Source organism: Doryrhamphus excisus, linkage group LG9 (assembly GCF_037039965.1).
Source record: "Doryrhamphus excisus strain RoL-2023G ecotype Guam linkage group LG9, RoL_Dexc_Guam_v1.1, whole genome shotgun sequence".
NCBI lineage: Eukaryota > Metazoa > Chordata > Actinopteri > Syngnathiformes > Syngnathidae > Doryrhamphus > Doryrhamphus excisus.
This window is the reverse complement of record NC_136365.1, coordinates 16,280,617-16,424,401: the sequence shown is the minus strand read 5'-3', so window position 1 is coordinate 16,424,401 and position 143,785 is coordinate 16,280,617. Positions and strand designations below refer to the sequence as shown.

Genomic DNA, 143,785 nt, shown 5'->3' with positions numbered 1-143,785 from the left:
CTGTAAGGTAAAGTAGGTAGTAGAGAGTCAGAATGTGTAATCCATGCTATTTGTATATAATCCATGCAAAGAAAAAAAAAAAAAAAGAGGCCCAAGGGTGGGCTGGAATTAGATGGATGTTTTAAAGGCCATTCAGGGGTGACATGCGGAGACAAGCAAAAACATCCACGTCCGAAGGACGTTTAAAGCCAGCAATTAAGCTAAGCAGCTTGTGTTTAAGTGCTACTTGGAGGAAAATCCACAAGTGCGGTTTGGACTCTGATCTGACTTGTTTTCTGCAGCGTTTTCTTTCATTCATTCATTCGTCCATTTTCTATACCGCTTAGCCTCACGAGGGTTGTGGGCGTGCTGGTGCCTATCCCACCTGACTTCGAGCTTTGGACTGGTTGCCAGCCAATCACAGGGCACATATAGACAAACAACCATTCACACTCACATTCATACCTATGGACAATTTGGAGTCGCCAATTAACCTAGCATGTTTTTGGAATGTGGGAGGAAACCGGAGTATCCGAAGAACATGCAAACTCCACACAGCCCAAATAGGGAATTGAACCCGCGTCTCCTAGATGTGTGGCCTGCGCGCAAACAACTTCCAGCCCTATGCAAGGTTTTAATTGTCAGAATAAAAATGCTACAATCAACAATTGGAAGGACTTATTTTGCACTTAATGCATGGCTGTAAGACTACGCAGATGTTTATATTTTTGACGCTCCCTAGTAATAACAACCAGTGCTTCCGGTGCGAGCTAAAAGTAACCTTAAATGTTCATTTATCCCTTTTCAGTCATCATGTATATACATTTTGAGTTGCTGTCAGCATGTAAAACTCTAAAACGCTGTTTTTGTGGCATTTTTAGTGAAGATTCTATGTTATATTTACATGATTTTTTTCATACAAATTTTCAATTCAATCTTCCGGAACAAATTGATGCTAACCAAGGTTCCACTGTATTTATAAATTAATCTCAATTTATTGTCAATGAGATTTATTTTTGGAGAAAAAAAGTATAGTTTGACCAAAACTCCACTGCATATATATAGAACTAGATGGTCTTTAAGATCACTCTTTCCTCTCTGTACATTTCCTGCAGCAGTTCTCTCTCAATGCATTTATTACTGCCATATTGTTGTAATAATTGTAGTCTGAGACAGCTCCTTAAATGAGAGGCACATTGTGCTACAAATGAGGTCCACTGGCTGCAAGTCTGGAATTTATTTCTTATATGTGGCCATAAAAACCTTTGCCTGTAACAAGATTATGCATCGACCAAAGTTTACCCAATTTGGACCTTACACATGCCATATTTATAATTCTATGTAATTTTCTCAATGATTTTCCCCACTTCTTGACCAATAGAGCACATTTGAGCAAATTACCTCAAATCCACATGACGTCACAAAGCAATCATGCTGTGGTTGAGGTTAGTGAATTCATATGCATGCATGAGTGAAATACCATAATACATCTTGTGTGTGTGCTAACTGGAAATCATCCCTTGGATGTGTTTAACAGCACACTGTTCCATTTAAAACCATTCCACATCCCTAAAGTCTGCAGCATGTATGCATACGGCTGGCAACACATAATTGGATGCATGTAAATAATAACTTCTGTTCTAAGGCTACATGTAAAACTCCTATTTAGGTACAACAGTACAATCTAACCTTAAATTATATGTATACAGTTTCATTAGAACCTTGAAATGAATTATTAAACGAAATTTTTCCGATAACAAACGGCACAGTTTTATAGAAAAATGAGTCTTTTTAATACTGTCCTTTTTGTCTGCATCATTTTCTGGCAAACACATAGAAAAACAACAAAATGTTTTGACTTTTAGACAAACAGAGACAATACAAAACATGATAGCTCTTAAGCAAGCATGTTACAAACACAACACAAAAGTCTTCCAGTTGATTTGTTAATGGAGGGGGCAGATACGTGTCTGTCTTGTGTTTACTTTGCAGTGGAGAATGGATGGCGGGAGGAGAGTGGGCAGTGTTGTGGAAAAGCTGACGAAACTGTTTTTTTTTGGTTGCTTTAATTACAATTCATCTGTAATTACGATGTCGCGTCATGTTTTATGAGTGCTTCTTAGAAGGGAACATTTACATGTCCTATGGAACACTGCTGTAAACCATGTCAACTTTAGGTGGTTAACAGAAAAACATCAAATACGTGATAAAACATGGTCTTCCTGATCGCAAATGTCTTGTTCTATCATTATTATTATTATTGTGTTTTCTTTTCATAGTGGGCCTAATCCTTCAACATTCAAGGTGCTTTACATCTATAGATTTTTCTGTAAAAGTGTGAAAATATTTGGACATCCTTGAGCAACATAGTCAAAAATGTTGTTTTGTACAAGTTTGATGGTTACCTGAGTCCTGGATAAGAGTTTCAGTTCTTTGCCAACCTTAGAATTTCTACAATGGTTGAATCCTTAATGAATTGTTGGTAGGCTTTTTTTTTTTTGACGACAATACTGAATCAGGCACAAAAACATATCACAAAAAAATCAGCCTTCCTGCCATGGCATATGACAATCTGGGCAGACACAATAGCTTTTCATTCAGTCCATTTCTCTTTCACAGCAAATTTAGCTCCCACTGAGCCAAAATCGATTGGAAGTATGGAGAATTCTGGATGAATCTGTTGACAGTGAAGAATACAAGTTTGGAATCCATCTATTTGGAAGTTTAGCTCCAAAAAATGTCTTTATCATTATCTGATCATTAGTCTTAGTACAGTTTGTGATGGAGACACTGAAAAGTAGGAGTAATAAGTCATTTCAGTTCCGGTCTATCTTCTTGTTATTTATAGCGGTGATTTCCTCCAGTTCTCTTCCAAATCCAGCATGAGATTTACATCCCATTCAACAAACCACGGTCAGTGGTTGGGTCTTGCTACAAGGACTTCTCTTGTCAACTGCACTTGGTTGGGTTTCGTCAAAGTCCAACCCATTAGAAAACCACAATGTGCTTGTTGTCCCGCAGCGGTTTAGCTAATTTCCAATACGCTGCAATTGTAATTGCTACTCCTCATTCTCTGAAATGGACAATCCAGTCATTTGTGGAAGCAAAGAATAAGTACCACATTCCGATTAGAATGAACGTTTAGGATGCTAAACCACTACACAGGATTTTGATGGACCTTAAAAGCGTTAGAAATATGACGCCTTTAGGGATGATCGATTGTTATTTGACGGCGAGTGTCCTTGCATCAAAGGCACCTCATAGTCTAAGATACCATTTTGTTGCAAAGACGGCATTGGCTGTGTCATGTGACAGTGGTCGAGCTCCGCTTGTTTATGGGGTAATGTCCCGTTTCCCCCATTTTCCGGACACACCTTGATGCCCTCAACTTCTGTCGGGTTGTTGGGATCTGCGGGACCCAGTTCCAGCTCCATCCCCGCCTTGCTCTGCCTTTTCTTCCTAAGACAGATGATCATACCTGCCACCAAAGCTAGCAGCAGCACCAGCGCCAGAGCAGCAATGGCAGGTATGAGAGTATATGTGAGTGAGGTCTGTGTCTCCACTCTAGGTTCTAAGGATGTAAGAGGAACCCCGGCGGTATGAGCTTCTGTACAAGATGCTGTTTCTATTGAAGTATTAGTTCTGGAGTTCATTCTGTCACCAAGGGGACTGGCGCAGACTGAGTACGTACAGTTGGGTATCAGTCCACGTAAAGTGTACTCCGGGTACGATGCCGGAACACTCAATATCATGGGACGGCGGTCAGGACCTGAGAGATTCCGATAAGTCAGCCTGATGCCCCGAATGTTTGGCCGTGTCTTGATGAACCGATGCAGATCAAGAAGGATAGATGTGGAGGTCACCTGGCGTGAGCTGATAGCACTGAGTTCTTCGAGAACTGTATGAGCCACCACGGACACTTCCGTTGCTGATGGTTTTGGTGGTTCAGGAACATTGTTAGTGTTTTCACAATAGAGTCCAGATGTTCCTGAAGGACACAGGCAGCTCAGTTGTCCCATTGGGTCAAAGTTACAAGTACCCCCGTTAAGACAGATGTTTGCCGGACAGATGTGCTGCTCATATTGTCCACTGGTGGAACTTGGGGATGCAGGAGATTCTGATGGAAGCATATCTGTCTTTGAGTCCAGGGTTTGTCCACTTGGTGGTGGAGGAGGGAGTATGGCATTGGTATGGGTTGTTTCTGAGGATGTGGTAGGAACCTGAGGAGCAGGAGTACTCCCGCTGGGAGACTTAATCAGAAACGTTGTAGTTGGTGGACATCCAAAATCCTTGTGCTCCAGTTCTGAAAGTCTCTTACCAGCATTAGTTGGAGGAAAGTGACACCGGGTCTCTTCAGGCCTCAGCAGGTTCACAGTTCTCTCGTGCAACCATCCTGGAAACCAAGCTAATGGACACAAACAGTTGAATGGATTCTCAGCTGCTGCCAGATTTGTCAGCCTGGGGAAAGACTGGAAGAAGTCTTGGGGAAATCCCTGAAGTTTAACGCCACTGAGGTCCAATTCTAGAAGCCCAATGAGTTTCTGAAAGCCCTCTTTTCTGAGCTCACCCAATGGATTGGCAGCCAGGTTGAGCTTGATCAAACCCTTGAGGGAGTCCTGCTGTAGGGCACGAGGAACCTCTGCAATCTGGTTCATGGAAATATCAAGCTCATGGAGATTTCCCAGGGAGGCAATGAGGTCGTCATCCAGAGAGATAAGCCCAAGAGAAGACATTTTAAGGGCTTCCAAGTGAGGAGTCTGGAGGTCCGAGACCCCCAAGTCTGGGATGTTATTGTGACTGATGTCAAGAAGCAGAAGTCGGGGTAACTGAAGGGATGGCAAGGAGCTGAGTTTGTTCCCTTGGAGTTTGAGTTCCAGTAGCATTTCTAAACCTTGAAAAGCTTCAGGATGGATGCTCTGGATGAGATTCTGATGAAGATACAGTCTCTCCAGCTGGACCAACCCAGAAAAGCTGTCTTTGGAAATGTGAGTAATGACATTCGAGGACAAATCCAAGTTCTTAAGTTTGGTCAGCATCTTGAATACACCTTCCGGAATCTCTTCCAACTCATTCTGGCTCAGATCGAGCATATCCAACTCCTCCAGACCTGAGAAGTCATTTGGGGTCAAAGCGTTGATGCCATTTTGGAAGATGTAGAGGTTGACCGTACTGGATGGGACACGGGGAACAGTGTTGGACCGTTGATTGATGCAAAATATTGTGCTCAGGCCTTGACAAGTACAATCCTCAGGGCACTCGTAGGATGAAACCACACTGAAGGAGAGGAAGAGTAGGAGGAGGAGAGGCAACATGGTAATTCCAGGCTGGGAATTCTGGAAGACAAAGGAGGGAGAGATGAATGTTAGTGGTGATTTCTGTATGTATTGACATAAAGACTAGAAACAAACGAGGAGTAGTTGTATTGTAAAAATGCTGTCAACTACTTTTAGATGAATAGTTCTTCTTTATTCCTTTTATTTTAGGTGAAATTTTAAGAGTGTCTTTTAAAGCTTTCAGGATTGAAAGCACCTCCGTATTCCAAAGCCAAAAATCTGTCCTCGAGACTTGACAAAACCAGTTCCGATGTTTTCCCTCATTAAATGTGATGCGGTGTTCAGCCATCGAGACTTCTTCTGCGCGGCTCTGTAACCTCAGCTATGTGTCAACGTGACGCCAAGCAGGTCGACGCGCAAACACACCCAACATCAGCGGCCAACATACTTTGCATGTTTAGCTCCGGCAGATGCAACACAGTCTGCAGCACAGCTGGATTCAGTTACCCACAATGCACTGCAGCCATCGCTCACTGCGAGACAGGCCTGCATGAACCTTTGCCCTCTAGGAGGAGGTAAAGAGAGGGAAGAAAATGTGTGTGTGTGTATGTGGGGGGGGGCATAAAGACAAAAGGAAGGAAAAGATGTTTTGTGAATGGCACTCAGTAGACCCTTTCTAAAGAGAAACAATTTAAATTTGGCTTATCAATAAATTGTTCCCACCTTTACTGTCAAAGGCTGAATTACAAACCTGTCAACATTGGCATTTGGGAAAAATGGGAACTTTTATTTTTAATTATCTTAACTCGGTTGCACGGCGGTCGAGTGGTTAGCACGCAGTGTGAATGGTTGTTTGTCTATATGTGCCCTGTGATTGGCTGGCGACCAGTCCAGGGTGTACCCTGCCTCTCGCCCGAAGACAGCTGGGATGGGCTCCAGCACCCCCGCGACCCACGTGAGGATAAGCGGTAGAAAATGAATGAATGAATGAATGAACTCGGTTGCACGGCAGTCGAGTGGTTAGCACACAGGCCTCACAGTTACGAGACCTGAGTTCAAATCGACCCTCGGCCATCTCTGTGTGGAGTTTGCATGTTCTCCCCGTGCATGTGTGGGTTTTCTCCGGGTACTCCGGTTTCCTCCCACATTCCAAAAACATGCTAGGTTAATTAGCGACTCCAAATTGTCCATAGGTATGAATGTGAGTGTGAATGGCTGTTTGTCTATATGTGCCCTGTGATTGGCTGGCGACCAGTCCAGGGTGTACCCCGCCTCTCGCCCAAAGCGACAGCTGGGATAGGCTCCAGCAATGAATGAATTATCTTATCTCATATTAGTAATCAGCAGTTTTATTACTTTGGTAAAAACACAATACAAAGTCTGCCATGCTTCGTTTTAATTGAAACAGAATCTTCCATTGTATGTTTTCTCTGTCATCAAGTGGCGTTGAGACATCAAAAGAACTCCTGTGGCTAAATCCTGGCAGGTGCTCAACTCACTATTGCTCGTTTATTTATCCTGCATGCCGACGGGAAGCGTTGCAAAGATTAAAGAACTTGTGTAAAAGGTAAACTGGAGATACGGGTGATAAAATGAAAACATGGATTTGCTGTGCAGCAAATAAGAAATATGACTCTTTGCCGTTGTTTGGAAATCAGTTGTCTTGTGCACGGAGGTTGAAGTCAGGAATGTAGGTACTAAAGAGCAAAGAGGGGAACATAAATTGCATTAGAACATGGCTCTGAGGGGGAAATTACTTCATCTTTGTGAAGGGGGAATAGTGCAAAATCTCCACTCCCACCCCCTCAAAAGTCCCAAAAGTTGAATATCCTGTTACTTCATGCCTGAAAGGCTTAGCTGCAAAATCAGTGTAAAGACCCAAATTACTCTAAAATGCAACTGTGTTTGCGGAATGTGAATGCATGTAAGTCAGGTGTTTTTGTAAGCCAAACATTGGACTAGGAGCATGATATGATATTCAAGGTGGGACAAAATAGGTGATATGTTGTTTTCTCTGTATCTTATGGTACGGTATGCACAATCTTGCCATCTGATGTTTTTATTTAAAAAGCTTTGGCCACATTTTGATATGTTGATTTTGGTTAGTGAGGATAACAGTGGCTGTTTTGTGTTTTTCTAAAACAGAAAATAGGCCACAGCCAGATCATGATTTTTGTGACCAAAAGAAAATATCGGGCTGCACGGTGGTCTAGTGGTTAGCGTGCAGACCTCACAGCAAGGAAACCTGGGTTCAATTCCACCCTCGGCCATCTCTGTGTGGAGTTTGCATGTTCTCCCAGTGCATGCGTGGGTTTTCTCCGGGTACTCCGGTTTCCTCCCACATTCCAAAAACATGCTAGGTTAATTGGCGACTCCAAATTGTCCATAGGTATGAATGTGAGTGTGAATGGTTGTTTGTCTATATGACAAACAATTTCAATAAATTGTTCCCACCTTTACTGTCAAAGGCTGAATTACAAACCTGTGAACATTGGTATTTGGAAAAAATGGAACATTTTATTTTTAATTATCTTAACTCAGTTGCACAGCGATCGAGTGGTTAGCACACAAGCCTCACAGTTATGAGACCCGAGTTCAGTTCGACCCTCAGCCATCTCTGTGTGGAGTTTGCATGTTCTCCCCGTGCATGCGTGGGTTTTCTCCGGGTACTCCAAAAATTCACAAAATTTATTACAAAAACATGCTCGGTTAATTGGCGACTCCAAATTGTCCATAGGTATGAATGTGAGTGTGAATGGTTGTTTGTCTATATGTGCCCTGTGATTGGCTGGCGACCAGTCCAGGGTGTACCCCGCCTCTCGCCTGAAGACAGCTGGGATAGGCTCCAGCACCCCCGCGACCCTTGTGAGGAAAAGCGGTAGAAAATGAATGAATGAATGAAATAAAATATGCCTATGCTTTGACCGTAGCTGACAACTCAGTCACCATCAATCATACTAATCATAGCATAACAAAAAAAATCAGGATTTGTATCCATATTTGCAACGATCCTTTGCTTCAGTTATATCAACGCGATGATGTGAATTATAGCAAAATGGCTGTATAAATGATATTTATTTACTTTTATTTCATCAATACTCCATTATAACTGTTAAAGGCCGTGAACCAGAGAAGGAGGGACCATCTCCTGCATGGTCGTAAACACCTGACAACTGCTGTCTAGACTTCACAGTGACAACTGTGATCAGGGTCTATATTAAGGTCATAACCGCAGCCGTGAGAACATTTTAATGAGAGGAATTGGATTTCTCCAAGAAATGACCAAAACAACTAGAAAGTCCCTCAGTAGAGCACAAGATCAACACAACGTTTTTAAAGACCGCTTAACACAACTTCCAAAAAAGTAGAAAAACACTCTATTTTGTACTGTTTACAATGTGCTATCACTTATATAACACAATAAAAAATGAAAATATAACAATAATTATTTAACCGTGGTGCTAATCGTGGTGTACCCCCTCCAGAACAAAAAGTAGTGGTATCATCCACAAATAATACCAGCTTTAAGTAACTTTGGAGATATCATTGATGTACAAGTTGAAGAGTTTTGGTCCCAGTATTGACCCCTGGGGAACCTTTGTGATGTCTGTTGCTTTTGCTATTTTTTATCTGATATTACTGAACAATTAGTACATGAAATATGGCATTGGTACACAAAACCACAGATAAGTGGAGTAGCTAACAGCCCACAAATGTACATATGTTATTGTGATTTTTCCAGATAGAATGTACTATATAGGCTAGAGGTTACAAGACTCAGTTTGAGACCTGGGTGGCACCCACGGCCAAGGACTACCTGTGCAGATTTCTCACAAAGCGCCACTAAAAACCTCTTCACCTCGAGGCTTCTTATCTTCCTGTCTTCTTAATGAGCTGCGTACATCTGGAAAGTATGCATGGCCCCAAAGACAAAAGCCAACAGATGCAGCAGAAGCAGTAAAGACCCCCCCCCCCCCCATTCTGCTTGTTTTCCAGACAATAAACCTTCATCTACTTCCTACTACCATCCATGCTGATGTCGTGTGGTTTAGGTGCTATGTAGCAACACAAATGTTAAACAGAAAAACTGCTAAAAAGAATGTAATGTTATTGCCTATTGTTTGTTTTGATACGTACTATCAGTGACACTACAAAATAAGTAATAAAAGTATGTTAAAGCCTACCCCTCCATCTGGTACTTTTACAATCACTAACTGTTAAATTTGTTCACTTCCTGCTTTCATAATATAGTTTAAGTATTTTTTTATTAATTATGTATTTATTTAATTTTATTTTTGTCACATACAGAAGTACAAGGTGATATGAGCATCCAATGACATAATGTGTACCATAGTAACTATCAATATAGTGATATACGTAGTTCTTCCCTGAGATCATATTTCTCCTCTCTTGTAGAGAAGTATTGGATGACATTTTTAGGTAATTGGTTATTTTTAGCCTTGTGCATTATTTTAGCTGTTTGAAGATGAACTATATCAGCAAGTTTAAGTATTTGTGATTTTAGAAATAAGGAGTTAGTATGTTCTCTGAGGCGGCATTATGAATTATCCTTACTGACCTTTTTTGCAGTACATTTAGCGAGTTTCCAGCTCATATTTTCATCTATTGTGATCCCCAGAAATGTATTTTCCTTCACCCTTTCAATGTCTACACCGGATATTTGTATTTGCTGGTACGTGCTACCAAACCGCATGATTTTAGTTTTACTTAGGTTCAAGGACAATCTATTATCAAACCATCTTTTTAGTGTGACCATTTCTTCTCTGACCTTTCTAATGATTTCGTCTGTACTCCCCCCAGAACAAAAAGCAGTGGTATCAACCACAAATAATACCAGCTTTAAGTTTTTCGTAACTTTGGAGATATCATTGATGTACAAGTTGAACAGTTTTGGTCCCAGTATTGACCCCTGGGGAACTCCGCACGTAATATATGAACTTTTTCACTTCATTGGAAGTGAAAAAGTTACCCCTACTTCCATGAAAATAGAATTCATTTAAATTCAGAGTGGAAAAGTTATTTTCAATTTTAAAAAAAAAGCTTTTTTGCTCGCGCGACATGATATTTGAACACAAACCCTATTTTTTCTACACTTCAACTTACCGGATGCGCACACACACACAAAGTAAAAAGTAGTATCACCTCATTACCACAGTGTTAGGTCTCAAGTGTTGGCGGATTAACTGCTGATGGCAGCTTCTACCGCGCCGTGTGTGTTTACTCAATCACATATCTATTGACTTGGACCTCTGACAAATGTCTTCATAGAGTAAACACACACTTCTTGTCTGTGTAGAAGCACAATCAATCAGTTCTAGTGTCTGTCTGGGTCCAATCATGGCGACCTTGGCAAGGATGGAAACAATGGCTGCATTCTAAAAACGAAGAAGCCTTGTAACTCTTCGCTGGCGAGGTCAGAGTTTTACAAGAACAGACGTGATCCCTGCTATTACTTTCACAGCGTGAAAGCAGACGGCCTCCTCCGCTCTGTATGAAGACAAATATGGAAGTCATTGTGGTTTTTTTGGATGAGGAGCACATTCATTGTGTGCATCACTTTGGTTTGGATTGTTCTTTGTAGCGCAGACTCATAATGCACAGCAGCACCCCGGCTTTTCTCTCTGACTTTTTTAGTTTTTGAAGCATCTCAAAAATAGATATTATAACATGTCTGGCATCTAATAATTTACACTATATTTTAATGAGGCAGGGCACCTGTAGACAAACAACCATTCACACCTATGGACATATGTAATAGAATCTCTAATTGTGAGTACCCAGAGAAATGACATGCCCAAGCGGAGATTCGAACGCTGATCTTCCCGATCGCTTGGTAACCACTCGTCCACCGTGCATCTATAGAAATTGTCATTCTTATTAATTAAAATTATGAATCTGATTTGACGGCACGGCGGTTGAGTGGTTAGCGCGCAGACCTCACAGCTCGGAGACTAGGGTTCAATTCCACCCTCGGCCATCTCTGTGTGCATGCGTGGGTTTTCTCCGGGTTTCCTCCCACATTCCAAAAACATGCTAGGTTAATTAGCGACTCCAAATTGTCCATAGGTATGAATGTGAGTGTGAATGGTTGTTTGTCTATATGTGCCCTGTGATTGGCTGGCGACCAGTCCAGGGTGTTCCTCGCCTTTCGCCCGAAGACAGCTGGGATAGGCTCCAGCACCCCCGCGACCCTTGTGAGGAAAAAGCGGTAGAAAATGAATGAATGAATGAATCTGATTTGACTATAAGCAGCACGGGGGTCGAGTGGTTAGCGCGCAGACCTCACAGCTGGGAGACCGGGGTTCAATTCCACCCTCAGCCATCTCTGTGTGGAGTTTGCATGTTCTCCCCGTGCATGCGTGGGTTTTCTCCGGGTACTCCGGTTTCCTCCCACATTCCAAAAACATGCTAGGTTAATTGGCGACTCCAAATTGTCCATAGGTATGAATGTGAGTGTGAATGGTTGTTTGTCTATATGTGCCCTATGATTGGCTGCCGACCACTCCAGGGTGTACCCTGCCTCTTGCCCAAAGACAGCTGGGATAGGCTCCAGCACCCCCGTGACCATCGTGAGGAAAAGCGGTAGAAAATGAATGAATGAATGAATGATTTGACTATATTCAGGAAGTATGCAGGCTCTCATCCTGTAATGTGAAACCCAAATGAATCCACATGTTGCATATGGCAGCAATTTAGCAATTTAATATGGAAAGTCCCATTTAGCAAGTTCAGACACTATCTCAACAGATCAGGTTTGTTGTATTTATGAAGCCGACAATAGCACAGCTGGTGTCATCATTCACATATTGATTATCAATCAGTATCACCATGGTGAGAAATCCATTTAACTTAACTTTAACTCCCATGGAACCTATTTTTACATGTGCTTGTGTTGTACCGTAGTAGTTACAAAAGCTCTCACATTACAAGTAAGTGAGTTGAATGAGGTCAAAGTTCATGTTAACACTCCTGCTCCTTGTGTTTGTTTGTATTTGTGAGGTTACTGGCCTGTGTTTTAAAATAGCTGACTGTTTGACGTGACAGGTCGCTGACTTACATTGATACTTTTTTTTTTAAAAAAAGGAAAAAAAAGCACCATAGCAGGAGGAAGAAACAAGGCGGGAACACGTCAGCCTCACACACGACTCCCCAACGCACCCTGAGGCCTGTTGGGATTCTTGGAATGGAGAGGAAAAATGAGTGATTGTACGGCGGCAGGGATGGATTGTTTACACACACACACACACACACACACACACACACATATACTGGTCTAATGTGATCTTACACTGATAGTGTGATTAATGTATGACTTTTGACATGGTTAAAACTAGCGCCAAGACTTACAGCGCCTCAGTTTATTACAGCTTCATCACAAAGTCAGACACAAAGAAGTGCTATTAAAAGGAGAAAAATGCATGCTATCACTGCATTATTAGGCAACATGACATCAACAGTGGAGGTCACATGCTGCTGAGGATAACTAATTCAGTTCAGAAATGCCCCCCCCCCACACACACACACACAAACAGAATAAGAAAGCCATAATGATGGTGCTCACATGGTCTCCCTCCACATAGTTTAACCCTTGACTGAGGTGATATGGAGTGGGGCTGCACGGCGGGCGAGTGGTTAACGCGCAGACCTCACAGCTAGGAGAACCGGGTTCACCCTTGGCCATCTCTATGTGGAGTTTGCATGTTCTCCCCGTGGGTACTCCGGTTTCCTCCCACATTCCAAAAACATGCTAGGTTAATTGGTGACTCCAAATTGTCCATAGGTATGAATGTGAGTGTGAATGGTTGTTTGTCTATATGTGCCCTGTGATTGGCTGGCCACCAGTCCTGGGTGCCCGAAGACAGCTGGGATAGGCTCCAGCACCCCCCATGACCCTTGTGAGGATAAGCGGTAGAAAATGAATGAATGAATGACTGTTTTGTGGTGGACTACGGCCTCTTAGTAAAAACATATTTAACATATAAGCATATTTTTGTACAGATCTTTTGTCTTTTCATGCATGAAAATGGCGAAATGAACAAAATACAGTGTAAACCATTAAGACCACCATTCAACCTTTTAGTCACGAGGTGTCAATAATTGTTGGGTGAGACAAGCAACAGGCTTGATCGCCTGAACAGTTGGCTTTTATTGCAGGTTTAAATCATCCACAGGCACAATAATCATAATAATAATCCTAATAATAATACGGGTTACTGTTGCAATCGTAAACAAGTTTGTTATGCCTTAACTATGATATTATTCCATTTAGAAGAAATTCAAATTGAAATTAAATTATCACAGTGGGTTCTGAATGAGTGAGTGTGAATGGTTGTTTGTCTATATGTGCCCTGTGATTGGCTGGCGACCAGTCCAGGGTGTACACCACTTCTCACCCAAAGACAGCTGGGATAGGCTCCAGCATCCCCCGCGGCCCTCGTGAGGATATGCAGTAGAAAATGAATGAATAAATGCGGTGATATGGAGGAATATGTTAGAAGTAGGGTTGTCCAATATTATCAGCTGATATTGGCATAAAATCGACATATCAATGGAGGTGCCACAAAACATAGAGATATACCACCTTCACGGTCACTAACAATTGTCACATCAGTCTTTTTTTGTTGAACCAATTTGTCTCAACAAGAACCAATCGGTCACTCTGAGACGTTCTCCATCGTCACCATGACTGCTCTCCTCTGCACAGCTGCTTGTCTTGGACCGTCTGTGTTTATGGAGCGTTTTGGTCTAGACTGAGGGGAGAGTCTATGGCAACTAAATCACTAAATCACACCCATAATGCACTCAGTGGCCACTGAGTACTTCTAATATTAATATAATATAAGTACAAACGTACTTCCTTGTATGGCATCCGTGTTACTTCCATGTGACATTTTGACTTTTGGCATTCTTAGTTGTCAGCATTTAGTTTTTGTGTCAACAAGTGGGCCTTCTCATGCTAACGTCCCATTAGCCTGGTCCTTCATCACCCAAGCAGATGTCTCTTTGTTAACAGTCAACTTGATTTGTACAACTATTAATCGAATGTGAATGTTATTGAATGAAAGCATCTGCTTTCAAAAGAATCCACATACGAGAAGCAGATGCATCTCATATTATTATCATCTATTCATGTGGTCATTCATCTAAACTATGACTTTGACCTCCTACACCAGGGGTCTCAAACACGCGGCCTACGGGCCAAATGTGGCCCGCAGGACACTAGTTTGAGGCCCCCGCCTTGATATGAAAGTTTAATGTTAGTGTGGCCCGTGCAAGTTTGATATGGATGCTGTATGGTATCATGTACCCAGAAAAAATTATTACGTTTGATTAATGTTCATGTTAAAGGTTAAATAACTGTTAATAGTTATCCTCCCTATCCGTGTGGAAGTGGTAAGTTTTTGGCTATTTAAGTTTAAAGGAAATAACTTGAAGGCTACCGTTTAGGTCGCAAGCTCTCTAGTTTGCGAGTTAGCATGTGTCTCAAGACCCTGCAGTTGCGCAATATGTTGTAAATAAAAAGAGTATAAATGTGACTATAGTCGTGTTTTGTCATGTCTACAGGGCTCTAATAATGCTTTGTTCATTTTAATCTGAAAAAAATAATTTGTCTACCCACCAACTATATGTGGTTTCTTTAGTTTTTATTATTTGCCGTTTTATTATTATTATTATTATTATTATATTTATTTATTTATTACTGATTGGCTGATTATCTTTATTCTTGATTTGTTTATTTATTTTTCATCTTATTTTGTGTAGAAAAATAAAAAGTAAGATATTTGAGAACAGTGGAATGTTTTATCAGAGCTTTTATTGTAGAAAATTGGAACCAAGCGAAGTTTTTTAAATTTTTTTGTTTTTAATGAATGCGTTTTTTGTTTTTTTTTGGGAAAACCTGATGCGGCCCAGTCTCACCCAGACCCAAGCTCCAGTGGCCCCCAAGTAAATTGAGTTTGAGACCCCTGTCCTAAACCCTTGCCAGCCCACAGCGAGACCTCAAAGAACACTAACAGTGTTACACATGTGCAGATGATGCAACATAACACTGTTAATGGCACCCACGCGCATGTATACAGTAGAGCACATATACAATGGCCTGAGGGCAGCCTCACAACAACAACAAAAAAAAAAACTTTGAGGTCGCAACTTGCAACCAGGTGATGAGAGACGCTGCTTGTATGACTAGAGTGTTGGTTACACGGACACGTGCGTAACGGTCTCAGCTGGTGTGCAGTTACAATGTTGTAAACCGTAACTGAGCTAAGGTCGCCTCAGGTGAGAGCAGTACTTTGTAGGTATGTAAATAATATGAAGGAAGTAATACGTATACGTAAATACGTAGGTCTGTAGGTGTGTTGACTTGGAGGTAGCAATGCAAGGTAGCAATTAGGAGGGAAAAAGATGATTGCAAAGCATCAATGCCACCAGCATCAAATCCACCAGTATTCCGGCTTCAAACCCAATTAAACAAATAGAAATATTATTCAATGACAACGCAAACAAACACAAAATGCAGTTTTTACATGATTTTTTTTTTTTATAAAGAGAGGAAAAAATCCAAACCGCTATGGCTTTGTGTGAAAAAGTGATTGCCCCTTGAACCTTATAACTGGTTGGGCACCCTTAGCAGCAACAACTGCAATCAAGCATCAGTGATAACTTGCAAAGAGTCTCTTGAATTTTGGCCCACTCATCTTTGCAGAATTGTGTTTTGTAGCTTTGCTTCTTCCTACTCCTTTTGGACATGTGGAACTGTGAACTGATTCTGTGATGCATTCAATTGTAATCTGATGCACGTTCAAATGAAATTAAACCATTGTCCTGCTGCAGAACCCAAGTCTGTTTCAGCTTGAAGTCATGAACAGATGGCCAGACATTCTCCTTCAGGATTTTTGGGTAGACAGTAGAATTCATGGTTCCATTTATCACAGTCTTTCAGGTCCTGAAGCAGCAAAACAGCCACCGACCATCACACTACCACCACCATATTTTACTGTCGGTATGATGTTCACCATTTACTTTTACTTTCAACTTTTGTCTTGTCAGACCACAAAGTATTTTCAAAAAAGTCTTGGGGATCATCAGGATGTTTTCTGGTGAAACTGAGACAAGCCTTAATGTTCTTCGGTTGTTTTCATCTTCGAACCAATCAGACTGATTTTGCCCAGTGTCTTACTTATGGTGGAGTCATGAACACCGACCTTAACTGAGGCAAGTGAGGTCTATATTTCTTTGGATATTTTTGTTGTGGGGTCTTTTGTAACCTCTTGGACGTGTCAATGAGATCTCTTGAGGTAATTTTGGTTGGTTCTTTTCTCCCTTAATAATAACATTTTCATGTAAAGACTGCATTTTGTGTTCAGTTGTATTGTCATTGACTCATATTTCAATTTGTTTGATGATATGAAACATTTTAATGTGACATAAGAATAAGAAATCAGGCTTCAAATCGGTTTGGAGGTGAACAGGTAAGTTTGACCATCAGAGTACATCTCGCTCACTCCTGGTATCTCCCAGTACCAGTGTGGAATGTTTCAAGCTGTCTTTCTAATGTAAGCGTCACGCTCTTTACCTTCCTACTGAAGTGCGTGTTTATACAGTGCCGTGAAGGGGACGTTGGGGGGGGGGGGGGGGCTACTTACAGACACACTTCATGGCTTACAAAAGGAGTGGTGAGGCCTCAAGCCGCCCTTGGAGGGAGGAGGCACAGGGGTCGAGTTCTAAGAGAAAGAAAGAAAGAGGTTCCCCTCTGGTGAGCGTGTGGAGGCGAAGGCCAGTCAATGTAGAATTCCTGTGGTGTCAGGACGACATGTAAAAGTGGAACGTGAGCCTGAAAACTGAAACCACCTTTAGCCATAGCCCGAAATCCACCGTGCAAACATTAAGGTCTGCAAGGGGTCAATATCAGCACTTTTTAACCTTAATAATGAATCATAATATAGTCATATTGTTCAAAAATAAATGTTGGAATACAAGAAAAATAGGGTTGTCATACTATGTTACAACAATACAGTCCAAAAAAGTCACATTTTCTTAAAAAAAAAAAAGTAGTAAGAAAGTAGTATTTTTGCACTGATTTGAGTTTTTTATTTTAAAAAAAAAATAAAAATTATTATATTATAAACTCGGTAGAAAATGAATGAATGAATGACTGTTTTGTGGTTGACTACTGCCTCTTAGTAAAAACATATTTAACATATAACAGAGGTAGGGAACCTATGGCTCGGGAGCCAGGTAGGGCTCTTTTGATGACTGTATCTGGCTCTCAAGCATTTCTTACCACAATAAAAATTTATTTTTGCTAACATTTTAAAGTAAACCATCACAGAAATGACTTTTAAAAATAATATTCAAAATCAACAACTTTCTTATGCATTTTAATTCGTCCATCTATATTCTGCTGCAATACGGCCAACCATATCTATCTTTCCTGATATTTTCCAGGTCAAACACCAAAACTTGATTATTACTGGGTAATGCGGTAGTCTAGCTCGGTCATTGAGATGTCAAAAAAACATGTAAATGTAAACTTTCCTCCTTTAGTCAAATAGCTAAAGCTGCAGAACCAAGCCTTCTGACGAAGATGGCCAAAAGAATGAAATACGTCTACGGAGTACGGTGCAAAACTATGCAGCAGCAGAAGTTGTATTAATGGCAACAAGTATTTGATTTATTATTATACACTGCGCTGCTCAGGAAAGTGTGCTCGCCACACCCCATTGGCGTGGGGTAGTGTGCCTGGTCTACGTAATTAGAGCCCATTATCTAAAACTGTTGGTCTTACATAAAAATGCACACATTTTATTGCATTCAATGTTTAAAAAAAATGTATATGGCTCTCACAGATACACATTTTAAAATATCTGGCCTTCATGGCTCTCTTCGCCAAAAAGGTTCCCGACCCCTGACATATAAGCATATTTTTGTACAGATCTTTTGTCTTTTCATGCATGAAAATGGCTAAATGAACAAAATACAGTGTAACCCATTAAGACCACCATTCAACCTTTTAGTCACAAGGTGTCAATAATTGTTGGGTGAGACAAGCAACAGGCTTGATCGCCAGAACAGTTTTATTGCAGGTTTAAATCCTCTCAACACACGTACAATAATCATAATAATAATAATCATAATAATAACACGGGTATTCAATTATCACGGTCGGTTCTGGAACTAATTCACTACGATAAATGAGAGATTCCTGTATCTGCCTATTGAAAATTGGAGTTTGTTCCATACCTGACCTGTGTTTTATATTTACTGTATGTGTATGTCATATCAGATCGCCACACTTAAAACCAACTACGAGGGGGGCGGAGGGGACTGGGGGGGTAACTTGGTGTGGATAAAGCCTCTCTAATCTCTCTCACACACATACACACTAAAGTAGACAAGCACAGTCTTCACCTTCTGTCTTTTAACTTCCTTCATAGCCTTATTAACTCCCTGATTGGGCAGCTTTAGTTGTCATGGTGTCGTGACCCCCCCTCAGCACTTATAAGCTGACCCCCTCAGGATTATTCCAAGCTGGGACCAAAGGGTGGGTGGGGTATGGTGGGGGGGTTCACCTTGTAGTATCTCCCCCCAAAAAAACCTTAATTAAATTGCTGAGGCAGCGAGTCAGGAATGTTTGCTTCCCTCTAAGATCCATGCCCGACTGTCTGCAACTTTCTTTGCTTTTCTCAGCCTTCATCAGCCACTCACTGGACAGAATATTAGGTACACCTGCACAGTCCGAGTATATGGCTTTACCTGTATATCAGTGGTTGGGACCCAAAAGTGGGTTACGCATCTTTTCTTTCTATTTTAGTGACCTTCATTTTTGATATTAGTGAAATATCTGAATTTGGGGTCTTATTTAGTGTTTTTTTTTTTTATTTAATTTAGGGCTACACAATGGTTTAGTGGTTAGCATGTTGGCCACACAGTCAGGAGATTGCCAACCTGTCAATATTGCCATTTGGAAAAAAATGGGAACATTTATTAAATGTATTATTATTTAATTATTATTAATTAATTATTCAATAATATTATTATTAATTAATTATTCAATAATATTATCATTAATTAATTATTCAATAATATTATTATTAATTAATTATTCAATAATATTATTATTAAATGTTATTTAATATTATTTAATTATCTTATCTCGGCTGCACGGCGTTCGAGTGGATCTGGAATAGGTGCAGATTCTGGAAGATCGAGAAAGTTTTCTGTGCATGTTATTGTGTGTAGCTGCTCTATAGGAGTCCACAACTCAATACAATACTATTAGCTTCATAGTTCCCATTTAATAAGTCTTAACAGTATTGCATTAACATACATTTTAAACACTTTTAGCCTAATGAAGTATGCAAATGGGGCTGCACGGCGGACGAGTGGTTAGCGCGCAGACCTCATAACTAGGAAACCAGGGATCAATTCCACCCTCAGCCATCTCTGTGTTTGCATGTTCTCCCTGTGCATGCGTGGGTTTTTCTCCGGGTACTCCGGTTTCCTCCCACATTCCAAAAACATGCTAGGTTAATTGGCGACTCCAAATTGTCCATAGGTATGAATGTGAGTGTGAATGGTTGTTTGTCTATATGTGCCCTGTGATTGGCTGGCCACCAGTCCGGGTTGTACAGCTGGAATAGGCTCTAGCATACCTCCGTGAACCAAATGAGGATTAATTATCATTGAAAATGAATGAATGGATAACGAATCATTGTAATGTATGCATTATGTGCATACTGTTATTATTTCCTTGATAGTGAAAGCATATTTTAATATATTCCATTCATTTTGATGTATAGATACATGTGATATGTCAAATTTTTGCTTTTGAGTGACAAACATATGAAGAGGTCAATAACGTACAGTACTGTAGTTGTCCATGTAGCCAAACTACACGTTAGCAGCTAATCCTGTCAATAGAATGTATTGAGGGAATGTGGAAAAACTACACAACTCACACACAATAAAGCATAGTTGTAGGTGACGGAGTGGGAATTGGTGGGTTTGTTCCCCGTGTGGACTTGCAGCCAATCACACACACGTTCGAGACCCCCCCCCCCCCCCCCCCCCCGGGTTAAAGCAGGAGTGAAGGAAAAAGGTGAGCTCTCCTCCTCTTATACAAACGCAACACAAATAGTTGCGTTTTCTAATCTAATCTAATTTCCACGGACCGTGACTCTCTGTGCTCCATCTCCGTGTTTTAATGTGGGTGTGTGTAAAGCCACTCGTAGCTTACCTTTCACAACGCGGAGAAAAATCCGTGAGAGTCCAAACTTTGTATCCACTTTGCGTGCGACACAACACAACACAACACAACGCGTGCGTCCACGCAGAAAAAAAAAACTTCCACGACTTGTGTGTGCCCTCGTCTCAGACTGCGGTACTGTTCTGGCTCAGCACACTGAGGAGGAACACTTGAAGGAGGAGGAGAGAGGAGGAAGGATGGAGGCGGAGTCTACCTGCAGAGGAGACGACTCTCTTAAAAAAAAAATGCTCTGGCACACCCCTTTACTGGTGGCCAGCCAATCACAGGGCACATATAGAAAAACAACCAATCACACTCACATTCATACCTATGGACAATTTGGAGTAAATTAACCTAGCATGTTTTGGAATGTGGAAGGAAAACTGTGTACCCGAATGCACGGGGATGGCCAAGGGTGGAATCGAACTCCGGTCATCTAGCTGTGAGGCATGCGTGCTAACCACTTTACCACCGTGCAGCCCAAAATGACATTGAAAAATGCAGAAAACACACACACATTGGTGTGTTTCTTCCCATGAGAAATTGACACTGATGTGTGATTGTAAAGCAACACAGCCAAGTGCTGTGCATGATTGTTTGTTTTCTCGCCGTCCTGTTAAATGTCTTTTTCAACCTTGCTATTTACACACACACACACACACATTTATTAAGTACACGTTGTGTGAGACTTCTTGTGAAAGTTTTTCCCTCGGAACTGTCTCACGGAAAGGGTTCAATTCCACCCCATCTCTGTTCGGAGTTTGCATGTTCTCCCCGTGCATGTGTGGGTTTTTTTCCAGGTACTCCGGTTTTTTCCCACATTCCAAAAACATGCTAGGTTAATTGGTGACTCCAAATTGTCCATAGGTATGAATGTGAGTGTGAATGGTTGTTTGTCTATATGTGCCCTGTGATTGGCTGGCCACCAGTCCAGGGTGTACCCCGCCTCTCGCGCCAAGACAGCTGGGATAGGCTCCAGCACCCCCGCGACCCTCGTGAGGATAAGCGGTAGAAAATGAATGAATGAATGAATCTTATCATATGCGTATAGATTGGATCACATACAGTTGATCCACCCTTTGCGTTTCATTTTAAACCAGAATAAAGGTCATCATTGTCCTATTGTAAACTCCTACAAGTAGTAGTAGCACTAGTAGTAGTAGTAAATGTCATGTATCAGCCAAGTCACAGCATGTCTGAGTGGCCAGCCCCTGTGTTTATATGACAGGGGGCTAATAAATAGCAGGAGTCTCAGCGTTGGTGGTGGTGGTGCTGGGGGTGGGGGGGGGGTCAGAGACCAGGGTGTCACCTTTCCCAGCGTTCCTGAACGTGCGACGTGGTCTCGTTGTCACCTTTTAACGTCTCCGCTGGCAGCTCGTTGGCGGCCGAGGTGGCAGGCGGAAATGCACCTGCAGACGCTTTCCCAAGACTATAAAAATACACCTGCCTAAAATAGGAGCACCACTGTGTATGGAAATACATGCAAAGCCTATGAGATCATGATTTTATATGTTATATAGTCAATGGATAGCTTTATTGTCATTGTATTGCATACAACGAAATTTCAACTCCACGGTGCATTTTGTAGAAAGTAAAATAAGAATAGGGCGGCATGGTGGTCTAGTGGTTAGCGCGCAGACCTCACAGCTAGGAGACCAGGGTTCAATTCCACCCTCGGCCATCTCTGTGTGGAGTTTGCATGTTCTCCCCGTGCACGCGTGGGTTTTCTCCGGGTACTCCGGTTTCCTCCCATATTCCAAAAACATGCTAGGTTAATTGGCGACTCCAAATTGTCCATAGGTATGAATGTGAGTGTGAATGGTTGTTTGTCTATATGTGCCCTGTGATTGGCTGGCCACCAGTCCAGGGTGTACCCTGCCTCTCGCCCAAAGGAATAAGTTCCAGCACCCCCGCGACCTTCGTGAGGAAAAAGCGGTAGAAAATGAATGAATGAAAATAAGGAAAAGGATAAAATAAAACAAGGAATAACAATATAAATATAAAAGTGGTAGGTGCTGTTCAAAATAAGTGTAAATATATTCATTCATTCATTCATTTTCTACCGCTTTTTCCTCACAAGGGTCCCAGCTGTCTTTGAACCCTGGTCTCCTTGCTGTGAGGTCTGCGTGCTAACCACTAGACCGCCGTGCCGCCCCGTGTAAATATATGTACATCAAAAACAATAACCCATGCAGTAACATAATGTAGAATTGCAATCAAAAACAATACCCTATACAATAACAAGATGTAGAATTGCAGTAACCAAAATGTGGAATTTCAGTAAACAAAATGTAGTATTGCACATATTATACCCGAGTATGACTTGGATGAATGAATCTTATTGCACATAAGTCCAGTGTTGCACGTTTGAAGCATTATTGTACATACGTAACAGTGGGGTGTGTGTTTTAGTAGTGCAAAAATAAGTATGTTCATTTGTGATTGTTCATTGCAATGATGGCTTTGGGAAAGAAGCTGTCTCTGAGTCTGTTGAGCTCATTTTATCCAATGAATTTTTGGAATTCTGCTGAAGTGTTGACTAAGTTTGCTGATGATGGTGCTAAAAAGTCAGCATATCCCGATCACATACTTTTCCACCCAAATCGTCTGATACTGATCTGTATTGGATGGATTAGAGCAGTGCTATCAAGCTGTGAATGTGATACTCCTGCAGGCAATTTTCTCCTTACCGCAATCACAACATTGGTTCTCGTGGATGAAGGCTTGACCCTTTCAGCGTCCTACTCAAAGACAGAGGAAATGACTTGTATCTATCAAAAGATTCTCACTTTTCTCCCTCAGAGCACTCCCAAACGTCAGCCGGAGAGGAATGTAAACACGAGCAGAAGAGGAAGTGTCCATGCGTGTATCTGTGTGTACTGTACACTGCTGGTGTTTACATGTGTGCACACGCCTGTGTACTTGTGTGTTCATTTACGACTTCCTCCACTCAAGTCTCGGACATAGCGGAAATTGTGAACACACAAAATAAAATAAAATTATTAAATAGCAAAAAAATTCTAATGAATAAAATGTAACTGTTTATATTAAAGTAGTAATATTGGCATATATTTAACTATATAAATATTACAAATAGAAAACAAAAGGGAGAAATACAAATAAATTAAAATAATGGTAAATAAATGAAAAATAAAATGTATTAATGCATTAATCGTTTAAATAAAATTAATTAATTTATTTCTCATAATTAATTTCTGGAAATGTGCTCACAAAAAGTAACAATCATCAAATCAATCAGTGGTAAGAATGTTGGCCACACAGTCCAGGGTGTACCCCACCTCTCACCTGAATTCAGCTGGGATAGGCTCCAGCATACCCGTAACACTAATGAGAACAAATATGATAGACAGTGGATGGATGAAAAAAACAACCTTTGTGGTTTTTCTCCCATCCATCTGTTTTCTATACCGCTTATTCTCATTAGGGTTGTGGGTATGCTGGAGCCTATCCCAGCTGTCTTCTGGCAAGAGGCGGGAAACACCCTGGATTGGTGGGCAGCCAATCACAGGGCACATATAGACAAACAACCATTCACACTCACATTCATACCTATGGACAATTTGGAGTCGCTAATTAACCTAGCATGTTTTTGGAATGTGGGAGGAAACCGGAGTACCCGGAGAAAACCCACGCATGCACGGGGAGAACATGCAAACTCCACACAAAGAATCAAACCCATGTCTTCTAACTGTGTGGCCAGATATTTGAATAACATATTCATTTTTGTATCATTATTTTATGCAAACGAATTGTGACTTCTGCAGCAACGTCCTTGTAGATGCTCGGTACAAATGTGTCCTTTCAACTGAGGTGGAGAAGGAGGGAGGGATGAGGATGGGGGGGTGATGGTAGTGGGCGGAGGACGGCTCCATGGGAATGCATGTCTTCTACGACTCTGCAGTTGTTACCTCGTAAGCCTTGTTTTGTTTTCACACGGACTTCAACCTCACTGTGTATACACACACACACACACACACAGTGGTGCATTAACGTCAGTGTTCCACCAGGTGGCTTAATCATTTTAAAATGGGTTTTATATTGAATGCAGAGTGGAGATTCAGTAATTAAATGTAATAACTCCTCCTGCCAGGTAGGCATGGTTAATGCCCCCCGCACCCATTGGTCAATGGGGCACCCAACCCAACCCTGCCTAGCAACAAAATAGTAATGTAATAACAACAAATTGTAAAAACGAAAATGCGACCCTGCTGTTGTATCGAGCGAGAAACCCAAAGCTTGAGACCCCCATCACAGCCGGAAACATGCCGCCCCCCCCACTTTCTCACAGAGGCCGTGAGAACGTGATTGTCAGCCAAGGACCCTCACGATGCTGAGGACGTCAATTGAATGAAAAGAGTCAAATATGGAGGCTGACAATGTTACAGGCACCATAGATGACTTTTTCTAGTACGGCAGCTGTCACTCATACATTCATACAGTCATGTTGTTATTTTGGCTCTTTCCAAAGCGTATACACCGTGGGTGGTCAAAATTTTTTATGTGATGTTATTGTAATAAACTAGTGCAGTTGAATAGAGTGACAATGTGTTTAGTAAAACTGCCCAAAATAAACTATAAATAAACTTCAAGTAAAGTACCTCATTATAATTAAACTTTTTTATACACTAGTAAATTATATTTTCACATTTTTTAAATTTTACTGATTGGATATTTATGTTTTTATATTTCAAAAAGTTAATAAAATAACAAAATCATTTATGTACATTTTTCCTTTCTATTATATTTTCACATTTAATTTGATAATATTGTGGGAAACATTTTATCTTGTTCAAGCCTGCCCTCTCGTGGATGAAAGAGGAGTAACCACAACTCCACTCTTTTTTTTTATTCAGTGTCACACAGACACACAAGCATTTCACTTTCATTTTGAAGATAATAAACACACTAATAGATAAAATAGTAAAAAAAACACATCATCACGTATTGAAATGGACTTGCTGCATTGTATTGTTTGTTTTCCATTTGTTTCTCCTGTGTCTGTATTGAGTAATAGCATGTTTCTGATGTCCTTTTACTTTTACTGCAGCTATTTCTCAAAAACTTCTCTTTAAACAAAAAGTATGCTACACTGAAATGTACCCTGAGTTGCTGATCTGTCTCTAAATATCCTTCATAGTCGCTCTCTTCTGCCCTGAGTGGACATTTCCTTCACGTTACAGGCCCAAAGAGCACTTTGCTAGCATAGAAGTACTGCACATACTCCTTGTGCATGTACTTGTCAAAGTGGGCTGGGTTTAGTCCGACTGATTTGGTCCAAATTTAGCCCCAAAACTAGAGTTTGAAAATTGGGTTGAGTTGAGTACATCCGATTTGGTCCAAATTTAGCCCCAAAACTAGAGTTTGAAAATTGAGTTGAGTACATCCGATTTGGTCCAAATTTAGCCGAAAAATAGAATTAGAAAATTGGGCTGTGTTTAGTCCGTCTGATTTGTTCCAAATTTAGCCCAAAAATAGACTTTGAAAATTGGGTTGAGTTTATCCGATTTGGTCCAAATTTAGTCCAAAAATAGATGTTGAAAGTTGGGTTGAGTTTGTCCGATTTGGTCCAAATTTAGTCCAAAAATAGATGTTGAAAGTTGGGTTGAGTTTGTCCGATTTGGTCCAAATTTAGCCCCAAATTAGACGTTGAAAATTTATTTGCGTTCATCCGATTTGGTCCACATTTAGCCCAAAAATAGACATTGAAAATTGAGATGAGTTTAGTTCATCTGATTTGGTCCAAATTTGGCCTCAAATTAGACATTGAAAATTGAGTTGAGTTTGTTTGATTTGGTCCAAATTTAGCACAAAAATAGACTTTGAAAATTGGGCTGTGTTTAGTCCGTCTGATTTGTTCCAAATTTAGCCGAAAAATAGACTTTGAAAATTGGTTTGAGTTTATCCGATTTGGTCCAAATTTAGCCGAAAAATAGACGTTGAAAATTGAGTTGAGTTTAGTTCATCTGATTTGGTCCAAATTTAGCCCCAAATTAGACGTTGAAAATTGAGTTGAGTTTAGTTCATCTGATTTGGTCCAAATTTAGCCCCAAATTAGATGTTGAAAATTGAGTTGAGTTTGTCTGATTTGGTCCAAATTTAGCCCAAAAATAGATGTTGAAATTTGGGCTGTGTTTAGTCCGTCTGATTTGTTCCAAATTTAGCCCAAAAATAGACTTTGAAAATTGGTTTGAGTTTATCCGATTTGGTCAAAATTTAGCCGAAAAATAGACGTTGAAAATTGAGTTGTTTGTTTGATTTGGTCCAAATTTAGCCCAAAAATAGAGTTTGAAAATTGGGTTTAGTTGAGTCCGTCTGATTTGGTCCAAATGTAACCCAAAAATAGACGTTAATAATTGGGTTGAGTTTAGTCCGTCTGATCTGGTCCAAATGTAGCCCAAAAATATACATTAAAAATTGGGTTGAGTTTAGTCCGTCTGATCTGGTCCAACTTTAGCCCAAAATTAGACGAAAATTGGGTTGAGTTAAGTCCATCTGATTTGGTCTAAATTTTGCCCAAAAATAGACTTTGAAAATTAGTTTGAGTTTATCCGATTTGGTCCAAATTTAGTCCAAAAATAGACGTTGAAAATTGGGTTTAGTCCGTCTGATTTGTTCCAAATTTAGCCCAAAAATAGACTTTGAACATTGGTTTGAGTTTATCCGATTTGGTCCAAATTTAGCCGAAAAATAGACGTTGAAAATTGAGTTGAGTTTGTCTGATTTGGTCCAAATTTAGCCCAAAAATAGAGTTTGAAAATTGGGTTTAGTTGAGTCCATCCAATTAGGTCCAAATTTAGCTCAAAAATAGATGTTGAAAATTGGGTTTTGTTTAGTCCATCCGGTTTGGTCCAAATGTAGCCCAAAAATAGAAATTGGAATTCGGGTGGTGTTCCATGATGGAGATCTTCCGCATATAACCAATTTTGGTTATAGTGCGCCAAAATACTTCTTCATGCTACCTTCCTCATTCATGAACACTTCCTCTACCATCATAGCAACAAAATCAAAAGACCACTTCTCTTATGGGTCCAATGTTGCACTGTATCTAATGGGGGATAGTGCACTTGTATTATTATTTTGTTGTTGTTAAACAAAATTAATGATCCATCCATCCATATCTGAGTTTGAAAAAACTAAAATTGCTTACCAATATTTTTTTATCAAACGTTGTCTGTACAGAAGGACCACCCAAAGGGACAACTCAGGTGTCAGGGAAGTATTGGATGAAGTATCAAAAAAAAGTGTTTCAGTGACAACTTCAGCATAAATAACAATCTAAAACTCATTTCATTACAATTAAATGTCACTGCGGCTGTAAAAAAAAATCAAATGCCTTTGATTTAAAAAAAAAAAAAAAAGATGGTGACGCGCCTGTACACTCTGTAATATTACAACCGTCAATTGTTCAACAGTTGCTTGCTACTCCGGCTCAGAATGGCCTATTCCTATTGGTGTGATTAACACCAATACATTTTTCATACTTTTTTGTTAAAATCATTTGTGATTTATAACAATTGATGGTTTAAATTACGTTCACTTTCCAATCACATTTAGATAGCAAAGGGACGTCTTTATGGAGACGTCTTTTCATCGGCCTTTCACTTTCACTTTTCAACCAAATCGAAAAAAACGTTGTTTCAACATATGGACATGATGTCTTTTCAACTAATTTTTCCTGGAATACGTATTCCAGGAGAGCAAAGTTAAACACCTGAGACTCGCGTCTCCTGCCCTGTTGTGTTGGAAGCCATGTATGAAAGTGCTTCACTGTGTATACTTCCATTGAGATTCACATGAACTCTTCTATATTCTTCAACAAGGCGGTCCTGGATTACTCTTGAGGTCCACCCAGTAGTTGACCAGCTGCTGAGGCGAGGACAGGATGTAGGTGATGATCCTTGAGTATTCACAGCGATTGTAGTGGGTGTTGTAGGCTCGGAACTGCGAACTATCTGGCGGTGGCGTTGGCGACAGTCCCAACTTGCTCATACACATTCCAATGTAAGCGTCCTCAATGTTGAACGGCTTGATGGTTTTGGAGATCTCCACAAACTTGGGTGGGAGATCGTTGGAGAAAACGTACCCCATACCCAGAGCGTACGTGGGGTACTTGGGATTTGGGTAAAGCTCCACAGGGACGTACCACTTGGAGTTCTTGTTGCGGATGACTGGTATGTCCCACATGATCATCCCTGTCAGGTAGTTGGTTTTAGGGATACCCGGTCGTTGCAGCATCAAGACCAGGTTGTTGATATTGAGGAACATGTCCGAGTCCACCTTCATGGCGTAATTGGCCGTCGGGCAGCGCGTGGCCAACCACTCCATGATGACCATGGTCTTGATGGTGAGATTGAGATAAGTGTCTGCAAAGTTGCTCTGAATCAGATCATGGTGCAGCTCGTTCTCCTGATGCAGCTTCTGCTGCTGCACCGCACCTCCAGCCAGGCCCAGCATAAAGAAAGTCTGAACCATCTGACCCTGGACCAAATTCTCTTTGCCCCATGTGTGGCGGATGGCATCCCGGGCTTCCACATTTCCAGGTGCCACGGGAACTATGAGCATCAGAAAAGGCGTGTTGTTCTTACACACGTCGCCGACATCCATAATGAAACGATAGTTCCGAGGGTAGGCCTGGTGGTACTGAAGCTCCGCTATTACCGGGGCTACGGTGGTCTTAGGTACTTCCTCGTTTACTTTAAATAGATGCTTTGGGTGGACCTGGTAAGAAGGAGGGAGTTTGGCCTGATAGGTGTGATTCATGAACCTCTGGTAGTGCTCACGGAGGAGAGAGTTCTCCCACCAGGATGGAAACTGCATGGAATGGACGTAACACAGGAAAAATATTGCCACACACAGCAGGAGCAGGAACCGGAACCAGGACTGAATCTTTTTTGGAGGAACATGATGAGGACTCGTTGTGTGCTGTCTGGAAAACAAAAACAGCCAGTGTCCATTATCAAATCAGTGTACGCTTTAATGCATCATCACAGCATGTACGTATATCAACGATGTAATATTGTTTGTATTGAGTTTTTTTTTTTTTTTTTTAGACAGCTTCGTACTCGAAATAGGTGTATCCCCGTGGAAGTGGAATCATCTCTCACTGGTTTCTATGTTCTCACTAATGGTACGTAATCTATTAAGGGGATTTGTTTAAAATTTAGGTCAGAATTAGCTACCATAGCTTTTAGGAAATGCCCTAAAATGCTACTATTATAGAGGATGTGCATACTGTCTCTTGCCAAACTTCTCAGATTTTGGATCAACGTTTGCAATAATATTACATCTTTTGGACGTGAGGTGAGGGAGAAAGGAAATTTATGAGGGGGAAAGTTGTAGATTTTCGACCAATTATGATGATATCGGATGTGTCACAGTTTAACTTCTGTGTGTTGCAATAAATGTCTTCTGAATGTGTAAAAAAAAAAAAAAAGAAATAGGTGTATCCCAATGACAGCATTTAAGTAATTTTCTCATTTTATAATGCGCATTAAAGGGAAAGGATTGTGAATGATGGGAAAAATTTCCCCTTTAAAGGCATACCCTTAAAAATAGATGATACTCTGTAATCACTGACCGAAAAATAATAATAGTAATAACAACATACAACAAACAATGGACATTAATTCATTCATTTTCTACCGCTGGAGCCTATCCCAGCTATCTTCGGGCGAGAGGCGCAGTACACCCTGGACTGGTCAACAGCCAATCACAGGGCACATATAGACAAACAACCATTCACACTCACATTCATACCTATGGACAATTTGGAGTCGCCAATTAACCTAGCATGTTTTTGGAATGTGGGAGCCGAAACTCCACACAGAAATGGCCAGGGTGGAATTGAACTCGGGTCTCCTAGCTGTGAGGCCTACGCGCTAACCACACGTTCGCCGTACAGCCTGCTACAATGGACAAGTAATATTTATTTTATGTTATTAGTTGGCGGCACGGCAGTCGAGTGGTTCGCACACAGACCTCACAGCTAGGAGACCAGGGTTCAATTCCACCCTCTGCCATCTCTGTGTGGAGTTTGCATGTTCTCCTCGTGCATGCGTGGGTTTTCTCCGGGTACTCCGGTTTCCTCCCACATTCCAAAAACATGCTAGGTTAATTGGCGACTCCAAATTGTCCATAGGTATGAATGTGAGTGTGAATGGTTGTTTGTCTATATTTGCCCTGTGATTGGCTGGCGACCAGTCCAGGGTGTGCCAGTCCGCCTCTCGCCCGAAGACAGCTGGGATAGACTCCAGCACCCCCCACGACCCTCGTGAGGAAAAGCGGTAGAAAATGAATGAATGAATGTTATTAGTTGTTTTTCTTAATAACACCCATGACCATGTCACTGGCACGTGCCATAATCCAACAGACAGGCATGTCTCGTGCACTCAGCCTTGTATTTGATCAAAAAAATGTGCAGATTCAGCCATTTTTTACTTAAAAATATACAGAATATACATTTATAATACAGTTAAACAGTTCACAGTTCAAATTAAAAAATGTTATCATGACAGTAGTCCCGATAAAAGGGTGGGGCTGGCTCCCGTGCCTGCACGTGCATATGAAGTAGCCGTTTAAAAATGGTATTTCTTTAATAGATCATGCCTCAAAAACACCAATTTCCATGACATGTGGTAAAATAATACAATACGAACGTTGATAGCAGTATCGGTCGTAATTTTTCGAATCGTTCACTTTTTTCCACAGCGACAGAACAGGTGCCGCTTTTCACACAGGAAAAAAAAAAGTTAAGAAAACGGCAAATTGTTCAATTATTCACTTTGAGTGAATAGTCAGACTTGGAATATTCCTCCGAAACTAGTTTGAATAACATTGTGTTGTCTTGCTGCTATAAATTAACTTTCAAGGAAAGCTGCCAGGAAATTCTGATACGATGTACTGTAAGTAAGTGGAAGGAAGAAAATAATGAAGTTATATACCTTAATCCATTATTCCCACTTGGACCTTTCCCCTCCCGGTCCTCCATGCTTGTCCTCCAGAACGTCCACCCTTAAAGTTGTCCTCTGTCCTTCAGTGGAAGCCAGGTGTGCTACAAAGTCACAGTTCGTGTGAAGTGACTTCTCAGTCACGTCATCACCACACACACACACACACACACACACACACACACACGACTGCTAGATGTTTTCAAAACTGAAAAGTAAGCATTTAAAAAAAAATCATCTTTAATATTTTTTCTAACTTAAAAAAAGGTTGTGCTAGTGGACATGACAGAGTATTTGCATCTCTGAATGAATAAAAACTGTATTTTTAAGGATGTAGGCACTTCTGGTTAATGATTGGCTCCTAATGAACCAATCACAATGAAGAAATGGCGTTTCACGTTAGTCTCTTGAATTTTATGAAAACTTTGTGAGTTTATGTGACATGTTGTGGTCATATTATCCTGATATCCACTGAAAAACAACACATAAAAATATACATTTATATCATAGGTTGATCATTTATGTCATATATGATTTTATGTGGATAGTAAATATGCAGTAAAACCTCTGTAAGTTAGATTTTCTTCCCTTGCAAAAGAAATAATTAGAAATAAGTGTCAAGCTGTAGCTATCATAACATCTTATTAAGTGTACAGGCCAAGTATGGGCAAACTACACGATCCGCGAGTTGCTTCCCATGTATTTAATATAAACTTTAACATACAAGCTGACTATATGAATGGAGTATAGTCAGTCAGTCAATTTGAGACAACCTTTTAATGGTAAAAGTATCTTTTTACATGCAGTGACTAAACCTCACCCGTGGTGCCAAACAAACACAAGTCAACAAATATATGACACACAATTTAACCTACACACTGCACCATCATGGAAGTTAAAAAGTATGGATTTTCATATTCTCTATTATAGATACACTAATGTTAAGATATCCATCTATCCATTATTTATGCCGCTTATCCTCATTAGGGTCGTTGTTTGGTCTAGAGAGAGTACCACCAAGGAAAAGACAGGAAGCAGAACTGGAGGTAGCAGACATGAGTATGCTGATGTTCTCATTGGGAGTGACCAGGATGGATAGGATCACAAACAAATACATCAGAGGGAAATTACATGTTAGAGGCCTTGAAGATAAAGTCAGAGAGGCCAGATTGAGATGGTTTGGACATGTCCAGAGGAGAGATGGTGACTATATTAGTAGAAGGTTTATGGATGTAGTGAAGAAGGACATGAGGGTAGTTGGTGTGAGAGAGACAGATGCGGAAGACAGGGTTGGATGGAGGAGGTTGATTTGCTGTGGCGACCCCTGAATGAAAAACCCAAAGAGAAAGAAGAAGAAGAAGACACGCCGGCCAAAAACTTAAGAACTACCTGCAAGGACTTGTACCAGGATCAAGTTTCTCATACATTACAGTTTTTTTTATGTCCAGTGACCAAACTAATGAAATTGAACTTTGTACATATAATTTATGACTGATATGTGTTTGATATTATTTTTCAGAGTACAGATGTTACTGCGAAGCCAACTACAGTCCTCCATAGTCTTCCTGTCATCCTTCAAGAGCATAGCACAGCCTTCTTGCACTGTAAGTACTTTTCGGTCCTGATTATTTAATTCCACACCACAGGATGCCCAATCTCTAATGCAGCTTATTTTGTTTTGACTTATTTCTACTTTTGTAGTTATTTTTTGTGTTTTCTACTGACGTAATTGTGGTTGTTGACATTGTTAGGACTGTGATAATGCGGACCTGTTGGGCACCTATCCTGACTGTAATTCCTGAAGGTACTCCATCCTATCCTGACTTACTGCATCTCATGGCTTCAGTTACTGCTGTCATTTTGGAAGATAAAAGTGGTGATGACCTTGAAAATCTTCCCAATGCGATGCACATTTTGAAGTTGTATTTGGGCTTATTAACGCCGTGAACTTGGAGGACCCTCAGCAACTAAAGAACACTTTTGACTTTATTCAAAGAGTGTTTCATTCATTTGGACACAAATTACTAAAATCCAAAATACAATTACTTAATTTGTTTGACACATTTAATGTAATTATTTAAAGATATATTTATTGATTTAATTCATGACACATTTAATTATTTTCAGATTTTTTATATATTTCTTTTTTTAATATACATTTATATATTTATATTTTAGATTTATATATTTTATATTTCATTTTTGTTACATTTAGTCCTCACATCGTCAAAACAATATTCACAATATTATGGGTTTCCTAAGATTTTCCTAGTAATGTGAACACACAGCCGTGTAAGGTTTATTTTTTTTAATGAGTACTGCTTTCTGAACATAACTAAGTTATCTGAAGTTAGATTATATAGTCAACTTAACTAATGATTTTGCTTAAACTACACTCAAGGTCAAACTACACATGAGTTGTCTAAACATAGTTATTTTCAGTTTTAACAACTTCAAGTTACTGCTTTATTTACTTGGAAATTTTGAGGCAATCGGCAGACATTACCAAAAGTAATATCAAAACCATGACAGCACCGTCATACAATACACACAATAGATGCATTTATTGAGGGGAAATGCACAGCAGATCAGTTTTAACTTCTGAGAACCTTCAGTCCTCTTGTCATTATAGAGACTTGGATTGGTCACCTGAGGCATATGGACCTTTAGTCAGCTTTTATTATACACAGTAACCACAGTAACACACCCTTATCTTTACTGCCGCATGGGGGAAGTTAAAGAGCACAGAAATAGTTCCCAAGCAAAGTACTCTTCTCTCGTTGAATAGATGGCGACATGTTGCAGGTACAGGCTGGCACCATTAGACAGTTATTAATGAGACCCAGCCATCTTCATGTCTGTCCTTCATCTTGCTTAGCAGAAAGAGGACGTTTATTAAACATTTACTCGTATATTAATAACAGCATCATCATTGTACATTCAAACATTTTGTAACATTTTCAAAAAATAAAAAAAAATGGGCTGCATGGTGGTTGAGTGGTTAGCGCGCAGACCTCACAGCTAGGAGACCAGAGTTCAATCCCACTCTGAGCCATCTTTGTGTGGAGTTTGCATGTTCTCCCCGTGCATGCGTGGGTTTTCTCTGGGTATTCCAGTTTCCTCCCACATTCCAAAAACATAGGTATGAATGTGAGTGTGAATGGTTGTTTGTCGATATGTGCCCTGTGATTGGCTGGCCACCAGTCCAGGGTGTACCCCGCCTCTCGCCCGAAGACAGCTGGGATAGGCTCCTGCAACCCCACGACCCTTGCGAGGAAAAGCAGTAGAAAATGAATGAATTCTAACAGTCCACCTACCAACCTGCTATATGTGCTTGTGTCCCTTTTTTCAGGAGCACTTTGTAAACAGCAGACCACAACAAATAACCAAATTTATAAAAAAAAAAGCTACCTAAACCATCAAAAGGTTGCCTCAAGCCATGATGCCAGGTTGTATGTTAAGATTCAATGAAATACTTTGGGGAAAAAATCGTGGGCCATATTTAAGCACTTGGCGAGCCGGATGGGGCCCATGCGCCATAGTTTGCCTACCCCTGACCTAGGCTTTGATACACAGTGTGAAGAAACACCAGAGATATTAATGACACCCAGCCAACTTCACGTCTGTCCTTCATCTTGCTTAGCAGAAAGAGGAAGTTCGTGAAGCGGACTAACTGACATAAAGCGTTGGAAGCCAGGCGAGTCGCCACACTGCCCCTGCTGGTGAGTGTCAATTACTACACCAATTACATATCAATTAAGAAAGTTTTTATACAAACATAGTGAAAATTTCAGCTTTTTTGATCATTATTGTTTCTTCTACTGACACAATGATGCCGAAATTGTTTTGTAATTGAAATTGTAATTTTGTAAAATTGTTGGGAAACAAAAAAGGCTTCTAATAGCTATCAAACTGAGTCAAACTTAACCACATACACCAAATTAAAAAAACCACACTCAAGAAAGAAGCTATTTGAAGCATTTAAATTATTTGTTTTGTAAAATCCACCTTATTTGAGAATACCGAGTAATCACTTTTTATCGCGGTTTATTGGGTCCAGACTCGACCATGAAAAATTAATTTCCACAGAGTGCCAGTTCTTATTTATAAGCGGGATATTTTCATAGTTAGACCACAGAAAATCTATTTACAATCCTCTAAATACATTTTCTCAACATTAGAGCCCTCACAAAATGAAATAACACCCCCACAGTCATGTCAGTTAGTCCAGTCATAGTTGTGTCTTATCTCGTCTAGTGAGTTAGGTGTCTTGTGACACCCCTTGTCATCAAACCAACCCGACAAGCTCCTGTATTTATTTATTTTAAAACGAACGCTGCATATTCATCAACATTTGCATGTAAATATGCCAGAACTCGCCCAAAGGCTACATTACATTTGTAGTTTCTGCCAGGTCGAAGTAGACAGTTGAGGTGTGAAGTCAACTCAAGAAAATCCACTGGAGTTGAGTTGATAAAGCGTTCTCTACTGTTGCCACGGTGACCGTGTATCACTTGTTGTAGTGGCATATATACTCTATGGATACAAATATAAATTTTAAAAGGTAATACAATACAATACATTTTAAAATCAAGTCTGGGTGCTTCTTAATTATTTTCTGTCATGCCCCCACTAGGGGACAGAAATGTGAAATACTAAAGAAACTGATAATATATATTCATTTATCTGTACTGTATAGACTGAACTTAAAAATGAAACCAGGAAAATGGAGAGCATACAAGAATATTCAAGAGTCAAATTGCATGTTGAGTACTATACATTAGTACACGTTGGTAGGTCTGCATTGAAATGAAAGCCGATAGAGGACACACAAATTGGGCTGAGCGCAATTTTTAAAATGGTGTTAAAAAAAAAACCTTCTGCATGGTGGACGAGTGGTTAGCATGCAGACCTCACAGCTAGGAGACCAGAGTTCAATCCCACTCTGGGCCATCTCTGTGTAGAGTTTGCATGTTCTCCCCGTGCATGCGTGGGTTTTCTCCGGGTATTCCGGTTTCCTCCCACATTCCAAAAACATGCTAGGTTAATTGGCGACTCCAAATTTCTTTAGCAAATAGGATAACCTAGCATGATGTTGTTTTTAACATTGTGACCATAATGTTAGCACTGCTCACGTAACTAGGTTTACTGTATGACCTCCTGTCCGATATATGGAATCTATCACGTCGAACAAGTGCAGGGCCACAGTCTATATGTAAAAAAATGCATTTTTCAAAATATATTAATGACTAAATCATGTTGTTTCATGGTTAATATGACCTATTATTAGTCCAAAATTATTTGCTCATTATTTTTTTTTGCCGCTGCAGGGTGTACGAGTGGTTAGCACGCAGGCCTCACAGCTAGGAGACCCAGGCTCAATTCTCCGGGTACGACAGTTTCCTCCCACATTCCAAAAACATGGCGTTAATTGGCGACTCCAAATTGTCCATAGGTATGAATGTGAGTGTGAATGGTTGTTTGTCTATATGTGCCCTGTGATTGGCTGGCCACCAGTCCAGGGTGTACCCCGCCTCTCGCACGAAGACAGCTGGGGTAGGCTCCAGCACCTTTGTGACCCTTGTGAGGATAAGCGGTAGAAAATGAATGAATGAATGAAAAACGAGGCTAGCAAGAAACATTATCGTGTGTATGTATTTTGGTCATTTCTAGCTGTTTAAATGTTACAATGACACTGATTCTGCTCAACAACTAACGTGTTTATACTACAAGCGTTGTGACACAACAATAAACACCTATTTCTATTTATCACAATACCTTAAAAATAAGACAATCTTCCTATATATCATGAAAAACACAAGAAACAATTCATATTTAATGTTTTATTGACAGTACGTCATCGTCCAAAATGTCACAATGGTCCTGATGCAAAAATCACATCTGTTGTCTGTTTGGTATTACTATTTCAGTTCCCACAATTGAAAGAATAAAAAGTACACTTTTTAAAAAATAATGATACACACGATACACACACTTGGTTTGGAACACAAGGCACTTGTTGAGATAAGTGATTGACATGTTTGAGATAGTGATAGAGATATAACAACAGATATATAACAGGCCTCATGTTGGCCACTGTCAGCAACGTGAAAGCAGCCAAGAGTGGATTTGGTTTTGGACCAAATACCTTACTCTTGTGTAACCTTCACATAAAAAGAAAAAAAAATAACAATAATCTGAAACAAGTCTGTATTCGCTCACGCTAGTCATGCCGGCGCCGCCCGTTTGCCGACCTGTCGGAACATGCAACTTCTTTTCGTGCTCCTTCATCAAACCTGCAGGAGGATATAAGGCAGATCTTAAGGAGATCTTTGTCTGTGGATAAGCAAACATGTAAAGTAGCATGGTGAAAAAAAAACTGATGTCTTTTTTGGTACTGCGACTTTAAACGTCACACTGTCAACAGCGGCTCAAGTAATGATTAGAATGAAGGGTTTGAGTCCCAAAAAAGAGACCTCATAGTCATCTTCTTAAAGATCCCATATTACACTGAGTTGCCACGATAGTGTACTTTTTACATTTACAGTAATCCCTCATTTATTATGATTAGCTGGGTTCAGACCTGACCGTGATAAGTTATTTTAGCAAAGTAGGATTCCTTATTTATAACTAAAATATTTTTGTAGTTTAAGACCCTAAAAACCTCCTCACAATCTTTTAAGTAGGTTTTTTTTCCTCATTATTAGAGCCCTCTACACATGAATAACACCCATATAATCACCTTTCCTTTGTATTTCCCTGTATAGTAAACATAATCAGAGAACATATGCTATTTTTGTGTGTGTTGCAATAAATGTTTTATGGTGGTGTGGACAGGAAGTGATAGTTGTGGGTTCAGAGTTTAGATTTATCTACATTATGGCCACAATAGTTGCCGGTGTTGTTGCTATTAGGATTGTTATGCCTGTTGTGAGATCATTTTAACCTGAAATAAATGCCTGTCGCTGTGGCGATCAAGTCTGGTGCTTGTCTCACCGGCCAATTACTGACACCTGGTGGTCAATGTGGAATACTATATTCAATATTTTGACACTGCTTCTTAATTACTTGTATTTGTATTTTATTTAATTTGGCTATTTTCATGCTTGATAATGCTTAATTTAGGCAAAATATATGTAACATTTGCTTCAATATGCTTTTTTTTAGTTTAGCTTTTTACTAATAATAGGTTGGATTCAATAAAAAAAAAAAAAACGTGATGCCGCAGAATTTGAACCACAACTGTATACTATTATTAGCAACATTAGCATAGCTTTGTGCGCTACAATGCTAACATTACATGAAAACACGGAACTTCCGAAGCAAGCATTTCTCAAAAGTGGAACATTCTACTGCATATCATTAACGTCCATTTGGCATAATAGGGGACCTTTAAGCTCACATGAATACACAATATGGACAAATGTATTGGGACACCTGGCTGTGACACCAACAGGAAATAAAAATAGATGTTTTTGTGCATTATGTGTATTTTTTAGATCAGAGGTCATTGATTTTGGACCCGATCGACACTAAAAGTGTTCTTCCACACCAAACTCACCCACACATATAAAATGTCTTGCCAAGATGACACTAACCAGGTGTGTACTGATACTTTTGCCCATTTATTGCTGGATTACAACCTCTGTTGAAAGCATTTTTATATACTTGTTATTCCTGATAGAAAGACTTACCTAAAAGTCTACTACAGTTCAATCATTGATATTATATGTTAAATTATTGTCCTTGTTGCACCCAGTTTTGCTTTTTCTCCCATATTCTTTTACAGATAGTAAAAAAAAAGAATATATGTGAGTGAAAGCATGTGTGGGGTTTGTCAAACAATATAAAACCTGACGTCATCGCTCCAACTGTTTTTTGATTGTCTGCTGCGACGCATGCATGTGCATAGGAGACAAAATCAAAGAGATTTTTGTTTCTAAAGTGCAAATTTTAACACCTCAACTGCAACAACCGACTGGCGTGTGTTGTTTGTCTCTTTGCTGTGCACTTTGACCCCTGACAAAGGCTATTCAGATACATACATTTTACAATGCAATTTACCATTTATGACTGACTCAATTGTCATTCATGACTTTAACCACTAGGATTTGTCACACTTTACAATTAAAAAATTCCAAAAGGTGAAAAGTTTTTGGGCAATTCAATGCCAACTGATATTGAATTAATACTTGGGATGATCATTACTGCCCCTTATGGGTTGAAAATAAAAGTACAGTCGTCCCTGGCCACCATTACAGTCCTATTATTCTTTGTTTACACTACATTGCTAATGCACAGGCTAAGAAATTTACCACTTCCACATGGAATAAGAGGAGAACTTTTTTTCACTTTTGTCATGTTAGAATTGCCGTGACTGACTCCATGTATTTCATGTTGGTTTCACTACTGGTACCTAGTAACCAGAATACTACATAGAATTTGTGTTTGAGTATTTGACTCATAATGGGACTTAGTCAACTACAAAAAAGCAACCATTTACAATTTTTTTTTTTTAAGTGAGAGAGTGATATTCGAACTGCAATGTAGCGAGGGACGACTGTATCAAAAATAACACATAAGAGCATCCCCGATGACCCCCCCCCTCCCCTAGCTGACCACAGCTGGTTTAAGCAGAAGCGCCCGAGGTGGAACAACCACCCAAGACAGGGGATCCCTCCGTCCTGACCCCACCACTGCAGACAGGTTCAAAATCTCCCCCTCTCTTTCCCTCTCGGCACCTCCCTCATCATCTTCACCCTCTGCCCCCTGGCTTCCCATGTGACCCACCCTTCCCAAAGACCCCAAACTCATTATGGATGCCGCTGAAAGTCCGAAGTGAAAAAGAGGCGAGTCAGCGAGTCCGAGTGGGCCCAGAGCTCCTCTTCCTCCCACGGAGAAGAGCGGGGCTCGAGGGTGGCAGAGTGCCGATAGAGGCAGCGAAGTTCCCAGGCCCCCCAGGAGAGCTGCCGCGGCCGCCCCTGGGAGAGTAACCTGCCCTCTTCCTGTAGAGGGAAGGTCCGCAGCACCTTGAACACCATGAGGACCCCCCAGCCCCGGCCTGCTGGGGGCGCTCTGCTCTTGACTCACAAAGTGGCCGTGGGCTTTGATGTGTTTGCGTAGCGAGCTGGGATCAGTGTAGCGCTTCAGGCAGCCTGCCATCTTGCAGCAGTAGGGTTTATCCACGTAGTGCGTGCGGGTGTGCTTGAAGCGGTCGCTGGAGTTGGAGTATCGCTTGCTGCAGCCCTCATACGGGCAAATGTAGGGTTTCTCTCCTGGTGGAGGATAATCAGATACACTTAGTACACTGGAAACTACAATCAATCAACATCTCAATGTATCTCTAGGCGATGGAGACGAGGAAAAGCCTCCCTCTAATGAAGAAACCTTGAGTTTGAGTCGGCAGTTTGTCTTAATTGTTTGGTTTTAGTTAGACAGAGAGAATATGAACAAGCACTTTGGTGTCAGAGGCAAAGAAAAACCTGGTCAGGCATCTTTGTTGACAGGTTGCCATGCGATACACAGATAATGTAGAAAGCGAGAAAAGGTGCAATGGAGCTTTGGAAAAAGGCAAGGAAAAACTACCCTGTCGGGAAGGGACCTCAAACAAACAGTGTTTGTTGTTTTTTTTAGTTTTTCATTTTATTCCTACAATGTTCCCCCCGGGCCGTATCAAGTGATAAATATTGTTCCAGGGCAATTCATTGTAGGCGGAGTCCTTTAAGGACTTACTTTGATTTGCTCTTCGTTGTGAAGGAAGTGGTATCACTAGGGTAAGATCTTTGTACTTTGGACAGACTAAATTTAGAACAGAATTATTTGGACGCAAGGCTGCACGGCGGTCTAGTGGTTAGCACACTAGACCATGCATGCGTGGGTTTTCTCCGAGTACTCCGGTTTCCTCCCACATTCCAAAAACATGCTAGGTTAATTGGCGACTCCAAATTGTCCATAGGTATGAATGTGAGTGTGAATGGTTGTTTGTCTATATGTGCCCTGTGATTGGCTGGCCACCAGTCCAGGGTGTACCCCGCCTCTCGCCCGAAGACAGCTGGGATAGGCTCCAGCACCCCCCCGCAACGCTTGTGAGGAAAAAGCGGTAGAAAATGAATGAATGTGTCCCATAACGATATACATAGTCATTCCAGTTGGTTCCAGACCCGACCGGTTGAAGACACTGTAGAGTAAATACGGTTTCTAACACTATTAGAGCCCACTACCGACCATTACACTTCTATTACTCAGTATAGTAGACATAATAGAAAATAAGACGCTCACACTAGTTAACACTGGAAGAGTTCCTTATGTTTTTGGCTTTTTTTACTCCCAGTACTTCCTGTCAGTTCAGTAAAAATGGCAAAATTTGCATGTTTCCTAAGCAAATAGAACACAGAACACACTTTTCTGCTTATTCCCCTGCTTCGCATCTGAGTGCACTGCATTCTGCATTGAGTTGGCTTTTTATTTGTCAGCATAGAAAAATAAAATGTCTGACTTATGGAAATGTATTTATTAAAAAAATGTGTAGCAAAGCAGTTTTCCATGCAACCGTTTGGAATGGTAAATCCTGGTTTGCCTTTTATTTGCATCGTGGGGTGTGTAGGCTATAACTTTGTCAGCTATGTAAATATTAGCAAAAGTACTAGTAAATGGTACGATATTTGCCTTGTCAAATTAGAGCGTTCCTGGAAAATTCCAGTTCCGCATAGATTTTTAAGAATATATTTTGCATTTTCACAATTTTCTTTCTGATTTTCCATTGACCGATCAGTTGACTGCATTATCCGTAGATGATTTGTCCGATGTTACTATATTTGCTTTCATGACGTGTCAAGACTTTTCATATGAAATATTAAGATTAAACATTAACAAGAGACACTTCACGTCGCTCAACAAAGAACTTTATAGGAGTTAGCTGAAGCCTGTGGGAGGCATTGACTAATATGACGCAATAGCGCCATGAAAGGTTTATTATTTGTAGTGCTGTAAATGATTACCCGGGGCTGTGCCAGTACCTTTTATTCCTCCTTCACCTTTTCTACAAGGCAAATGAAGCAATATGAAATATAAAAATAAAAATGGTTGTACACGAAAGCAAGCAGGAAAATAGCAGTTTGCGTCATTGCACATTGATTAGATAATTAGATGTAAACATTACAGTACTTTAGTTCTGACCTGTGTGAGACCGGGTATGGATCTTCAGGTTCTCCAGGCGGGAGAAACTCTTGTTACAGGTGGGACAATGATGGGGCTTCTCGTTGGTGTGCGTGCGGATATGGATCAGCATTTTATACCTGGGAAAAACATTACATATGCAAATTAGGTATACTTAACTCACTTTAACTCCCTCGCAACCAAAGATGTATTTATAGGGTTTTTTTTCAACCTGTCAAAAAAGATGTAGTGATAGTGAAAGAGGTGATGATGCAACTCCACAATAGAAAAGAGCACATTTGGTGCACAAACTCGGCCTGCATCTTTTCCATAGAAATACATACATTGTATACATTGTACGTACATTGAAAAGCGCGAAGAAGGTGATGAATTGAAGGGAAATTTTAACCGCAAAAGTGTGCACACAAACCATTACCATTTTTTGTGTTGTTTATATTGTGGCAAAAATAAAAAATATAGTTTTATACACAATAAAGTATAATAATATACAAAAATAAAGTTTTGCATTCTTTGAATTTACTGAATAAAAACGATCGTTAAATAATAATAAATTAATAACTGATTCAATAATATAAATTTAACCCATTGGCACCCAATGGAGGCAGTGCTTCCATTTATTTTATTATGAATTTAGTTTATCAGTTTTGGTTTTGGTAGCATTCAAATTTCCTACAGAAAAAATAGAAATAATAATACAATAATTTACAAATAACAAAATATAATAGCATACATAATGTAATGCATTCATGTTTTGTATATTTGTAATTTTCTTATGATGAAGACTTGTTTTAGATTTCAGAAATAAACAAAAAAATACAAAGTCACAAAATAACACATACATATTAAAACAATATTATTTAATTGCCTTTACAGAGTTAATAATTTATTATAGCACAAATTATTAATAACGAATTATTTAATTTAAAATTAAATTATTGAATTAAAATTAATTAATTAAATTATTAATTATTCATTATTTAATTTAATTATTACAATTTATTATTATTATTATTAACCCATTCAAAGCAGTTCTGCCAGTTATTTTATATTATCAATTTAGTTTTCATAGCATTCAAATTTCTTGCTAGAAAAAAAAACAAATTAATGACTTTAAAACAAATTGAAATAGTAAAAAAAAAGTATTATTTGTGACAAAAAAATAGACAAATAAATACAGCAAACTTTATTTGTGGCAAACTTCTGTCATAGTATACTTAAATATATTTACAGTTATCTTTGAACAATATCTATTTTTAGAATTAACCTATGCATATTAATATAACATGTACAGCATTGTTTTGTTTTTTTTCCTGCGGTAGAGAAATGAGTAAATACCAGATTTGATTTCCTTCACATAACAGGAAGTGGGTGGATGTGGATGCGCTCACCTGGCGTTGAATCCCCGCCCATTGCGAGCACAGCCCTCCCACTTGCAGCAATAACCAGAATCCTTTTCAGGCTTGACGTGGGAGTCATTGATGTGGTCCACCAGGTCCTGCAGTGACTCAAACAGCAGGTGGCACTGCAAGGCAAGACAAGACTGGGACTGTGAGCACTTTTTATTAAATCATTATTAATAATGAGATATATTATACATATTACACTAATGTGCTTTGTCAGATGTGGATGCTCTGCTCAGGTAGCTTTGCATAACAACAACGCATGGCTTACCTTCATCCAGCGGCAGGTGAGCTGAGCATCCAGTGAGGGCTCAGGTGAAACTTGCTTCTCTCGCTTCTGACCAATAAGCAAGGAGGAAGGAAAGCTGTACACCGGTGGTGGGCTCGCAATGGGAAGATAGAAAGGATAACGCTGAGGTGAAGCATCGCCCTCCATTCCTCTATGACGATGATGTGCTGCTTCCTGCCGGGGACATACAATGGGAACACTGTTTTAATTGGCTCTTACTGATTGAACACAAAGAAACCATTACGTTTTGGTACAATTGCAAGATGCCTCTCATGAAAAAATCTTTAGATGTAGTGTCTAAATTTTAATATAAAAATAACAAAAAAAAAGAGATGAAATGAATGGGAAAAAATGACACTTTCAAGATATTACATAATAATAGAATTAATAAATAAGGTTACAATTTAAGTGTGACTTTGGGTTGCGTTACAGTGTCCCCTCGTTACATTGCGGTTTTCACTGTTTTGCACGTTTTTTAAGTGCAATTTTTAATTTTTTTAACAGCATATAAACATGTGTTGTGTTCTGCATCCCTGTGGTGTATTAGAGCACTTTATCGCTGGTCTGTTGTATGTCTGTTATGTATTTACAACAGTCTGACTCACGGTTGTATCTTACAAACAACATTAAACTCATCACATAGCAACTTAACACTCAAACGTTACACCTCAGAAATATAGAAACATGTATCAATACAAGTTTAATGTGAAAGAAACAACATATTAAAGTTATTAAAATGTATTTCGCTTGAGAAAACAATTTCATTGGAGGAGCATAGAAAGCAAAAAAAATGGTGGCTAGAACTGCAATGCTGATTTTGTCCACCAGAGAGACCCAGAGCTCAAAGCCAAGAGGGAAGTTGAAATCATTGCAGCACCCCAATGAATGCGTTGCTCAGCTGCAGTGCCTTGTGGGAAAAATGTTGTTGTTTTTTAACTCATATCGGCACATGTTTGTATATTTGTGTTTACACAATTTGAGTGTTGTGAATTTGATGATCAGATACTACAGGTACTGTAGCATTTTTTATAGCTATCAGGTATCTGAGCTATTTTTAATATTATCAGATTTATCGGGATGGTGTCATAATTCCCTCATATCGGCCCGATAATGCACCCTAACCAACACACAGACAAGGAGGCCATTATTGTTTATGGAGGTGTTCACTGTAATGAATGCACAGCCTCAGTAGACCTTAAACCTGGACTCACCCGTAAGAGAGGGTGTGGTCGAGGGCTGCTGCTGATGCTGCTGATGCTGTGGGGAGACTCCACAGGGGACGGAGGGGACAAAGGGGATGGGGAGGAAGGAGAAGGGGAGAGGGAGGACGCGTGTCGAGAGGAAGGGGACAGGCTGAGGTCCATAGCTGGGGGCGTGAAGCAGGACCCGGGTCGCTCTTGAGACGGGGACTGGGAATCTAAAGTGGATGGAATAGATTTGGTACTTTAGTCTCTTAATATTACTACTTTATACTTACAACATTATACCATATTGTTCTTTATTGTTCATTCATTTTCTACCACTTATCCTCACGAGGGTCGCGGGGGTGCTGGAGCTTATCCCAGCTGTCTTCGAGCGAGATGCGGGGTACACCCTGGACTGGTCGCCAGCCAATCACAGGGCACATATAGACAAACAACCATTCACACTCATATTCATACCTATGGACAATTTGGAGTCGCCAATTAACCTAGCATGTTTTTGAAATGTGATAGAAACTGGAGTCCTCCGAGATGGAATTGAACTCAGGTCTCCTAGCTGTGTGGCCTGCGCGCTAACCACTTGTGCCGTGCAGCCCTTATCATAACTTTATTGTTGTAATATTATGATTGTTTTTCTCATATGACTGATAACACTCATAACACTATGTTGGTTTTTGATAGTGAGGCTACTATTTCCTGTTATACTTAATACCAGGTTATTCCCATAAAGGGTCAGCCTTTTTGTTGGAAAAAATATAAATAATATTTACTGTTTTAATATTACATTATTAGTCTTTTTTCCTGAAAATTGACAACAATATTCTTGTAATTATAGTATTAGAATTTGTATGTTGTTTTTTTTAAATATAATTTTCTGTTATATTCTAATAAAAACCTGACTTCATAAATATAATATTTTATATGTATACAATATTACTACAATATACAATATATACAATATATACAATACATATATATACTCTGGACAATAGGAAATACTTTTTATTGTCAATAATACAACTTTTATTTCATAACACATTTTTGTAACAAAGTTGTTATTATTATACTGTAATTTTGCTACAATATTCTCAAAATATTATAACTTTATTCTTGGATTGCTGTTATTATTCTCACAGATTTCAGACATTTTTCTTGATATAAATACAGTGCATCCGGAAAGTATTCACAGCGCTTCACTTTTTCCACATTTTGTCATGTTACAGCCTCATTCCAAACTGAATTAAATTAATCTCTTACCTCAAAATTCTACACAAAATACTCCATTATGACAATGTGAGGCCACTGTGCTCATTGGGACCTTCAAAGCAGCAGAAATGTTTCTGTATCCTTCCCCAGATTTGTGCCTCAAGACAATCCTGTCTCGCAGGTCTACAGACAGTTCTTTTGACTTCATGCTTGGTGTTTGTGCTCTGACATGCACAGTCAACTGTGGGACCTTATATAGACAGTTATTATATTTCCAAATCATGTCCAATCAAGTGAATTTACTGCAGGTGGACTCCAATTAAGCTGTAGAAAGATCTCAAGGATGATCAGTGGAAAAAAGATGCACCTGAGCTCAATTTTGAGCTTCATGGCAAAGGCTGTGAATACTTATGTAAATGTAATTTTTTTGTTTTCTATTTTTAATAAATTCAAAAAAAGTAAAAAAAAAAACTTTTTCACATTGTCATAATGGAGTATTTTGTGTAGAATTTTGAGGTAAGAGATTAATATAATTCAGTTTGGAATGAGGCTGTAACATGACAAAATGTGGAAAAAGTGAAGCGCTGTGAATACTTTCCGGATGCACTGTAGAATGTTTACTGTCTTAATATTACATGTATTTTAATACAAATATACACCAATATTGTCTTAAGAGTAGGATTTTTCTTCTTTTAATATTACTTTTATGTACTAAAACGATTTAAAAAAAAATTTTTATGCTTTTTCTTGAAATATTACAACTTTATTTTGTAATGCTATGTTATTATTGTTAAAATATGACATTGTTTTTTTCTCATAAATATGCAATTTTATTGTCATAATATAAAGATTGCTTTAATATTGTAACTTTTTTCTTCAGATAATGGAAAACAGTTTTACTATCATAAGATAATAATTATTCTAGTAAAATTCTGACTATTTGCTCATAATATTACCATAATATTTCATAGATTTTCATAACAATGTCAACACACAACTTTATTCTGATAATAGTCAGATTTTTTTCTCATAATACAATCACAGTATTCTTTTAAAATTCCAACTTTATTCTCCCAACAATACATCCGTATTTTTTGTTACACTGTCCAATGTCGTTAGATAGTGTCGGACCACATTTAACGAGACAGAGCTTGTCATTCAGTCCACTCAGACGCTCATAAGTGATTTTTGCTGAGGTTTCTTTAAGTCAATCAGTGTCACGCTTGTCTTGTTAGGAGACACGCTCACAAACCCGGAGAACGTGGGGGAGGACAGGATGAGAACAGTGAGTGCACTGACGACATGATTGCATTAGGACGCTAATATGGCTAATCTGTGCGGTGTGGCATCACGCGTCCTGGTGAGGACACGATGGACAATAGTGCTGATGATGTTGACGATGAGGGTGGTGGTGGTGCTTGTTGAGGCTTACCTGGGGAGGACGGTGGAGAGGGGAAGGTGGTGTAAATAAGACGAGGACGTGTGGCGCTGAGGGGTGCGCAGATGGAAGATGAAGTCCTCTTTCCCAGTCTGAGGGGACAGTGCGTCCTCCCAGAGGGAAGCTTCAGGTCTAGCGGCTCGTCTGAGGACAGCATAGTGTCTTTGGTGTCTGCAGGAAGACGAAGACTGGTTTAACTATTATGAAAACATTAAGCTCATCACACAGCAACTTAACACTCAACGGCTCCATAATCGATGGGAATGGGAAAACTTTAAAAGTGTTATTTCATTTCAAAATCATATTGGTACATGTCTGTACATTTGTCATGTACATCTTTTGAGTGTTAATTTACTGTGTGATGAATTTAGTGTTTTCAGTAAAGTGTTCTCAGTAAAATGACAGCAACAACTGCAAGCAGGACACAAAAGAGCAGGACTTCACGATCTGTTATTAGTCTGGTAGTTCCTCCAAAGCTAGAAAATCGAGTAAGCCACACAAGCTAAATCTCTATGCATTGTGCTTCTTTTTACACTTGTACAACACTTAACACAGCTTTTATGATAGGGGACAGTTTGACTGCAACAAACTACGTCTAGTTCTGCTATTTTAATGGGAAAAACATATATATGGTACAGATATGAGATAATATTGTATATCAAGAAAATATATCCTATTTAACTAAGAAATATTGGCATTTTGTACATATTATTTTTTCTTTTTGAGCTTTGGAGTCTCACAGCATGAATATGTTCTAACTGTTCCTGACATTAGAGGCTAAATGGTAGTTTTCCATTCAAAGCCATGTGATATTCTGGAAAAGCTTGGAGCAAAAAAAAAAAAAAAAGCAGCTCCGTGACTCAAGAGCAGGAATTCTTGTTTGGCCGAGTGACTCAAAAGCCAGTTATGTGCTTCATGGGACACTCTGCGGGGAGAAAAACACACTGCAGGAGAAAGAAGTGACCGTGTGAGGAAATGCACAACAGCTGCAGCGACGCAATTCGATTCACATTATTCCTTCTAAGTATAAAAAGATATTTAATCCATTATTTGTGTACTTGTTTTGGACTTAACAGGAGCGAACGCTCCATGGCTCCTGGCCTCAACTTTCCATGTGAGGCACCGCTAGCGTGCTAGGGATGTTCATTTTCTCACAAGAAGGTTGTGTGTGTGTGTGTGTGTACTGTTTTTGCTGCTGTTTGCATGTGCCTTTGAGCCTTAAAAATGATGTACTTTAGGGTAACTTGCTAATATTTAGTATGAGCACTATTGTTAACTAACACTGTCTTGAACCTCTTGGACATGGAATTGACTGAAGCTGCTTGGGTTGCTACTGGAATCCGCTTCCACTCCTCCATGATGACACACCTGGTGGATGTCTGGGCACCCTGCACTTTCCTTCATATACGGCCCTCAATTGGGTTCAGGTGTGGGGGAGACATACTGTACTGGGCCATTCATCTTCCTTAGCAAAGCAGTTGATAATCTTGGGAGTGTGTTTGTGTTCCCTATCATGTTGGAAAACGGTCACACAACCCAGAATGTAACATGTTGGAATTCATGTTTCAAATAGCTCCCCAGTTCCGGCAGCACTCATGCAGCCTCAGACCGTGACACTGCCACTCCCATCCGTGACTAGACATTATCCTTCTACTCACTCACAGTATGTTGTTTGCTATTTATACAGGAATTGTCACATTCTGGCTTGAGAACTTTACGGTTCGACCCCAGGATACAGAGATGAGGACCCAATTGCAGGTAAAAATATATTTAATAAAGATGCTAAATACACTAGCATGTCCACACAAAAAACAACAATGACCCAACAACGAAAAGAGCGCACACCTGAACTAAACAGGCATAACAGAAAATGGGAAACAGGCACGGGAGATAATGGAAAGCAATGGAAAACAGAACAGAGCAACACAGGAAGTGACTACAAAATAAGGGCATGAACCAGGAACTAAGGAAAAAAGGAACATTAAGAGCTGTCACGAGGGGGAGAAGCCCAATCGTGACAGGAGTAGCTTCGGGTCAGTCATTGTCAGAGCATAGTAACTCTATACTGTTATATACAAGCTGTACACTGACTACTCTTAAGCTTAATTTCTCTTGTATTGTCTCTTGAGAAGATATTTTTTATGAGACACTGTAAATGCTGTGTTTGGTGAAAACGTGAACCACAGCTCCCCTGTGCAGCACTCGTGCAGCCTCGGACCGTGACACTGACACTCCCATCTGTGACTATCGACAAGACATTATCCTTCTACTCACTTACAGTATGTTGTTTGCTATTTAGACAGGAATAGCTTTGTGTCAGTCATTGTCAGAGGATAGTAAATCTGTACTGTTATATACAAGCTGTACACTGACTACTCTAAAGCTTAATTTCCCTTGTATTGTCTTTTGAGAAGATATACTGTAACAAAATATGAGGGGTGTAATCATTTTTATGAGACACTGGACCTGCTGTGAAAATGTGAACCACAGCTCCCCTGTGCAGCACTCATGCAGCCCCATACCATTACACTACCACCCCCATGCGTGACTGTATTTAAGACACAATTATCTTCCAATCCACTTTATTTATATAGCACATTTTATAAACAGAGTTTCCAAAGTGCTGCACTGACTAGTAAAATAAAAAGTAAAAATAAAATACAATAAATAAAGGTACAAATTGAATTTAATCCAAAACTAAAATATCAAATAAGAAATAAAATAAAATATTAAAAACAAGAAGCAAAGCAATAAAAGTATAAAAAATAAAAACAATTAAACTAAAAAGAAAAAACTAAAAGAGACAGGACCATACGACTCACTCCGAGTTAAAAGCCAGAGAATAAAACTACATAAAATTGTTATCACTGGGAATAATAATGCTTCCAAGATCAGAGGCGGTATCCCTGAACATAATATGAGCCAAAGGCTAAACCGCAATGAAGGCCATCCACATCACCACTGTGGTTTTACATTCCATGCAAACTCATTGACTTCTGTCTTTCCCTCACACACACACACACACACACACACACACACACACACACGTCAATGTGGAAGCGTGCACATGCAGGACCATATGTATGCATGCAGCCTGAAATCATCACAGACTCATAACCCCCATGTGAGCCCCCGCCCGCCCCTCAAACACCACCACCAACCTCCAGCAGCTCCTCCAGCACTTTTTCCCCTCAATGACCTATGTTTGTGGCAGCATGCCCAGACCCTCTTATGGATCCCCTCCCGCCTACAAAAACACTCTCCAGCTATTCAGCCCCTCACGCACATACACATATAGATCCTAAACACATGTCGGGGCGTGGGGGGGGCGTCATTCAGAGCTAGTTAGCGCATGCATACCATTACACGACACGAGGCACGCCCCGCATTATACACAACGCACATTCAAAGACTGGATGACCCCCTCTCTCTCTGCATACAGGAAAGAGTCCATGGCGCCCTGATGTGGCCTCTCCCTCGCCGCTATTTACCCGTCTCTTTCTCCATCTCACTCCTTCCTGTGGTTTTCCTCTCCCAGTCCTCCAGCAGAGCATACCTCGCCTGCTCACTCGCTCACTCCCGCAACATTTTTTTTTTCCTCCCTTATTTTTAATTTTGAACTTCCTTTGCCTTGTTTTTCCCCCCCACACACACACACTTCCACCATTCCAAAGTGAACTAAGGTGGATGCTCGTAGACACTCCATCACTCGCATAATTTTTGGGTGGGGGATTTCCACCTTTGATGGATCTTGAATTTCCGCCCTTCAAATGCTGCATGTGTGTCAAATTGTCTCCATTTATAATGTTTTTCAACCATTTTAAATACTCATCAGTGGTACTACAATTGCGTGTCTGTAGCTTTAATTCTAATGTGCCTTCAAGATGTGCTATTGAGTACTTTATCCACTCTATACCTCCATGCCTATCCAATGTAATAGATAATAAAGAGGCTTTAGGGACACATAATAATGTTAGAACATGACTAAAAAGTCTTGTTTTGCACAATAGTGGACTTCTGTCACGTATTTGATGGAACCTCTTACTTGTCTCCTCCTTAGATTTGCCCAACGAAGAATAAAAGCAAGACAGCTGGGACTGGTTATTCTTTACTGGCACACACTCAGAGTGGAAACAAATTGGGTGAATCTGCTCTGCTCTCAGGAATGCAAGGCGCTGCAGTGTCTTGTTTTTGAGTCTGGACGACAAAGGAGGCGGACAACGAGCGAGATCGATTTCTGTACATGCTCTTGACCTCATGACCATCGTTCGTTTTGCTTTTTCTCTCCACCTTTACTGCTTTTCTTCTCCTATCCATCTTTAGTCTTTCCCTCGGTCTTCTAAAGAAGATGAAAGGATGGAGGGATGGATGGAAGGGGGGGTGAGAGCTGTTGCTCTGCTGCTGATGAGGAATTACAGGGAAGAAAAGCAGAAGACGCTCTCTGTGTTGACCTTGTCTCGCTGCCAAGTGGTGGGACTGGTGCGGACTGGGGTGGTGTAAGGGATTGTGGGTGGGAGGGGGTTAGAACAGATTAAGACCCTTTCCAATGGAAAAGGGAAGACAACAAGTGCTGATTTGATGGCTGAAGTGAAAATCGAATGTCATTAAATGACTATGAAAATCAGGCAACATAAGTAACTACTAAGCACAGTGGTGGTAGCATCATCGTGTGGGGGGCCATACACAGTTGTCATGTTGTTTTACCCAACAAAAAGGGAATTATGACTTTGAACACAAAAATCATTAGGCTTCTACCAATAATAAACTTTAATCTACCACCGCTTGAAGCAAAAGCAAGTCCATGTAAGTGTCATCCACTTGGTCCAATATGGCTCCATATGAGGAAGTGTATTCTGCAGTTATGGTGAGATAAGCTATGGTAATGGTAATGGTTTAATTTCATTTGAACATGCATCAGATTACAATTGAATGCATCACATAATCAGTTCACAGTTCCACATGTCCAAAAGGAGTAGGAAGAAGCAAAGCTTATTAAATCCTACCCCTCCATCTGGTACTTTTACAATCAGTAACTGTTAAATTTGTTCACTTCCTGCTTTCCTAATATAGTTTTTTTTTAAATTTTAATTTTAATTTTATTTTTAATTTTTTGTCACGTACCAAAGTACGAGGTGATATGAGCATCCAATGCCATAATGGGTACCATAGTAAGTGTCAATATAGTGATATATATAGCACATCATGACTGGTTCAAGACTCTTCATCCTTGTATTTAGCAAACATCAACTGCTTGTATTGTTTCTTGAATTGGCTCATCGTTGTGCATTGTTTGAGTTCCTTACTCAATCCATTCCATAGTTTGATTCCACATACTGAAATGCTATGGCTTTTTAACGTAGTCCTAGCATATAAGTGTTTCAAATGTAGAGAAGTATTGGATGACATTTTTAGCTAATTGGTTATCTTTAGTCTTATGCATTATTTTAGCTGTTTGAAGATGAACTATATCAGAAAGTTGAAGTATTTGTGATTTTAGAAAGAAGGAGTTAGTATGTTCTCTGAGGCGGCATTATGAATTATCCTTACTGACCTTTTTTGCAGTACATTTAGCGAGTTTCCAGCTCATATTTTCATCTATTGTGATCCCCAGAAATGTATTTTCCTTCACCATTTCAATGTCTACACCGGATATTTGTATTTGCTGGTACGTGTCCTTTCTGCTGCTACCAAACCGCATGATTTTAGTTTTACTTAGATTCATGGACAATCTATTATCAAACCATCTTTTTAGTGTGACCATTTCTTCTCTGACCTTTCTAATGATTTCGTCTGTACTCCCCCCAGAACAAAAAGCAGTGGTATCAACCACAAATAATACCAGCTTTAAGTTTTTTGTAACTTTGGAGATATCATTGATGTACAAGTTGAACAGTTTTGGTCCCAGTATTGACCCCTGGGGAACTCCGCACGTAATATATGAACTTTTTCACTTCATTAGCTGTTGAACTATATCAGCACTATATCAGCAAGTTTAAGTATTTGTGATTTTAGAAATAAGGAGTTAGTATGTTCTCTTTAGGCGGCATTATGAATTATCCTTACTGACCTTTTTTGCAGTACATTTAGCAAGTGAAGATTGTTTTATAGTTATTACCCCATATTTCTGCACAAGATATGGTAGAACCAGAGAGCAATTAAAGAGTGTGGAGTGAACAAATGTTGCTTTGTTCAATACTGAAATATTTCTGGCCACAACCTGGGATCGCAACCATTTTTCAGTACGTGATATTTACCTTGCTGTCAAAATTGTAAGAGTTTTCCTTTTCTCTACATTGTCCCTGCACACGTGGTGTGGATTAGAACCATCGTCCACCATCTTGAACATTATCAAAAACATATAAACACAGTCAAAAGACATGAGCTCATCTCCCGTGAACCCCCCACCCCCACCCAAAGCGATGAAAGGCTCAGCAAGGTTGGTCGGCTGCTGGTGGTTTCAGGCTCCTTCGGCAGAGTTGCATCACTTTGCGCCTTCAGAATGCAACAGAGTGTGACCAAAGTGTGAGCAGAGGATAGGGAAGCAGACTCGTCTTTAGTTGGTTTCATCTCATTCTGCTTTTTCTCTGCTGGGCTGGCACGTCTGTTATTGTAATCACACCTACACAACCCATGCAGTGGAAACCAGTTCATAATGTTCAGAAGTTTACCATCACCATGGTGTGGTCCAGTCCACCACTTCAATGATGATAATTTAGTAAAAAACAACAACCTACAGATGTAGGAACTGGAGGCTTCATCATTTTGTATTTCTTCAGCAAACATGATAACCTAGCATGATGTTGTTGTTAACATTGTAACTGTAAGCTCAGCTTACTGTATGACCTCCTGTCCGATATATGGAATCCATTACGTCAGACAAGTGCAGGGCCACAGTGTACATGTAAAAAATGCATTTTTCAAAATATATTAATAAATAAATCATATTGTTTCATGGTTAATATGACCTATTATTCGTCCAAAAATATGCTTATTATTGCTCATTATTTTTTGCGGCTGCAGGGTGGATGAGTGGTTAGCCCGCAGGCCTCACAGCTAGGAAACCCGGGCTCAATTCTCCGGATACTCCAGTTTCTATCACATTCCAAAAACGTCCCAGGTTAATTGGCGACTCCAAATTGTCCATAGGTATGAATGTGAGTGTGAATGGTTGTTTGTCTATATGTGCCCTGTGATTGGCTGGCCACCAGTCCAGGGTGTACGACTGTAAGACAGCTGGGATAGGCTCCAGCACCCCCGAGCGACCCTTGTGAGGATAAGCGGTAAAAAATGAATGGATGAATGAATGTGATTTTTTTGCCTAAATTGAGTATTTTCAAGCATAAAATTTGCTAAATTAGCTAAGATACAAATATAAGGCATTTGGAAGACCCATTTAAAGATGTGATGATATGTAGTATTCTACAGGTGTGAGACCGTGAGACACACAAGCACCAGACATGGTCGCCAGAAACGCACTTTTATACAGGTTTAAAGGGGACTCATATTGCTTTTTCCACTTTTTTGACCTATAAATGTAGTTAGAATGTTGTATTATCGTGTTAAACGATGCCAAAGTTTCAGATAATGAGGTTTGCGCATTTGGTAATGTAGTCCTGAAAGAAGTTTGGGATGGCTCAAAACACTCGGTTTCAGAGGGCGTTGCAAAACTGTTCTTTTGTGATGTCACAGAGCAGCGGGCTTCCTTATATGGGCGTGGCTGTAAGCCGGATAAGCTCTCTTCCCTCTTCTCACATTTCAACTATTGATGTTGTGCCTAGATTGTCCGGCTATTGAGCTCCATGGCACCAACGGTGTCTCTGACAAAGTGTGTAGTTAGGAAGTACTTTGGGCGTGTGACCAATCATTGTGGAGTGGGTGTGCTCGGCCGGCCGAGTGTGGAATAAATTAAAAGAGACCGTTTTGGCAGGACGAACAAATAGGTGCAGATTCTGGAAGATCTAGAACATTTTCTGTGCAGGTGTGTAGCTGCTCTATAGGAGTCCACATCTCAATACAAAATGAGCATAGTAGGTCCCCTTTAAATGATCTCACAACAAGCTAAATTATTTTCATTTCAGTGACACAAAATAACATCCTGAGAGAGCTAACAAGCAAAAAATATCCTTGAAGTCAATCCATGCATCTTTTGACATATGCTAATTCAGCCGAAAGTCCAATTTAGTCACGTTTTTTTCCCTGACTGGCCACTGGAAACCAGCCTTGTTGGACGGTTGAACTTTTGTCCCTCATCCTGCTCCTCCATATTGAAAACATCAGAGGGAAACATTTAATGATTTATAAATACTTCACTGGTTCCATCAGTGGTGAAATGTAAGAGTCATTGAGACATGCCGCTATAAAGTTTAATCAACGTTCTTCTTATGTAATTGAAAGGAGATATGAATGCATTGAGGCTTATGAAAATGTTGCGGTTTAATTCACAGTCACCACATATTACATCTTTGGTGCCATTTATTTCACCATTTTCATAGCTGATAATGTTGTGATAAACCGCAGCTCCCAATTTGCAGCCGCACTCATGCAGCCCACCATGGTTTATTGTACATAACGTAGTATTTACGTTATGTTGCCAGACAATAATAGCCACGTGTTGAGTCATTATCAGGGAATAGCGTCTCTATGCTAAACAAGCTGTACACTGACTGCTCTAAAATATGTCCAGGTTTACTTTCTATGATATCGTAGTGGAATAAAACTGGTTGCTGGAATGGAAAGGGTGTGCTCGCTTATGTAATATACTGTAGCTAAGACACAGGCTAATTGTGGATGGAGTGTGGGTCCCCATCTGATGTAGTTAGCAGCTGGTGTTTAACTTCACCTGGTATTTAGCTAGTTCTAGTTCTTATATTAAACTGAGCAGCTTTCCTATTTCTGGGTTGTTTGGTTCGACGTTACACAAGTTTTGTCAGACTTTCTATGTATTTTTTTCACACTTTGAGAGTTTATGCTTTAATCTTGTAAGATTTGTTGTCTTATGTGACTTTTGGGGCATTTTTTTCTCGTGGTCAATCAATTGCCAATAATCGGGGATGGAATTTTGACAGCCTAATATTAAATCCGATCCATATGAAGAAACCAATTAAAAACTGGCTTATTTCGGCTCGGGTGGAGCCACGCCTCTCTCGCTGTTTCCTTCCACTTCCACTGTCTTCAGCATTGCTCCACCGAAGGCGCCATATGATTGGCATGCGTTAGTGGCAGAGGTAATCTGACGCTGTTCTCGTGTGGAGAACATCCTGAGCGCAAACACACGTGTCGTAAGCATGACGTAAGAGCCGAGTGAACATTAGTGGCAGCTCTGCTAACTTTCTCCCGACTTGTCTGTGAATTTAATGTAAGATAAGGTTAACAGTGAAATAGTCACTTGTTTTATTGGAGGGAAGCACGTCAAGGTGATTTCTCTGGAGGTTCCAGAGGTTGCCCCCCCACCCAATCACGCAATCTTTCAAGATCTTGCAAGTTTTTATGTATTTTCTGTTTTTTATTTTAAAGGTTCCACTATAAGAAGCAAACACAAACATGAAAAACCGAAGCAGTAAAGCTCAAACTTGCAGCCATGACGGTAATAGAAGTAATAGAAGGTGCATCATGGGTGGGACACCAAAGCGAAACGTCAACATCGCTCCTGAGAAAAGTGAAATGAATATGACACTTCATCCTTGTTCCCCATCACATCTCCCTACCACTGTATTTTTATTTCTCGCTCACGTTCCACTCGCACAAGAAAGCCAAAAATGTTTTTTCCCATTTCCTCAAACGCAGCCCTAAAAGAAAGCAACAGGCAAGAGGAAAGGAGGGAACGAGGGAGGGGGGTAAAATGAGAGTGATGGAGGGGAGGTAGAAGGGGGGCTGTCGGGTGGGGTTTGTGGAATTTTCTCGATGTTTGGTTTGGAAGAGAAGACCCCGGCTCTGCACTCTCATGAGGATAATGGAAAAGAGGGAAGAAGAAAAGGAGGTTTATGGATGTGTGCGTGTATGTGTGTGTGTGTGTGTGTGTGGACCCTCACAGGTGGTCGCTCTTTTTGTGTGTGTTTGCTGAATTGTGCAAGCATGATGGCACAGCTATGTGTGCTGGAAAAGCATGTGCGCACATGTGTCTGCTTATTTGCAGATGTTGGCACGGCGGCGCACGAGAGAGCCTTTAGTCGGGGAGACGAGGTGAATAAGACATTCCTGGGATGAATGGACGCAGGGAGCCAGCGGTTGGTTTGCGGTTCCGTACTAAGAGGAGAAAAATGAACGTCTGGTGCAGGGCTGCGCCCAGAAACAATACCGCAGCCAAGCAGGGAGCCAAGCAAAAAAAAAAAAAAAAAGGAATAGCATTGCATGTGGAGGAGAACCATGGGGAGGCCTTCACTCCTCCTCCCACGGAGGACCAGTTCACTCCTGCCCTTGCTGCTGGGGCAAAAGATGAGGGGGGGAGTGGTGCTTTTATGGCTGTTCTGAACCCACTGAACTTATCATGTACAAACAGCAGGCCAGTGATGGAGTCAACAGCTAGCCACACAGGGAGCACCAGTTGGGGGGAGTTTGGGAGGAGAACAGAGCTCACTGAAGCTCTCTCATCTTCTCCTCATGCTGTATTTAACTTGTTTATGTAATTCTTTTGTTGCTGCCCTCACTTGGCAAATGCTTTTTTAGCTCCGATATTGACTTGAAATTGTTGTGTTGGGTACGTCTCTTACTTTTCTTCATCTTACCAAAAACAATTGCATATACTTCCAAATTTAGTGGAATCCTTTTATCTTGCAAGATTTGCTGATGTCACACAGGTTTTAATGGACTTTGAAGTCTATTTTAAAATGTTATCCTTGTTTTTTTTGTCTGTCGTCAGTCTATTTGTTTGTCTATTCAGCTTTTGAGGCATCACAACACACACACACACACTCCCACTCTGCAATCTTGCAAGATTGTTGACCGACTTTTGAGGCATATCCATCCATTTCCTATACTGTCCTCATTAGGGTTGCAGGTATGCTGGAGCCTACCCCAGCTACCTTTAGGCAACAGGCAGGGTACACCCTGGATTGATTGTTTTTGAGGCATAGTTTCCCCAAAACTTCAATAGTTCCACTACAGAAGCAGAAAACACAAAAAAGGAAAAAAAAACATTCATTCATTCATGTTCTACCGCTTTTTCCTCACAAGGGTCGCAGGGGGTGCTGGAGCCTATCCCAGCTGTCTTTGGGTGAGAAGCGGGGTACACCCTGGATTGATCGTTTTTTAGGCATAGTTTTCCCAAAACTTCAATAGTTCCACTACAGAAGCAGAAAATACAAAAAAAGAAAGAAAAAAAAAACACACACAAAAAAATGAATAAAGTTTTTTTTTTAATTAAATTATATTAGGAAAGCAGGAAGTGAACAAATGTAACAGTTACTGATTATAAAAAGTACCAGATGGAGGGGTAGGATTTAATAAGCTTTGCTTCTTCCTACTCCTTTTGGACATGTGGAACTGTGAACTGATTATGTGATGCATTCAATTGTAATCTGATGCATGTTCAAATGAAATTAAACCATTACCATTACTAATGAGCGCCACATCACCTCTACTCTATTCATTTTCAATGGAACCGGCACAATAAGGCGATTATCGCGTGTCGCCTGGCTGGACGGTGACACACGATAAACAAAATTTGTGCGTGTGAAACTTTGTAAAACTTTGTAAACTTTTAATTTGCTGTCACCAGACGAGGACCAACCAGTGAGCAGACAGTTTGTGGGTTTTCTCCGGGTACTCCGGTTAATTGGCGACTCCAAATTGTCCATAGGTATGAATGTGAGTGTGAATGGTTGTTTGTCTATATGTGCCCTGTGATTGGCTGGCGACCAGTCCAGGGTGTACCCCAACTTGGGAAGTCGGTGGCGCCAAAGTAAATATATCTGATGTCTGTTTACATTAATTTATACACTTTATCTTCAATACTAGCAATCAATGATTTCCTCCATTGAACTACTTTGATACCCCTAAATTCCCTCCACATCTGAGATCCACTCAAACCATTCGAGACTCCTACGATTTGCTCTGGATGTGAATGGTGAACCAGTGTAGCCGATGTCGCCCCCTATGTGCATGGTTTAATATGCGATGGCGAAGAATTTTGAGTTTGTGAGTGGCACCCGTTACTGTGTTAATTCTTCCATCTTGCAGGATTTGCTCACATCATGTAAGTTTTAGAGTGTTAGGTGTTAAACTTCACAAACCTTGTCCTGGTATAGCAGAGTAAAGAAAAACAGGCTTCACCACACACCTTAAAGTCTACGTATGCATTAGTCAGCTACAGACACGGAAGCTGTGTTGTCCAAATCCATCTGGATCTAACTGTATATGTGCTTGAGCAGCTCCCCCCATCCTGCAGCAGACAGTGTGGGGGCGGAAGGGGCTTTTATGAAAGACGCACCCAAGAAAAGGAAAAAAAAAAAACTTTCGTCTGACCTTTAGAGTCACCCAGTATGATGCAAGGAGTCTGCAACCTGCTGCCGTCACAGCATGAAAACCTCTCATTACACTATGCAGCGACTCCCGCCTGACCACCAGCACCATCAACCACCAACAACAACATCAACAACATCACGCACTGAAGAAAAGCTGGCAAGTGAGGTTAAGCTGCATCCACACAGAATGAACCAGCCCTGCCTCTCAAAGCAAAACCTCAAAGGAATCCAAATCCGACTGACATGTCAGCGTTGAGGGATGGTCAGTCTTTGGTCGTTGTTGGAAATAAAGACTCGAATTTGAGGGTGGGGGAAAACTAAAATTCGGGTTTTTACAGTGTTACATATTGGTTTTCTGACTTAATGTTCCTACACATGCAGGTTTTGTAGCCTAGATCAACTATAAATGGGCATTGTCACATGACATAATGTCATAATGTGCATTTTTGCATCCATGAATCCATTGGTGGCATGACTGCTCCCATTGAATAACTTTTAAAACACTTTGCGTCAGTAAGCAAGATAGATACAGAGACAGAGATGCAGAAAAGAGAAAGAAAAATGCAGACTGATGGAGTGAAACAAAATATTATAATATATTATATTTTAATTATATTATAAATAAAATAAAATATAAAATAAAATATTATAATAATATTATAAATGTGTATACATATATTTTATATTATAAAAATCCAGTATTTTTATTTTTAAACTGTGCTTAAAAATATGGATTTATTATTCCAATATGTTTTATATATATTAATTATATATATGGTGAAATTATAAAGAAATAGCATGCTGATTAATTTCTATACAGGTTATAAAACAATATATTTGGTCAAAAAAATTGACAAGGGCATTGTATAATAAAATATATGGACAAAAATATTGGGCCACCAGTGTTTATTTACCTCCTAAATCTTCATTTTAGGAGGGGAAGATACATTTTTCTCCCAGATGCACCAAACTAAGGTCTATATTGGCCAGTTTAGTGTGGAATAACTTGACCTTTAACCCCACCACACACTTTAGGAGGCTATTTTTTCCCTTTTCACTTACTGTTGGAATAATAGCCAGGTGTCCCAATACTTGTGTCCATAGGGTGTTGCGTGATGAGCTGTTTTACCTCTCAAATGTCCGCTTCTCTCCTCGGAAGATGCTTCCAACAACAAAAAACAGCAAAAAATTTAAAATGAAAAAAAAAAAAACACAAAAAATCAAAAGTGATGTTGCCACATTCCCTTCATCATCATTATCATCCACTGCTCCTCTGGTTTGACTGGAGATATATACATATACCGGTTTATATGTACAGATTAAAAACAGATTAATCTGGAAGAATTCTTCCGCGGCGGACTAGTTTATGATAAAAGGGGTTTTCACAAGAGAAAACTTTGTCCAGGAGATGATTTGTTTAAAAGAAGCAAAAGTCAACGTCAATGCAAAAAAGTGCAAGAAAAAGAAGATTTTGCCAGTGGAGGAGCGACGCTCAGTTGCGACGCTGGTCAACTGAGAGTCCAGGGGCGGTGATGAGGGAAGAGGCTGCCTGGGTGGAGACTCAAGGGGGTAGGAGATGGAGAAGGGGGGTAAGTGGGAGGCACTCGCCAGGCAAGTCAAAACATCTGGGTGATATGTGTCTATCTCGGCTATAACGTGTAGTAACATAATTATGGTTAATATTTTGTGTACTAATCAGTGACATATATATTTGGCTCCAGAATGGCTGACAGATCAAAGTCAAAGAGCTCCAGGATTTACTTTACTGAAACAAGTAGGAAGTGGTGTGTGTATACAGAATGGCCTCATCTAGGGACAGGTCAAACACAGTATACATATAACTGTTTGAACGTAGTATATTTTTCACACTCACAGTACTCAAAGTACTGAACCTCTGTCGCCCCCTGAAGGCAGCATTCACCTTGCAACAAACTACACACGTGACGTCAAACCCCTTCAAAAACGAGGTCTTCCGTGTTGTGTATAAGTATTACTTTTGGATATTGTCGCCAACCATTGTAAGGGGGATTCCAAGACCGTTTACATTATTTAACGCGCCCCCGTGCATTACCACATTGAAGCGACGCCCCTCCTTCGCCCAGTGAACGTAACAAAGCAGTCGTCACTATCGTCACGTGATTTGGTGCTGTGGCGTCGTTTGCTGTTGTGTAGGTGGGGGGAGAAGACGACGATCTCCTTCATTTTAGGCAGTCAGCGTGTTTTTACAAGATTGTTGCAGCAAAACACTTGAAAAAAAACAATGGAGGGAAGAAATTTCGGCTCAGGTGAATATGCGTTATGCTGTATATATGGTATAGGTTTTTGCAATTGTTAGCTTTCGAGTTAGCAAAATGGCATGTAATACTTTCGTCGCTTAGCGTTAGCTTGCAAGCTAAGTGTATAGTCAAAGTCGTGCTCATTGAAACACAAAACACGTAAACGTTGCCTTTAATGCAATGGTGAAAGTAACGGTTCGTCCAAGTGTTTGTTAGCGCCTTCGTCATCAAGCTAATGCTAAGCTAACTCACCGGGATGCTATGGTGGCACATTGTTTGCCTGGCTTAGCTTGTTTTAGCTTAGCTAACCTAGCACCTTCAATGTCTACTTAATTATTTATTTAGTACAATTCTCCAATCATTATGTAAAGCTTTGGGTCAGATATTAAAATGGCCGCCCGAACAAAATGTCTCCAACACTTACCTTCCTAGCATGTTTAACAATAATTTGAACAATAATCAAAATAGAGATGTTAACAATGAATGTAGAGTTGCTTTTCATTTAAGTGTTCAATTGTGTTCCTGCCATTGCTTTCTTCCAAAAAATGTACTTAATGGTTTTTAAAATTGTATTCTTAAGAAACCAAATAATTAGGCACTAAAGTTCTTCCATCTTCTAGGTTTTTCCAATTGGGGTGGTGGAGGTGGTGGTGGAGGCGGAGGAGGATCTGGAAATCGAGGTAAGCAATGGGTTTTTAATCAAACCTGCATTATGTAAACACAAAGCCAGGCCATTTAAGTACTTTTACCTTTATTTAGAGCACTCTGCTAATACCTTACAACAAATTGTACGTCCACATATTGCTCACTAGCAAAGAGTACAAGGTGGCTGTTAAATTGATAAGGATGTTATTAAGTATGGGTTATGTTTTCTGAGTAGTCACCATGCTGTTCTTTTCAGTCTGTGAATGACGCTGAGACTAGCAATTAGCGATACGTCGTGTTAGTCCTCCAAATAAAAATAGTTTTTTGTGTCAGCTACAACATATATTGTATAGTATATTAACATTTGGTTAATATACAAGTACATTATGTATATGGAACACTGTTGGTGTTTTTTTTAAGGTTTTTGTGAAGGCTTTAGCATCAAAATAGGCATTTCCCATGATGTCCTTTGTTAGCTAGCTCGTTTAACTTTTTTTTCAGAAAAATGAAAGAAATATGTGTTCATGTTTTACATAAAGATTGTCAATGATGTGCAAAATCTCCCCGAAAAAGTGCAGTTCCCCTTTTATAGGGTCACTGTGCCCATCTCTACAAAATCCACTTTAAACTTCACCTTTATAGATGCCATATCAGCTTTGTGGCACAGATGTTTACCGTGACATGGTGGTGTCAAGTCATAGTAAATATAATAACAGTGGGAGGAACGCTTACATTTGTTAGAGATGCCATGCTTATTTGGTTACGTGGCTAACACGCTCGCTGATTAATTTGGAGTACGATGTTGATTAGAATGGAGACCACTAATTGAGGAAATGTAGTATGTGGCATAACCTCAAAGCGGCAGAATGTGGTATTTCAAAAGCTAGTCATGAATGAATGGTGTTAACCTGCTGATTGTAAATATGTCATATAATCTGCATTAGGTTCTGGGAACTTTGATCCATTTGGTGGGAATTATAAAAACTCCATGTCGGGGTTCGGGGGTTACGGAGGCAGCAACTCCAAGAGGGGTCTCTCTGGGTCCTCCCTTCTCCCACCAAAAGGAAACCATGCAGACGAAGTCATCGCCAAGATTAATCAACGCTTGGACATGCTCACTCAGTTGGAGGGTGGTATGAAAGGGGGCCGCAGTGACAGGTAAGATGTTTAATATTCAATTTTTTTCCCATTTGTGCATTGGTATAAGTGAAAATTATCTGAAGGTTCTTTGGGATGCAGATTTGTGCAATTATCCATCTAAAAATGTTGGTTATGTTGTTGGTAATGAAAAGATTAATGAGCACATTAGCTTCTGATTATTTATTATATTTGATTGAATCAGTTCATTAAAAAACCCATCCTGTCAGGGCCCTTGGTTGTTTTATGACTCTCCTTTTGGCATGCTCTGGTTTTGGCAGTGAAGTGGTTGTGTTTTATGTACAACAGACTATCACAGGGATGGGCAAACTATGGCCTTTGGTTACATCCGGCCTTTTGGTCCTTTTAATCCGACCTGCTGAAGATTGGTACACAATTGCACAAATCATACAGTTATGACTGCTTCATTTGTCCTTCTTCTGTAATGCCTGGTAATTCCACCAGGTGGCGCATTAGCACAGCCATACACTTGACTTTGCACAGACCAGACTGCACTTTATTGCTCTGCTACTGCTCTGAGTAGGCAAGAGAAAAGAAAAGAAAAGCTGACGACGAGTACAAAGTGACCGACTTGAGAATTGATCAAGTGACTTGACTTAGATTGGGGGGGGGGCTTTCTGGCTCAAGGTCGGCAGTTAATTTGCAGGCTCAGCAAAACATCTTTATTCTACAAACAACCATCCAGGAGTCATGCACAAAGGCAAAAATCCCATATCGTTCGGGCTCTACTTGTAATGCCGTTTTTGTTTCTTTGATGTGCTGATATTAAATTGTTGAAAATACATCTTGTGATTAACTTGCCCATGAATGAGAAGTCTGCTTTTGGTTCCGACACAGATGATATGCATCTGGTGCTCCTCCGGCCTGCCTGTCACATTTTAAAAGTCAATGTGGCCCAGGCCAAAAAGTTTGCCCAACCCTAGACTATCATCCACATAATTTGGTTTGCATTCTAGTGTGTTTATTCGCTTCTCACTCCTTGAACGCTGTCCTCTGTCCTGACATTTCACACACACACACACACACACATGCGTTGTTCTCATCCATGTGACCTAACCTTGCACTCTGGTTTTAGGTTTCACACAAAAGATGAGTTTAAAGGGGTTGGCCTTTCAATACCACAAGTTCATTATTTAATGCTGTCTGCTGTACCTAATAGGAAAACTCCCACAACTTGTTTGTACGTGCCATAATGAAAGCATCATTGGTTTGTTGGGTTTGGTGAATTGCTCACAGCTCGTCCTAAAAAAAGGAAGTAAATACAGGGAATACTGTTTGACCTCCAACTGAAACATGTAGTTGGAAGAGTTCTTGATAATGTGACCTCATAGCTGATTCCTTTGTTTTACTGTAAGATGCTGGAAGCAGACTATAGCCTTTTGTTTTGATCCTTGTCTTGTGAGATGACAAGAAAAACGGAGACTATGGAGGCGAATTAATATCAGGTGGAGAAATCCAAACCTGACTGCCCTCCCTGCCTCCTCCCTTGCTCTCTGCTCTTCTCTATCAACCCTCCTCTCCCTCCATCCCGCAGGTTTGGCCAGTTCGAGTCTTTCGACTCGCTCTCCCCCTCCCGAGATCTCTACAGATCTGGTGGCAGTAGCTATGGTTGTGGCGATGGCCGTGGTGACAACATGCTGTTGGGCCAGCGAGGAGGCTCGGGCTTCGGAGGGGGCATGGGGCTAGGAGGGGGAGGCAGCTTCAACAGCCTCTCCTCTTCCTATGGAGTCGCTAAAATGCGACAGAATATGAGGGAATCCTTCACCAGTGGCTCTAATGGTGGAGGATGGGTCGGAGCAGGCCGACGTTCCCCCAGAAGGGGTGGAGGTGCTGGGGGTCGAGGATCTGGAGGAGGGTTTGGGAGCTACAGGTCAGACCTCACGCCACTAGGCGGAGGTGGTGGGCGGGGAGGCGGCCACTCCCAAGGAGGTGGTAGAGGCAAGCTCCCATCCCTCCTGTCCAACCGCATGTACTCTGAGGGCGGAGGTTTCCATCAGGGTCCCTCCCAAGGTCCCCACGACTTTCCCGGGAGGCATTTTGGAGGGGGCCCACGAGCTGGCCGTCAGCGAGGCCGCAAGAGACCCCTCAACAAAGTAAGTACCTCCTGCCAAACTTGGAAGCCCTCCTCAGATACTGGGCAAAAGCCCATTCTGATTCCCACCTTTCTATCATAAACTGGCAAGCAAGCCAGTCATACTGTGCCATCACATTTAAAACATCACCTGCCCCCAACACCGCCCAGTCTTTACCAACCTTCATTCAGTGTAATGACAAGTTCTTCATGGAACTCTACTGCCCTTATAAAGTTAAGCCAGTCTTATTTAGATGTTCTGGATTTTTTTCTGCAGGTATTAGATTTCATACAAAAAATTGCTACATCATGGCATTAAATGAAAGTGAATAAAACCAACAAAATCCTAATGCAGCCTCTTAAAACATGTCAAGTGGTATTGTCCCTTTTAATTAGTTATGTGAAGTTGAATCTATTGCGTGATGCTGGTTGACGTTCATTTTGTTGCACTAGAGTTAACAGTCAGCTAATGACATTTTGAGCAGGAAGTATTCTTGACCCTATCTCAAGTTTGTTTTGGATGGGCTTAGCAGGGAAAGCCACAGAATGATGGCCAAAAGAAGAGGAAGCAGATGATGACACCTGCTGATGAGCCAGAGTCTAAAATGAACAGGACTGAGGGCACCGACTCAGCGACTTCAAATGGTAATACACTTATTGGGCAGTTAAACACTATGCTGAGCATGCATTTCACATTGTGATTTTAATACTTTAATAGAGCAACAAGAGAAAAATGGCAACAATGCAACCATTGCAGACGTGGTAAGTATTGAAACTGGATCACATGAACGTGTTTTGACTAAACTTTACTATTTGTTCTAAAAATGATGGATAAACAATCTATACATTTCTCCACAGGAGACAACTGAGGGAGATTCAGGTAAGTTCACCGCCCCCCTCCCCATTGTGTATTGCTCCTTTGTGATGTGAATATTTTGCAGTACTTTCTTCACTTCCCTCAGGTGCACCAATAAAACAGGAGAATGCTGACGTGAATAAAAAGCCACAGGACAAACAACCTCCTCCTCGAACCCAAGCCAAATCCAAATCAAAGAAAAAGAGGGGTTTCCAGGAAAGGTGAGCATGCAAATAAAGGGGCAATTATTGTTATATTGCTGTAATATTTAACATGACATAAAGCTCGACTTTGAGGTTGTGTGCACTTTAAGTTGACATTAAGGCTGAATCCTAATTCCACCCCTTAGGAAGCCACTAAATGGGATTTCACTTGATTTTCATTATGTCATCACGCTTCACCGCTGTGGCGTAGGCTGATGAGGTGGTTAAACGTTTGAGAGCTTTATCTGAGGACATCTCTCCTACCCTTATGTTTCCAGGGTTATACACCCCTTAGCCCTTACCTCTTGATTTAAGGAGAATTGGGAACGCCACTTAATTCTCATGAACATGCAAAACCGAGGGGGATGGGGTGGATTTGGGATTCAACCTCACAGTCCCTCATAATGCTTTTCTACTTTTCTGGCAACTTGTTCTGTTTCCCCTCCCTTTCAAGGGTGATGTTTGCATGCTCTGTGTGCAAGTTTCGCTCATTCTACAAGGAAGAAATGGATAATCATCTAGATAGTCGCTTCCACAAGGACCACTTCAAATTCCTTTCCAGCCAGTTGTCCAAGCCGACCACAGACTTTCTCCAGGTGATTGACACTGTACAGTACATCAGACACTAACTCGTCAATATGTTCAGGTCCACCCCAATAAATTATGTATACATATCAATCAAACATTATTTGATTTCAGGCGTTCAATTAAGACTTGTGAAGTTTTTGCAGTTGATATGCTGATTTAGAATACATCATATAAGATAGTTTGTTGCTAGACCACCACCCTGAGAGCACACGTGGTATCTGTAAAGCCAAGGCACAAACACGCCATTTGTTTCCTAGGAATACTTGCTGAACAAGTTCAAGAAGACAGACCAAATGGTAAGCCAGATGGAAAACCACAGCGCAGCCATTTGCCAGGTGTATAGAGACCAGGATCTCACTAAGGGTAAGCAGCAGAAGCTGAGGGGTTGATTGAAAGAGCGAAAGCCTCACGTTGGCCTCATTTCATGGATTTATGTCTTTTTTACCCACTCTTTTGCAGATATAGGCATGGAGCACTTCTTGAGGAAAGTAGAAGCTGCCCACTGTAGCGCATGCGATGTCTTTATTCCCATGGAGCTCCACCTGATTCAGAAACATATCAAGTCCCATGACCATAACTACAACCGCAAGGTATAGTGTGTCGGTGATACAGTTTTATTACACTGGAGTGGAGTGGACTCCATGCCTGATTGAGGATGGTCCTGTCTTGTGCTCCAAGGGATTGATGGAGCAGTCCAAGAGAGGAAGCCTGTCTGTTGCACGTAGCATCCTCAACCACAAGGTCATTGGAAAGAAGCTTGAGAGTTACCTCAAGGTACGCATGGGTCATGCAGCTCAAAAGCAAGAGGCCTCCCCTAAAGCTTTGACATTTACCGCATGTTTGAAACTATGCATTCACTTGATGGTCTTATGGCTTTTCTAGGGAGAAAACCCATTCGTTGGAAACCAGGATGGCCAGGATGCCTCAGACACTGTGGTGGCGGATGCAGCAGACAGCCAGACAATCTCTGTTAAAGAAGAGCCGGAAACAGTGGAGGTGGACCAGAAGTTAGCCGAGGATGAAGCACCCAAGGAAATTGAGCTGGAGGAAGGAGGGGAGGAGCCAGGTGTGGAGGGCATCCAAGAGGGCATCCAAGAGTCCATCCAAGAAGAGGGCATAGAGGAGGAGGGGAACCTCGAGATTGAGTTTGAAGAGGAAGAAGGGTTTGAAATGGGAGAAGAGGAGGGATACGTGGTCCACGATGAAGTCAACGAAGAAGGATTTCAGGTGGAAGACGAGGGAGTTGAAGCAACAGAGTTTAAAGAGGAAGATGAGCACAAAGAATGACTTTTATGCCAGTCCCCTCCCCACTTAAATCAAGCAGTAGAGGAACAACAACCTTGCATTTTATTTGTGGATGTATTTTGTGGAACATTGGAAAATTAAATACAACCTCCAGGTTCATAGCAGGCCCTCTTCCAGTTAGCATACAAGTTACCGCTTTTGTGTTTTCTTTTTGTGTGTGTGCCTTTTTGGTTTATTAATTTTTTGTTGTTATTTTAAAGTACTTGTGTATTGTACAGGTCAGGTTTTCTTTTGGTTCTAAATGGCATTTTATTTTCTTTTTTCCTGGGTTAAAGTTAAGCAGTCGTGGTTCTAAAGGTTCTTGATAATTACAATGGCTGTGGATGTTAACTGTTCAATCATGAATAAACTTCAGGAAACAACGTTTGATGTATGAATGCCTTGACACAATTTTGAGATTATGTATTTTTGGAGGATTAATTTGGGAGATTGCAGCTGTTAGGACCGCCCCTTTTACAGGACAAGGCCCACCCAGATTATTTTGTTCTAACTGTCAAAATAAGGCTATGAGTCTAAAGTCAAGTCTCACAGTAGACAAGCAATTGCAATGCCAGCACTGGAGTGAACTGGAGAGTCAGCCCGCTAACAGATAGCTGGGAGGTCCAAACTGTCACTTAAGTGAAACTTGAGTGATTCCTTATAACCAATGCACAGTAAACGTCCTGTTAACTGTTTGTTGGTACGTTGGCCTGATATGATTCCAGACAATTATCGACTAGTGGTAGAGACAGGAGAGAAGTAGAGTACCTGACCAGGTTGTTCAATAGGATCTTGGGTAGTGAGAAGATGCCTCAGGAATGGTCAAAGTGTGTTGGTGCCCATTTTTAGAACAAGGGTGATGTGCAGAGCTGTGGCAACTACAGAGGTATAAAGCTAATGAGCCATACAATTAAGTTATGGGGATGAGTAGTTAAAGCTAAGGGTGGGAGTCTGCATTTGTGAGCAAGTGCCAAAAAAGAGCAGATGCAATATTTGCTTTAAGAATGTTCATAGAGAAGTAAAGAGAAGGTCAGAGGGAACTGCATTGTGTCTTTGTAGATCTGGAGCCTATGACAGGGTGCCTACAAAGGAATTGTGGTAATGTATGAGGAAGTCTGGAGTGACATTGGAGTATTGTCTTGGTATTGGAGTATCGGAGTATGTTCAAGTGGTGCAGGACATGTATGAGGACTGTAAGACAGTGGTAACATGTGCTGTAGGTGTGACAGAAGAGTTCAAGGTGGAGGTGGGACTGCATCAGGGATCCACTCTGAGCCCCTTCTTGTTTGCTACGGTGATGGACAGGCTGAAAAGTATTAGGCGTGATGTGTGATAGAAGAGTTTCAGCCAAAAGGAAAGGTATACAAAACTGGTGAGACCAGCCATGTTGTTTGGTCTAGAGACAGTGCCACTGAGGAAAAGACAGGAAGCAGAACTATATTGAGAGTGACCAGGATGGATAGGATCAGGAATGAATGCATCAGAGGGACATTACATGTTAGAGGCCTTGGAGATAAAGTCAGAGAGGCCAGACTGAGATGGGTGGGGCATGTCCAGAGGACATGAGGGTAGTAAGCAAGATGGGGGTAGTAGTTGGGGTTTTCAAAGTGTGAAACACTCCAAAATACTTATGTGGTAGGAGGGGAAAAAAACGTAAAACCTGCTCTGCAAACTCCAGTTACCTGAAAGGCAAACTGAAGAGAGTAAACTACATGAGATCAATTTTCTGGTGAGTTGAGGAGGTGCCAACTATATTATTCTCTGAAAGGAGGGTTACACATTCATTGAATTTGACCCTAAATTTCAGCTGTAATCTGCAAAAAAAGTTACTACATATTGTACCTTAAAAACACATTCAAAGTAACATATCCAGCCACACATAATACTACTACTGTATATTATTAGTGTTGTGGGTTTTTTTGTTATTTTGCTGAATGGTGCAAACATAAAATTTTAGTTCATCTCTGACAATATTTTCCTCAATAAATGTAATTTATTATATATTTTGTAATTTATATATATTTATTTTATATAATATCATTTATTATATAACAATTTTTTGCGTTGAAATGGTTGCAAATGATTGCGTAATATTGCCAGGAGAGGGGCGGGGCGGGGGCGGAGTTAAGTCTGACACTGACAGCAGCGTCTTCGGAGCCAGTCCCGCCTCCCGTGCGTCTGACGTCACCGACGTTGAACAGGACTGTTTGTTCTGGATTTGGGGCGAGGAAGGTCTACCAACACTGACAACCGACTCAGTTAGGTACGTATAAGCATTTTTGTGGCTGCGTGTGTGTCACTGGCACGTCAAGGGACGCTGTAAAGGCCGCGGTGCCCTAAATAAAGCCTTTAACGGGTCCCATCGGCATTATTATTTCGCGCGCTGTCAGAGTGCGCCTCGGCATGAGCTGTCTTTGCGGGCCTTGCACCGGTTCGGCCATACTAGATGGTTGTCTCTTTTAAAGCTAAAGCAACATGGCGTTATTGCGCATGTTCTTTATCTTCGCTTACATCGCTTCATACCTGCGCTAAGATCGTCTTGGTGGCATTTGTCACTACGTGCTGTCAGTGTGCATGTTAGCCGCAGCTAGTGCTAACAGCAGCTAGCTTGCTCGGCTGTTTGTTTGTAGCGTCTCTTACACCCCCCCCCCCCCCCCCCCCCCCCCCTTCCCGTAGGCCGTATTCGTGACATAACTTACGTACTTCAGACAGCGTAGCCGAGCAGCTATGGCGCATGGGAACCGTGCGGAACGTACCGTACTTGTTTTCGGGAATAACAAACCTGGTCCTGGTTCGTATTCTGGAAGGTCTTTACGTCCGGAGTTGACACTTGCTGAAGAAACATGGCGACGTGCTGTCGTAGAAGGTTAGCAAGGCATAGGTGTATAGGGTTGGAATGTCGTTGTTTCTTTGTCGTCCTTTTGCTGCTTGTTCTTATAGACAACTCATTTACGTGATACTAACCCCTTTCAACTTCCCACATTGCTTGTTTGAGGACACATGATACGGAATTGAAAGGTAGCCCATGGCCTAACATTTGCTACGACGGATATATTTCGGTTAACGCGTCTTTGATGTGTGCTCTGTAAATAACGTCATAAAAGATGTCAGCGAGCACAAAGCGAGCTAAAAACACTTGTCAAGATTTGTTTATCACAGTGGTGTCCAAATTGTGGCGTTAGTGTTATTTACGGCTCACAGCGACCTGCTTTCCGGCTTCGAGACAGTTGAAAGAAGAAAATTACTCCCCATCAGTTTCACTTTCTATTCTGTGGGAGCAATGTCATTGCCTCCAATGGGGGCACAACGTGAGCCCCGCAGTTAATTAACGTATTTATGGTGTCCTTGTCGGCGGATGCCCTTCCAGAGACCCTCCCATTACACTGGGCTTGGGACCTGCACAGGACGTCTCCAAATGGCTTGTGCATTGTATGCAGTGGGTGCTAATAGACCACCACTCATTCATGTATTTATAAATTTTGTCAAATTTCACCCATCTATTTTGTTTCACTTAAATTAACTTAACTATTTTGGTATTTGATGGTGTGATTTCAGCCTCTCGGATTAATCCGCTAATAAAATAAGTCAGTTGCAGCCTTGTTTATGTCGATGGCAGCACTTGTTCTTGGATGTTACCATAACATTCTTCTTAAATTGTACTATTTATAATCAATGTTGACTTACCTGTTTGTTTGTAGTGTGTATGCATCCTCTCAGTCGTTCTTCGTTTGCCATGGTTAATTGGTTCCAGGCCTAGCCAAGTAAACACCTGGAGCCGAAAAGGCGAATTCTATTTCTTCCATTGTAGAATGTTGGGCTTCAGCAGACTTGTTAGGTGTTGTTGTCCCTCGTTTATCGCGGTTAAGTGGTTCCAGACTCAAACCCGATAAAATGAATTTCCGTAAAATAGGATTCAATATTAATTAATTGAATATTTTTGTAGTTATTACATAGTAACTGTTTATATTCATCTTGTAGGTTGCCTTGAGCCAAGGTGCTAAGGCGAGCTGCACAACATAAACTATGAAAAAAACAATACCTTTCTTTCCCTCTCCACACAATTACATGTTCTTTAACATTTATTCGTTTCCTCTGATTGTTTTTTTCCTGTTAGGGTGACAAGGCGCACTTGTCAGTCACTCTTGTGGTTTTCACCTCCTCAGAAAGCGTGTCGCTGCCTCCTTGAATACGCCATGAACGCACAAGAGAATTAAGTAACGGCGGAAACAGCAACAAACATGTAAGTTTTGAGGAATCCAGTATTTTTCATGTTTACAATGTATTTTTGTGACAAAATAACACACATACAGAAATAAGAATATTTCCCCAATAGTTTATTTACACAACTGCAGCGAGTGCAAGGCCTATACTTGATGTAAGGTGCCTGTATGAGAGGGGGTGTTTGTGCAAATGCTTGCGTAAAGGAGGAAGCTAGAAACCCTGCTACCCATTGATTGGTTGACATAGCAGCTAACGCTGTGCAACTGCCCCACATTAGCAGTTTCTTATTCATAGTTCCTATCAATAATGCTGTGCAACAGAATTATGTTTCCCGAGGCAACAGGAAGTCCAGACTTAGTTTGACATTTATTTCTGCAAAGGTACTTAAGGCGTAGGCATTACATTTATGAAGATTCAAGATGGACTGTGATGTATATTTTGCATCGTTTTTATGGGTATTTTCTGGAAAATTTGAATGCTGTATGTAACGACAGGGAAGAGTTACTATAAATTCCGCAATTAACCACAAGTCTCCTATAATTGCTAGGTGTGCAGTCTACTAAACTAAATAGGTGTTGACGCATCAAATTTGTGTCATGTCAGAAAAAAATATATTATTATTTTTTTAAACTTGACAAGATGGCAGTAGCAGCGTTTGTATTGTATACATAAGACAATATTGTGTATGTGTATCATGAATCTAGCAGCTCTATCTACTTTTGTATGTGTTATAAAATGTTGGGTGCGCTACGCTATTAGTGTGACACTTGTGCGTTTTACATTTGCTCCCTGCCGCTATTACAACATCGGTTCTGTTGCTGCTGTGCTGTGCAGCATACCAGTTATATTATGACCATTTGAGCTACATTTTCCTTTCACTTTCTTATGCACCCAAAATCATTAAAGCTGTAAAAAAAAAAAAAAAATTAAGTTGTCAGATTTTGGAAATAAACTGCCTCTCTCCAGTTATTGCCTTCTTCCAATTAATGCCCTGCTCTCTTTGTGATCAGAGTAACCCAGGCTATGATTAAAGCATTTACGGTAAATCTTTGTCTATCTTGTTTTTTTTAATGTTACATTTGCTAGAAACATTAAATGAATGTGTAGTGAATCACACTGTACTCATTTGGTTATATCCAATTGGTACCACTGTGTTTTAACCTGAGGTAGAAAACAGTGGTGGGCAAATAATGGAATGGTGTTCCGCAGGGTATACACTATTAGTGTGCATATGTAGGATATACACTAAACATAAAACAACCTACATTTACATGAGAAAGTGGCTAACTTTTTTTAATGGGATGTCGGCCTCTTCCCAGATTGCTACGAAATCTTCAACAAACCTGTAATGCCTGTGGTTTTAAGGAAGATGTAGTCACCCATGCAATTCTATCTACATATGTAAGAGATTTGTATGACACTCTTGTTTTGTTGCAGTATGCAGATGTAGGGCATATGGCGCTCTTATTTTGAAGGACGGTCATGGAAGTATGTTCCGTTTGTGGACAATGTCTATTTACGGCTAAGACAAGCTACGTTCAAAAATACACCTGCTTCTCGTATTTTGTCTCTCAGAATTTCCAAATCGTCACTGGCACTGTAAAATGTTCCTCACATAAAAACCGTAAAATACAACATGGTGAAAATATACTCACCGAGCCAGAGTCGCGTACACGGAACCACACAAGCTAACCCTGCTAGCTTCCACTCCCGCTCTGTAAGGAGATTCCGGGATTTATCGCCAATTCAACCTGTTTAGGTCGGGAGGGGATTGTTCAGTGTTTTTGACTTTGTCCCACGACTGAGCTGTCTGAAAATAATTTCACACACAAACGTTTAATTCATAGGCTTGTTTACGCTTTATCATTTATACCTGTATCAGTCTTTTTTTTGTTCTTATCATGGAAAGAATCAATACCGGTACATAAAAAAAATATCATACAAACCTATACTGCACTAATACAACATAGGTTATTTTATCTGCATGGCTTGTGTGTCTGAATACAGCACCATCCATAATAGCTTAAAACTGCACTTTTATTGGGATCTGCTGCAAGATAGAACCTTCCCTCATGCTTCTCCAATACACAGTACCATTTAAAAATGGTTACGTCTGTTTTTGCATGATTCTGTTCACTAGCAAACAGCAATAAAAACAAAAGGTGGCACTAATTACCAAAAAACTGTACGAGATATAAGGGCACATTTCAATACAAACTAGAGGATGCTGGAAAAACATTCGTAGATTTGTGGATGATTTGATGAAATTTGATGAACATCGACAAATCTCCTGTCTTTGATTTTCTCGCTTTTCTCGATTTTTTTTTTTTGTGTTTTGACTTTTCCATACTGGAATTGTCCTGGAATGCTGTGGGGTGCAGATATTTTGGTAGCTTGTCTCCTCCAGAGCTGACTTTTGGTCACTAGATGACAACAAGGTGGTGGTGGGTCAGTGATGTTACCGTTTTTGTGTCGGCTGTCTTAACAAAAATGACAATCTGGTGTTTTCAGATTTTCTCATGCACCCAGAAAGGCATTTCCATATGGATGAAATGCCGAAATGATAAAATACTTAACCTGAAAATGTTCCCATGTGGATAGTCCCTCAAAAACACCAAACCCGTTCTTCCGTTGACCAGAGAGTCAAGTGAGAAGTGGAATGGCCTGAGGGGGATCCCCCCGGTCCCACCTGCCCCTGCCAGGTCCAATCTGCCTACATCGACTGCTTGGTCACTGCAAACCACCACTGTGATGGGGGACGGACTGGAGCCAGGCAGCAGCCACAACCCTCCTTCCGCCCAGCAGCCTCTCCCTTTCAACCCTGCACCCCCTGAAACATCTGATTCTTCTCGACCCAAACGGCAGACCAACCAGCTCCAGGTATTAATACTTATCTCATTGTGGAAATTTAGAAATATAGAAATGGTGGCTTTATGAATGTCCACTGTCTGTTTCAGTACCTGCTGAAAGTGGTGTTGAAGACATTATGGAAACACCAGTTCGCATGGCCCTTTCAAGCTCCCGTAGATGCCATCAAACTCAATTTACCTGTGAGTCTCATGTTTTACTTACTTGAAGAGCATGTAGTTCAATATGTACAGGTGTTAATGAAAATACTATGGATCTCTTTTGGGACCCTGGTCAACCTCTGCTTTACTTGGACTTTTTTTTCCTGAAGAATAATATAAGTAGAAAATACATTTTGATCATTTTAACATTAATTGTTATGGAGTTTTAGTCTTCCTCTTATTGTACTGAGTAGCCAGGACACAGACAAATGATCAATTTCTGGGTCACACTTTTCATCTCTATAGGAAAACTGCCCTCTTTTGAAATTTTGCCCACACGTCAAAATTCCCCAAAATTTTGTTGCTAAGATTGTGCAGAGGCAAAAAAAAGTTAGATGCTCACTACGCTGAAGTCTTACGTGGCAAACATTTCCAGGTTTTTGTTTTTACAGTGGCGGCGCGGCGGTCGAGTGGTTAGCGCGCAGACCTCACAGCTAGGAGACCAGGGTTCAATTCCACCCTCGGCCATCTCTTTGTGGAGTTTGCATGTTCTCTCCGGGTACTCCGGTTTCCTCCCACATTCCAAAAACATGCTAGGTTAATTGGCGACTCCAAATTGTCCATAGGTATGAATGTGAGTGTGAATGGTTGTTTGTCTATATGTGCCCTGTGATTGACTGGCGACCAGTCTAGGGTGTACCCCGCCTCTCGCCCGAAGACAGGTGGGATAGGCTCTAGCACCCCCGCAACCCTTGTGAGGAAAAGTGGTAGAAAATGAATGAATGAATTAATGTTTTTACAGTCTTAAAAGGTTGTAAGAACTAATTTTGTGCTTGCCCTTATCTATTTAGGACTACTATAAAATCATCAAAAACCCCATGGACATGGGCACCATAAAGAAGCGCCTGGAGAACCACTTCTACAAAAATGCCCAGGAGTGTATTCATGACTTCAACACAATGTTCACCAATTGCTACATCTACAACAAGGTCAGTGACAGGCAACAATGTTGACTCTGCATGCTTTTGAATAAAAAAAAAAACAACCAAACAATGTGCAATGTGTTACATAGCCCGCCGATGATATCGTGCTAATGGCCAAGGCCTTGGAGAAACTCTTTCTCCAGAAGATCACAGAGATGCCACAGGAGGAGACGGAGATTGCTGTGGTCTCAAAGGGACGCCGCAGCATAAAACGGGAGCCAGGTAGATTGTGCAATTGTTGAAGTACATAGTTTTGGACATCCTCATGTTGAATCTTTTTTTTTTGTTTGTTTGTTTTAGCTCTGATCACCATGTCCGAATCAGGCCAGGATTTGTTATCGCCCTCCACCACTCCCCTGACGCGAGGCTTCTCATCCCCTGCAACTCTCCCACAGACCCATCACTCTCCAACCCCTCCTACTCTGGCCCAGCCCCCACGTGTGCCTCCGACACCCATGGCTCACGCGCCTCATCTCGGACCACCGTACCCTCTCTCAGCAGCAGGCGTCTTGCCCCAGGGCATGACCTCTGTCCCACCTCCGGCTGTCACACACCCAGGCCTCCATACAGGCCAGATACTACAGAGCCCTGCTCTAATCAAGGTACGGGAAAGGAAAGTCTTGTTGGCAACCAGGTGACATAATGTCACGTCTATCTCTTTTGATAATCCAACAGCAAAGGAAGAGCCAGAAGAGAAAAGCAGACACCACCACACCGACAGCCAACGACCAGCTCAGCGAATCGTCGCCCGTCTCAGCGGAGACTCGACCGCGCCGAGACAGCATTCGCCCATTAAAGCCGCCCAAGCGAGACTCGTCACAGCCAGACTCCCAGCACCACCCCGGTGGTGTGCTGGAGACGGGAGGCATGTTGACGCCCAAGCGGCAGGATCAGTTACATTCCTGTGCTTTCCTCGTCAAAGAGATGCTGTCCAAGAAGCACTTTGCCTATGCCTGGCCCTTCTACTTGCCTGTTGATGCAAAAGCTCTTGGCCTTCATGACTACCATGACATCATCAAGCACCCCATGGACCTCAGCACCATCAAGGTGATTCTAATTGCCCTTTTGATTTGTTTAATCATTTGAAAGAATTAGTACAGGGCAACCTCTAAACACAATACATTATGTAATACTGTTTGTCCACCATAATGCTCTAATTCAGAATAAATTGTTCCCATAAGAAATAGTGGTAGTCTGTTCCACAGTCAAGTTGTACTATAAAATCCTTATTAACTGTCTAGCAGGGGCCTCACACTCAATTTACCTGGAGGGCACTGGAGGTAAAAGTCTAGGTCATATCATGTATTCCACAAAAAAGGGTTTCAGGTATTTCCAAAAATATATAAATCCTAAATTTAAAAAGTTAATATTGTATTGTCATCACTGAGAGTGCATCCGGCTTCCCAACATGCCTTGGAGTACTGTTTTTGTGGTAAAAATGCAAAAATTACATGTTTACTGTTATTATAGTTCTATTGTAACTTGCAGCCAGAATAGAGGCGGGTGCCATTTTTAAGTCACTAGTCCTATTTCTAGATCTACGGTTATCAGCACACGTTTCCTCTTACATCACACAAAAAACTTTGTCAAAAAACTAATGTCATTTGGAGTTAATGCAACTAAAGAAGTTTTTTTTTTTTTTTTTAAACTGCAGTTAAGCTCCGAATTGTGTGAATGAATGATCTTGGGGGTGTTTGACTTATACATGTTCCGCTGTGTTATATTTGATATATTTTACATTATTGGGAGGTGTACCGGTATTAAACTTACTTTAATTATACCTTTAGTCAAATAAAAAAAGGCTAATTTCCAATTTTCATTGCATTGTGCTGGCCTCTTATTGGCATTTTAATTTCCCTCACACATTTAATAAATATATCTATGTTATGATTTCTCTGGAAATGACAAGTTATCTAATACGGCATGTAAAATATTCAACCCTTCCAGAAAAAACTGGACAATTGGCAGTACAGAGACGCTCAAGAGTTTGCAGCGGACGTGCGGTTGATGTTCTCCAACTGTTACAAGTATAATCCGCCAGGCCATGATGTGGTTGCCATGGCACGTAAACTCCAGGTGAGCGTTACTAACCTGTTGTTAGACTAGATACAGTTCAGAATTCATTTCTTCTGATCATCTTCCTTCTTCAACCACTTGCCAGGAGGTCTTTGAGATGCGTTTTGCCAAGATGCCCGACGAGCCAGAGGAGCCAGCTCCCGTTCCCACGCCGTCATCTGCCATCCACCCTGCCCCTTCCACTCGGCAGTTACCGCCTCCTCCTGTTGTCTCGGAAGATGACAGCTCCAGTTTGTCCGAATCTGAGTCCTCTGGTGCGGACTCTGATCAAGAGAGGCAGCAGCGATTGGCTGTGCTACAGGAACAGGTAGGAGAATTAATTGAAAAAGAGGTTATTGAAATGTGACCGATTTCTCTTGTGTCCTCCAGCTTAAGGCTGTCCACGAGCAGCTGGCTGCACTTTCTCAGCCTCAGGTCAGCAAGCCCAAGAAGAAAGAGCGTGACAAGAAGGAGAAGAAGAAGGAAAAGCACAAGAAGAAGATGGGAGCGGATGAGCCCACTGAGACCGCCATGCTTCAGATTTCCAAGAAGAGCAAAATCAGCAAGGACCCACTCGTTGCAAAGAAGGAGAGGAAGAAGCCTGGGTCAGTCCAAAATAAGATGAATTGTAGTTTTACATCATTACTTGTATACTAGAATACATAAAATCATCTATATGATATCAGGTTGGATACATTGTGGTCATCTACAGCCATGCATGACATTCCATGACATCTAGTGACATGACCTTTGTGACATATGCATTTAAGCTGTTCAAAGGTAAATGATGCATGATCTGATCAGCTGATGTGTTTATGAATTGCAGTAAAAAAGACGGCATCAAAAACAGTCGTCCTGCTGTGCCCCCTCAGACCGGGCCCACCCCTCTTGTCCCCTCAGCCTCTCTCGAAGTAGAAGATGACATGGGTGTGTATTTTAGTTGATTAAAACTCTCATGGTTATTTATTTAACAATGGCTTAGTGCAGCCAACTCATACGCCTCCTCAGATTTGTTTGGGGGAGCGGCTGCTGTCGGGGGCAAGCCCATGTCGTACGAAGAGAAGCGCCAGCTAAGCCTGGACATCAACAAGTTGCCCGGGGACAAGCTGGGCCGCGTTGTGCACATAATCCAAACGCGTGAGCCCTCCATGAAGAATTCCAACCCGGATGAGATCGAGATCGACTTTGAGACGCTCAAGCCCTCCACGCTCCGAGAGCTGGAGAAGTATGTCTCCAGCTGCCTCAAAAGGAAGAAGAAGTCATCAGGTAAGATGTTTGAGTAGACGCACGGAGTAGTCAATGCAACTTTGTCTTCACCTGCATATTGTGTGTTTGTCATAGTAGAAAAGCCTCTGGAAATGACAAACGTCACAAAATTGAAGACAGGATCTTCATCCTCAGGCACCAGTGACTCCTCTGATAGTGAAGACTCTGACAATGGTACGAAACTAGGGGTGCAACAATACGTGAATTGTAAACCATTCACTACAGGCGTCACGGTTCAGCCAGGACATACGTCAGGAACTGAAACGTGAATTTATAATCTTGGTAAAAGTAACTCATATTGAATACTTTCACCGCCTGGATCTCCATAAGATACATTCATTCATTCATTTTGTACCGCTTTTCCTCACGAGGGTGGTGGGGTGCTGGAGCCTATCCCAGCTGTCTTTGGGCGAGAGGCGGGGTACACCCTGGACTGGTCGCCAGCCAATCACAGGGCACATATAGACAAACAACCATTCACACTCCATTCATACCTATGGACAATTTGGAGTCGCTAATTAACCTAGCATGTTTTTGGAATGTGGGAGGAAACCGGAGTACCCGGAGAAAACCCACGCATGCACGGGGAGAACATGCAAACTCCACACAGAGATGGCAGAGGGTGGAATTGAACCCTGGTCTCCTAGCTGTGAGGTTTGCGCGCTAACCACTTGTCAACCGTGCCGCCTCCATAAGATACATTTGGTTTATATTCTTATTATAAGGTGTGTGCATCAGAACTGAGAAAAATGTTGGCAATTTCAATCAAATTCAAATTAAACGTATCGAAAACGTATCATCGAACAGAATTGAACCGTGAATTTTGTGTATCGTTGCACCCCTATATGAAACACAAATAGACCTTGTTATTTTTAGATAGAATAGATTCGAATAGAATGTACCATTTTTCATCAGGGCTGGTTCCCAAGCAGCAGAAGACCCTGTCAAACAAGGACACCAAGAGGCCGCAACAGCTGTCTGTCGCCAATGTTGGCCCCGCTGCCCCGCAGCCTCAAGTCCCGCAGACCAAATTGCCATTCATCCCTCCCTCCCATCTTCCCGTTCCGGTTCCGGTCCCGGTCTCTGTCCCCGCTCTGGAATCATCACAGTTGCTGAGCACCGGATTCGACCCTTTGGCCCACTTTATGAACCCTCACCTGACGCAGCCCAACACTGAGCCCAGTCCTGTAATCCCCTCTTCTTGCGCCCCCCTCAACGCTGGCCTCCTCAATGTAAACACACCTACTGGTCCGACACCCACTGAACCACACCCGTTTTTAAACCAACATCCCATCATACCCTCACCAGGTGAGTAAATTGTTCTGCTAAGTGTTGATGTTTTATCAAATAGACAAATTGTGTTCTCATTTTCCTTTAAATTTATTTGCAGCCATCCACAACGCTCTCCCCCAGCAACCATCAAGACCTAGCAACCACGCCGCACCACTTCCTCCTAAGAACTCTCAGCCACTCCCATCCTCACTCCCCCCTCTGCCTGTGTCCTCACCTCAGCTTCCTCTCCCACTCCCTCTCCCGCTTCCCCAGCCAGTTCCACGCCCCCGCGTACCTTCACCACCGTCACACGGTATCTTGGGAACCCTCTCTGCTCAACCTCCGCAAGCCCTGCTGGAGGACGACGAAGAGCCGACGCCCACCAATGCAGAAACACCGCCCCTCAGCCAGGTTCAAACCTTCCTGCAGTCGCTCCAACCGCGGTCATCCACGCAGAGCCAGCCGCTGCACGCCCATTCGCCTGTGCACAATGCCCCCCATCTAGTACCCTCAATGCACGCGCAAACTGTGATGTCGTCCAACCCTGCGACGTTGCAGCGGCACAGCTCGGGCCACAGTCATGTGCAGCATTCGTTCCAACATGCGCTTGCCACGACGGTGCAGCAACAGAAAGGGGCGACCCTCCAGCAGAAGTTACAGCAGCTCCAGCCCTCGCCACGCATCAAGGGCGAGCCTTTTTCCACAGGTAATACAGCCAAGTAAACACCTGCAGCTGACAAGGCTAATTCTAGTTCTTCCATTGCAGAGTGTAGTGTTTCAGGACACTTGTTAGTTGTATAGTCTCTCGTTTATCATGGTTAAGTGGTTTTAGACTCAAAAAATGAATTTCTGCGAATTAGGATTCAATATTTATGGAACATTTTTGTAGTTATGGCACAGAAAAAACATTTACAATCTTGTAAATAGGTTGATTGAGTTGTGGTTCCCTATAGAGCAGTTACACACAATAACCTGCACAGGAAACCTTTTAGATTTGACAGAATCTGCACCTATTCCAGCTGTATTTCCTTTGATTTGTGCTTCCTGCCAAAGCGGGCTGTTTTAATTTATTTATTAATTTAAGTGCCTCCTAACTATAAACCATATAAGGAAGTCCACCCCTCTGTGACATCACAAAGGGGCAATTTTACCACACCTTTTGAAACAGAGCGTTTTGAGCCATCCCAAACGTCTTTCAGGGCTCACTACCAAATACGTAAACATCATTATCTGAAACTTTGGCATTATTTAACACGAGAATACAACATTGTAACTACATTTATAGGTCAGAAAAGTGGGAAAAAAACCCATAATGGGTCCCCTTTAGCATTGTTAGAGCGCCCTAGACATGACACAACACCCATATTGTCACCTTTAAATTTGTATTACCCAATAGATAGTCAGCGTAAATAAAACATCGTAGACATAAATAAGATAGCATAGACTTTAGCAGTTCCTTGTTTGTTTTTTTTCTGCGCAGTGTACGTCCTGCGGTGGCTATTCTCTGATGAGTTTATTGTAATGGTAGGTTTAAATGGTTTTATGCTTGTAAACACCCAAAATATTAGACATAGTTTGAGTATCAGTATGTTTGTGTCACAGTATGAGAATTGAAACTTATAAATCTGTAAATGCATTTTCTGGTGATCAAATCTGTCCCTTGTTTCACTGAATACCAACATCTAGTCTAGTCGCTACATTTACAGTTAGAATGCTTCTTCTGTCTTCTATTTGTATTTTAGTTGGGTCCTTTGGCCGTTTCTATTCTTAATGAGTGGCTTTACATCGGGGTCAATATGGTAATTTGGTCAGAGCTACTGAAGAAGGCATGTTTTTTTTCCCCACAATGAATCCAAGAAGGAATTTCATCAATCCTGTTAAGAATTAAACATTAACTCCATTGTGTAAACAATAAAGACAAATGAGCTTAAGCTGATTCCATTCAAATGCACAAGCCAACTTCAGCTTGTGAAAGGCTACTTTGAATGTCCAAATGAATAGTGCCTTGGATGCTGTGTAATGGTCTTTGGTTGAACATGTCCAATACTTGCTGCTGTTCCAGGTTGCCTGCGTGACAGCCCCTCGCCGCTGATGATGCACTCTCCCCTGATGCCTCACTTCCAGACGACAGGACTACAGTCTCCCTCACAGATCAAGAAAAATGTCAGTAATTCACCTTGGGACATTACCGAGGACCCTAGGCTTTTATGTATAATTTAATGACTGTGTGTGTTTTGTTTTTTTTTCATTTGGTGGTGATGTAATACTTGGACTGTGAATAGGATCAGCGGTCCAACTTGGTGGGGGTCAAAGAGGAGAAACTCTCCCACTCACCAGTGCTGCCCCCATCCCCATTCAGCCCGGCTATGCGACTCGACACACACAAACTTGACAGTAAACACAGTAAGTACGCCCCCACATATATGTTTTAATTAAACGTTGTTGTACTTGCTGTGTTCAGATGAGTTTATATAGGCCTACTGTTTTACCAATTGTGATTGTCTGAGTGTTTTTTTGTACAATAATCTTTATTTGATTTTAAATCACTTCTTTTTTTGCCTCCCACTAGGATTAGACGTGAAGTCATTGGATGGGACTCGCTCTGGTTCCCGCCTTCCTGACTCCTTGGTGCAGCCCTGCAATCAGCAGGACACTAAAGTCAAGCAGGAGCCCAAAACGCCCGTCGGCCCCAAGAGGACACCGGTATGTTTGAGCGGAACAAAACCTGATGCCTGTAACCTTCTACAGTGAACACACGCCATTAGATTCTCTTACTGGTTTTTAAATGTCTTAACGCCCTTGCACCTTCGTATTTATCTGATCTGCTTTTACCATATCTGCGGTGAATAGGTCTGCGGTCCTCCGGCACTGGCCTTTTAGCTATACCAAAACCCAGAACGATAACCCACGGTGAGGCAGCATTTAGCCACTATGGCCCCCACCTGTGGAACAGCCTGCCGGGGAGCCTCAGGACTGCAGATATGTTGATATGTTGGACTGTTGATATTTTTAAAAAAAGATTAAAGACGCACCTTTTTAATCAGGCTTTTAACTAATATTTTTAAACTTTCTCAGTGTTTGTTCTTCCTTTTAATTGTGGTAATTGTTTTAATTTTGTAAAGCACTTTGTGTTGCATGTCTTTGCAGGAAAAGTGCTATACAAATAAAGTTGATTTGATTTGATTAGTGTCTCACTGGAGTTGATGGCATCTTACTTTTTTGCCTTCCCCATCCTAGGACGTGAAGTTAAAGAACATGGGCTCTTGGGCAAGCTTGGCCCAGAGGTCTCAGTCCACGACAGCGTCGGCAGTTCGCTCCTCCAGCGACAGCTTTGAGCAGTTCAGACGTGTCGCCAGGGAGAAGGAGGAGAGGGAGAGGCAGCTGAAGGCTCAGGCAGAGCAGGCCAGGAGGGAGCAGGAGAAGATGCGGTTAGCCACCACAGGACACGCTCATATTTCATGTTATTTCCACAACAAATCAGCATGCTTGTTTGTCTTCTGTAGCCGTGATGACGATGATTCTGTGGAGCATTCACGCCGCACACAAGAAGATGTCCGCCGCCGCCATGAGCAGCAGCAGCAGCAGCAGCAACAACAACAACAACAACAACAACAGCAGCAGCAACATCAGCAGCAGCAGCATCAGCAGCAGCAATCACCAGTTGCAGCAACACCGCCGGCTTCTACCCCACCCACTCACTCCCCACAAGCTCCACCCATCCAGCCTCCGGTCCAACCTCCAACTTCCTCAGCTGCACAGAACGCCCTTGACCAGCAGAGGGAGATGGCTCGCCGCCGCGAGCAAGAGAGGCGCAGGAGGGAGGCGGTATGTAACTCTAAAGCTAAGCTTTGAAAATTAAACTATAAACATTTCTGCGGGTGGGGGGGTCATGATCAGAAAGCTAAAGATCGGGGTGCCAGACTTCACTTATCTGTTATTTTGTATATACTGTCAATATAAGGTCATACCGTCACATTTATACCTCACTAATTGGAAAACTAGTCATAAGGTCATAAATAAGCAATATGTTTACACTAGTTAAAAGATTCTTTAAATGGACAAAAAATGCTTGTAAAAGCTTCCCCTCAATGGCAGGAACACCAGTCTCAATCTGAATCACATGTCACACAACTACGGTGCATTCAAGGACTGCTGAACACAGTGGCCGCAACGCCCCAAAAGAGACAGATTAGTGAAGCATAAAGAACAGAATCATGCAAAATGGTGGGTGTTCTAATATAGATGCTTCATCCTTACAGCTCAGAGAATGCACCTATTTGTCACAGCGCCACAGAAGAAGACCAGTACACAATATATAGGGAAAATACACTTGATGTATAGTATAATCATCAAACGCATGGTTTATGTAACACTTTTTTTTTTTTTTTTTAGATGTTCGGGCTCATTATGTAACTCAGTGTTAATGCTAATGTGGTCATGCTGTTTTTACATTTTTATTCACTCAGCCTACTAGAATATTTGGCATGCCTCACTTTGGGAACTTAGACTTTACAGCGTGACTGAAAAGTAACTCCCAATGTGTAAGTTCTGAACGAGAAATGAACATGAGAAGAAAGTGTATTGCATGGAGATTTAATTTAAAATTTGATATGGCCACCTGGGATCCCACTAGGAACTCTTGTGGGATCGTATTCACCATGGATTGAATTACACAGATACGTTATTAAGGACTTACAAAATGACTTTGTGACTGGAGCACTTTGCTGCTTTATGGACCTTACTGCAAATGTTAATTGAACTTGCAGGCCACCAGTTGAACAGCCCTGCCCAAAACATCCTCATGACGCTCCACTCTGCTCTCTTTCTGCAGATGGCTGACACAATTGACATTAACTTCCAGAGCGACCTGATGGCCAGTTTTGAAGAAAATCTCTTCTAAGAGCTGACGGAAGTTCGAGAAGGACCTACACACACAGACACACCGTGAGCTAGCATAGATGGCTCACAGAAACATCCATATATGGACTACAATAGTACCTGTCCCTTTTCTCACAGCTGGATTGTGTCATGTGACGGGGGGGTGGCGGCGGGTTATAATGAGTGAAGCGTCTTTTCCTTGAAGCGCAGATACGTTTTGGTGTCTGGCACAGTGTTTATAGTCGTTGGCTCTCCACGGATGATGCATTTTAAAAAAAAAAAAAAAAAAAAAAGCAGGCAGAGTTGAAGACATGAAGAAGACAAGCAGACTGTGGTCCCTTTCTTTATAAATGGTGTTATTCCAACATGGAGTTTAGCTGCTGTCCACATTGGCTTGTTTTCTCAGGACACACAGCGGAATGCAACACTTAAAAAGACACCCCCACTTGTATTCCCTCCCCTCCTTTCGTCTAACCCTCCTTGCACGAGTTCACTTGAAACAAGACCAAGTTATGGCGCTTTAAAAAAAAAAAAAAAACAACACAAAAAAAAAGTCCACAAGTGTGTCCTCTCTGCCTCAGTGCTCTGGCCTGTACTCTCTATGATCACGCCCTGCAAATTATACATATTATATATAAATAGATACATGAATATATATTCTATACAAGGACAAGTCAACGCTGAAGAGAGGAATTTGGTTTGTGTGGCGGTCTGTGTCGATCTCTTTGAGCTTTTGGTTTTTGGATTTTGTAGAATTTACTGTAAAGAAGAAAACTTTTTTATGATTCTATTGAGGATTTTTTTTTGTCTTTCTCTTATCCCCCCCCCTCCCTCAACTCTATGCCAAAACTGTTGAGTACTGAAAGTCCATTCACTTTTTTTTTTCTTTCCACTTTACATGACAGGATGTTTTATTGCTATTTAATACCCCCCCTCCCGCACCCTTTTTAAATAAGGATTCTGCTCGCTATTATAGATGTCATGAAATTTTTTTAACCGCACTATACACCCGCTTTAATTTGCAAATATTACTTTGCGTCACGCTGTACATGTTTTACGCCATTTCATCATCTTAACACCTGCAGAGTTTGTGTACATTTGTCACTTGTATATTTTTCTTTCTATTGTGGGACATTGGTTGTGACTTTTGCTCTGTGTACACTGGCCCATGGATCTTTTAGTTGACCCCCACCTCCTCCGTACTCCTTTTCTTATTATATTTGGACATTTTATTTTGTTTCTTCTTCCTTCTTAAGCTCCTTTTTCCCCCCCCCTCTTGATTCATTTTTATCTAGAACAACCTTGCTGGTATGTTGACAAAAGTGAGGCATTGAGGTCAATAGGTTCAAACAGATTATTGACATGTTTTTCTTTTTTAAAGAAAGTATTAAAATATTATTTAAAAAAACTTTAACAATAATGCATTTGGTGCTTTATTTTGTGTTCATTTACTGACAAAACTGGTAATGTAGTGGTGGAATCCAACCAAAAGGTGGCGCCCTAGTGAAAAATACAAGGCATTGAGAAAACTAATTGAAAGACATGTGACATGTAGTATTATGCACTGGTCACCAGGTGTCACTAGTGTTACATTGATGAGAATGGCCACCACAGGTACTGTAGTAAAATAATAACTTTCTTACTTATTTTCTAGTTTTATGTCAACTATTTTGGGTAATAGGAGAGATAATGTGATAATAGTGATGTTATTGCATGTCCACGGGGTTCTAATAGTAACATATAACATATTTAGAAGGTTGTTAAGCAGTCTCTGCCCTGACTATGAAAATATTCCATTCCAAGCACTCATCACTATCGGCTCTGGAACCAATTAACCGCCATAAACGAGGTATGACTGGAGTTGACAGGGCTTTATTTCAGAATGTGTCGCGAAGCCGGTCCCACTTCCCCCAAATGTCAAAATGCCCCCCCCCCCTTCATAAACTTAAACAGCAAGCTTTTTGAGTTAAGCCTGGGCGATACATCAATACTTATCAATATGTATTTTAAGCACTATATCAAAAACAAGCATATCATTCATATTTCAAAAGGGCACCACTCAAGTGGCAGTTCTGTATTTTCCGCAGCGTTTTTATTAGTGTTTAATAGTACTTCATTTGTAATTTATTATTGTTTTTTCCCATAACGACTCCAATTATGCAATTTTTTGTCTCTTTGTATTGAGTTGTGGACTCCTATAGAGCAACGACTTACAATAACCCGCACAGAAAGCTTTCTAGATCTTCCAGATTTTGTACTTCTTTCTGCAATGTTTCCATGGACCTCCTGCTTCCACACCCCACTATTTGAGAAGAACTACACTGGGGACATATACACTACCGCTCAAAAGTTTGGGATCACTTGCAAATTTCCAAAGAAAAAAATTTTCATGGATATCACATTTTTTTCCATTTCACAAAAAAATTTAAATTAATCAAATGATTTCCAATGAAGGCGACTACTATCCTACTACAATCCTACTATCAACAACTCAGTCAGTCCTCTGCATCAATCTCCGGGTATGGCTGCTAATCCAAGTTCCTCATTTTATAAGGCTAATAGGTTATGAGAAAAACCAAAAAAATCTTTTACCATGCTATTAGCTACTCACTTCAGAGAGCAGCACAAGGGTCTAACAAGGACAGAAAAACGATGCTGTGCAACTGTGCAAGACGACAAATATCTGAGAGCGTGTAGTTTAAGACAAAGACGCCTCACAGGTCGTCAGGTAGTACCCGTCAAACACCAGGGTCAGTATCAACAGTGAAGCGGCAACTTCAGGACTTCAGACTTCATGGCAGGATTGCGAAGAAAAAGCCATATCTCAAATCTGACCAAAAAAAATTCCAAGTGATCCCAAATGTTTGAGCGGTAGTGTATATAGAAGGTCATTAAAAAGTCAATTGTGCATCACAAGGGACCTCAATCACAAATGCGTTTAGTCTCAATGTGTCGAGTCAGTCTCACATGTGTGACTGAAAGAGTGAGAGACAAAGTAGTTCAAGATGAAACAAGAAGTTAAAACATGCTTGGAATCTCATTGAAGGAAGAGACTCCCAGAGACAAAAGCCTTAGGAACAGGACCGCTGTGCAGGATATTCTTTTACAACCCGGCAGAGGATGTTGTGGCCACGACCAGTTGAAACCAGCCATGGGGGGACGGGGGGGGGGAGCTGCAAACGGACCTTCTTCTCATGGGATGGGAGGTGACTGTTAGCGGTCCAATACAAAGCTGAGACGTGCCGAGACATGGACCTGTAAGAGGATGAAGTGACACATTGGATGAAGAGTTGCAACGTGTGCAAACAAGATCGCTCAAAAGGCCCAGCTTTGCACATGCACGAGTTGTCATGTGAGAACAACTCTTGGAAAACAGTTTGTTTTAGATGGAAAATGTGTTTATTTATTGCTTTATTTTACAACAGCTGGCTCGCACATCCCTGCTCTGCTTGCACAAAGAGATCAAATCATCTGCTAACCACAAGGAAACAGACAAATAAGCGCTTCTCTAGTCTTTTTTACAGCAATGCTTTGCAACATGAATTCCATGGGCCGTATACTGTCCATCCTTTTTTTTTCCCCTGTAAGGCATTTTGGGGCCATTTTTTTTGTTCCAAATACACTTTGAAATTACCACATATGTTGCTGTAAGGGTTAAACAGGAAGGAAATGATTTTTACCCAACATTTAATAAGGTAACGCCTCTCTTTCTTTGGTTCCTTTTGAACAATTTCATACAAATTCCAATACAAAAATTATTTATTTTCACTTTACTTTTCTTTCATTAAAAATGTTTTGTTTTGCATTGCAGTATAAATCTTATAAATCTAAGATTTCAAGGAAAAAGTCCTAAATATTTAAGAAAAGAAATGGTAAATGTTCAAAATGGTAATAATACGTACCTAAAAATGTCATCCAATACTTCTCTACAAGAGAGGAGAAATATGATCTAAAGGAAGAACTACATTTGAAACACTTATATGCTAGGACTACGTTAAAAAGCCATAGCATTTCAGTATGTGGAATCAAACTATGGAATGGATTGAGTAAGGACCTCAAACAATGCACAACGATGAGCCAATTCAAGAAACAATACAAGCAGTTGATGTTTGCTAAATACAAGGATGAAGAGTCTTGAACCAGTCATGATGTGCTATATATATCACTATATTGACACTTACTATGGTACCCATTATGTCATTGGATGCTCATATCACCATGTACTTTGGTATGAGGTACATTATTGAAAAAAAACCCAAAAAGCAGGAAGTGAACAAATGTAACAGTTACTGATTGTAAAAGTACCAGATGGAGGGGTAGGATTTAATAAGCTTTGCTTCTTCCTACTCCTTTTGGACATGTGGAACTGTGAACTGATTATGTGATGCATTCAATTGTAATCTGATGCATGTTCAAATGAAATAAAACCATTACCATTACTTGATATGTAATAATACAAGTTTATTATCACATACTACAGTATTAATTGGCCCTGTACCCTAGAAACCGCCCATGAATGATACGGGAAAAGGCTGAAATGATACTGTGTCAAAGCCCAGGGCAGTGATACTGATAAACGATAGAGTTTAACCATGTCCAGTATCAGCCCCCGTAGCTGTCCACTCAGAGCACGCTGCTCTGGTAGCGTGCCCGTGAAACAACCAATCAGAGAACAGCGCACGAGCGTGAACACACAGCGTTTGTTTTGCTGCCGTCTGTGCTCTGTCAACATGTCAGCGGTTAAATAGTAAATAGTAAATAGTATAGTAAATATTAGTATAATAGTAAATATTAAATAGTACGTGATAATAAGCTCATGATTAAATAGTATGTGATAATAAGATCATCACATGGTTTGTCTGGTATCAGGCCCAGTATTGTCGAGGGCTGATACTGAAACTTGGGGGCATGATACCTGCCCTGATACCAGATAAACCATGTGATAACCTATAATTCTAACAGTCTAATGTTTGTATCAGGCATTGCCTGAGACAGCTATGAAAAGGGAGGACTTATAAGACCTTTGGCCTTGGGAGAAGGTAATATTACAACTTTTTTTCTTGTAAATTTACAACTTTATTCTTGTCAATTTGTGACTTTTTTTCTCGTAAATGTATGGGTTTATTCTCAAAATCACTGTGTCAGCGATATTCCATTAACTGTGTTGTTCCATTGCTGTTGCTGTTATTGACTACGGTTCCAGCAGTATACAACTGCACTGCATTACCCTGACAAGTACTATAACAAACACTGTAATAAATACCACTCTGACAGTGTCAATTGAAGATGAATGTTATCTTTTTCAGTGCATGTTTTTAGATCCTGCTCTTGTATCGGAATGTTTGACCAGATCACAAACACAAAACATGATGTTTGTCATCATCTTCATCATTGCTCCATCAACCACAGCAGGCCTGCATCCATTCAAGAGTCTTTGGAGACGTGTGATGTCATTTCCAAAAAGTGAAAGGTATGCAAGGGTGTTGGGTGGTGTGTATGTGTGTGTGTGTGTGTGTGTGTGTATGGGGAGGTTACCCATGTCAAGAACCACATGATCAGGTTTAGCTACACTGGAACGGATCAGCTAGTGTGGGACTCTTTGCAATGTTGCCATGAAGATGTTGATGATGAGGGGCCGGGAATGACTACAACTTCAAGACCCTGGCTATAATCTATCCCAGATGACAATAAAACAGCTCCGCATGTGATCCTCAACACACGGCACATAAGAGTCACACATTGCACAACAGTTAGTATTATTCTGGAGAACACAAAAAAAAAAAAGCCTGTTCTCACGCAACCCCCACATAAGGCCTTCTATCGTATTGTACTTCTGCTTCTCCATGATGGGGGTCTAAGGATTCACCGCAAGTTCCTCTTCTGAAGAATCGATCCTTTTGTTTGGATTAACGTAAGTTATGTTAGCTACAAACTCGTGTCCTTCAAAGTGTAACCTCCACCCTTCTGAGGCACCACACTTACAGGATACAAAAGAAATAATGTGGAAGTAGGAGTTGCAAAACCCAAGTGACTCAGCTGTTCACTGAAAATGTATTCATTCATTCATTCATTCATTTTCTACCGCTTTTCCTCACGAGGGTCGGGGGGGGGGGTGCTGGAGCCTATCCCAGCTGTCTTCTGGCGAGAGGCGGGGTACACCCTGGACTGGTCACTGAAAATGTAGTTGGGAGTAAATAATAAATTAGTAATACATTGGTGTTTTGTGAAGTATAACATACAGTTCTTTGGATGTTGTTGTGGGGTCTTTTGTGACTTCTTAGATGAGTCGCTACAGACCACTTCTCAGAAGTTTCACCACTGTTCCATTGCTCTCACTGTAGTTTGTTGGAGTCCCAAAGTTTCATAAATGGCTATTTAACTTTTATAACTTTATAATTTTTTTTACTTCTATAACAAGCTCATACATTAGCGCTACATGTCAGCATTGAATCAGTGTTATATTCTTGATTATCATTCAAATGAAAGATGGCGGGCCGATTAGTCTCAGTTTGACAAAAGCTCAGGCAGCTGTCTGTGACACTGAAGGGAAACATGCATGGAAAGTATGATGTACATGTCGTACACCACATAAGCAAAGTATACGTGTGTGCAGCGGTGGGGGAATAAACACAAGCGCCGTATATGTCATTCTTGCGCTAACGTCAGCTCGCAAGCTGGCGTAAACAGGAAGTTGTAAGTGCTTCTTGTCCCTGGCTTGTGGTGGTATTTCCTTCTTGTCTTTTCCCGTCTTTGTCGTCATGAGACATAAACAGTCGAATGAGTGAAAACTGTTTTAAATGGTAGGTTTATGCTTTGGGTAACCTTCCAGCATCCCACATGTGACCGTTTCTTTCTTTGTGGTTATATGCGTGTATGTTTTCATCTTAATGTAAAGTCCTCATGTCCGCTGCAGACAACACTGTGTAAATTTGTTGTTTCCAATATTTTAAAAATGACAATATGTTACCAAAACTACCTCAAATTGTTGATAAAAATCTAAATGTTGTACAATTATGAGGCCTACAATAAACACTTACAGAGGATGAAACGGTTGCTTGGCCTTAAGAGGGTATTTTTTTCCCTCCATAATTTGCAAATTATGATGGGATACCTTACAGGAATTTATACTTATTTATTTAAAAAAAATCTAGGTCACAAAATCAACTGTAGACGGGAGGTAGCACACAAACAAATGGTTGAATGGCTGATGAGCACATAGTAACCTACTAACATACTACAGCAGATGTGCCCTGTAAAACCTTGTACTAAACATGGAAAAATACCCAAAGCAATGTAGTTGATTTTTAATATTATCATGAATAATTTTAGAATTTTAATATTATTTAGCATTCTTTAATTTCATGTGTGGAGGTTTCAGTTTTGACCTCCTGCTAACCTTGAGCATCAATAATTGACCTTTTACTGCCCCAACTGTCAATCAATTCAACCTCACTCTGCCATTGGCCGGCGTGGCCCCATGCTCAAGCCAATAGAGAGCGACCAAGGGCGGGGCTAAAGCACCGGCCAAGGAGCAGTCTCACCGCGCCCTTTCAGCTCCACTCAACCCGGCTAGAGGGAGCCGATCTCCGTGTACAGGTAATGACAAAGCGCACTAAAAAGTTCTGGAAGAAACAGTTAGCGGTTAACCTGAGGACATTGCGCCTTTCTGCCAAGTTGTGTGCTGGAACAGAACCACCCAGGAATCAAAACTTTGTTTCGTTTGTGTCCCTTTTGCGTTGTTTTCGGTTTGTTCACCTTTTGGGCGTCTTCGCGGGAGGTGACCCCAGGTACGACACTTACTTTGCTCGCTCGACGCCTTGTGTCGATTTACTACACGAACCAGCTCGAATTTACTAGAAAAGGTGAGTATATTTCTTTTTTTGACTTAAGTGTGTTGCTGTATTAAATTAATTAGGCGAAATTCGTGCCAGATTTGTTTGACTTTAAGATTATTGAACTAAGTTGTTCCAGCAGCCATATTACCACAAAGCTAAGGACCAGACTTCTTCCTGCATTATTACTCTTATTTGTGTATAATGTAATTGTAAAACTCTGTTATATCTTAACATTTTTACTTCACCGAGTGGTATTCATGAATACAGTAACAAAACCAAGACAATAAAACGCTTATGTTTAGCATGTTCACGGATCTTTTACATAACCTGCTAGCTCTGTTTTGAAGACGTTTGTCAACGATCTTCCATATGATAGGGGAGCTCTGCTGTTTTTAAAAATCGCTAGTCAATAATCTACCTATATGATGGGAGTACTCTGCTGTTTTTAAGGGCCTACTGCAAAAAGGCGAGTTTAAATATCCTCTTATGACAGCAGAGCTCTGCTGTTTTTAAGGACTGACAGCAAAAGCCATGTCAAAGATCCTCTATATGACAGGAGGACTCAACTGCAATAACGCTGGTCAAAGATCCTCCACATGACGAGATAAAATAGCTAGATAGATACTTTATTCGTATTCAAGATACATAGTGCAAAATGACGTTTTTAGGAATCTGCTGCAAAACGCATGGGGATGTGATGTAATTTATTTCATCATATTTTATAATTTTGCATGGTTTCCGCCTTTGCAGATCGGTTGAGATGATATTGCTGTGGGTTGTTTTTTTTCTTCCATTTTAAGGCACACTTATATGTGCTAAAATTATAAACTAAATTTAAATATAGTTAAAATAGTCTTGCATGGTCCTACAAATCCACAATTTGTAGCATACACTACTCCCCAAATAGAGGGTTTCAAAAACAGTTTCAGCTCAATACCCAAATTTAGTTTAGTTTCGCCTGCAACCCAAACATAATGAATATACAATGTCTTATAATGCACCGCTCATAAATTAATGATAAGGAAAACAGAGGACATGAATCAAGTGAAACAGGGGTTTTCATAGTGAGGGGTGCATTAGTGTTTATTTTCCCACAAATTGGCGCTTAGAGATATTAACATTTTTAAAACCAAATACACCACTGGTATGATAATAGTAATAACAATACAACTCACTGTACATAAGAGAAATATGTACTTGAAAACGTAACTGAGATTAATTGAGCAAATGGAAATGTAAAGCTTTGGGACTCCAGTGAACCACAGTGAGAGTCATTATCCACAAATGGCGAAAACATAGAACGGTGGTGAACCTTCCCAAGGAATGGCCGGCCAACCAAAATCACCCCAAGAGCTCACAAAAGACCCCACAACATCCAAAGAACTACAAGGCCTCACTTGCCTCATTTAAGGTCAGTGTCCATGACAAACGTTCAGGCAAATGTCAGTGTTCAGGCAAAAATGGCCTGTATGGCAGAGTTCCAAGAAGAAAAAAAACCTCTTGATGATCCCCAAAACCTTTGGGAAAATACTCCAAAAGTAACACTGCGTTTCAGAAAAAGAACATCATACCAACAGTAAAATATAGTGGTGGTAGTGTGATGGCCTGAAGCTGTTTTGCTGTGTCAGGACCTGGAAGATTTGTCGTGCTAAATGGAACCATGAATTCTGGTGTCCACCAAAAAATCCTGAAGAATATCCGGCCATCTGTTTATGACCTCCAACTGGATCAGTACAATCAGGATAATAATCCAAAAGACACCACCAAGACCTCTGAATGGCTGAAGAAAAACAAAATGAAATCCTTGAAGTGGCAGAGTCAAAGTCCTGAACTGAATCCTGTTGAGATGCTGTGACCTGACCTTAAAATGTGGTTCATGCCACAAAAAAAATGCAGAGCTCCTTCCTGTGCACCTGCTTGGTAGATACTTCACTTTTATTGACGGCTTGTATTTATTTGCCAAATAATTTGGTTGAGCTTTCGTTCATTGACAAGGATGCAGAGAATTCTGAACATCTTCATGGGTTGATCTTACAAATCTTTAAGTAAAGTTCATCAAACGTATAATTACTTCTTACTTTTTATTTCTGCTTTCTGCTTGCTATCTTGCAAGTTGCAAGATAGCTGTTTAATTGCTAATGCTAATGCTGGGAACACCAAAGTACTAGGACTGGGCCATATATCGATATTGTTAAAATATTTCTTTCAAGCATGATATCAAAAACAAACATAAACATATAAAGACGGGATTTGAGCTGTTTTCTTATATCTCAGTTATCTCTTGGTCTCACTCATCACTCTGCTCTGTGTGTCGGCACTCCTGAGTGGGGCGCCTGAAACCCCCCCCCCCCCCCCCCCCCCCCCCGTGCACAAGAGCGGCGGGGTGCAGCAGTAGAACATGTAGGAAGCGACAAGTTCCAAACCCTTTTGGTGACATGTTTTCGACAAATGACAAATCTAGCTACTTTTTCTGCCGTCGTTGGAGAGTTTTCTGGTATTTGGGGACTTAAAAGTGAAAGCAAAGCTCCTGCTGCACACTAGTGGAAAGCCACTCATCCTGGAGGCACAAACCCACCTGGGTTGGTCTTGTCCTGTTTTAAAAGCGAGATCTAAAATGTAAATGTTTCTTAATCTTCATTAAATTACTACACATTACACTCGGTACTTACCTCTCATTGTGTCTGAACCTGTGATGGGAGAAATAAATGAGTAGTCATGGCTACAAGATAAAAGGTGGCGGTCATTCCGGATGCAATTATTAGTGTGTCTAGACTTTGAGAGGCACTAGCCAAGATAAAATATTAAAGTTATTTTCTTTTGTGTGATGTGATGGCCAATTTCAAATTAACTAACTTATGTAAACAAACAAACTGATCGATCGGCCACAATCAACACAGATCACAAAACCCGATCTCATGTGGCTGGTACTATTACAGTCTGTAGTGATCGTACAGTGGAGCGGTCCACCCTCGGGGCTTTGCGGGGTGGACTGTCTAGGAGGGATAGCTTTTTTTCTCTGTCCAAAACTTTAATTCAAGAGCAAACACCTGACGGAATATGCTGAGTTTTTGAGTCAAATTGCAGCTAATATAGCCAAAACCCTGGACAACACTCCCACATATGTCCTTGACAGTCAGCAGTCTACAGTAAATAACCGGAAAAATAAATTGATTTCATCGGACTAGATGACTAGACTCTCTCACTCTACTCGTATACCAGTTATAACCAACTCTTTTGGTACTTTTGGTACAGATCAAGCAATGAATTGCAATGAAATGTAACTATACTTCGTATCAGTTTCACATATTCCCACCGTTATTCCCATTCAGTTGCCATGACGTGTCTGTGATTAAATATCTTAAGGTTAACACCAAGCAGGCACTACTTGCTGTTTGTAGGTGCTTCCTGCTCTTCATTCAACACAGAAACCCGACAAGGCGATGAGCACAATTTCCCTATTTGAGATAATTGAGCGTTTCTCTGGTGCACTGTAAATCTTCCCTGCTGCAAAGAATCGCTGGTTTCCCTAGTCTTTTTTTTTTTTCTTCTAAGAATGGCGGGAGGAAGAGGAGTCTTGGGCGTGGCTGCCATGCTAATAAGGGGTTTGCATAGAAACTGCTCTTTATGGACGGCACTCGTTTCTTTCACGCACAAACGGGTGCAAGCGATGCATAAAAACGCTTAGTCGTGTGTAGAGTGTGGCATTGGCAGTCGGTATTGTTTCTCAGTGGAAGGGGTTCTCCAATTTAAAATATTTATGCATATGTCAGGAAATCGGCTAATGGTGCGATGAAAAGCCGTGTTTCCACCGAGCAGTCCTGCTCCGTTTGCCATCAGTACAGTGGTGTAGTGTTGTAAACTGCCTAAATGGCGTGACAACATACCAGTAAGACTGCACACAATTTGAAGTAAATATTTGAGCACGCCACTGTTCAATTGTAATCATGATGGTATGCAGATCCATCTAATGGTATTATATTAGAAAGATAGGGCAGCACGGTGCATTAGTGGTTAGCACGTCTGTCTCAAAGTTAGAAGATTTCAGTTTCAGTTTTGCACGTTCTCCACCTGCTTGAGTGGTTTTTATCTAGATACTTTGCACTTTGAGATCATTCATTTGCAGTAAAGTGCGTTAGAAATTAAATTTATTAGTATTATTATTACTCCAGCTATGAAATCAGTTATTTTTTTCCAAATTGGGGTTTTTCAGTTTGAATTTTTGGGAATTCAGTATTTTTTTTTTATTGAGCATGTGTGCTTTTTGTGTTGGTGAATAAAATGTCCATTAATTAAAAGCAAGACATAAGCATCTGACAATTTTTCCCAGTATTTCAGATACTGATGTACCGTTTGTCAGGATAACTTTTGTCATGGGATGTCATCCACTGCATGCATGGCTACAAAATCATCAATAAAATGTAATGCCTTGTGAATGTGGTTTAAAGAAGACATAGTCACTAAAGAAATTCCATTTGCTTTATTCAGGTAAGATATTTTTTATGACACCCTTATTTTGCTTGCACAATTACACAGGATGTTGTTTTGCACAGCTGTTCAAGGCCAGAAGTGTGTTGTGTGTTGAGAATGTCTCTCCACTGTTAAATGAAACTGTGAAGCTGTGGCGCTAGTCACTCAGAATGTGCACAAAGTTAGCGGGCATCTTGAAACGTTTACATTAAGTTACATTAATAAGCCGTAAAACTCAAGACCATAGGGCACTGAGATGCACTCACAGCCACACTAGCATGCTCTGCTAAACTAGGGCAGGGCGATATATTGATATTAAACCGGATTTGTGCTGTAATTATAGGTTATCACATACTACAGTATTAATTGGCCCTGTACCCTAGAAACCGCCCATGAATGATACGGGAAAAGGCTGAAATGATACTGTGTCAAAGCCCAGGGCAGTGATACTGATAAAATATAGAGTTTAACCATGTCCAGTATCAGCCCCCGTAGCTGTCCACTCAGAGCGCGCTGCTCTGGTATCGTGCCCGTGAAACAACCAATCAGAGCGCAACCAAACAGCGCACAAGTTTGTTTTGCTGCCGTCTGTGCTCTGTCAACATGTCAGCGGTTAAATAGTAAATAGTATAGTAAATATTAGTATAATAGTAAATATTAAATAGTACGTGATAATAAGCTCATGATACCAGACAAACCATGTGATAACCTATAAGTATCTCACTCATCCCTCTGCACTGTGTAGGAGCTTCTGCCCCTCCATGCTTGCAGGAGGGGAGGGGTGAACGGTTATTACAAACTGGTCAATCTTAACTCTCCTCCTGATACGCCGCAAGCCATTACCTGTGAAGACAAGGTAAATATTTGAGGCTAAACCGAGCGGAGGTAGAAAAAAACTTGCAAAGCAAATATTTTTTCTTGTGGTATTTGTTGGCGACCTACTGTTGCTGTGCTATTTTTTAAAAATTCAAATTAACACCCCCTCAGTCAGTAACAATGCAGTACAGTACAGCACCATTTTGACATTGATTAGTATGTGTGTGCGTACACACATACTAATCAACAATAACTAATCATCACACTGTTGACTCATTCGCCAATAGTTTTGTGGCGTATAGCATCTTGAAACGGGCTTAATTCGCTTTAGCTACCTTGACTGTTCCATTGTGATTGATAGCTGAAAATAAGTTCTATTTTGGTACACCTAACAATTTTTGAGAAAAAATAGTGAACTGTGCATCTTTGGTGAAAATGGTGCTTTATTGACATATTGTTCCAGAGGAGAAATTTGAGCAACTATAATTTTTTTTTTTTAACCACACTGAGATGTTTAGACACTGGATTTTTGTCAAGACCATTTTTTTTTTGGGTTTGAGTTCTTTCAAATTCTTTCTCTGACCCGTTACAGTTTGTGGCCCTCAACTGAACCGCTTCTCTCCTGCTCCACATTTTTCTCTTTTTTTTTGTACTTTGGCATCTTCCTCCTTTGTTGCACCCGTGGTAGGAAGAGTGGGTCACTGAGGCTGTGTGTGAATGTTTGGATTGAGATTGTGTTACATAGTTGGATTGTGTAATTGCGAGGTGTGTCTCCGCTCCATTGTGGACAGACACACACACAGCAAAATGGCCGGTGTCAGGGAGGGATGGTGAGTCGAAAGCGATGCTTACAGGCTTTTATACAGGTTTACTGACAATGGGGGGTATTCAGTTGATGTTCGTGCTCCTCTGAATTTGATCTGTTTTCAAAATATCAAGGAAACGCAGACTTTACTAGGTTGTTGTTTTTAGGCAAAACAAGATATTCACACACATCATCTTTTCTGATACTTGGAGGACCAAACCATTAATTGTTTGTGTCGATTGGGGCCCAACCAGTTCATTTTAAAACATCAACCTTCAGATTAATCAGATAAGAGAATAATCGTTAATTGTGGCTAGTGTATATGAAGACACTTATACCACTTATACTTATACTACTTATACCAGGGGTCTCAAACTCAATTTACCTGGGGGCCACTGGAGCTAGGGTCTGGGCAAGGCTGGGCCGCATCAGGTTTTCCAAAAAAAAACCAAATGCATGTATTAAAAACAGAAAAATATACAAACTTTTTCAGTGCTTTGGTTCCAATTTTCTACAATAAAAGCTCTGATAAAACATTCCACTGTTCTCAAATATCTTAATTTTTATTTTCTGCATAAAATAAGATGAAAAATAAATAAACAAATCAAGAATAAAGAAAATCAATTAATCAGTAATAAATAAATATAATAATAATAATAATAATAAAAAAACGACAAATAATAAAAACTTAAGAAACCACATAGTTGGTAACAAAGCATTATTAGAGCCCTATAGACATGACAAAACACGACTATAGTCACATTTATACTTTTTTTTTATTTACAACATATTGCGCAACTGCAGGGTCTTGAGACACATGCTAAGTCGCAACACTAGAGAGCTAGCGACCTAAACGGTAGCCTTCAAGTTATTTCCTTTAAACTTAAATAGCCAAAAACTTACCACTTCCACACGGAGAGGGAGGATTACTATTAACAGTTATTTAACCTTTAACATGAACATTAATCAAACGTAATAATTTTTTCTGGGTACATGATACCATACAGCATCCATATCAAACTTGCGCCTCAAACTAGTGTCCTGGGGCCGTGTGTTTGAGACCCCTGACTTATACGTACTTTGTTAACAAGTCAGGAAATTTCTTAAAGTATGTTTGTCGCCTCCAGGCATGCTAATATGCTGTATAATTTATGTATGTATAGGGAGAAGTTTGTGTGCATTTCCAATTCAAATACAAGCCTGTCCGTGGGCTCAAAAAGCTTGAGTGACCACTATGATAGACAGATGGCTATTCCAATGTTTACTGTCTCTCGTGTGTCCCACAGACAAGCATCCTGGCCCGTGCAGCTGATGGCATGCCGCCCTACAGTCCATCAGAGAGAGGGCGAGTCTGAATGGCGCCCTAGTCCCACCCCTCTTCTCCCTGTATGAAAGGCCCTCGCCCTCTATATTCCAAGCCTGCTGACCTCTGCACCATGGATATACTGTCTGATGACACGGAAGGCTGCTACTTCAACCGCACCGTCAAGTTCTTCTACGAGAAGAGCAACAAGAACATCAGCGATCACTGGCGTCGCCGCGACTATGTGGTTGTCACGCTGGGCATGACGGTCTGCTTCATCGTCATCTTCTCCAATCTTCTGGTCATTGGAGCCATTTTAAAAAATAGACGCTTCCACTTTCCCATCTACTACCTTTTGGGTAATCTGGCCTTGGCAGACCTCTTCTCAGGTACAGCATACACTCAATTAATTGATTAATTAATTCTTGGTATTATTTATTAATTAGGGTAAACATGACGTGCACAGCTGTAACAATACCTCTTGATAGTGTAAATCACACCGCCTTCCGTCATGCCAGGTGTCTCCTACCTCCACTTGATGTTCCACACGGGTCCATGGACCATCAAGCTGTCCAAGCACCAGTGGTTTGTGCGCCAGGCTCTCATCGACACCAGCCTGACCGCCTCCGTCCTCAACCTCCTGGCCGTGGCGGTGGAGCGCCACCAGACCATCTTTCAGATGCAGCTCCACAGCAAGATGAGCACGCGGCGTGTCTTTGTCATCATGCTCTTCATCTGGCTGATTGCCATCATAATGGGCCTAGTGCCCACCATGGGCTGGCACTGTCTTTGCGACCTGGAGAACTGCTCCACCATGGCGCCGCTCTACAGCCGCAGCTACCTGGTCTTCTGGGCGCTCCTCAACCTGCTCACCTTCTCCATCATGGTGGCCGTCTACACCCGCATCTTTTTGTACGTGCGGCACAAGAGCAAGCAGATGTCACAGCACACCACGCAGATGAGACACCGGGAGACGGTGTTGAACCTGATGAAGACCGTCTCCATGATCTTAGGTAATGTGACGCATCTTGATGCACTACCTGACTTAGTAGCTAACTGTTAGCTCCTCTCAGCATGTCCGCACTTGTTATCCACACCCCCCCCATACTCCTTCACTCCCTTTCCTGACAGCTCCTCTTGTTTTTCATACAACTTAGTTTCCAGTTCTTCTCCTTGAACCGTTCCTTCTCCTCCTTTGGCCTCCATGTTGCTTTTCCAACATGACAATAAATTCCTCAAGTTTTGTAAGTGCTACACGTTTTTTTTTGTTTTTTTTGCCGTCGCCTGGCAGCGAGTTCTCGTCCCTTCTGGCATGTGAGGGAGGCAAGAAAAACCCTGGCGTGCCCCAACAAGGAGCTGCATACTTCAGTTACTATGACACAGAGAAGAGCGTGTGTGTGTGTGTGTGTGTGTGTTGTTTGTGCAAGCGCGCACGCCTCAGGACCATCTCAAGAGTCGCTCCTCAAATTGCCTTTGTGCAGCGTGCAAGCCAGAGTCATGTCCGCCCGTAGCGTGCGCACATTATTATCAATGCAGCGAAAAGATTCCTGAGCTGCCCAATCAGGTGTTATGATAATGAAACGTGATCATGCAGACTAAACTCTGTGCGTGCATGTGTGAGAGGAATTTGACAGTACATTCCCCTTCTCCCTTTAGAACCTCCTGCTTTTGACATTCTTTAGCACATCCTGTCTCTTTTCTTTCCTAGTGTACCTGCACAATACTCCGATGTACGTACTTCAGTGTACTGGTGTATTTTTTTTTTTTTAAATCATGCCACCACACAACAATACCATAACTAGGCTTGTCACGATAACAAATTTTGCTGGACCCGGGCGACACGGTGGTCGAGTGGTTAGCGCGCAGACCTCACAGCTAGGAGGACCAGGGTTCGATTCCACCCTCGGCCATCTCTGTGCAGGTTAATGCAGGTTATTTGGCGACTCCAAATTGTATGAATGTGAGTGTGAATGGTTGTTTGTCTATATGTGCCCTGTGATTGGCTGGCCACCAATCCCGCCTCTCGCCCGAAGACAGCTGGGATAGGCTCCAGCACCCCCGCGACCCTCGTGAGCAAAAAGCGGTAGAAAATGAATGAATGAATGAATGTAATTGTCCCACAAATTATTGCAATATTATCTTTCATAATAATGTGAGTACACGGTATCAAATCTAGAAGAATCTACAAACCTTAACCCACATATAAAAAACACTGAAATTAAAAGTAAGCTTAACTGCGTATCGAATCTCCAGGTGTTAAGGGGTAGCTGATTTCAAAACATTCTATCAATAGTTACACACACTTGTTTCTGTTCCTCTAAGTCCCATCCCTGGGGAGACTACTACAACTCACTTGGGATGTTTTCACCTGTGTTCCTTCAGAAAAAAAAAACTTGTCTGGAGACAGGATGACTTGTAAGGTCACTCGTTGGTTATGTAGCGGGCCGTGACGCTAATGTATGGTTGAGTCGCTGGACTATTTCATGTCTGGGTTTTAGTTGTCAATAAACTAGATTGCGGGGCTGCACGGCAGACGAGTGGTTAGCGCGCAGACCTCACAGCGAGGAGACCAGGGTTCAATCCCTGTTTGCATGTTCTCCCCGTGGGTTTTCTCTGGGTACTCCGGTTTCCTACCACATTCCAACATTCCAAAAACATACTAGGTTAATTGGCGACTCCAAATTATCCATAGGTATGAATGTAATTCCATTTAGATCACTAGATTAGATTGGCATGCTTTAATGCTGTGTAACTAAACAGTAGTCGCTGTTATCATTTTTACATTGTACAAATTTCCCCACTGAGGGACGAATAAAGACATATCTTAATTTCATGCTACTTAACGCTAATAAGGGAGTCGACTAGACCAAAACACATGTTGACAAAAATTTATGGTTGAAAATGCTTAGTATAAATAAAGAATGCATAGTATGCTTTTTATTTTACTACTAATAAGCCATGTTCAGGCTGCACGGTGTTCAAGTGGTTAGCGCGCAGACCTCACAGCTAGGAGACCAGGGTTCAATCCCACCCTCGGCCATCTCTGTGTGGAGTTTGCATGTTCTCCTCGTGCATGCGTGGGTTTCAAAGTACTCCAGTTTCCTCCGACATTCCAAAAACATGCTAGGTTAATTGGCGACTCCAAATTGTCCATAGGTATGAATGTGAGTGTGAATGGTTGTCTGTCTATATGTGCCCTGTGATTGGCTGGCCACCAGTCCAGGGTGTACCCTGCCTCTCGCCTGAAGACAGCTGGGATAGGCTCCAGCACCCCCTGCGACCCTCGTGAGGATAATGGGTAGAAAATGAATGAATGAATAAACTAGATTGCATCTCAATTGAAGAGCTTGTTGTTGACGTCCTCCCTCTGTCTCCCCCTGCAGGCTGGTTTGTGATCTGCTGGACACCCGGCCTGGTGGTGCTGCTGCTCGACGGGCTGGGCTGCGACGAGTGCAAAGTGCTACGCTACGAGAAGTACTGCCTGGTGCTGGCTGAGTGCAACTCCCTGGTCAACCCCATCATCTACTCCTTCAGGGACAAGGACATGAGGAGGACCTTCAGGGAGATCCTGTGCTGCCTGTGCCGGCGCGGCAGCAACCACGAGAGCACGTCCGGGGTTAACTTTAACACCCTGGAACATGAGGTACTGTCTGAGAGCAACGGAACCGAAGTCAGCAATCACATACAAAAAAACGACTACTAGCCCCACCCCTTGACCTCCCCTGACCCTCATGACTGCATGACAGCCGCCACCCTTTTCCTTCTTATTCCGTCTCCAATATCTTATTCTCAAAGAGCCAATCTTACATGTACTTCACACAAAGTTAAGATCTTTGCTCAACAAATGACTCCAGCTGGGAGATGGAATGCTCATCTTATCTACTCGTGCCTTTCATCCCTATCTGCTTATCTCCAAAACCATCAAGTGGCCTTCTGCAAGCATCTGCAGGTTTTGTCTTTTGCTGACCCACAACCGTTAGTAGTAGTCATAGTAGTATCGTAGTAGTAGTTGTAGTAGTATTACGCTTCATCACCCTCCTCCCCTCTGCTGAGGTGCTCAATTGGTTTCAGGTGTGAAGGAGACAAGGAGACATACTTGGCCTTTGTCTTCATCCTTTTTCTCCTGTCATGCAAACAAGGGGGTGGATGTTGGACTTCATTTGTCCCTCAATGAGCTCTAGTGTCAAATGCTAGCACCCCTATGCTTGACTGTCGGAAAGACACAATTATCTCGCTACTTGCGTGGTTTGCCAGCTATTTAGACAATAATGGCGGCGTGTTGACTCATTTTCAGTCTATAGTGAACCATTTATACAAGCTGTACACCAAGGACCAACTTGCTAGGCTAACTCGCAGTTAAACGTTAAAGTCAAAACGGTTGCTATACGTCATCGATTGTCAGCCGCCCTGCATTGCTTCCACAGAAGTCACATGGGTAGATATCCCATTCATGAGGTACGGGATGTTTGGGACGTTTTCTTGAGCACTACATGAAACGATGATCAATTCCTTTGGTTAGGAAATGGCTTTTTAAAAAGCATCCGTTAGCCATGACTCACCTCACTGAAAGCCTCTTGTTTATGTCCAAAAGCTGTCCTTTGGACAACTTAATGAGTGCTTTCCTTTTATGAAACACATTAGGGACCGCTATCAGCCATTGAGCATGCAGTTATTAGCCACACACACACACACACACACACACTTATTGAAAGCAGTCAAACTTCATGTGCTATTGCTTATGTGTTTTGTGGAATAGAATCAGGATGTAATTTAAAACCACAACACTTCCCATTTAAAGAAGATAATTGTGACATAAAGGCTGCCCAGATGTGTGTGTGTGTGTGTGTGTTGCAAGGCATTCGCTTAGTCATGCATACATACACACACACACACACACACTCACATACGCAGGCTGTAATTTCTGCTGACTGGAACTGAAGCAGTGTGGTTAACAAGCTCACTTAGCTGTAGGGGAAAATCAACAGAAAACATCATGTTAACTAGTTGGCCACAAGAGGGTGCTGTTTTTCCCAATATGGCCCTCGTACAACCTTTTATTACCTGTACAGGCACTGTTTGATTCTTACTTTTGGCATTTTTAACTGTCATACATGTATAAACACAAGTTAAAGTGATTTTTTTAATGCGGAAAAAAAGTTGCAAATTGAAAAAATTGTGTAAGTAAAAAAAAATGCTGAAATTGAGCAAAATTTGTGAAGGTTTGTGAAAATAAATCACATTTGTACAAAAAGTCTAATTAGTGTCAAGAAAATCAAATTTGTGCAAAGCAATGACAATATTTTGTGCTAAAGGTCATGACAAATGATACAACAAGTAAGAAGTCACAGAAAAACATCCAAAAAAAAAAATCAAATTTACGCTAAAAGTAGGGAAAATAAATTTTTGGTTTGCAAGTCATAAATTTTTTTCCATAAAAGTACATTTTTAAGTAAAGAAAATGTAAGTAAATTAAGTTTTAAAAAATGCTAAAGTTAATATTTATGCCAAAAAGTTAAGAAGTTTTTCAAGAGAAAAAGTAAACATTGTGGGAAACATCAGTCATAATTGATGTAAAAAGTAAACAGTGAGTTAACATTGGAATATGATATATGAACTGTACAGACGATATTTTAGTGACATCATATATACTGTAGTGTTCCAAACTGCCATATAAATGTAAAAAGAAGTTGACCACTATGATAAAACATACTCTTGTTCATACCTTGTAGTGTTTCCTTAACCACAGAAGATGAAGACCAGCTGTGATTGGACAGCTGACACTAATTGGCCTATTGGTGAATAATGTAACAGGTTAATGTAAACGCGAGGAATGTTTGTATTGTATCCTCCATACTGTTCTTTCCATCTGAATAATAAATCCACAAAGCAGCAGCAACACATGTGAGATGTGACGTGATGTCCTGCGTGCTAACAAGCTGTCTTCACACGTGCCCCCCCCCACTAACCTCCTTTCTCTTCCTTTCCCACTTCCTGATCTCATCTCACCCACTTCCCTTCCTTTTACTTCCGCCTGTAGAACTCAAAGTCTCGTGACGTGGAGCTGATGGAGAAGAGCAATGGGACGCTGCTCATCAGTAAAGACTTGAAGGACAGGACGCTGTCTTCAGAGAGTTGGAATTAACAGACACACACACACACACACACGCTCTCACACACTCACACACACGCCTCAAAGACTCACTCAATCACTCTTGAAAGTGACAGGAGGGGCGTGGCCTCAAAGGTCAAGGAAGGGGCGGGTCTGGACCTTATTTCCCGTTTTACGACCTCACCCAAATATTTACAGATACAAGAATTTGTTGTTGTTGTACTCCTTTAAGATTATACACACATCTTTGCATCATCTATTAAGAACAAAAACACAACTATTATTATTAAACTGATTTTTCTTTTTTTTTGCAATTTACCTTCTGAAAAGTGCTTCATATTATTATTATTATTATTATTATTATTTATAAGGCTTTTTTTCCCCGACGTGTTTTTCCTCTTTAGGAAGTGGTACCTCATCAACATTGGGCTTCATTTGCAGTGCCAGTTGGGAAGAAGTAGGTGAATCTTTTCAGATTTCACTTTTTTTCCTTTTTTTGGTTAGTTTTATAAAGTTTGGACAGTGACAGTGAAACTTGAGTTGTACTAACTTGAGATTTTTTTTTTGCTATGTTTCTGCTTTATGCTATACACAATCATGCCTTTTTTAAAAAAAAAAAATTAATTGTAAAATAAGTCACTTTTGTGGAAAAAGACAGGACAATAAATTATGTCTCTGCAAAAAAGGAAAACAAGGGAAAATTTTAATTTCTGCAAAAAAAATCCTAGAGGGAAAAAAATATGTGTCTTAAATGTTGGGAAAGTTACATTTGGGCAGAAAATGTGGGAAAAAAATTTGTGTTAAAAGGTTAGAAAGGAACATTTATTTTTATATCAGTAAAAAAATGGAAAAATGTGTAAACGTCAGGGAAAGGAAGTCAAATTGAAAATCCCATTTGTGCAAAAAGTATCCATGCATCCTTTTTCTATGCCGCTTAACCTCATAAGGGGTGTCTTTGGGGGAGGGGCGGGGTACACCCTGGACCGTGTGTTGATCTGCATTATATAAGACTGACTTTTGAAGATGGCTGCGTGTCATGGTTGCATCATTCAAAGTGAGACCATTCAACTTTATGCATCATTTGATGTCACATGATTTGTAAAGTTCATTCCTTGGAGGTTTTAATAAGTTCTCTTTTGTCTCCCCTGTTGAACCTCCGCTTGGTTTTTCCTCATCCTTTCTGCTTCCTTCCTCCCATCCCGCGTCGTCTCCTTCCTCGCACGTCCGTGGGAGAGTTTTTTCAGCCATATCGGCACCGACGTCCTTTTGTTATGTGCGCATCTGACCTTATGCCCTTTGGGGTTTATAAGCGGCTTCAACATCCTTTTGCGCCTCCTCAGGCGTAGGGCCTTCCTCAGTGGGGCCAGAGCTCTCCTCACAGGTGACCTCCTCTGCCGGAAGAATAACCTCTTAGAGGACGAGCCGCCCATCACTGAAGGACCTGCTGTGGTGAGACACATGTTGGGTTAGGGGTGTCCTAATTTTTTCCACGGGGGTCACTTTCATATTTTGTAAAGATTTCTATATAGATCAAGAAAACAAAAAAACACCTTAACTTTGTGGTAGATGCAAAAAAGCACATTATTAGTATGAATAGATCAATTTTATTCTTCAATAACTTCAGAAATGTTTTTCTTATTATGAAATTATTCCCATAATATTGTAGCATTTTCTCCAACCTAAATTTCCAAAAATGTCTTATCTTTAAAGAAACATTTTTTTTTACTCCATGCTACTAAAATGACATTATTTCCCCCTCTTAGTATTACGAGTATATTTTCATAAAATTACATAAATTATTGAAATAAATGCTTGTAAAAAATTTTGAAAACTAAATACAGTTGTACATATAAATTGTGTATTTTACCTTGAGCATGGTTGGAGGTTGTTGTTGACCTTTTTCAATCCACTCTGACTTTTACAAACGTGTCTGCAGCAAGTCACATTTTAGTCGTGGAGCAAGCCGGTTGTGGTACATTCTTCTAGGGCTGACCCCTCCCCCATCTAAGTATTTAGTGCTGCTTTCTAATGTACTACTACTTAGCTAATATACGGAAAGCTATCATTCATCTCATGTGTATATGAAAGTATGAATCGTTGTTTCTCCCACCTCCAAGACCATAGAAAAGTGTCATGGCGACGACATGATGAAAAAAATGATATCTCATGACGGGTGTAATGTCAGAATTACAACCTGGACTCATCAGAAAGGTTTTCTGCCATTTTTGGTCTAAATGGGGCCCTAATGAGGATGAGGTGTGGCAACCTTTCCCCGCTAGAAAAGGCAGCCCTGAACAAAAACCTGACAATCAACAACGAGGGAAGGGTGGCTTTTTCAGCCTTGTTGGGTCCCGACTATGAAGGGACGGGAGGTTTTTCCCACCCCGTGGACCAGGAAGTATTAGGGCCACAATGGAAAAAACTAATCTGGCTCTTTCCAAAAATGTAGAATGACTTGTCTTGAGTGCGGCTGCATGGCGAATGAGTGGTTAGCACGCAGGCCTCACAGCTACGAGACCCGAGTTCGATTCCACTCTCTCTGTGTGGAGTTTGCATGTTCTCCCCGTGCATGTGTGGGTTTTCTCCGGGTACTCCGGTTTCCTCCCACATTCCAAAAACATGCTAGGTTAATTGGCGACTCCAAAATGTGAGTGTGAATGGTTGTTTGTCTATATGTGCCCTGTGATTGGCTGGCGACCAGTCCAGGGTGTACCCCGCCTCTCGCCCGAAAACGGCTGAGATAGGCTCCAGCACCCCCGCGACCCTCGTGAGGATATGCGGTAGAAAATGAATGAATGAATGTCTTGAGTGTGTATGTGATCTACATGATGCTTTCCAACCATCTTCTCACCGGAACTGCCTCGAGGTCATATGCCTGAAACCTGTGATGAATGTGGACTATTTTCACCAATATTTGGTAAGTTTTCGAGTATGTTGATGCCCTCAAAATGGTGATTTAGCTGCAGGAATAATAAATGTAGTTAAAAGCTGAGAATCCAAGCTGAGATGTGGGCTGTTGTTTTGTTATTTGGTAAATGTATTTAGCACTGTTGGTACGCTGGCTCCATCTAGTGGTACCTGAGAACAGTAGAGTTGTTTTTTTTCTAAATAAAATCATGAAATGGGGGGTAGACTGACAAAAATATTCAAACAGCCTGCATATCAGTGTTATGTTATTAGGATAAACATTTCTACATTAAAATTTTTTGACTACAACATGCTGCTACTCTACAGGAGATGCTGTAGACTTTCATTGGTAATTGTATTTTCAGAATGTGAAAATGTATTTTCCCAACTAATGGATGCTGGTTTTTGTTTGGTTTTTTTTAACCACATTCACAACAAACGTGACTTGTTTATGTTAATACAGTGTCAAATGATGCAGTTGGCTTGTGGTGAAAGTGCGTACCTGGCCACCAGGTAGCACTGCATGACTTCACTGACTGCTGAATGGGGGCGTGTCTTGCAGGGCGTGTAAATACACCCTAGTTAAACAAGGTGGTTTAGTTTGGCATGTTGGTAGAGAGGGTGGATGGGAGTTGGAGTCATGGGAGGACACACCTTGGTGTCTTTTTGGTGTTTGTATTGTGGGAGCTGAAGACGATGAGGAAGATTGGTGGTGGTAGTTTGCATCTCTGAAGTGTAGATTAGATTAGATTAGACAGAATCTGACCAAATATAATGTGAAAAGAACGTGTGTGTACTGCATTAGAAGCAGTGAAGGTGTTGCTGTACTGTAATGGTGAGGTATGTCTGTCAGCTGACATGGTTGAACAAGTCACTACATGACTGTGTGCTGTAGCTGGGTGTGAAACGTTAAAAAAAAAACAGAGTCCATGTTTGAGACGAGGACATGATCAGAAATAGCAGGAAGCAACGAGCAGTCAGCATTTTTATTGCTAAATGTGCCTCTGAAAAATAATCAAATCTGTAACAACCGTGACCATGTTTGAGTCAACACACGTCTTTTAAACATTTAAATAGCGAGGTAGTAAAAGACAGAACAAAGAATCCTTCTTGTTCGTTCATCAAGGGGTTCGAAAAAATATATAACAACTTATTGTTACTTATGCATTTGCGTGTTTGTGAGTGTGTGTGTGTGTGTGTGTGTGTGAATCAGTCTTCTCAGTTGGACTGAGCCTATCAACAAAGGACATCTTTTACTCTGCTACAAAAAAAAGCTCCCTTCACTGTCAACCTCCACTTGTTTGGGAACTGAAAGGCAGCAATGCGACACTGTGGGAAAACCTTTTCCATCCAAAGAGTTGGAACGAACAACTAGAAACGCTGCATTCAAACTCCAAAAACTGGGATGCTGCTATTGTAACAAAGAAGAAATGCTAACTTCCTTAGCATACTTCATTGATTACAAACTCAAACGCACACAAAACATCATATTTGAGCAAAATAATCAAATTCGGAAGATTGTAAGGCATAGGGGCTGCACGGTGGTCAAGTGGTTAGCGCGCAGCTGACAGCTAGGAGACTAGGGTTTAATTCCACCCTCGGGCCATCTCTGTGTGGAGTTCTCCGATTTCCTCCCACATTCCAAAAACATACTAGGTTAATTGGCGACTCCAAATTGTCCATAGGTATGAATGTGAGTGTGAATGGTTGTTTGTCTATATGTGCCCTGTGATTGGCTGGCCACCAGTGTAGAAGACCGCAACCCTCGTGAGGATAAGTGGTAGAAAATGAATGAATGAATGTAAGGCATAGGTTAAGTGGTAGCGGGTGCTAGCTTGCAAAGTTATGTCGTACTTTGTCAACATGGTATTATAAAAAGGCTTCCATACAAAATAATCAATATATGATAGAAAGAGGTACAAATAGAAAACGGTGCTTATGCATGAAAAAATATTTTCAGTTCATCCTTTCCCTTATAGGTTTTTATGGTCCAAGTGACCCAATTACAGTTTTTTATGTGTATTATTTCCCATAAAAACTTGGAATGAATTGTGTTCCACTTTCATGACTAGTAGCAAATAAGAACAAGTCTGGTCTAGGTGTTAAATCCGACACGCAAAGTGAAGTAAGACTTCAACTCAGCCGGTACTCGACCTGCTACGCATCTCTGATGGCAACATCTCCAGCAGGCTGTCCTCTGCTATGATCCCATTGGAGGTCAGCATGGGACAGTCTGCCACCTCCGCAGGCAGAGCGTCCAGGCGGTTCCCTTTAACCTCCAGTCGGACCAAGTGGGTCAGATTGGCGACCCTGGAGCTCAGGTAGAACAAGCAGTTGTTCCCAAGAGCCAGAGTATTTAGTCGTTTACAGGAGAACAGTTCATCAGGTAACGTCTCTAACGAGTTGAACGCAGCAGAGAAGAACTGGAGGCCCTGCAGGATGCCCACCTCAGGCGGGATGGAGGTGATCTGGTTATGGGAGACATCCAGGTGCCTGAGCTTGGTGCAGTAGAACAAGCGGCTGGGCAGCTTTCGGAGCTTATTCCAGCTGATGTCCAGAGTCTCCAGGGCGTGGAGCTTGCTGACGTGATCCGGGATGTAGGTGATTTTGTTGTGCCACAGCCGCAGCTTCACCAGTCGCTGGCAGTGCTGCAGACTCAGAATCTCCTCCACGGTGGTCAGCTTGTTTTCTTTCAGGTCCAACTCCTGCAGGTTGCTCAGGCTGAAGACGGCGCTTGGGATGCGCTCCAGCTCGCAGCCCACCAGCTCCAGCGACACCAGGTTGGTGAGCTTCTTCAGGCTGCTGAAGGCCTGGATCTTGCTGCCTTCGTTGTAGATGCTCAGACGCTGCAGCGGGACGTCGCAGATGCTGGCTGGGATCTTTGTCAGGTTGGAGCGCATGGTGAGAACCCTCAGGGCGGTAAGCTCTCGAAGCGAGTCCAAGGTGGCTAACGGGCCATTCAGGTGTAACTCCTCTAGTCGTTGCAGGTGGTACATCCACTCGGGCACTTCATCTACACCTTCAAACCACAGCCGGAGGACCTTTAGTTGTTCTTTGAGATGGTTCAAGGCGGGCAGCTGGAGCTTCGCCTGGCAGTAGACCAGCCACAACTCCTGAAGATTGTCCAGCTTGGCCACACTGGGCGAGATGAAGACGTTTTTCACTTGCTCCAATTTGAGCGACTGCATTTCGGCGAGCTCGTAGACCGTGTCGGGAAGCCCCGGCAACATGAACAAGTGCAGCTCCTGCTGGTCGCTGGCGTTCTTGGCCAGGCGGGCACGCAGCTTTTTGGCGGTCCACTCGTTGTTGAGGTTGAGCTGATGGAGACGGCTCTCGCTGACCTCGGACAGAAAGAAAGCGAATCTTTTAGCGTAAAGGTCATCGTATTGGTCCACCAGGTGAAGCAGGAAGGCAAAGTCATTCTTCACGTCGGGAATGTCGTTGATGCCCGTCTCCAGCCTGACGTGCTCGAAGGAATACACCCTGAGGGGGCGATGGAACTGCCAGTAGAGGGTGTAGATACACAAAATTCCGTAGACTCCCACAAAGGAGATGTAGCAATATGCTAGCTTGGAGAACAGATGAGCTTTGTTGTGGTTACAGCAGTAAATGTCAAAGCCTGTCAGCTCAGGCGGAACCAGGCAGCGTACCACAATCTCGATGTTTGGAGACAGCGCCGCCGTGTAGATGATGATCAAAAGGAACTTGAAGACCTTGAGTGATGTTTGCAGAACATACATGATGTACAGAATATCTGCCTCCTCGACGTGAGTTCTGAACTTCTTCACCTTCTCAAAGAGAGCCTTGGCCTCCTCGCCTCCCTTCTTATCCAGCACAGACAGCGCAGACTGAGACTCTGGACTTTTCTTATCCGGATTAGACTTGGAAGAACCAACCCGTTGGAGCAGCGTCTCCTCCTCGTCCGTGCGTCTCTCTGGTGGATCTTTGGACATCGTGCTCCTCCTCAAACTGACCAATTTCTCCTCGCTCCGTTCCTCACAAACCTCACTCAAAGCCCTGGTGGTCCATGGGGAGTCGAAGCATTTTCCCAGGATGGTGACAAAGAGGTCAAGTTTGGAGGACGTCCCCGGGAACTTGAACCAAAAGCTGCTGGCTACCATGAACATCATCGTGTGGATGACCACCAGGTACGGGAAGTACTTGGCGTACCAGTGCACAAACTTCTCGTAGCAATAGTGGTTGATGAAGACGTACTGGTGGATGTCCAGGTTATTTTTGCGCCCAAGGACCTCTCGTATGACAGGATTGGTGGGTTTCAAACTCGCCCATGTCTCGTTCTCGCCGTAGTTACGGATGTGGCTGCAGTCAATGGCACTGGGCGTTGGACTGGTGAAGGGACTTGGCAGGCAGGCGATCTTATCTTGAGTGAGCTGAGGAGAATGGATGGACGGGATTACTGGTTGAGGAAGGAGAACTTCCCCGTCATGGCCACCAAGTAAAGCACGCCTCACAGTCTTACGTCTTACCGGGTCCATACGGTAAGTCATGGAAAACATGTTACTTTTTGATCACGAATTTGATGACGAATGCATATGGCGGCTCGTGGGTTAGAGGCTAGTGCAGGAAGCTAACGTAACAGTCCACATCTTCAATCCTTATTTTCAAACACAAACAAATGGGACTCGAACTACAACATTAGTCAGTCCTCTGCTCATAAAACGCTGCTCAATATTTGCAGAGAAACCAACAAACGGATGGATACTACACAGTGTGTCTCATTCATAGCTACACAGAGTCAATCATGTTGATGATGTTGAGGAAAAACACACTAAACAGCAAAGAGGAAGTGGAGAGTATGGAGGCGTGTAGCGTGCACAAGGTTACGCAATGTAGCACGCACACACGTTTTGATGTAAAACATAATTTTTTTTGTATTGTTAATGATGTGGGCAGGCTGCACGGAAGACCAGCGGTTAGCATGCAGAGCTCACAGCTAATTGACCCGAGTTCAATTCCACCCTCCGCCATCTCTGTGTGGAGTTTGCACGTTCACCGGGTTTTCTCCGGGTACTCCGGTTTCCTCCCACATTCCAAAAACATGCTAGGTAAATTAGCGACTCCAAATTGTCCATAGGTATGAATGTGAGTGTGAATGGTTGTTTGTCTATATGTGCCCTGTGATTGGCTGCATGGCAACCAGTCCAGGGTGTACCCCGCCTCTCGCCCAAAGACAGCTGGGATAGGCTCCAGCGACCCTCGTGAGGATAAGTGGTAGAAAATGAATGAATGAACCTAAGGCATAGGTTAAGTGGTAGCGAGTGCGAGCTTGCAAAGATATGTTGTCCTTTGTCAACATTGTATTATAAAAAGGCTTCCATACAAAATATTCAATATATGAGGAAAGAGGTACAAATAGAAAACGGTACTTATGCATAAAAAATATTTTTTAGTTCATCCTTTCCCTTATAGGTTTTTATGAATGACTATGATGAATGAATGAATGTTCGTGATCTACGTATAGATACATTATTTGAGCTTTCACAAAAGAAGCAAAAAATATGTCCAAGAGAAAATTATGCTTGAAATTTTTATTGTCTTTTCTGGTTGGGAACGGCTATATTTTCCCATGTTTTACTGCTTGATGATCATACTTGTCGAAAGTCGAGAGTCTAGTGTTTCCTCTGGTAGGTTCCATGTTTATACAGCTATGCAACACAATATTCTGTGTGTCCAAATCACTTCTAAAATGGCCGGTACTGAAGGGATTGTCTTGAGAAAAATCCACTTTTTGCACTTCATTATGTTGACCAATTGCAAGGCAGGCTCTTCTGGTGGAAGCGTGCTGAGAAAAAAGCAAGCCATCACCATGGAAGAGAAAATGGACATTATCCTAAGCTCTGATAGAGAAGAACAGCCCACCAATATTGGCTGCACTTTTGGTTCCGGCGGTTCAACTGTGACATCTATTGTATCATTAAAGGTAAAGAATCTGTTCCTAGGAAAGTGACAGTGATAACTAAGCAAAGTAGTGGTCTTATGATGGAGATGAATAAGGTTAGCACTCTGACCAAAATCAACAGAATATCCCAGAGAGCCTTTTGTTGATTCAGGAAGTGATCCTGTACCTTCCTGTACCTTCTGCAGATTCTCCTGCCTTTTTTACTTCCTCCTCTCAATAAACCACAGGAATAAAAGTAAGTGGAATTATTATTACTGTCTCATTGAATTCATAATTAATAAGTTTGTGTGTTATTAGTGTGAATTTAGGTTGAATGGAATTTGTACGTAACCTGTATTATTATATGAATGTTATGCAATACTATGTTGAATTTTTTGTTATATTTTAATATATTTTATATATCATATTATCATATCATTATATCATATTTTAACTGACTCATATTTCCAGTATTTCCAGATAATTCCTAAAAAAAATAAGGAAAAAGCGAAGGGCAAGACTTCTTTCTTTCACTATCTTTTGCTAGTTTTAACGTGACACAGAAAAGAAAATCAGAGTGGCGTCTGCACGATGATCAGAATATGAAAGTCAACTGCAGATATGCCGCTCTCAGGTCTCAAAAGATACAAATATTATCTAAATATTGAAATTAATAACGTAGGATGTATTACCTGAAGGGTGCACCCAAAGACTCCAATCATGAGCATGGCAACACACAGGTACTCGGAGAAAACATCCCACCACGGTTTGAGCACCCGGTACTTGGAGTTCTGTTCTATGCCGATGTTTCGGAATTCTCCCACCGGGATCATCCTGTCTGTTGGTCCACGCTGAAAGAGTGAATGTGAGTAAGATGAAATTGACTTCAAAGTACAGGGATGTCATGTTATAGTACATTGTTGGAGGAGAGGAATGAATTTGGAATTTTCGGATCTGTGTCTTGGCTGCTCAGTACAATATGGTTAACGTGGACACTACTAATGACACCGTTTATGGAGATTTATTACACTGCTTCATTTGTATGACATGTAATCATGTTGTTTTTTTCACTTCTTTAAATTTTTGGAAATGTTTTTTTTATTTTTTTAACATTTCACTCATTCATTCATTCATTTTCTACCGCTTTTCCTCATGAGGGTCGCGGGGGTTGCTGGAGCCTATCCCAGCTGTCTTCAGACGAGAGGCGGGCTACACCCTGGACTGGTCGCCAGCCAATCACAGGGCACATATAGACAAACAACCATTCACACTCACATTCATACCTATGGACAAACCTATCGCCAATTAACCTAGCATGTTTTTGGAATGTGGGAGGAAACCGGAATACTCGGAGAAAACCCACGCATGCACGGGGAGAACATACAAACTCCACACAGAGATGGTCGAGGGTGGAATTGAACCCGGGTCTCCTGGCTGTGAGATCTGCATGGTAACCACTCACCACCGGGCAGCCCCATGTCACTCATGTTACTTCAAATACTTCTTGTATAGTTAATAAAGGTTTTATGATGTTAATATATTGACACCGGAACAGATGATTTCTATAATTTCTGCTGGGGGAAAAACAAATAGTGTTGAACAAGTTCCGGTAGATTTTAAAAACAAATACTCGCTATCCATTTCACATTTGCATACAACCTCAGCTTCTTTGTAAAGACACATGCCCAAACTAAGCTTGAAATTAGCATATAGCCTACAGCCTTATTGAAAGTAAATGCAGTTCATTTCATGGGGCAAATAAGGTAGTAGTACATGCTCATACCTAGTGATACTACATGGTGTGAACTGCACATGTGTTGGGTTATGGGTTAAACATGAACACAGCCAGTGTGTGTGTGTGTGTGTGTGTGTGTGTGTGTGTGTGTGTGTGTGTGCTGCAGTGTCAGGTGTGTATTTCAAGTGGGTGTATACCAAGTGGATGAACAAGTTTGACAACAATGTCAGCCATCTACTCGGTTTCACTATTTGGACTCTTCACACACATTTATCACGTTTAAAACGACACAAGTTGAGTTATTCCTTAGAAATGTGGATTTATATGTTTTAATCTTTATATAGCTACGTCAATAAAAGCATTTCAGGTATAAGCAGGATAGTTCGGAGCTTATAGCTGCTCGGCAACACTTTCGAATTGTGATTAAAAATACCGTTGAGTCACCATTGCAGGTGTACAACTACCCAAAAACACCACTGTGTGTTGTTTTTGAGTTTTGGAGCTTTTGAGTTTCTGTGTCGGGTTTAATAGCAGTCACCGTTTTGTACAGAATATTGATAAATGGTAATAAAAAATAAACTTTACACATGAAAGTTTCACTAACCTGCTACCGGCCGTGTCAGGTAGGTCCCCGGAGTCGGTTTTCATGCTTCAGAAACACCAGCGCACACACCGGTGTCAAATACCTTATCAAAATCCACTGCACATCCGGAAGGATACTTCAGAATAAAAGCATAAAACAGTTGAGCACTGTACATCCGGAAGGAAACGTATACATTATAACTACAAAACGAATAGACTAGAAAGTATGTTTGTCTTGTCTAACATGACCATAATTGCTGTGTGAAATACATACATACATACATACATACATACATACATACATACATACATACATACATACATACATACATACATACATACATACATACATACATACATACATACAAACAAACAATGGTTGAGGACGAGCTTTTATTTAGCTTCCTTCTCGTGGTCACAAGTGTAATACCGGATGTTTGTATGTCAATGGATATTTCATTAGGCACACCAACAATTAATAAACAAAAGTAAAACATTCATAGTTGTAAACCACTGCAAATATTATTACATTCATTCCCGGCTGCACGGTGGAGCACAGGCCACACAGCTAGGAGATAAGGGTTCGATTCCCTGCTCGGGCATCTCTGTGTGGCGTTTGTCCATAGGCCCGAAGACCCTCGTGAGGATAAGCTGTACATAAAATGGATGGATGGATGAATAGATGAATGGATGAATGGATGAATGGATGAATGGATGAATGGATGAATGGATGAATGGATGAATGGATGAATGGATGAATGGATGAATGGATGAATGGATGAATACATCCCTGGTTAATGAGCACAGCAAAAACATGTCATCTCAAACATACACACAGTCGTCACCTTAGTCACCTTAGTTTAATGAAGATGGGGGTATGAATATGTGCAGTTCATACTTTCTACCAAAAGATGGCACAGTTGGCCTAAAGATGGTATTCTACGTGGCAAAAGTGCACCCACCCTGGGTATCTGAAGGTATAGCGCCCAAATGTCCATCGGATATCCTCACAATATTGTATATATAATTATTTTATTATATATATTATAATTATCTTAGTTCTTCGCCATTAATGCAGGTCACAACATGTAAAGAACCACACCTTTCAATAGGTATGTATATTTGACATGCTAGCTTGCCGTTAGTCTTGTTAACATTTCCATTCTGTTGGCATCCTCCCAAATTTAAAATAAGTAGCAGTTTAGATAGTATATACTTATTATATTGTACTTATTTTGCTAGCTGACGGTTTCAGTATTGATTATATCACATGACATTTAGCTCCTATTGTGTACTGTGAACATGCTAGCATTTAGCACAAAATCTAACTTGATTGGGATTCAGAACATATAATTATGTAAATAATAATAATAAATAATAATAATACATGATAAGCACAGGTATGTATGTGTGTTTGTATGATAATAATACATACAATATACATTGTACAATTTTACATGTGCCACAAAAGCAAAACCGGACAACACTAGTACAACAAACATATTTTACTTACATTTTTTTTTACTTACAATTAATCATTGTACAGGGTTCTGTTGGAAAAATGTACAAAGCTGATTTTAAATACTCTTAAATTCCCACACCAACAACAAGAAAAGAAAAATCCCTTTCAACATGAAACAAAGTTTTTTTTACAAACATTTTTTCCTCCTCAACATGCATTCCTAGTCATCAACAACACATGCTTGTTGCTCCAAAAAAATACACAACACCAGAGTCCATTTCAATACAAAGCTGCTGTCAGTTAAGAAGAACAAGATCTGAACAAATAAATTAGAAAAAAAAAACATGAGCGATTCAATTTCTGTACAATAATTGGTTGAATATCAATGTACAAAACATCACTTTAGAAACCTTTGTAGCTTAAACGACTGTTACAAATACGTCATTTGTGTTCAGGAGTTGAACACAAAAACATGGTCACTTTTTGAGGTGTGGTGGAAGAGAAAACTACATTGACTGTCCAGGTGGTTTTATTAAAATAATAATAAAAAAAAAAAGAAAAATAAAATGCTACAGTATGACTCATCATCTTAAAAAGTCCCAATCACGATCCTTTGTCTTGGCACTACATAAACGACAGGTTGAACCTGTTGGACATGCTGTAGAATGTCACTTAAGAGACCTCATGCCAAAAACCACTTGTTAAATATATACTCTGAGAAGCAGACGTGTCAAAACCAGAAACAACTAAATGTACACGTGACGGGGGTGTAATGGTGCAGGATAATCACGCTTGGGTGCCTAGCCCGGTGTGAAGTGAGTGCCATGGTTCGCTTCATTTGCGATACAGTCAGGGTACAAAATACAAACCATAAAACTTAGTCAATTTAAAAAAAAAAAAAATATATATATATATATATATATATACTATAGCATTTATCTTGTCTGCTTACGTCAGGGTTGTCCAAAAACCGTTAAACAGAACATATATATCTTTATGTTATTTATTAGTAGCAACATTTCAGTGTTTTCTCATTACATTATGTCTCTATTTTTCAATTTCTGCTGTTTTTTTTGTTTTGTTTACTAAAAATTAACCATGATCCGCAATGTGTTCTGCATGATTCGAGACCTAGCCACCACAGTGGTGGTAATGGACACTCCATGGGCTTGTAGAGGTGCCCTGCATGACTTCCCCCCTACCGCTAATGTCACGATTTGTATTCGATCACTAGTAAAAGTATGACACAACAAACGTTGTTTCCTGTTAATGCGTGGGAATTTGGTGTGCCTCTGTACCATTACACCCCTATTAAGCTATCATTAATTAGCATGGCAACTGAATAGAACTTTATTATAAAATGAATTAAGTGCATCCAAACAATTTCAAGTGAGTTTGTGCTGAGAAAACAGTTTCTGGTTTTAGATTAGAAAGTGCTCCAGCATGAGGTCTGTTGTACCGTGTGAATGGAGATGTACTTCGGTACACTGACCAAGCTAATGAGCATTGCGCTGGCACTTCAAACACTCCATGGTGACAAACAAACAGCCACTTTGTACTCGGTCAGATCTTTGCTCTGTGTTTTTGTGTCATTTCAAATGAGGTGTTTTGTACTGTATGCAGCCCTTTTTTAGTCAAAGGTCAAATCTGGGAGATGAGGCTCGGCTGGAGGCCTTCAAATGCCAGACGTAAGCACAGAGACAGACTGAGGTCTTGTTGAGGTTTGGCAGAAGACAAATCAGGTTCAGAATTGATTACACCCACGATTACAGTGGACTTTAAGTCATAATACTGACTTGGTGTTACAAGAATTAAGGCAGCATTCAGATGTTTTAACTAACTTATGTCCTACCCCTAAGTTGTGCGTGTGTGTGGGTGTGTATGCATGGAGGGGGGGTCGGTGATATTGATGATTGGGGTTTTACAGTGTGCTGTGTCGCTGATTGTGACGTGAAGCTCCACCGTTCTCCAAATCAGGTTTAGGACACTGAGGAAGGTCCTTCTGGCAGGGCTCCATGGTAACGGCCACACCAACACCGCTACGCCCAGACATCATACGCGTTACCTCCGACCAAGTGTCATCCTCGGGGTCGTAACACTCCACGCTGTCCAGGAACGTGCTGCCGTCGTAACCGCCTGTCAACACCAACAAGGTCCAATCAGTTCAATTTGATGACACGAGATTAGATTTGAACTTTATCGATCCCTTGGCTGTGTGACCTCAGGGATATTAAGGATGAAATTAAGAGTGAATTCATAATATCTGTACACACAGACTGGCAGTAGTGCAATAGCCAAATGCCAAATGTGGCCCGCAGGACACTAGTTTGAGGCCCCCGCCTTGATATGAAAGGTTAATGTTAGTGCGGCCCGCGCAAGTTTGATATGGATGCTGTATGGTATCATGTACCCAGAAAAAATTATTACGTTTGATTAATGTTCATGTTAAAGGTTAAATAACTGTTAATAGTTATCCTCACTATCCGTGTGGAAGTGGTAAGTTTTTGGCTATTTAAGTTTAAAGGAAATAACTTGAAGGCTACTGTTTAGGTCGCTAGCTCTCTAGTTTGCGAGTTAGCATGTGTCTCAAGACCCTGCAGTTGCGCAATATGTTGTAAATAAAAAGAGTATAAATGTGACTATAGTCGTGTTTTGTCATGTCTACAGGGCTCTAATAATGCTTTGTTCATTTTAATCTGAAAAAAATAATTTGTCTACCCACCAACTATATGTGGTTTCTTAAGTTTTTATCATTTGCCGTTTTATTATTATTATTATTATTATATTTATTTATTACTGATTGATTGATTTTCTTTATTCTTGATTTGTTTATTTATTTTTCATCTTATTTTGTGCAGAAAAATAAAAATATTAAATATATATTAATAATATATATATATATATATATATATATTTGAGAAATGTTTTATCAGAGCTTTTATTGTAGAAAATCGGAACCAAAGCACTGAAAAAGTCTGTATATTTTTCTGTTTTTAATAAATGCGTTTTTTACATTTTTTTTGGAAAACCTGATGCGGCCCAACCTTGCCCAGACCCTAGCTCCAGTGGCCCCCAGGTAAATTGAGTTTGAGACCCCTGGTTTATGATAATGCAGAAAGTTATCAGGCATTTAATTGCAGTAGGGCGTTTATTAGTGAGGAGCTACATATTTTCTAGTCCAAGTTACAATAAGTTGATGAGCAAATCCACACATGAGGTAGTGGTGTATGTGCTGGCGGTGCGCCTCACCCAACACGTAGATGCGTCCATGTAACGCCGTGACCCCCAGAGCGCTGCGTCGGTGCCTCATAGAGGCAGCACAGCTCCAAGTATCCGTTTCTACATTGTAGCGTTCCACGGTGTTCAGCTGATTGGTGCCATCGTAGCCGCCCATCACAAAGATTTGATTCCCCAGGGAGCACACGCCTATGAGCAGGAGAAATAATGTTACTCAGTTTGTATTTGAAACACGAAATTGATGTCGTGTTTCGTGCTCACCGGCTCCAGAGCGCGTGGTGTTCATGGAAGCCATCGTCTTCCATTCGTCCCTTTCTGGGTTGTAGCACTCGCACGAGCTGAGTCGACTGACCCCATCGAAGCCACCCACAGCATAGAGTAACCTGTTGATGACAGCCACGCCCACGCCGATGCGGCGTGTCAACATGGGGGCGACCAGCTGCCATTGGTCCCTTTCTGGATCATATCTACGTACAAAGCAGGAGCAGCACATTCAGGTTTCGCCTGTCACGTAATATTGAATTATGAACAATGTAACACTATTACCTCTCCACACTATTATGGTGAATACACCCATGTGATCCACCCACTGCATATATCATGCAGTCGATGACTCCGACCCCTATTCGGTTTCGTGGTACGCTCATGGGTGCACAGGGCAACCAGCAGTTGTTCATGGGGTTGTAGCAATCCAGCGCATTTGAGTCCATGTTGCCATCGGGGGCATTGTTCCTCCCACCTACAGCATAAAAAAGCCCACTGATGACACAGGCGGCCAAACCGCTGCGGGGAACCTGCAGATCAGCGAGCCTGAGCCAGGCCCCTGTACAAGGATTATACGCCTCCAAGTAGCTGAGCGACTGCCGGAAGTAACCCCCGGCGGTGTAGATGAGTTGCGGCACCTTGGGGGTCCGGCAAGAATTGACTTTGGTGGGTTTGTGCAGGGTGAGGTCCTGGAAGATCTGGGCAAGGTAGTCTTTACACTGGGGGTCCCAGTCCAGAGACTGGAGCTGAGCTTGAAGGAAGTTGGGAGTCAAGGAATGGCAGCGGACAGCGTGGAGTAAGGCCTGGACGTACGGACGGCGGTTTTCACGATCGTAGCGCACCCAGGCCTCACACGCCCGGAAGACTTCAGACTCGCAACGTACGTTGAGCTCATCACGGCTGATGAGGGTCACGAGCTGGCAGTGGGACAAGTTAAAGAACTCCTCTTGGGTTGCCACCTGGAAAACACGTGTAGGAATGAAGTAATTCAATTGTGGTGCTTCCTTTTTAAGTACATCACGTATGTACTCTATATACATACAACAAAAATATGAATTGATTTGCTTCCCTTTTATATGAGCTCAACTCAAAGATGAAAAACATTCCGAGGCTTATTCCCTCAATTAAACTAAATCTGTGTCAACAAGCACAAAATCCACCCACCTCGCAAGGTGTGGCATATGGAGGTGCTGATTACATGTTATTAGAATATGATTATATAGTGCTGATGACACAGTACACATTTTACCTGGCTGAAGTTCATATAAATATATTCCCGGGCCTTCTGGTGGAGCTCCGTGCAGCCGATTTGCTCAGCGAAACTGGCAATGCCAATGGCGTTGCTGGGGTCCAACTGCTGAACCAGGAAGTCGCAGCAGGCCTTCACGACGCTATCTATCTGGTACATGACAGCGCCGTTCATCACGTGGATCACACACTTCTCTCCAACGGAAATGCTGGCTGTGTAGGCAAACTCTATCAGCCGGTCCATGACCTACATGGGTCAGAGGAACAAGAAATATATAAATAAATGAACATGGGTTTCATTCATTCATTCATTCATTTTCTACCGCTTTTCCTCACGAGGGTCGCGGAGGTGCTGGAGCCTATCCCAGCTGTCTTCGGGCGAGAGGGGTCCACTCTGTACTCAGCCAATCACAGGGCACATATGGACAAACAACCATTCACACTCACATTCATACCTATGGACAATTTGGAGTCGCCAATTAACCTAGCATGTTTTTGGAACGTGGGAGAAAACCCACACATGCACGGGGAGAACATGCAAAGTCCACAGAGAGATGGCTGAGGGTGAAATTGAACCCTGGTCTCCTAGCTGTGAGGTCTACGTGCTAACCCAGGGGTCAGCAACCTGCGGCTCCAGAGCCGCATGTGGCTCTTCAGCCTCTTTATTGTGGCTCCCTTTGCGATGCTTGAATATTTTTAACACCCGAGTGGGGAAAATGCACGTCTTTTGTAATGAGTTTTAAAAAATCCAACTTTGTCTGAGACCATGAATGCATCCTGAGTGAGTTCTGACTGCTATCCAGTTCAGTACATGAAGAAAAACAAGTAATACTTACCTACAAATCTAAAAAATAAATTCGAGATAATTTAAAAACAGCGACATGGGAACTTGTTTTTACGTTTACAGTAGTTTACACATACATTTACTCCAACTCGTCTTTTCTTATCTGAACTACTTTGATACCCCCAAATTCCCTCCAATGTTGTTTTAAACATACTATATGTTTTGCGGCTCCAGGCTATTTTTCTTCAGTGGGCATTGGGTAAAATGGCTCTTTTCATAGTAAAGGTTGCCGACCCCTGTGCTAACCACTCGACCGCCGTGTCGCCCCGTCAGAGGAACAATAAATATGTAAATAAATGAACGTGGCTTCATTCATTCATTTTGTGTTTTGGTGCTGGAGCCTATCCCAGCTATCTTCGGGCGAGAGGCGGGGTACACCCTGGACTGGTGGCCAGCCAATCACAGGGCACATATAGACAAACAACCATTCACACTCACATTCATACCTATGGACAATTTGGAGTCACCAATTAACCTAGCATGTTTTTGGAAGGTGGGAAGAAACCGGAGAACTCCACACAGAGATGGAATTGAACCCTCGTCTCCTAGCTGTGAGGTCTGCGCACTAACCACTTGACCGCCATGCAGCCTCTATGCCTTACAATCTTCCGAATTTGATTATTTTGCTCAAATATGTTTTGTCTCACCAAATCTTGTAACCGCACATGTGTGTCAACATAAAATGAGCGGTAGAGTTTGAGCTTGTAATCAATGAAGTATGCTAAGGAAGTTAGCATGTTTTTGGAATGTGGGAGGAAACCCGAGTTCCCGGAGAAAACCCACGCACGCACGGGGAGAACATGCAAACTCCACACAAAGATGGCCGAGGCTGGAATTGAACCCTGGTCTCCTAGTTGTGAGGTCTGCGCACTAACCACTCGAACACCGTGAAGCCTGAACATGGCTTATTAGTAGTAAAATAAAAAGCATACTATGCATTCTTTATTTATACTAAGCATTTTCAACCATAAACTTTTGTCAACATGTGTTTTGGTCTAGTTGACTCCCTCATTAGCGTTAAATAGCGTGAAATAACAGTGACTACTGTGTAGTTACACAGCATTAAAGCATGCCAATCTAATCTGGTGATCTAAATGGAATTATGCAAACATGAAATAAATCAGAGGTGAGTTGAGGTGGCGACTCACCCTGGGGTGAATGCCCTCTATGGGCACCAGCTCCATGCCGCACTCCTTCAGGCCGTTGGTGAACATGGCCCTGAAGACGGGCGATGACGAGGCCAGCACCACCTTGTGAGCCACAAAATCCACAGCCTCCAGGTCTTTGTAGCGCACACGGAGCGTCACGTCGCAGAGTTGGCGATCCAGACGCAGCTCGTTCATGATGGCAAAGGCGGCGGCCGTGTGGCTCTCTAGCGTGTAGCTGAAGACGCGGTGGCCGTTGCGCGTGGATGGAGTTACCAGCGCTTTGCATTCTGTCAGGCACTCTGACATTTCCTACCTTAGCTCCACCTCCTTAGTCTCTCACACAGGAAGTGCTACGTGGTACCATTGCACCACAGGGAAGCATGGGTGAAATTAATAACTTGATGAGTGGGGGGGATCCTGGTGTTTGGTGGCGTGGACTTCTATCAAAATTCATACACACACAATAAGTCCTCGGACCAGTTCAGTACCTGTGTCAAGCTGTGTGACTCATTGTGGAGTTACTGGAGACCGCATGGGTGGGTGGACTGTTACATGACTCCACACCAACATCATTGACCTTGACCATTTCTCCGACCACCACGGAAAATATCGATAATAAGAACCACTTTAGACTATTTGTGCCATACAAAGGTCATCTTTCAAAACAAGCCTCCTTAATAGTATTCCAACAAAAATTTCAATCCGTCCAAGAAAGATGGAGGGGAGGTGGAGACACGTCACATCTTCATTTGGATAGAATCCACGAGGCAGGACGTTTAAAAAAAAAAAAAAGAGTAGGGGTTGTGTGTCAAAAGTGTATTAAGAATAACTCAGCCGTCCATCTGAGAGGGAAGCGAGGGAGAAGGTGTTTGGTAGCTTTCGTTGTACACACACCGCCATATTTACTCGGAAGAAGTCAGCTCATATAACACCTGGAATAAAAGTGGAGGGGTAGAGAGGAGAAAGTGACATTAGATACGTAAACACATCTACTGTCTAGAACAAAACTGGTGTGGGCCCTTGACCCATATAAGTTTTTTTTTGCGACAAAATAATAGAAATTATGATCCTCTCTCAGTAGTGGAAGACAACTACTCAGATGTTTTTGTGGTTAAATTTTTCATAGCCAGTAGCAGAGATGCAACCAGGAATTGTGGGCCCCACAAAATAATTCAAATGTCTTGTTATTTAAATTACCAATTTTTTGGGCCCCGTGGCAGTCAAGGGATCTTGGAATTGTCCCAAACGGCAACCCTGCCCAAGAGCACTCATCGAAAAACAATTGAAAAACTGGTTGTCTGTTTCATCAAGTCACCCGACAGTTTCGGATTGTTATTTATTTCAAACAAGTTCTTTCCAACAGTTAACACCTTGTCGTTGGTGCACTGATAATTAAATGAACAGATTTTCCTGTAATGATAAAATGAAAGTGTTCTAATTGTCTCGTGTGTTTGCCTCAATCACAGATGATTACTGTGTTGATGATTATTATATTATTATTATTATTATTATTATAACATTATAATAGTGTATCTAACACCATACTACACAACTTGTCTTTCAGTGTTTTTGGAACGGGCTATAGTCAACTATGAAACAGCAATCATTTATTAATTAATTTAATTTGGAAAACTGCGATACAGCGAGGGCGCAATGTTTGAACCGTGACGTAGCGATGGATGACTGTGCACTAAAAAAATCCCCTTCTGAGAAACAGAACTTGTTCCTGCATATGGCAATTACCAGTAACACAAGGAATGTGACAAAGCATGACAGAGCGTTAATTCATGGTAATAGTTTGATACTTTTTTTTTAATCATTAAAGCATAAAGATACCAGTGAAGATAATATAGTTTTGAGATATTCAGTAATAGAGACTGAATACGTTGATTTATCAAATAAATCAATCTATCAAAAGTAGTAGTACCTTAATTCACTGATACAAGAATGACAACTAAATGGTAGGTACTGGCATAAACATTGTGTAAATTATTATTAAAATTCAGAAAAATGATCAGGGGGGCTTGAGAGACTTTTGAATACGCTTGTATGCTTCACTGCTCTCTATTTTGTTGCATTTGACTTGTTTCAGTTTTGAGTTCAGGTTAAACAGTACAGAAAAATAGATAAGATATTATCACTTTCTTATCCCATGGGGAACATGACAGAAAATAACAGAGATTCACTGGTATACGTAAAGCCCTAGCTAGGGCTTATATGTCCCTGGGGCCAGGCTACACAATAGCTTGTATATACAGGGTTCCTGTGATACAGACACATAGTAACAATCATTCGCATTCCTTAAGTGAAACATGACTGCACATCTCCCTTTTTGTGAGTTCTAGGGAGAGAAACAGTAATAAAAATGTGGGAGCTGACAATGCATATCACAGGGCACAACTATTTTGACTATTAAATGCAAAGTATTAATACGTGGCTTGATGGACTGTGTTGGGATGTGATGTGCCAAGTACTCCATATGTAATAATCAAAATCATGGTGACTTGTCTGTCTTCTACAGATTATTTTGGGTCGGTAGAATAAAGTATTGTATCACTGCAGGGTTTGTTAGCGCTAACAATCCTTTGTTTGTTGTTATGCAATCTTTTGGAGCAATGTCCTCCTCGCCATACACACGAAGCCATTCCATCGATGGTAACACTGTATGCCACCCAGTGCAACAGAAACACTACATTTATGTCTGAGTGGCTTGATAAGCTCCACATTTACACCACCAAGCCATGCTGGTGAAATGACTTGTACTAACGTCCTTGACACACTGGTACTGCGATCAGCAAATAACCCGGACTGCACATAGGATCCTACAGGACGCCTTCCACGCGCAACATCCCGTGTTTGAGTGGCTTCCATCAGGTCGGAGACTAAGATGCCCACGATGTAGAACACAAAAGAGGGGGGCTACCTTTGTCTCTACAGCAGTCCAGCTTCCGAACTTGGACCCCTGATTTCTTGGACTCCAGATTTCGCACAACCTCCATTTAGCTTGTTATACTTTAAAAATATATATATTTAATTACTATTTATTCTTTTAGGTGTGTGTGTGTTCAGTAGTGTCTGCTCTTTTACTTGTCCTTGTCTGCTTCTTACATTTTTACTCCATATGCTGCTCTCTGTGTCCTTTAAATCACCCCTCGGGGATAAATAAAGTGTTTTTGAACTTTGAACTTGAACTAGATGTGAAATCAATGTACCCAAGAAACTAAATTAAAAAAAATCTAATAAAAATAGAAAAAAAAAAGGTTTCCATGTTATCATGAATGTAACCGTTATTGCATGGCCACACCATGTATATAATAATTTTTTTTTTAGAGCATTTCATAGTTGAAATAGGTGTGTCCCATTACGTGCATTGTTAGCGTCCTCATGTCAACTGTTTTCTCTCTTTAGAAAACACAGAAAAGGAAATGATATGTGCTGTTGTCTCACATAAGAATTGTGAAGAATGGGCAAAACTCCAGGAAAAAAAATGTAGTTTAACTTTAAATGAGCATTCTTGCAAAAAGGGCTAATGAGGAGACAAGCTAGTCAATTAAGAGTACATGTTTGATCACTGGTTTGTTGGCAATGAGTTAGTCAGTGACTCATCATGAACTCTTCACAGTGGAACTGGATGTACCATAACACCACCCAACAGAAATGAAGCCAGTTCTTACATAATAAATCTAATCTTTAACACATACACACCATTTAGAGCGTTTATTTACACAACAGTCTCACGTCCTCTAATGTTTACCACTTGCTGTGATCATAAACAACACAGGTGGCACGGAAAATTGAGCCAAGCGTCGAAATGAAGTAAATATGACTGACGTGTCTACTGTGTGGAGTAACAGGACGCTACAATGTGCCTTTCACTAGCGCTACTTACACTATTACAGTGCTAGCCATAATATTAACGCTACTCCTAATAGTAACAACGGACGGTCGTAGCTAGCTGCACTAAACCGCTCCAAACACAAACAACAAGGCGGTTTAAGCCGCGTTCCGGTTGTTTGACACCATCTTTGTTTCCAAAAATATACTAAAATCCCACCCCAGAAACAATTGTGAGGTACAATGTTTTATGAAATATACTCACGTCGTGAAGCTCACTTCCACCATCCCGATGTGGTAAACTGTGCGCCACATAAGAGCAGCAGGGGGAAGCGGTAACTCACCATGACTAAGCATTGTACCCGGGCTTCTCTCGCTTTCACAATAAGAGTCTCCCTCCATGGCCTCCCCTCGACCTCCGTTGACAAGCAACGGCAGTCAATTCAGCTTCAAGTTATGAGGCTTTTATTCAGAAGGAGGTTTCGGGAGTGAAAGTAAAGCATCGCCTGGGCGACTGCCAGCTCTGTCACCAGCAAGAGAAACACAAAAATGTGCCAACCCCATTTAAATAATTAAGTGTTGTAAGATTAACATAGCAATTTTGGATTGGGTGCTGGAATACAAATATTGATTTGTCTGTGGTGTGACTGACTAAGCAGACAAGTAAATACACTAACTGCACAGTCAATCAAAAGTCATTGCTCCAACTTTAACTTTCGAATTGCAGTTGTACCCTTATGTACAGTTATTCCAATGGAATTTGAAATGTCATGCACGTTCGAATGTTTTATTATTAATAGGCATTTCATAAGGGGGCCTTAGGGCTTCTACTGTGTGCACTGTCTATTCTACTTACAACCACAAGGTGGCAACAAAAGCCCATACTGAGATTAGTTTTTTGCTAAATAATACACCCTATTATAAATCCTAAAAGACTACAGATGGAAATTAGCTGAAACTCATGGGTTCTACACTGGTAATGTCCATTAACTAATGATCATAATAATAAATAAAATAAAATAAAATAAAATAAAATAAAATAAAATAAAATAAAATAAAATAAAATAAAATAAAATAAAATAAAATAAAATAAAATAAAATAAAATAAAATAAAATAAAATAAAATAAAATAAAATAAAATAAAATAAAATAAAATAAAATAAAATTAAATGGATTGCTGATGAAACACGTCACTTACACTTCATTAATTTCAGCAATGTACTTATACAACCTGACAAGACATGAATAGGTCTTCTTTTTAAATTCCTGATTCAAGAAGAGGTACACGCATTCCAACTGATTCAGGCTGTGTTTAGTTCCTCTCAGATGATCCGGTTTCAGGCTTGGGTCATCCAGATGGGTCCTTATAAACACATCTGCCTTATGTACATAAATCTAAGGCTGACCTAAGATAACTTTCTGTTATAAAAGTCACTATTCTTGAACGTCTTCTTGTAGGAATGAATGCAACAGTTGAGGAAAGGAAGGGAAACGCAGGTCAGGTAGAAAATCCCCCCCCCCTCGGTGCCCTCCTGCAAAAGACACTGGGTACCTCCATCATCTGGAACTATGCAGGTGCAACAGAAGAACCATGTTGGGTCATTTGTTATAGTCTTTCTTGGATGGGCTCACTTAAGGACGCATATGCATTATGCATTGTCATGCTGTTATGAAAGACAGTTTTTCTATGTAAATTGAAAGCAGTTATGTAGCGACAACATTGAAAAAGAATGTTTTATGATTGCAAACATAGCCGCCAGCAATCGTGTTTGCAATTCTATTAAGCATGTTAAGTGCATAGGCCACACGGCGGTTAGCAGTGGTTAGCAAGTTGGCCACAGTCAGAAGATCGGGAAGACCTGGGTTCAATTCTGCGTGTGGCATTAGCATGTTCCCTACGTGCATGCATGGGTTTTCTACTGGTACTCCCGTTTTCCTCCCACATTCCAAAAACATGCATTTTAGGTTAATTAGAGACTCTAGATCGTCAATAGGTATGAATGTGAGTGTGAATGGTTGTATGTGTGAATTATTATTATTTTTCTTTGTATTTAATCCATGAGTTATTTCACTGATATTGAAAACATGATAGTTGTGAGGCTGTACTGCAAGCTCCTCAGAACAGTGAGAAAAAAACAATGGCAGAGTCAAAAAGATAACTTTTAGCGTATTTATTGTGTTCTCCAGATAGTGCAGGGCAATGAAAAAGTGTACAAAGAATGTAAAAAGGTGCAAGAAAAATACAACCGCAAAGTATTAAAAAGATATATTTACAGTGGTGAAGCAACAGTACTTCATTTACTGTGTTTAAGGCTCAACACTACCTTCGTGTAGTACTGTTTAATGCGATTCAATGCACTTCCAACCTACTCTCATCCCGAATGTCTGAAAAAGGCCTCTTTATAACCCTCGACCCCTCCCACCAGGGCAAAAAAAAAAAAAACAGATTACCAAAACACAATATTCTGCCGCAACCACAAATTAAAAACATTTAACAAAAATATATGTATAACTCGTCTTAATTGACTAAATCTTGACTAAAGAGGGTTTGTCTTACATTCGGGATGGTGTTGTTTGTTGTTCAATGTGGGAATTAAACAAAATCATGGAGTAAAACACGAGTTGCAGTTGAAGGTGAGGCATTGGTGAAGGCCCATTTCGGTCTTTGTATGGCAGAAGTACAAAAAAACAAAAAAATCCGAAATGTATGTAGGCCAATGCCCTTACCAGATGCGAGACAAGGGGGCTCACTTCCTCTCGGGCTTCTTCTTAAAATAAAAAAAAAGGCTTCATGCACAATTTAAGACAAAGTCAAAATAAACCCAACTCCACAAAAATGTTTTGTCCTTTATGAAAAAAAACATGGTTAAAATTACAGACACTGTTACAAAATGTATATAACTTACTATACACACGTTATGAACACTCCTCAAATTAATTAAAGTACAAAAAAAATGTCCTGGAAGAGTCCAAAAAACATTTGTACAAAAATGTGACATCAAATGTGAGATAATAAAAAATCTTTGAAGCCAATGACAATGCTTCTTATTGCTGTGACATTTAACATCAACACATTTTCCACTGGTCACACACCATAGCTGTCATTTTGCATCTGCCTCCCACAGACACAGAAGTGGTCTGTGCTTAGCTGTATGCAACCACAGCTCTTTCCTGTCGATGCCCCCCCACTGCATTGCTGCCACTGTGTAACAAAATCTATATGAAGTACACTATACATCACACCTCAGGCCTTCGATCCAGCGAAATCCATGTGTTTACAGATGTACAGTTCAAACAAGTGTGTATAGATTCTTTTTTTTTTTTTTCAACAAGAAACCACACAAAGAGAGTGTGAATGTGGTATTTACACTTAACGGTCATTGTTTTTTTTAATCAAAGTGTCCTTCCAGGCTTGGGTACAAACCACAGAACCACAAGAGTGCAAGCCATTTCAGTGCAAATCAGTTGATAAGAGCTGGCTTGTTCACATTTGATGAGTAGCCTTGAAATGGTTGTCTCAAACGTAACCACTCATGGCGTAGAGAAGCCTTTTGTTGACATCTAACTGTAGCTTTGTATGGTGGTTGCTGACAGTTTATGTTAACCCCTTTCCACTGCACAGTAAACTGCAAAACCCATGCCACCTTGAACGCATCAGTCAGAAGGGTCTCCTGCATGTATCTCTTATCACAGGAAGGAGCATGTTTTATCCAAGAGGAGACTGAGGGCAGTAAGTATAATTCTGCAACGTCCACAGCATTGGTTATGTACTGGAAACAGTATGTTGGTCCCATGCAGTGGAAAAGAGGTAGTTGTCCTATAAAAAAAAAGAGTGCTACATGTCCTTTTGTTAAGTGCGACCCAAGCCGACAGTCTTCAGGGCTTAAAGAGTTTAGGATAAAGGGCCTTGATGGGAGATGGGGTTGTGACGCCATTCCCAGAAGAAATTGTCGTCTCTATCCCCCCTTCCAACTTCTGAGAGGCCACCTCCGTCTTGCTGAAGCTGCACTCCAGGAATGGCATGCCGATTTTCTTCACCTGGCCGTCTCTGGTCATGAGACATGGCCGACACAGCAGCCTGAGAATGGCTCTTCTCATGTCCTTGCTGGTTAGGGTGTAAATGATGGGGTTGAGGAGCGAGTTGACCATAGCCACGCCAAGGAAGTAGTCAGCCTTGTAGAGGAGGCGGCAGCTGCGTGTCGGGCAGAAAAAATCCAGGAGAAGTAGGAGAAACAGAGGGAGCCAACAGGCGATGAAGACACCCAGAACTATGGTGACCGTCTTGAGGAGGGCGATGTACTTTTGGGATTTCCTCGCTAAGCCTTTCCTCATGCTGCTGGACAAGCCAAGCCGCTGTCGTTGTGTATTGGTGCGGACGATGCGGAAAACCCGGGCGTACAGGACCACGATAGCGAGGAGAACGGCGCTGAAGACCGATATGCAGCACAGGATGTAGCTCTTGGCGTAAAGAGGAAGCACAGTGGAGCACTGGTCCAGTTTGTGGATGCAGTTCCATCCCAGGATTGGGAGGACGCCCAAGAAACCAGCGAGGGCCCAACTTGCACAAATCAACGCCAACATCCGTCCCCGCTTTGCACTGTGGTACGGCCTCATAGTCACCATAGTTACATGCCTTTCAATAGCGATCGCCAGGAGGCTGATGATGGAGGCAGCCAGCGTGATGAATACTCCTCCTTCTCGGAGGAACCACAGCAGCGGTGTTAGCTGCAAAGTCTTGGGCCCGGACATGATGATGTTTGCCATGTACGTAATCCCAGCCAGGAGATCAGACAGAGTCAGGTTTCCCAGGAGATAATACATAGGCAAGTGGAACTTCTTGTTCCTCCAGATAGCGAGAAGAACCACAGCGTTCTCCAGAATGATGAGCAGACACACCACTATGAAGGCAATGCCCTCTGGTCGGAGGCCGTCACGGTAGCGGTCTCCCTGCAGCTTCCCTGTGTAGTTATAATGCTCCACAATGACTGAGTTGTCCTGGTACTTCCAGAAGAACTGAAGATAACCATAAGAAGATGGTGGAGTTGAGGAGGGGAGCATTGTGAATGTAGCGGGGGGAGTCCCAACATGAGCAGAACTTGAAGCCTCCATGCTTGACGGTGCTTTAATTGACTTTAATGGCTATAAAGTCATTTTAAGTGAGTTTGGCTGACAGCATGGAAACATCTAAAGTCCTTCAACAATAGCCTTCATATATGGTCAGAATAATAATACAAAAAAAAATCCAAGTTTTCAGTTTCACCAGAGGGGGGTACTGTTGAGCTCCTTGTGTCTTGGTCACTGCTGGGAGAAAAAAAGCAAACTTTGTTATCATTAGAGCAATTTTCAATAAACTAGTAAATTAATATCTAGAAATACTATTAGAAACAAACAAAATACCAAAAAAAGAAGTAAATACATACATATACATACCACCATGTGGTACTACTATATACAGTAAAATTGTTATTATTGTTGTTTGTGTCACCTTTCAGGGACATGTTACTTAAAGGAGAATCCCATCATTCCTATTGTATCATTTTAGACATGTGCACCCAATTAATAAGAAATGCAGCCGCATTTGACGACACCATTCTTATTGTATAAATGAGAAGTGCGTTTGAAGTCATACACACACTATAAATATGCTTTCACCATCAATGCCAAACACCATAAGTAAACCATTATCATGCGTTTGTTGAAACTGGGCTTCAATTGTTCTAGCAGTAGAAGTAAAAGTCAAACAGCGGTTAATTATAGCCACATTCCTCTAAGATTGTCTTTTGTGTGATTTTCTTTGAGGCACATGTTAACATTTACTGTCTGGAATGTATATCATGCTTTGAATCTATCGTAAATGGAATTCACATACTCTTTTAAACATCATTGGCAGTAATATGCCTCATTGTTGAGTCACTTGTCACTGATACTGCACATATATTATGTGTGATTATTTATAACAACAAATATATTTTTTCTTTTAAAAGTATATTTTGGGATGGAGTCTTCTCGTACAAGTTCAATCAAAAGAAAAACAATCACAAGACTTCTGTCCTGTGACACAAAATGATGAATAAATGACATTAATATGACATTGCAAGAGAAAAGAAAATACCTTTGTTGTTATCCTGAACTTGAGCAGCTTTTCAGAGAATAGAATTCCAGCCTTGAGCACGCAGTGACTGAGTCAAAGTGACAAGGCAGTGTTATGGAAAGTAAGACCTCGGTTGAAACATGCATCACACTAAAGGGGCCGGTCTAGCCCAGATTCTCTTGCACGCTCTCTAACCGCTCTCTCACTTTCTCAGATCAGAGTGCATGAGGAATGGATAAAACAGTCAAAATTATCTTAAAAACCATAAGGGAATACCCGCATCAAAAGCCCTAGAACAGGGGGTCTCCAACGTTTTTTTTTTTTTGTGAGAGGTACTTTTGCAAAATGAAAATTTGCAAGAGATACTAATTCAGTTGTCTATTTCAACCTATACAAACCAACTATGCTTGTTTTACTAGAACAAAATGCTGCTATTCACAACTCATAATTTGTATTTCAGAATGCATTTCCTTCTCATGCTATTAAATGAAAGCCTACCTAGCACCCAAAGGCAGCACATTGGTGACCCCTGACCTACAATGATCATTCCAGCGTAGACTCCTTTCAATACTATCACAGTATCAGAATTGACCTCAATTCATTGATCACCATAGCATCGTATCTCCTCTTTTGTCTTTGAGACACTTTTGTGTCGCTAGAGCATCTCCCCAGGTCATTGGTGTATGTGAGTGACAGGAAGAAAAGCTCTAACTTGGGACAAATAGAACGTCAGGACAAATGGAAGCCAATCTAAGAAATGGGTGTGCCACTGTACCCAAATTTTGTATGTGCCTGAATTTTGTCAACATGGTGTATGTGATGTATGTGAGTGACAGGAAGAAAAGCTCTAACTTGCTTGGTCAGTAGTCCATTGGCGCCACTTTGGTGTTGGTGTGCATGGATAAATCTTTCGACCCCAAATATAAGACAATAGTCTTTTCCAGAAAAAAAGGTCTTATATTTGTGTTAATATAGAATTATACAGTAATTAACTTGAAAAACGGCCAAGAATGTTCAGACAAATGGAAGCCAATCTAAGAAATGGGTGTGCCACTGTACCCAAATTTTGCATGTGCCTGAATTTTGTCAACATGGTGTATGTGATGTATGTGAGTGACAGGAAGAAAAGCTCTAACTTGCTTGGTCAGAAGTCCATAGGCGCCACTTTGGTGTTGGTGTGCATGGATAAATCTTTTGATGCCAAATACAAGACAATAGTCTTTTCCAGAAAAAAAGGTCTTATATTTGTGTTAATATAGAATTATACAGTAATTAACTTGAAAAACGGCCAAAAATGTTAGGACAAATGGAAAACCAATCTAAGAAATGGGTGTGCCACTCTTCCCAAATTTTGTATTTGCCTGAATTTTGTCAACATGGTGTACGTGATGTATGTGAGTGACAGGAAGAAAAGCTCTAACTTGCTTGGTCAGAAGTCCATCTGCGCCACTTTGGTGTTGGTGTACATGGATAAATCTTTCGATGCCAAATACAAGACAATAGTCTTTTCCAGAAAAAAAGATTCTTATATTTGTGTTAATATGGAATTATACAGTAATTAACTTGAAAAACGGCCAAGAATGTTCAGACAAATGGAAGCCAATCTAAGAAATGGGTGTGCCACTGTACCCAAATTCTGCATGTGACTGAATTTTGTCAACATGATTCAGGTAAAATTTTATCAACTAAAACACATCTTTACCACTTCTTAGGTACATACCCCTCTCTTCTGCAAAACTCACTGGAAAATCAATGGTGTAAACTTTGTAACAAAAAGCAACAAAAACAAAATCTCCTTGGCAGAGGTAACTATCGATGAACAGCCGCTCTGCTCTGATTACTGAGACACAACAGTTTTGTTTGTGTGTCAAAGTTCTCATGATGTCATCACAAGCTGAGTAAGCATGGAGTCTGTCCACATATAGCAGTAATCACCCTGTAGGCACCCCGGACTGGTTGCCAGCCAATCACACGGCACATATAGACAAACAACCATTCACACTCACATTCATACCTATGGACAATTTGGAGTCGCCAATTAACCTAGCATGTTTTTGGAATGTGGGAGGAAACCGGAGTACCCGGAGAAAACCCACGCATGCACGGGGAGAACATGCAAACTCCACATATAGATGGCCGAGGGTGGGATTGAACTCGGGTCTCCTAGCTGTGAGGTCTGCGCGCTCACCACTAGACCCCCGTGCAGCCCTGTATAAATACTTATTTATATATATTCCTAGGTGGATTCCCATGATTTATAGAGTGCTGAAGGCATCCTGATTCCCAGATGGCAGGCCGACATGCCTGAACACGCTCCTGCAGTCGCTGGTGGATCGCCTGCAGGGCCTGCACAATGTTTGACAAAGATGTGTTCAAGCCACAAATAAAGCTTTCATTCGTTTGAGTGCTGCAAGGTACATGTTGAACTGTGCAACGTACAGACATACCTACTGTGTGAACATGCACCGGGACATTTAAATCATTGTTAATGGTGCCGTTACTTAAGTATGTAAAAGCTCCTCTCTTTTCCCACCCTCAGTGTTTTGACAGTTGGAGATCCTGCTCTTTATCCGGCTGCTCCCCTCAAATGCTTTATCCAGTCTGACTAATCAAACAAGAGGATTCTTGCTCATAAACCTATTATGTGTTGAAGGATCACCTGTCTGAACTATAGCAAAACTTCCTGTCATCACACAAATTAAAATTTTTCACAGTGTGTGTGATGCGGTCAAGGGCCCAAGTTCTTGATAGTGTCAGATGATTGTGTCTGTTGGTGAATCAACACTCACTCAGCAGAGTACTAATGGAAAATATCAGGGGGGGTCCCTCTTTCTTTTTTCATTTATTCATTCATTTTCTACCGCTTATTCTCACGAGTGTCGCAGAGGGTGTTGGAGCCTATCCCAGCTGTCTTCGAGCAAGAGGCGGGGTACACCCTGGACTGGTGGCCAGCCAATCACAGGGCACATATATGTAGACAAACAACCATTCACACTCACATTCATACCTATGGACAATTTGGAGTCGCCAATTAACCTAGCACGGGGAGAACATGCAAACTCCACACAGAGATGGCTGAGTGTGGAATTGAACTGGAGTCTCCTAACTGTGAGGCCTGCGTACGAACCACTCCACTACCGTGCAGCCCCTGTTTTTTTGTACTGCATTAAGAAATAATGGACAAAGTAGAAACTTGCTGCATTGTATCACACACCAAATTTGCATTCCCGTTTTTCCCGTTTAAACAGCATTTATATTCGCCGGAAATTATGGTCTTTATTGATATTGCAGCCAGATTTTACCTTTGCTGTTGAAATGCTGAACAAAATACATTTGGTGCGATGGGAGCATCGATAGTGATCAAACCAAACCAAAATGGCAAACACACACGCTGATTGTCGAAAATATGATGGCGGACTATGGTGTGCACCAGCAAGTGCACGCCGTTTAGGGCTTCTGTGTGCATAAGCACACACAAACAACTATGTCCACATGACCACGCCCCTCTACACCCATGCAGAATAAACACAGTGGTCCTTGCCAAACTTATAACTTAATACTAATTCAATAGCATTTCTCACCTTCTTTATCATTGGCTCTGTTGTTTGTTATTGTAGCATAACTGTGTTAGTTAGTCAAGACCTACAGAGAGCTAAAATAAGCTCGATATCAGGCTGGATGTTATGCATAATGAAAATTCAACCTCCTTGATTCAGTGTCGCTTTTAAGGCAAACTTGTCCTGAAAACTTCAGTCAAATTCCTACTTTTACAACCTGAAGTTCAGATTTTAAGGGGCGGCTATATTTGCATGCTAGTGCATCAAAAGCTTGTAAAGGTCTTGAAGTTTCTCGGGGAGAGCACTGTTTTTTTTTAAGTTTTTTTTAAATGTTAAATGTCTCCCAACACTCCTGTCTGGACGACTGCATGCATTTGGGGAGAAAGCCTGTCAGGAGGTCATTAGAGACTAATATCCTGTCGGGGGTGAACGCCGAGGCCTCACATCAAAGACTACACCAGGACGAGTAGTCTAACAGACGGCTAGAACTGTATGTAACCCTGTGCAGGAAGGACACGCTGCCCTCTTTCATTACTTCATATTCATATAATAATAATAAGAATAATAATCACTACATTTTGGCGCAAATCAAAATATAATAGATCCAGGTTGTTGTTTTTTTGCATACAATGTGAAAAAAACTGAATTTGCCTTAATTTCTAACTAAATAATGTGTGTATCTTTATGACAAAGTTAATACGTATGCTCTATAAAAGAGTGCTAAGAATTTCTAACTGGATTGTTTTCTTACTTCTTGTTACAGATGCCAGACAATAGGTCATTTGTTTCTCTTAGATTTGTATTAAAGTGGCATTTGGTTTCAGAAGGCCTGGTAAAACTAGCCCATTGTGATGTCACAGAGAAGAGGACTTCCTTATAAGGGCATGGTTGTAAGCCAGATAAATTCTCTGCCCTCCCGCAAGCTCTGTGTTTACTTGCTAGCAATGGTTCATAAGGGAAAGCCACATTTGTTTACAATTCCTAAAGACGCCATTATTGGGCGTCCAACCACCAAGTGGTTGGAGTTCCTGATCCCTACCAAAAAGAAATGCATTTTAATCTGTCAACGATATTTCACATTGGACTATTTTGTGTACATGGGCCAGTATGCGGCTGGAGAAGTCAACAAACTAACTGAAGACCAGCACCTTTCCAATGTTACTTGGTCGTGTGGAAGAGTCAGAAGATCAAGCATTAAGTACCAATTTATCAGTGTTCTAACTGTGTTTATTTTCTGTAAGTCATGGAACAATAGCACTTGTCTGTGTAGCATTATAGAGTGTGCATACAGGGAGCGGGGCTGCTAACAGCTGTTTCCCACCACAATTAGTAGTTCTAACCACTAAAATGCTAAAGCTACATACCATTGAGCGACATCTTGAAGTAAGCACACCATTCATGCAGGAATTGAACAAATGTAACAGTTACTGATAAAAGTACCAGATGGAGGGGTAGGATTTAATAAGCTTTGCTTCTTCCTACTCCTTTTGGACATGTGGAACTGTGATGTGATTATGTGATGCATTCAATTGTAATCTGATGCATGTTCAAATGAAATAAACCATTGAAATGAAATGAAAAAAACTATTACCATTACCATTACCATTACCATTACCATTACCATTACCATTACCAACATCCAAAGAAATATAGCTGAATAGGTGCAGATTCTGGAAGAAATTGAAAGCTTCCTGTGGTGGTTATTGTGTGTAGCTGCTCTATGGGAGTCCACAACTCAATACAAAGGGCAGAAATAACAGGAGCATCACAAGTCAAATGAGTCAGATGCACATGTTCAGCCTCAGAAGAGGTCTGCTGTATTATGCTGTGTAGGTTCACACCTTGCCTTCATTAATCCTCATGTGTATTTCTTTTCATGCTATATTTTTTCCACATTTAATGGAAACACACGACATGAACTCTCACATCACTAGGATGCTGAGCCAGCTTCTCCTGCGTGCAAACAAAACCTTGACCTTGATGAAGCAGCCATGGGTCCAACACGAACCGTTTATAGAGCTAAGGGTGTATATTTTTACTAAACACCACAGCCGCCATGCAGGATTTTAGCCCTGGTGTTAATATTTCCCTGATATTTGTCAGTGGGTGTGTAGTCAGGAGCGGATGTCAGGAGAACGTATATGCAGAGACCACCTAAGGAGACGAGGTTGGAAATGTAGCAGGTATTATTCCATAGCTTTGTCTGTTGCTTCTCAGACTTGC

At 41.2% G+C, this 143,785-nt stretch overlaps 9 protein-coding genes across 17 annotated transcripts; 3 read left to right on the top strand and 6 right to left on the bottom strand.

Moving 5' to 3' along the window:
- Positions 1-1,748: 1,748 nt before the first annotated feature.
- LOC131098961 (vasorin-like) lies at positions 1,749-5,308 on the bottom strand. The gene has a single exon (XM_058046004.2). The coding sequence runs from the start codon at positions 5,289-5,291 to the stop codon at positions 3,168-3,170; it is 2,124 nt and encodes a 707-aa protein (XP_057901987.2). The 5' UTR covers positions 5,292-5,308; the 3' UTR covers positions 1,749-3,167.
- A 22,871-nt stretch (positions 5,309-28,179) lies between these two features.
- On the bottom strand, positions 28,180-31,610 carry LOC131099055 (beta-1,3-galactosyltransferase 1-like). The gene is made up of 2 exons (XM_058046011.2): positions 31,482-31,610; positions 28,180-29,467 (listed from the first exon to the last, which is right to left on the bottom strand). The coding sequence occupies exons 1-2, from the start codon at positions 31,526-31,528 to the stop codon at positions 28,354-28,356; spliced, it is 1,161 nt and encodes a 386-aa protein (XP_057901994.2). The 5' UTR covers positions 31,529-31,610; the 3' UTR covers positions 28,180-28,353.
- An 8,487-nt stretch (positions 31,611-40,097) lies between these two features.
- On the bottom strand, positions 40,098-61,147 carry LOC131099013 (zinc finger protein GLIS2-like). Its single transcript, XM_058046008.2, has 7 exons — positions 60,657-61,147; positions 48,192-48,368; positions 45,563-45,768; positions 44,334-44,525; positions 44,051-44,184; positions 42,663-42,781; positions 40,098-40,762 (listed from the first exon to the last, which is right to left on the bottom strand). The coding sequence occupies exons 2-7, from the start codon at positions 48,352-48,354 to the stop codon at positions 40,098-40,100; spliced, it is 1,479 nt and encodes a 492-aa protein (XP_057901991.2). The 5' UTR covers positions 48,355-48,368; positions 60,657-61,147.
- Positions 61,148-62,774: 1,627 nt separating this feature from the next.
- On the top strand, positions 62,775-70,120 carry akap8l (A kinase (PRKA) anchor protein 8-like). 2 transcript variants are annotated; one of them, XM_058046007.2, is made up of 13 exons: positions 62,775-62,940; positions 63,552-63,611; positions 64,521-64,734; positions 66,269-66,827; positions 67,339-67,450; positions 67,524-67,567; positions 67,664-67,685; positions 67,768-67,882; positions 68,319-68,460; positions 68,710-68,815; positions 68,912-69,042; positions 69,131-69,226; positions 69,335-70,120. In XM_058046007.2, the coding sequence occupies exons 1-13, from the start codon at positions 62,916-62,918 to the stop codon at positions 69,737-69,739; spliced, it is 2,031 nt and encodes a 676-aa protein (XP_057901990.2). In that variant the 5' UTR covers positions 62,775-62,915; the 3' UTR covers positions 69,740-70,120. The 2 variants fall into 2 exon arrangements, with proteins under 2 accessions (XP_057901990.2, XP_057901988.2); XM_058046005.2 differs by having other exon boundaries at positions 62,776-62,940; positions 67,336-67,450.
- Positions 70,121-71,888: 1,768 nt separating this feature from the next.
- On the top strand, positions 71,889-88,072 carry LOC131134173 (bromodomain-containing protein 4-like). 6 transcript variants are annotated; one of them, XM_058079187.2, is made up of 22 exons: positions 71,889-71,999; positions 73,851-73,976; positions 76,597-76,837; positions 76,915-77,007; positions 77,817-77,954; positions 78,038-78,170; positions 78,249-78,550; positions 78,624-78,995; positions 79,896-80,024; positions 80,110-80,331; positions 80,394-80,608; positions 80,830-80,930; positions 81,012-81,269; positions 81,348-81,443; positions 82,185-82,577; positions 82,660-83,247; positions 84,604-84,704; positions 84,824-84,944; positions 85,111-85,244; positions 85,779-85,969; positions 86,045-86,366; positions 87,373-88,072. In XM_058079187.2, exons 3-22 carry the CDS (start codon positions 76,709-76,711, stop codon positions 87,439-87,441), a joined length of 4,107 nt encoding a protein of 1,368 aa, XP_057935170.2. In that variant the 5' UTR covers positions 71,889-71,999; positions 73,851-73,976; positions 76,597-76,708; the 3' UTR covers positions 87,442-88,072. The 6 variants fall into 6 exon arrangements, with proteins under 6 accessions (XP_057935170.2, XP_057935163.2, XP_057935153.2 ...); XM_058079180.2 differs by having other exon boundaries at positions 81,345-81,443; XM_058079170.2 differs by having other exon boundaries at positions 80,991-81,269.
- A 6,824-nt stretch (positions 88,073-94,896) lies between these two features.
- lpar2b (lysophosphatidic acid receptor 2b) lies at positions 94,897-109,068 on the top strand. 3 transcript variants are annotated; one of them, XM_058073407.2, is made up of 6 exons: positions 94,944-95,015; positions 95,207-95,281; positions 102,629-103,034; positions 103,164-103,658; positions 106,029-106,288; positions 108,683-109,068. In XM_058073407.2, the coding sequence occupies exons 3-6, from the start codon at positions 102,731-102,733 to the stop codon at positions 108,785-108,787; spliced, it is 1,164 nt and encodes a 387-aa protein (XP_057929390.2). In that variant the 5' UTR covers positions 94,944-95,015; positions 95,207-95,281; positions 102,629-102,730; the 3' UTR covers positions 108,788-109,068. The 3 variants fall into 3 exon arrangements, with proteins under 3 accessions (XP_057929398.2, XP_057929390.2, XP_057929381.2); XM_058073415.2 differs by lacking the exon at positions 95,207-95,281 and having other exon boundaries at positions 94,897-95,015; XM_058073398.2 differs by having other exon boundaries at positions 94,979-95,281.
- Positions 109,069-113,144: 4,076 nt separating this feature from the next.
- LOC131129639 (volume-regulated anion channel subunit LRRC8C) lies at positions 113,145-119,988 on the bottom strand. The gene is made up of 3 exons (XM_058073386.2): positions 119,900-119,988; positions 118,253-118,411; positions 113,145-116,052 (listed from the first exon to the last, which is right to left on the bottom strand). The coding sequence occupies exons 2-3, from the start codon at positions 118,391-118,393 to the stop codon at positions 113,800-113,802; spliced, it is 2,394 nt and encodes a 797-aa protein (XP_057929369.2). The 5' UTR covers positions 118,394-118,411; positions 119,900-119,988; the 3' UTR covers positions 113,145-113,799.
- Positions 119,989-121,366: 1,378 nt separating this feature from the next.
- Positions 121,367-132,329, bottom strand: keap1b (kelch-like ECH-associated protein 1b). The gene is made up of 7 exons (XM_058086990.2): positions 132,180-132,329; positions 128,081-129,012; positions 126,090-126,335; positions 125,123-125,799; positions 124,838-125,043; positions 124,589-124,765; positions 121,367-123,475 (listed from the first exon to the last, which is right to left on the bottom strand). Exons 2-7 carry the CDS (start codon positions 128,384-128,386, stop codon positions 123,261-123,263), a joined length of 1,827 nt encoding a protein of 608 aa, XP_057942973.2. The 5' UTR covers positions 128,387-129,012; positions 132,180-132,329; the 3' UTR covers positions 121,367-123,260.
- Positions 132,330-133,946: 1,617 nt separating this feature from the next.
- s1pr5b (sphingosine-1-phosphate receptor 5b) lies at positions 133,947-137,113 on the bottom strand. Its single transcript, XM_058087537.2, has one exon. It carries the CDS (start codon positions 137,021-137,023, stop codon positions 135,791-135,793), a length of 1,233 nt encoding a protein of 410 aa, XP_057943520.2. The 5' UTR covers positions 137,024-137,113; the 3' UTR covers positions 133,947-135,790.
- Between the last annotated feature and the right edge of the window lie 6,672 nt (positions 137,114-143,785).

Coding starts and splice junctions, on each gene's coding strand:
- LOC131098961 (XM_058046004.2), bottom strand. CDS start 5,291: ATGTTGCCTCTCCTCCTCCTACTCTTCCTCTCCTTCAGTGTGGTTTCA.
- LOC131099055 (XM_058046011.2), bottom strand. CDS start 31,528: ATGGAGGACCGGGAGGGGAAAGGTCCAAGTGGGAATAATGGATTAAG. Junction 29,468..31,481: donor AGTGGGAATAATGGATTAAG/GTATATAACTTC, acceptor TTTGTTTTCCAG/ACAGCACACAACGAGTCCTC.
- LOC131099013 (XM_058046008.2), bottom strand. CDS start 48,354: ATGCTGTCCTCAGACGAGCCGCTAGACCTGAAGCTTCCCTCTGGGAGG. Junction 44,526..45,562: donor GACCACACCCTCTCTTACGG/GTGAGTCCAGGT, acceptor TGTCCCCGGCAG/GAAGCAGCACATCATCGTCA. Junction 40,763..42,662: donor CCATACCCGGTCTCACACAG/GTCAGAACTAAA, acceptor ATCCTCCACCAG/GAGAGAAACCCTACATTTGC.
- akap8l (XM_058046005.2), top strand. CDS start 62,916: ATGGAGGGAAGAAATTTCGGCTCAG. Junction 67,451..67,523: donor CGACTCAGCGACTTCAAATG/GTAATACACTTA, acceptor ATACTTTAATAG/AGCAACAAGAGAAAAATGGC. Junction 68,816..68,911: donor AGACCAGGATCTCACTAAGG/GTAAGCAGCAGA, acceptor ACTCTTTTGCAG/ATATAGGCATGGAGCACTTC.
- LOC131134173 (XM_058079128.2), top strand. CDS start 76,709: ATGGGGGACGGACTGGAGCCAGGCAGCAGCCACAACCCTCCTTCCGCC. Junction 80,025..80,109: donor CCATGGCACGTAAACTCCAG/GTGAGCGTTACT, acceptor ACCACTTGCCAG/GAGGTCTTTGAGATGCGTTT. Junction 84,705..84,823: donor CCTCACAGATCAAGAAAAAT/GTCAGTAATTCA, acceptor GACTGTGAATAG/GATCAGCGGTCCAACTTGGT.
- lpar2b (XM_058073415.2), top strand. CDS start 102,731: ATGAAAGGCCCTCGCCCTCTATATTCCAAGCCTGCTGACCTCTGCACC. Junction 103,035..103,163: donor CTTGGCAGACCTCTTCTCAG/GTACAGCATACA, acceptor CCGTCATGCCAG/GTGTCTCCTACCTCCACTTG. Junction 103,659..106,028: donor GACCGTCTCCATGATCTTAG/GTAATGTGACGC, acceptor CTCCCCCTGCAG/GCTGGTTTGTGATCTGCTGG.
- LOC131129639 (XM_058073386.2), bottom strand. CDS start 118,393: ATGATCCCGGTGGGAGAATTCCGAAACATCGGCATAGAACAGAACTCC. Junction 116,053..118,252: donor TCTTTGGGTGCACCCTTCAG/GTAATACATCCT, acceptor CATTCTCCTCAG/CTCACTCAAGATAAGATCGC.
- keap1b (XM_058086990.2), bottom strand. CDS start 128,386: ATGTCAGAGTGCCTGACAGAATGCAAAGCGCTGGTAACTCCATCCACG. Junction 125,800..126,089: donor TTTATATGAACTTCAGCCAG/GTAAAATGTGTA, acceptor CGTGTTTTCCAG/GTGGCAACCCAAGAGGAGTT. Junction 123,476..124,588: donor TGGACGCATCTACGTGTTGG/GTGAGGCGCACC, acceptor TGGTGTTGACAG/GCGGTTACGACGGCAGCACG.
- s1pr5b (XM_058087537.2), bottom strand. CDS start 137,023: ATGGAGGCTTCAAGTTCTGCTCATGTTGGGACTCCCCCCGCTACATTC.